The sequence below is a fragment of the Biomphalaria glabrata genome, chromosome 1 (genome assembly GCF_947242115.1).
Source record: "Biomphalaria glabrata chromosome 1, xgBioGlab47.1, whole genome shotgun sequence".
Taxonomy (NCBI): Eukaryota; Metazoa; Mollusca; class Gastropoda; family Planorbidae; genus Biomphalaria; species Biomphalaria glabrata.
This window is the reverse complement of record NC_074711.1, coordinates 14,047,722-14,191,900: the sequence shown is the minus strand read 5'-3', so window position 1 is coordinate 14,191,900 and position 144,179 is coordinate 14,047,722. Positions and strand designations below refer to the sequence as shown.

Genomic DNA, 144,179 nt, shown 5'->3' with positions numbered 1-144,179 from the left:
CTGTAGCCTATTATTTAGCTTTATTTTTCTACTAGCCGACCTTAAATCCCTTTGATTTAACAACCAACACAAGTCAAAGGTTCAGTACACGGTGCAAGGAAGGACTATCCTTACAGTCCAGTCATTCCGGAACCGTAACCCTAACTTCCTGTTTCCCACGTGCGCCTATTCCCCTCGTTTCCCCGACTCACCCAGACCGCCCCTCGTCTCACTCACGTTCCCACGAACACGACGCTTTTGTCACGCGCGTCATTAACGCCGTTGTTTGTAGCGGCTTAACTATAAATATTCTAAGCGCCTGTGTGCTGTCAAACGTCGTTCAGTGACAAGTTCCAGTCTGGAGGGGCGGCGTAACGTTTTGGTAACAAATTGTTTTTATTAACTAAGTTGTACTCTTGTGTGACCCAAAGCTTTAGTTGAATTAGCGTTCTTATGTCATTTAGATTATAATATCATCAGATAAAATTCATTTATGAAAATGTATATTTCGAAGTTAAATACTACTAGCTAATAATTTCAATTATCCAAACAATATTCAGTTAAATTTTATTTTGTAATTTGACAATTATCATAATAGGTCATATGAATATATGAACTGTAGGATATAACAAATATATAAGCCTGCTTTTTGTTTTTCTTTGATTGCTAAGAGTTTTGACAAACTGTGTAACAGTAGTGCCATTCTTTACTAGAGAAAAGTCAATGAAGTAATCGCCATTCAGTGAGTTACCCAAAATAATCTTTTCAAGTTCTGGTTCATAAATAAATATTTAATGTGGCACCTATACATGGGGTGCACTCTTCAAAAATGTTTGTGGCATGATTATTTATTAATTATTTATTGACTTTCTCATTTTTGTGCCTTTTCAAGAAAATAATTTACTTCGGCCGCCAGTGTAGGAGTTAACCTTCCCTAGTCCGTAAGAATGTCATGCACTTAAGTTTCTGGTAACTAATCCATTTCTTTTAAATTGAAGTTATCTATTCTATTAACATTGCTAAAATGTTCCAATTTTAGTTTTATCTGTAAACTTATTGACATGGACTTTATCGGAAATGTTTTTTTATTGCTATTTTTTCCCTTTGGAGATTTCCTCGATGAATGTAAGTCACAGAGTTCTCTTTTCTTTGTTTACATTTTAATTTCTGAAGATACAGTTTACAAAAGATAAAACAAGAGAAACAGAAAAAAGACTTTATAAAAACAAAGCTTATATGAAGTGAAATTGTATCAATGAGTTTGGATCAGTCATGTTATTAAATTTGTAATATATCTATCATCTAGACCAACAACAATAAATCTGTGCGATTAATAATAATTTGACTAATTGTTTTTGTTTAGCGCTATTTCATGCTTTTAACTTTCTCAATACGCTAGGATCCTATCACTTGACCAGTTGGGAAAATGGTTGGGGGTGGGGAGAGAAAACAAAGGACTATCTGGGTGGATTTTACGTAATTGTTTTTTAAAAGCATTTATAAAAAAAAAGAAAATGAGAAACGACCTGAATTCGAACACGTGGCTCACGCGACCTCGGGAAATGTGTGCCAAAAAAAAAATTCGTTTATCCTTTCTATAAATAGCTTATCCACACTTGCAATATTCTGTACATCAGATACTCCAAAAAAAAAAAAAAATCTCTTTATAGTTATTAGAACTGAACATCTCTACTGCTCATTTCTCTTCCAACACTTTATGACTGTATAGTTATTAGAACTGAACATCTCTACTGCTCATTTCTCTTCCAACACTTTATGACTGTATAGTTATTAGAACTGAACATCTCTACTGCTCATTTCTCTTCTAACACTTTATGACTGTATAGTTATTAGAACTGAACATCTCTACTGCTCATTTCTCTTCTAACACTTTATGACTGTATAGTTATTAGAACTGAACATCTCTACTGCTCATTTCTCTTCCAACACTTTATGACTGTATAGTTATTAGAACTAAACATCTCTACTGCTCATTTCTCTTCTAACACTTTATGATTGTATAGTTATTAGAACTGAACATCTCTACTGCTCTCTTTTCTCTTCTAACACTTTATGACTGTATAGTTATTAGAACTAAACATCTCTACTGCTCATTTCTCTTCTAACACTTTATGACTGTATAGTTATTAGAACTGAACATCTCTACTGCTCATTTCTCTTCTAACACTTTATGACTGTATAGTTATTAGAACTGAACATCTCTACTGCTCATTTCTCTTCTAACACTTTATGACTTTATAGTTATTAGAACTAAACATCTCTACTGCTCATTTCTCTTCTAACACTTTATGACTGTATAGTTATTAGAACTGAACATCTCTACTGCTCTCTTTTCTCTTCCGACACCTTATGACTGTATAGTTATTAGAACTGAACATCTCTACTGCTCTCTTTTCTCTTCCGACACTTTATGACTGTATAGTTATTAGAACTGAACATCTCTACTGCTCTCTTTTCTCTTCCGACACTTTATGACTGTGGTTAAAAAAGAACAACGATCATCCTGTAATCTTGTCTCTTTTTGTTTCCCTTTCAGCCCATGTGGTGATGCACAAAGTGGACGTGAAGGCTACTTAGTCGGAAAACGAGTGACCAAGCAAAGTGAGCAATTACTCACAAAGGATGTTGTAGTGATATAGTTTTAAAGGCTACCATTCTAGCGGTCCTGCCGCTTCTCTCACATAAGGGTCTCATCAGCCAAGAGTTACGATGACCTGCCATTGCGTCTTCACTGTGGTCATTTCGGTGTCTGTGTTACTGTCCATGGTAGCAGGTGCGCCCACAAATGGCCTCTCATCTTCCAATGATGTGGCCAGGGATTCGGATTTATATACGGTGTTAGTAGAGGACAATGAATGGCCAGGTAACCCAGTTTATTTGAGTTTTATCTGTGTGTGTGTGTGTGTTTACGTATAAAACTGCTCAAGAATTATAGATGTGTGAAAACAACTTCTGATTTGGGATAAAAGGGATATTTAATGGACCTCATTCACCCAAACAAACGGTCACGTGATAATCTTGATAAAACAAAAAAAAAACTGTCCGGTGATAACCATTGTTGATTAAAATTAGATTGTCATTTGTATAGAAGAGATAGAGAATCACGTGGCTCAATGTTGTTTGTTTACGATTGGTGAATGGGGAGGGGGACGCAACTTTTCTCACTTTCAAGAGCATCACTGTCCTATCTCACTGGATATGTAACTGAGTGAAACCACTTAGCCACCTATCAAAAGGCTTGAGCTCAAAACCCTACTGCATCTGAATTTTGTTTGCTGAGCGCCGAAGGGCAACAAGGAAATCTTATCTTAGGGAGACCTCCCCACCCCACCCTAAAGTCCACACAAGATTGGACCAGGGCGCACTGAGAATGCTATGAGAACGACTCCATGTAATCGCAACAAATTACCAATAAGTATTGGTAAAGTAGTCTTAATCTTATTGTGGTCTTAATCTTAGAATGATAGATGCGCGATACAAAAGATTTTTTTTTCTAAAAGTCGCGTAGATGTAGAGATTAAAAAAAAAGGAGGGGGAATGACTTTGACTTAAAAGTAAAACATAAAGTTTCATTTTCAAGTCACAATTTCACGCCATGTTTTAGGCCATTTAAATACTTGATTTGAAAAAGATTACACAATTATTATTACCACCCAGTTGTACACATTGACATGTGAAAGAGGTCTATCTACATTCCATTTTTCCAATACTGACAGTAAAACAAATTCTATAAGATGGTGACTAGTCTACTATAAGCTATGTTATAACAACATATATATGTTAGATCTGTATGTTTTTTTAAAGCTGTACTCCAGCCCCTCCCCCGCATCACAACGTGCATTTGTTTTTTTTTTGCAAATCTTATATCAACTAACTCTGTCTATCTATCTGTCTGTCTGGTAAAACATGTGTACTCGTTAATTCTCCCACACATGTTCTCATATAAAGTTGAAACTTTGCTCTATCATTCAATGGCGTAGACAAGAAATAATTTAATAAGTCAATTAATTACTGGTAATTAACTTTTTAAATATTAACAAGGAAAATTAATCCTTCAGTATTCACATAGCTGCCTAAATTTGTAGGGTTTAGTCCCCTTAAATAATTGTTAACGCTATTACTCCCGCTATTTCAGTGACCTAAACTAAAACCTCACAATACCTGCGTGCTACGGTTAATCAAAAGTTATCTTAAAATCATCAACTGGATATATTTATTTCAAAAATCACATGAAACATTTGAGTGTAATAAAATAAATGTTTACAAATCAATCAAGTATATTACTAGAAACTTTTTTGTTAGGCCAATATGCGACCTCTTTTTGCAGTCTCTCAATGTAAAAATACATTTAAAAAAAACTATGATTTTGCATTTTCTAAAATGAGAACAATTTTAAGAAAATGTATATGTGGGTATGAAAACAAAAATTATTGAAACGCAATTATTAGATATAAATTTAGTGAAATTTTTAATTTGATTATTTTTTTGTTATTGTTGTTACCGGTCGTTGACTTGTAGCACCAAAACTGCTGGTAGTTGTAAACCGTTGTAGGCGTAATATATCGCAACTAATTAACTTGAAAACTTGAATAACTTTCTTGTGGACAATGCTAAATATAAATTTATTTAAAGTATATAGGCAAATTCTGGAGTTGTCTCCCCTAAGACCAAGTGACCACAATGCCACCTATGTTGCATCACTCACAACCAATCGAAAACCTCTTTCCACCGTCACCATAGAAACACACACTCACACACACACTTCATAACAATTATACTACAGTATTCCGTGCCTCTATAAAATAGAGCACCAAGGAAGGACACGTCGTTTAAATACCTTAAAGAGAGCTTATAACGTGGAGTCCCATGACACCCCTAGTCGTAATCAGTTCAAAAATATACACGTACATACAGGACAACCAGATTTGCTTTGTTTATCGAGGGGGGCGGGGAGTTGAACCCACCATCATATTCTTGAACTTGGGTATATAGGCTACGCCACTGGATCTTAGTGTAAGGAAGGGAGCGCTTCGCCTTTCAAACTCAGTTACCATACCCCCAACTCTACTGTTCTTATCTCCATATTGAGATATCGTGTGCACACGAGTCGTTTGGGCCACCAGAGGTAAATGGCGTCATCCACCCTAGCAAATATAAAGAAAAAAAATTTAATCCAGAAAGAGAGTAAACTTGATGGTACTTTAAACAGTTTATGAACGTCACGATAGTCATGAAGGGACCTGGATTTGAATTAAGAACTATTGATAAAACTGATTTTGGACGTTATAAGCTGTGTGACAGAATTTTTCAATATGTATGCCAGATACATTTTTTTTAGAATTCTTGATTGGTATTCTTATTAGAAATTTTGTTTGATATTCCTATTAAAACTCTTATTTGATATTCCTATTAGAATGCTCTCTTGCAAATAATCTCACCAGACCGCACAATGTGTTATTTTTGTCTCATCACGTAATTGTCCGATACTGTTTGTGTTTGACCGCTATCTTGTCTCATCACGTAATTGTCCGATATTGTTTGTGTTTGACCGCTATCTTGTCTCATCACGTAATTGTCCGATATTGTTTGTGTTTGGCCGCTATCTTGTCTCATCACGTAATTGTCCGATATTGTTTGTGTTTGGCCGCTATCTTGTCTCATCACGTAATTGTCTGATATTGTTTGTGTTTGACCGCTCTCTTGTCTCATCACGTAATTGTCCGATATTGTTTGTGTTTGGCCGCTATCTTGTCTATTATTCTCTGTTTGCTTACACTGAAATGTGACAACCGAACGTTATTAATACTTGACGGCATTTCTTAACTATATACCAAGACATTATCTCAATTTAAAACACAAGTAAACATATCCGCCTTGCACAATCCAAAGATGGGCTATATAGATATTGGTTTACTTGTTATGATTTGAGAATTCTGGAACATTTCAGATTTTATTTTTCTTCACGACTAATTGCCATTTTGTTTTTTGTTTTTTTAGTTTGCAACCAGATTTCATTTAGATGTCAATAAATGAAAAGGTTTGGTATTTTATTTCACGTTTTATCTCCATCATTTAGCTTGAGACATGAAACTAAAGAGATAATGAAAACATTATTTGTAAAGAATTTTGTGTTGAGAATATTATTAATAAGTCAATAGTTTTGAGCCCAAATATTAAGAAAGAGTGCAGATTTTTACACGGCTGAGACAGAATCATCATCATCATCTATCTGTCTTTTGATTTTTCATATATATATATATATATATATATATATATATATATATATATATATATATTGTCACAGTTTGTCACATATGGGTACAGGGTTAGGGTTAGGGCACTAGTAGCAGTAACATTTTCTTGCCGGTTCCGCTATTGAAAAGAGCACAAGCATAATGTTGACAACATCCTCAGCAAGATAAAAGTCTTCATGGCAGCGGTTTCCATTACAGATATGAAAGAAAGAAAGAGGAGAGAGAGAGAGAGAGAGAGAGTACAAAACTGATTTCCAACGCCAGGAGCAAGATTTGTTTTGACATTTGTTCTGAAGAAAAGAATACATTCTTACTAATTCTCCTGGTATTGCTGAAAGGCTCTGTAAACGGGAAAGCTGTATCAAATATGAGGTGGTAGCTTGTAGGATGGCGAGCCTAAAATGATATGGAGTAGATTTCACCTGTCTCTCTGACGTCAATAATGAAGCCAATTATAAATTTTTTAAAAAGTGATCACTGTAAACATTAGGGTTACAAAAACGGAACAAAATGAAACAAAAATTTTTCATTAGATTGAAAGTAGCGATGGACCCAGGAATATGTCGAAAGTCCAATATAAATAAACTTACAAAACATAAATATCTAGTTTAATAATTTCTTGCCCTATATCGTCATTGCAATAACGTAAGCCGATCTACGCTTGTTTTATTTTTCTGAGGACTAATCCTAATTTAGACCTTAGGGTCATAGTTCAGAGATCTCGCTCTAGCGACAGTCACAGAAAACAAAGATTACCCATTCGATTATTCTGTACTTGCTCCATTCACTCTCGGAATTTAAAGTTACAAATGAGCCACATTTGCATTCAGAAATCGTTGTTTAATCCCACGCACTGGCTTTCGGCCCCTAGAAGACATCCGTCTAGTAGTAGACTCCAGCAGTTCAAAGGTAGATAATCATGGTATTTACTTCTGATTTTCCCATCACTGACTCCATACACTGTGTTGCCTTCTTCAGTTCCTATTTCAACAGAAAGAAATCAATAAGTTTTCTTTGAGTTCAAACAGAACACAGAAGCTCAGCCGTTGTAAGATTTTTAAGGCGATGTCTTAAATTTCAACTTTCATAACAATGTTATGTTGCAATCTGTTTGTTGATTCATTAAGTGTCAGGTTTCTTAGTGAGCCAAGAGATTTGTTTGGAATGAAAGCTGTTGGACAAAGAGCTTGATTAAAAACGAAATACTTCCAGTTATTCTAATCTCAATTATAGTGACTATCTTTTTAAAATCTCCTAAATAATCTTGATTTTAAAGAAAATGATCAATTATCTTGTTGTGTAAGTTCTCTTTTTTTTTTTAAATTTATGTTATTCTTTATTTCCATTTTGTACATTTATCAGATATTTTAAATTTATATCTAGTTGAACCGTGTAGTGCATTTCATATTTGGTATTCATCCAATGAATTTGTCTCTGAAATGATCTATCGTTTACTTTCGCCTGGCCTGTGGATGCAGTACAAAGGTTTGAGGACGAATTCATTATTCGCTGTTTGTATCATTGCATACAATTTAAAGGGAAACTCCGATGGTTTTGACAATTTTTGATATAATATGTGTTTTGATTTATAGATAATGAATATATTATTCTTTTTTTTTTATTTGCAAGAATAACTTAGTAATTGATGTTTTTGTGACATAATTTTTCTGCGCATCCAAAACAGTCAGATTTTCACTGACAGAAGCTCTTTGGTTAGTAACGGGAATGTTGATATTGAATGTATTACTTACAAGTTATTAGTAGCACCAAAAAACGATTGCTTGCCCTTGAAACCCCTGACCCAAAGAAAGGATTTCTTCCAGAGGCCAGGAATCACCAAACCCTCTGTCCAAAGGTCTCCAAGCATCTAGATCAGTGATTCCCAAAGTGGTCTATATAGACCCCCAGGGGTCTACGAAGACTTCCAAGAGGTCTACGAAAGTGAAAAAATAAATTGGGGGTCTATGAGATGTCCACGGGGGTCTACGATTATAGATTTAATTTAAGCAGGTCGTGACTTTAATTTTTACAATCCATTAATGTAATTATTTCATACGCTAATATATGATTTGTATCTCAGTTATTATCATTTAAATATTTATCCTGCTATTCAAATGAAACAATGTTGCATTTAATTCCAATAATTATTTAAAGAACTTAATTTTGTCTACATGTAACAAATGTTTAACAAAAAGAAATGTAGATAGTACAGCGTTGATTATTTGAAATTGGGATTCATTCTTTCCTTGTCAAACAAGCAGTTTCTAAGTGTCTGATTTATGACGATATGAAACATGGGCGTAGCCAGGGGGGTTCAACCCCCCCCCCCCCCGAAATGAAATCCCCCCCCTTTCGAGGGGGGGGGGGAGTCGGAATTTAGTGACTGATTTTTTGCTTTGATTTTGTTTATTTTAGGTGAGATTTTAATACTAAACCATCACTTGCCCTAGCACAACCAAAGGGGTTTTGAGTTTAAAACCCCCTACCAGGGGGGGTTCGAGTTTAAAAAAACCCCTACCAGGGGGGTTCGAGTTTAAAACCCCTACCAGAGGGGTTCGAGTTTAAAAACCCCTACCAGGGGTTTTGAGTTTTAAACCCCCTACCTGGGGTTTCTTTAGTTAACCCCCCCTCTTCTATAAAACAAAACAAAAAAAATGCAAACGAAAATCCCCTAATTTCAAGAGCACAGTTAAGGAAGATTTTGATTTTAAAACCCCCTCTAAAATTTACGATAAATCCGCTCTTCAACATAAAAAAAAAGCTAATTACGCACTTAAACTGTTATGAGCGTAGCTAAATGGGTTTTGACTGTTTTGAGTTTAAACCCCACTTCAGCGGGGTTTGAAGGTAAAAAATACCTCTTTAATAATAAAAACAAAGCAAATTATACATTAAAAATGTTATGAGTGTAGTCTAAGGGGTTTTGAGTTTAAACTCCCCTCCAGTGAAGTTTGAAGCTAAAAAGTACCTCTTCAATATAAATAAAAGAAAATTACTCACTCTAAAGTCTGTGAGCGTAGTCAAAGGGGTTTTGAGTTTAAACCCCCCGCCAGGGGGGTTTGAGGATAAAAAATACATCTTCAGTGTAAGAAAAAATCAAATTACGCACTCAAAATGCTATGAGCGTTGCCGAAAGGGTTTTGAGTTTAAACCCCCATTCAGAGGGGTTTGGTGCTAAAAATACATCTTCAATATAAAAAAAAAAGCAAATTACACACTAAAATTATTTGAGCGTAGCCAAGCCAATCGGGGGTTTTGAGTTTAAACCCTTCTTCTACAGATGGCTTTTTTTTTAAAGTTAAAAAATCCTTCAAGTGGGTTTTGAGTCTAAGATCCCCCTACAGAGCATTTTGGGGTGGAAAATCCCCAACAGAAGATTTTGACGATAAAACTTCTCTTTTCGATATAAAATCTAAAGCAAACTACAGTCACTTAATTCCAAGAGCGTATTCAAGAGAGGTTACACATTTTTACCAGTGGCAGGGCTCCATTAAAAAACTGCAGTGAATAGTCATCTACCGAAATAAAAAAACACTAAATGTAGCTCAACAAAGATGGCTAAGACAGATTTTAGGAGTCAGTTATAGAGATCGGGTCTAAATCAAGGAAATCCTATGCCGAACTGGGAGTCGACCCCTTAGTAACATTGTGAGAGAACGACGTATGAGGTTTGCGGGACATGTTCTCCGACAAAATGAATTACGCATAAGAAGAGTTGCAATGATATCCTAGTACAACTTGACGCCACTCATTCATGGAGGCCCTCATGGTAGGTGGGAAGAGGCTTCAGACATTACCAGTGACAGATTTTTATGGAAACTGCTTGACGTCAAATGCTCCGAACGGCGTGGGAGGGTCTAAGTCAGTAAGAATAGCACATTAGGTTTTTGAAATAAAACATTTTAATAGCAAGAAAATGCAGTGTAGATACCTCAGAATATGCATTTTGTTGGCTTTCAATACCAGAAATAGTGCTTGGCGGCGGGGCTTAGCCCCGCGCTGGGGAGCTCCTAGCGCTCCCCCAGACCACCTTGCTAGTAATGGCGGGGAGTCTACAATTTTATGGAAACAGCTTGATGGCAAATGCGCCGAACGACGAGGGAGGGTCTAAGTCAGTAAGAATAGCACATTAGGTTTTTGAAATAGAACTTTTTAATAGCAGGAAAATGCACTGTAGATACCTCAGAATATGCATTTTGTTGGTTTTCAATATCACAAATAGTGCTTGGCGGCGGGGCTTCGCCCAGCGCTGGGGAGCTCCTAGCGCTCCCACAGACCCCTTTGATAGTAATGTCGGGGAATCTAAAATTTTTCCACTAACTCATGGAAGAACCTATTCTAGGGTACAAGAAACGTCTTCCGAAAGAATGAAGGGTCAGAATGTAATAAAGATTATGTACACACACACACACACACATAAATACATATAATTTTTTTTTCGCGGTTTGGGGGGGGGGGGGGTCGGGGGGGAGAAAAAATTCACCCCCCAAACCCCCCCCCCCCCGAAAAAAATCCTGGCTACGACCATGATATGAAACCAATTACGCTGGAGGATCATTTGAGGCTACGTCACACTGACAAAATAGAATCAAATTAGAAAAACTTTCTAACACTCAAAGATAAAGAATAGAACCACAAAATTACTCTTCGGCATCATATAGAGAAGATGATGGTATGTGAGAGTCTTACTATAGATACAACATTGATTTTACCAGCCGTTGTAGTTTTAAAAACTGTTTTATACAAACCTACATCTGATATTATTTAAAGAATTTCTTAAGCAGCAATACAGTTCAAGGGCACATCGGTGGCATGATTTATAACAGGGCCGGTCCTACAGATTACTAGGCCCTATGCGAAACGGATTGCGCGGGGCCTAGTCTGGATAGGGATAAGGATAACAAGTGAAAATTAAGATTTTTTTTGTTAGAAAATAAATACGTCTTTGCATTTTGTTCATACTTTACTAAGTACAAAATCACAGTCAAATTAAATTACTAGCCATCTACAATCAGCCGATAAACTTTCAAATTTGCTTTTTGACTTTCGACTAGCAAAATATCGCTTTTGATTTTTAAAAGAGATCGAGATAGATTTAGATCTATATTTACATGCCACTGACTATTACAGTAAATAAGTATATGAACTTATGTTTTGGTTAAAATTCGCCTTATTATTTTTATTAAATGAAAGTTGACATGCCGTTTTTTTAATCGCAAGTAGGATTGGCGTTTTCCATATTGAATGGCGCCCTAAGATGACAATTTTGTCTATTTTTAAGGACGTTTTTATGATTTTTCAGGATATTTTAATAATTTTAGATTTCCAGGAGCTCCTGGAAAATCAGGAGGCAGGGAAACCCTGTTAAGTTAAAATGGTTTAATTTAATAATTTACAACTCCTAGTGTTAGCACAGGGCCTATGGAAGTGCAGGGCCCACTGCGGCCGCATAGGTTGCAGTGCGCTAAGGCCGGCCCTGATTTATAAAATTAAAAAGCTTCTTATAATTCTTAGCAAACGACATATTTACAGTTTGGGATCAGCAGCGTCGCAGGCTCTGACAGGGTGTAGCGCTGCTTGCTGCAAACTGCCTAAGGGTCTCCGGATCCTAATTTCTCCTCATGACCCCTGAAAGCTTTCTTATATTTGGGTATAGTTGCTCAAAGCTTACTGGTTTAGAAGCCAGTTACTCACCTTCGACCCATCTGCCTCAGTGACAAGAGTTTCGAGGGTTCAATATTTGTGCCACTCGTGAAAGATCAAGAAATACACGAGAAACTGCTCTTTGCGAAAACCTTTACAATAATACTTAAGGCAAATTAATAAATAAATTATAATTTAATGTTTGAAGGACTACTTCATGGATCAACAAATTCCTATATATCCGTAGCAACGGATGATAAACCCGGAAAAAATTTCCAGTGTGTTTGATCATTCAAGCAATGCATATTTGTTGTTACTTTAATTGGTTTAAATTTGAAATTTTATCACTAAAAAAGCTAGATCTCTATAACTTGGTTTGTAACTTTAAATTACTTTTTATTCTTCAACTTACTAAAGTTAGTAATAAGTTTTAAAAAAATGTTGATGAATTGGCAAAAAATGCAATAAAAATTAAGCAGGGGGTCTACCAAAAACCAGAAAACATGGCAAGGGGTCTACGAGACAAAAAAGTTTGGGAACCACTGATCTAGATCATCTGATCAAGGCCGTTATGCAGTGATAGCGATTTCTACTCTTTTGGTGCTATAAGAAAGAAACCAAACTTTATCGAGATTCGAGAATGGGTGTGGGAGAAATATATACAGTTATAAGGAGACAAAACCCAATATATTTAGCCACGCCTCTGAATACGGAATAATTAATTCCTCTTGTCGGTATCAAACAAAATAATATATTGCTAGTAGTTATTCCATTAATTGTTTTATTTTTTCTTATTGACACAAGTATTGTTTTCGCCAATGAATAGTTTTGCAAAGTTTCAATTTGATCCGTGAATGGGTGTGGGAGAAATAGCGTGTTCAAACTTTTGACCAGACAGCCAGACAAACAGATTGAGTTGATATAAGCTTTGTACAAATATAGCAATCAAAATTGAAAAAAAATGTTAGAGAGTCTAAACAGGCAAGAAAATGCTTTATAAATAAACTTTGCAGTCTTCTCCCTTTAATTCTATGAAAGCTTTTAAAACAATCCAAGACAAAGAACATGACTAGCAGAGAAAGATTGAAGTGATACTTTCTTTCTTCTTTATAGCTTTTTGAAAAATCATGTAGCGATTCAGTTAAGCCTCATGCAGCCACATAATTTGGACAAGTTTTGTAATTAATGAATTATTGAATTAAATACATGTATTAGCCCCGTATTGTAATGCTCTAACACTGAAACATAGATCTTATCTTATACATTACAGACGTTATCTCAAAGAGAATGTAATCTAGGCCTACAATCGACAGTTGCAAGACGGTCTACAGTTATCAATCTTGGTATTATTCATTAGCAAACCCATTTCCATAAAGTAATTTGTTAGTTTTTGCACACACACATTTTTTTTTTAGCCAATTAAAAAAAAATATTTTGTTAACGTCTCCTGGATCTCGAGTTTTAATGAGGCAAAAAAAAAAAAGGCCATCAACCAAGTTCTGTTATGTTGACGGGAGCATGGAGAGCTTTGACAACTTCAAGTACTTCCGGAATGTCTTGAGGTGGAGATGCTTTTGACCTTTAACTCTTGCAGGGCCTGTGGTCAAATGTAACAGGACAATATGTAACAGTACATATAGAAATACTATAAAAAAGAGAACACACAAATTGGTGGATCAAAGGCCGAGGAAATGTTTTCTTAGATGCAGTGTATCGTTTTGATACCTGGCGAACTGCTATGACACTCTTAATAAATATCACGAATCATTGTAAATACTGATAGGTTGGCAAATAATACAGAATACAGTAAGCCTACTTTTTAGGATTAGGGCGCCCATTATTTTTTAAAAATTACAAATCTTAAATCAACTCACTCCGTCTGTCTGTCTGGGTGGATTCTTTTACACGTTTTGTTCTCCCACTTCCCCATTCTCGGATCAAGTTGAAATTTTGCACAATTAGTTTTTGAATCAATAACAAAAATTAACTAATTAGTTAATTAATTAGTGGGAATTAATTAATTTTGTTTTATAAAGAAAAAGGTGAGATAAACATTGCAGGGTATTTATTGCTCGGCACTTTGCCTTATTTAAGCTTTGTTTTATTAAGAAAAGTACGATTTATATTTTACTTGGTCAGTATCAACTCCAATAACACACAAGACAAACAAGTGCATGGATACCCCAAAATGCGAGGGGTCCAGACTGTACAAACGCGGTCAAGCGGTCAACGTTACCGAGAAATAGTTATTTTGTTCATGATCATTTCGATTGTTCATTTATACCCGCCGCACTTCATTAATTATGAATTCATTGTCGCACGTGAACAGAACGAGACCAATGTAACGCACTTCTTCAAATAGAAAGTCATAAGAATCTTTCTTACCAGTTCACATAGAAAGAAGCCCGACTGGTCAGCATGAAAGTATATCCTCTCGAAAGTTAATAGATCTATGGCTTCTAGACATATTTAAACAAGAATCAAATACTAGGGGCCTATAAGAAATTAATTCTATTCAGTTTAGTTTTTTTTATCTGTCAGTTGAAGTTCATTTGTGTTCACATCACTGTCCTGATATTTATTGATAGTATGATTGCTGAAAGTCTGTCATGATTTTGGATTTCTATTGTTGTTCTGTGAATTGATGTCTAATAGAATCAAACCTCAAGTGAACACTGTGTACACATTCACTTACCAGTGTGCGTGTTGTTGTTCTAGTGAGAGAGACTATGTAATTGTTATGGAGTCTGTGTGTTTGTTATGGAGTCTGTGTGTTTGTATTTCTATAGTGACGGCCAGATGAACTCCAATTGGTAACAAGACTGGAAGGATTAGTCCTCCCTTAGAGCCTTGGCGAGAAACTCTTCTGTTAGGCGTAGTACCTTTAAGCTCCCATACAGGTCAAGTGACTGCAAACAAAATATTCCGCAGCTCAAGTGACGGTGAGAAGAAAGTATGTGATTGGCCGGTTGCTATGCAGTGTGAATGATGCGTCCTAAGCTGTGTCAGGTGAAGCAGACACCTCCAGGATGCCAGAGTGTAAAGACATGTTTTGTAGTGAGACTTTGTTCAAAAAAACATTTTATATTATGACTCAAGTCAACTAAATGTATTTCATTTCATCTCAACTTGAATGTGTCTCTATTGTCATCAAAGTTCTATTTAGTTTGGTTCACAAATAAGTTGTTCAAGCTATTTCAAGTTTTATACGTTAAAATAGAATACGCCTATAACGGCTTAATTGTTTTCCAACTGTTTGGTGCTACAAGTCAACGACTGTCAACAGCAATACTATTAAAACTACATCGACTCTCAAGAACGACTTACACCAGGTTTTAATAGTTTCGTCATCACTATTGTTTGGTCAAAATGAAAGTTAAGTGTATAACTCACACATTCAACAAAGCAGTGCAGAAATTTATACAGTGGAGGATTTTTGTGACGGCACCTACACTTTTCAAGTTTTAATAATATTTATACATCTAAAAGCTTGCCATATTTTTGAAGATTGAAGTAGTGTATCTGAAGATTGAAGTGAGTGTATTTGTAGATTGAAGTGAGTGTATTTGTAGATTGAAGTGAGTGTATTTGTAAATTTAATCCCTTTCCACTTATTTCATTTTAGATGCAAATTTTCTTAGAAATGCAATATGTTTGAAATGTGGAGGCCGTCTTTGAGAGTGAGGTCCTGGGCGGCTTCACAGTTTTATACTGTCGTAAATCCAGCACTGCTTTTAAGTAAAAATATATTAGCTAATTGGACATCTAAGTTAAATACATTTAATATATGTCAGGTCAAAGTTCAGAAACTATGAGATCCTTCTGACCTAAGATTTTGTTTTATGTCGATATCCAACTTTGATTTAGCATTTAAACTTATCATTCTTAGAACACATTGTATAATAATTGATTGGTTGGAACATTGAACAATTTACATTTGAATGAAAGTCATCATTGTCACACTAGAGAAATACTTCATTGAAACTTTGCAATCATTTCACGTTGATGCACTGACATATACACATGCATTGAAGTCGCATTTACTGTTCTGTTTCAACAATTTCAATTACTCTGGGCGTCATGCATGAATCAAGTTGTTAGTAAATTGTAAATTATCAAATGTCATGACATGAATAAAAATGTCAGTAAATTGAAAATGGTCAAACGTCTTCTATGAATAGTTTTCTTCACCTTGTCTGTTTTACCGTTAGGGCACCACACAAGATTTGTCGACAGTCTTTCTCCCTTCCTGTCTTTTGCCTTGGATAGAATCTCTTTCAATGGCAGTTCCGTCCAATCTTTGCAAGCCCCAACGACCTTGTAATATGGGCATATAATTTTTGTTTGTGTTTTTTTTGCAATAGTTAGCAGGTCATCGTGGGGTCCAATCACTCTATTAACCCCGTCTCTTCGTTCGTCTTTAAACATGATTCCTAGAACCCTTCTTTAGCATCTCAATTACATGCTAGTATCCTCCTCTCTAGCTCTGCAGTCAGCGTCTTAGACTCGCAAGCATAGAAGAATGTGGCCCCATGACCAGGAATCTCATCAGTCTGATCTTGGTGTTGAGGGCTAGGCATTTGTCTTTCCGTATTGTTTTGAGTTTTGCAAGTGCTGCTGTGGAATGTGCAATTCGGGCCAGCACTTCAGGTTTTGTTCCTTCTTCTGAGACAATAGCTCTGAGGTATTTGAAGCTGATTTTCACCTCCATTGCTGATGCCCCTTTTTAGAGCCTTGTTGGCTACTTGACTATAGGCCTATTTGAGTTTTTTTTTCGGCATTTATTTGCATACCATATGCTGCGGAAGTCTATGCTCATCACGAAGCCAGCTAGTTCTTCCTTTGACCTTGCTTGGCCATCAATGTCATCAGCGATCAAATTAGTAATTCTTCTTCCTCCAATGCTTACAATACCTTCAAAGCCGTCGAGAGCATCTTCAATTCTCTTTCAAGGAAGTTACTGAAAAGAGTTAGTGAGAGTAGGCAGCCTTGTCTTACCCAACCTGTGGGTTTAAACCAGTTCCCAATGTTTTAGTTGAAGTACACTGCAATAGTGACATCCTTGTAGAGGTTCTGGAGTACTTTTAGTATGTTTTATTATATGCCACATTTATACACATACACGCACATAAGAAGAAGCAATACAAAGTAAAGTACAAACTTAGGAATCAGAAAACTTCACTTATTCAAACACTCTGAAGCAGGGCAGGAATTATGTATGTGGAATCCCTGGGAAAGAGTTTTTGTGGAGGCCCCCTAAATTTTTCCGAAAGCTTTAAAACAAATCTACTTATTAATATATATAGAAATAAAAGCAGGTCGTACTATAAAGGAAAGAGCATACTTTATAACATATTCATATTTTAGTAACAAAAAATGTACATTTTTAGGTTTTACGCAATTTAGGAAATCCGAAACTACTGTTGTATATGAAGAGCACACTCTAATCCAGTGGTTCCCAAACTTTTTTGTCTCGTAGACCCCTTGACATGTTTTTAAGTTTTCGGTAGACCCCCTAGCATTTTTTTGAAAATTTATTAACTTCAGATGTGCTTTTCTCACTGATTACTATGCGATAGGCTATATATTTATTGATGACATTCATAGCAAAATAAAGCTAAATAAAATTTAATATGCATTACAAGAAGTAACTAAACAACAACAACAACAAAAAATGCCCATTGGTGGGCGGCTTTGATAATAAAATGTCAATCTTGGGCTTCAATTTAGTTTGGGTTAATATTCTATCTTCCCGATTAGATGATGTCTGACTGATATAAATTTGGAAAGTAAAAAAATTTATCATTGTCATTGTATGCTTTATTAATTTAATCCTCACATGAAACACTGAGATTATGCCTTCGTGTTGATCAAATTTAGGTTATCACATTGTAGCTGCAAGTTAACCTCATTCAATTTATGAAACAAGTTTGTGAAATAGACTATGGCCGATTCCCGTTTAATTTCTATGTTTTGTTTGTTTGTTTTACATGTTTCGGATGTTCCTTCAGAGTTGAAGATAATTACTTCCTAGTCCAAACCTCCCGCAGGACTACGGGGGATGGGAGCGGGCAGGGTTTGAACCCGGGACCATCGATAAATCTGAACGACAGTCCAGCGTGCAAACCGCACGACCAGGCAGCCATCCATTTTAAAATAGGATCTTAGCAACCAAGAACTCAGAAAAAATAGTGTCAAAGATAAGCCTTTCGAAAACTATCATACTTCAGTGTGAAGGAGCAATTGATCAAAATTTCAGGCAAAAAGCAATTCTTTATGAATTTCTTGATTCATAACAAAATAATAATACCACTACATTATCAGGCAAGGTTAACTAGTCCAGCTTTTTAAAAAAGTAAATCGTATTAACACGATAACCATTGTCCAAAAACTCATTTCACCATTACACCTTTGAACTGTATTGTTGCTTAGAGGAATTTTTTATGATATCAGATATAGGATTGTGTAAAACAGATTTTAAAACCTCTTTAATGGTTGGCAAAGTCATATTTTGCTTATAGTGTGCAGTTTTTTAGAGTTTGATATAAGCCTAAGTAAATATATTGTAAGACGCTCACAAACCTATTCTCTCCTATGATGTTTAATCAACATTTTTTTCTACTGTGGCTTAATTCTGAATTGAAAAGTGTTCAAAAGTATTTCAAATCTTAATCTATTTTATTTCATGTTGACTTTTCTCGATGTTCCAGCTTCGATGGTTTCATAGCGACATAGCTTCAAATTTTGTTACATAAAAAAAACAAAACAAATGCAATAGTTGTTCAACAAAGAAAGAATGAAGCCAAAATTTTAATAACCAACAAATTACGGTCAACATTTTATTTTGTAGACTCGGCCATGTAAATTATTACTTTCATGTAGACACAATTAAGGTATTTAAAATTATACGTTAAAATCTTTAAATAAAAAAAATCATTCCACTAACAGGGTTGAAATTCAAAGGATTAACTAAGGTACAAATCATGTGTGAACGAGTCAATTTCATGAATGGTCATGCTTCAATGAGATCCGCCTTCGTAGACCCCCATTAACAGGCCATAGACCCCCAATTTATTTTTTCACTTCCGTAGACCCCTTGGAAGTCATCGTAGACCCCTGGGGGTCTATATAGACCACTTTGGGAATCACTGCTCTAATCTGACACTTTTTAACCACGACAGTGTTGCCAACTTCAAGATATAAAGTATTGTCGGGAAAAAAAAATACGAGCGTTGGAAGAAAAAACGTAATGTTGTTGACCCGACAAATATGTATTTTTTTCTCTATTGTTGGGGACCCTTTCTTAGGGATACTTTCAATGGTACCCTAGCATGGCCTCCCTTTAATCCGGTTTAATTTTATATAGTGTAACAAATATGTACCCCAAGCTAACATTGGCTGATTTGTAAGAAAGAGAAGGGAGCAGTGTGCTCAGACTTAACTTCATCAAAAACCTTTAGAAGTGCAGTATGTGTGTATGTGTGTGTTTGCACCGGCCTTTAGTTTATTTTTTTTTAGAAGAAATGTATCCAATTAATTAGTAAATTATTCAAATTGTATGCTACTTCATTTTTTTAAAATATGCCCATGTTGTTGTGTCCCTTCTCCTCCAACATGTAAAAATAAAACAATCATAGGATGGAGAAGATTTACTGAGGGTAAAGAACTCTAGGAATACTTGGTTAATATATAATAGAATTGGAAAGGAGAGGTATCGGCTTGCGCGTCTTCACTTAACGGTCCACTTGGGACTGTCTTGACATTCTGACCATCACTGGATACAGAGGTCTAGATCATGTCTTCTATGATACTCTGATAAAATAATCTCATGTCATTTGTTCTGTCACACAAAAGTGTATACACTTATCCCAACCCACAAGAAAATCGATAAATGTCTTGCGTGCAGAGATTTGAGAAAGACAATTCAACCCAAACGTGAGCAAGAAATGAACAACAGAGCACTCATCACTAACACTTGACTTGCTCAGACAACACTAAGTCTGTCCTCTATTTCAACAGAGATGTATGGAGGCGCTGTTTTTGAGGGGTAAAGCGATTGGCTTCCGAACTGGGATGGGGGGGGGGGCCCGTGCTCGAATCCTGGTGAAGACTGGGATTTAATTTCGGGATCCTTAGGGCGCCTCTGAGTCCATCCAGCTCAAATGAGTGACATAATGTGGAGAAATTAAAATCGATTGATCGTTGTGCTGGCCACATAACACTCTCGTTAACCCTGGGTCACAGAAACAAATGACTTTTACATCACTGCCCTATAGATTGCAAGGTCTGAAAAGGGAGCTCTACTTTTTCTACTTTATATAGAATATGATTTGAGCGTTAACATCTTTAATCTGTTACATGTATCTTCTTTCTATTGCTATCTTTTTTTCTCTCTAAATCTAATTGTTATGCTCACGTGATTTCTCTCTCATTTTTAAATCCAATCATTGCACGTTTATGTTCTAATGTCGTGATGCTGAACCCTATTAATATGTCCTGTGTTTCTAATTAAAATCATCACATTTCTGTTATCAAAATATCTGATGTTTTATTAACGAATGCAGGGAGAGGCTCTTTATGTAACCAAAAAAAAAAGATATTTAAACTTGTTTTTTTTTGTATCTGTTGTAATCAAAATCAACAAGGCCTATGTAATTATTGCTGGCTACTATTATTGTGGCTTATCAATAAATTATTTGTTCAAAATAACATCGCATTTTTTATCTACCAACTTAGCTCACTATTTAAATTTCTCTGTATCACGGGATCTTTATAGTTATTTAAAATTACAAGACTTAAAATACCGTGCGATTAAAACTTAAAACTCCTGCACCTCAGAATACGCCGAAATGCAAAATGTACCATAAGTCCATTCAATATGATTGTTATCATGGGCGTAGCCGGGGGGGTGTTGGGGTTCAAACCCCCTCCCCCTGAAATGAGGGGAGACGGGCTTTAGTGACTGATTTTTAGCGGCCCCCGTAAGGGGAAAAAGCCGCTATTAGGTTTGTGCAAAATGTCCGTCTGTCCGTCTGTCCGTCTGTCACACTCAGATCTCGAAAACTAGACAAGATATGAAAAATATTATTTCATCATTAAATGCGGCTTGAAAAGTTTAGGTGCAACGGCTACTTTTGGTTTTCTAAAAGCAAACCGTTTAATTTATAAAATTAATTATGCAAGCGATTTTTTCATAAAAATACACCAATTCTAAAACAATTACGTAAATGTAAGGGAGGCAATGTTACAATGTGCTAACAAAGATGTACACTTCTTGTGTATTTTCAGTATCACTAAGTCAAATATATTTTTAAAATGTACAGGAAATGTTTACAACAAATATAAATAATAGTTAAAAATGTTTTTTCTGGTCAACTAGCTGCTAAAATTAAAAGAAAACATTTCTGTTTGTTTTTAAAGGCTAATAATGCATTTTGTATGTAAATATCACGCACATTTTTTTAAATGGACTTTTTATGCAGTGATTTTCGTGCAGTAGCTTAGCGTCGCTACATGACCATCTGCTAAACCAATTCCTTAAACTTTTTTAAAAAATCAGATTTTATTTATTTTTTCTTTAGTGCCCCCCATCCGAATAAAAGAAGATTATTTTTGTGCGTTTTGTCTGTTGGTCGGTCTGTCCGTCACGATTAGATTAAAAAAACTAGAACTCTAAAAGCTATTGAAAATCTGATTTACACTTTAATGTTCCTCCCGTAACATCTCAATAGTTTTAAGTATCTAAAAATTGATTGTTCCGGATTTTTTTGTGCAAAACTAATCAACCCCAACAAATGTTTGTTTGCTCTTCTAATTTATATTACATTCAATTTCCATGCTTAAACGTTGCAAAAACACATTATCAATAATATGTTGTTCCGTTTTTTATGTAAATAGCATATTAATGCTATATCAAAATCTCTATACTGACTTATATTTCATTAAGTGTAAAAATGTTCCGGATATTGTTTTATAAAACATGAATCATGCCTAATGATTGTTTGAAATAATTGTTTGCATAATTTACTAATATTACACTTATATTATTTGACAATGCGTCACTATAATTTGGTTATCAATATCAAATTGTTCCGTATTTTCATCTTTAAACAAATTTTTAAAATATCGACAATAGGTTGTTCAGGGCTTTAAAAAAAAGTAATTTACTAGAATTGATTACTGAAAATTACTTTTTAGACATTTAATTTTTTTGCTAAAACATAACATAGAAGTTTTGTAATCGATAAAGAAAGTTCCGGATTTTGTTTCTTACAAATCGTCGCCAGAAATTTCCGAATTTATTTAAAAATCTACTAACGCCAAATAATTGTTTGAACTCCCTCTTCTAATTAATAAACAAATAATCTTCTCATTTACGAAATAATGTTTTTACGAATTTTTATGAAAAATATTTTAACTCACTACTGTCTTACAGTACATTTAACTTTCTACCTAAAACATTAAAAAATCTAATTATCGTTAATATTATGTTCCGATTTTTAAGGAAAACAGAATCCAAACACCAAAGTAAGGTATGAAAATCTCTCCACATGGCTGTAGTACATCTAATTTTTATACGAGACCATCCAAAAAATTTAATTAACGGTATTACATTTATCTGAAATTCTCTTTTTCTTTTACTATTTATAGAAACATCCGGAACAATCTATTATATAAACTTTTCAATTGTGTTCATACCTAAAAATTATTGCGATGTTTTGAAACGTAAAATAAAGGTTAATCAATTTTTAATAACTTTTAGTTGTTGTTTTTTTTATATCAAGATGACGGACAGACCGACTGACAGACAAAACGCAAAAACAATGCGGCTTTGATCCTCTTTAAATAAATTCTATTAGAAATCAGTGCACCAATGCCTATGAACCCTCGTTAAATATCTCGTGTAAATAAAGACATTTTTTTATGGTACCAGTACTAGCCTATTGTGAGGTAATGGAATTTTTTTTCTTCGACGTCATATGAATAGACTCTTTAAATGTAATGTTAAAAGAACGCACACGGTGCACCAATGTCTATTAACCCTCGAAAAATTGCTCGTATTGATGAAAACATATTTTAGTCTAGCTAGGCCGTGTGACGTAGTGTTTTTTTTTCCTTTGACGTCATATGGAATGAATTCTTTAAAAGAAATGCTAAAAGAACGCACTCGGTGCACCAATGTCTATGAACACTCGATAAATGGCTCGTAATGATGAAGGCTATTTTTATTCTAGCTAGGCCGTGTGACGTAGTGTTTTTTTTTTCCTTTGACGTCATATGGAATGAATTCTTTAAATGAAATGCTTAAAGAACGCACTCGGTGCACCAAAGTCTATGAACACTCGATAAATGGCTAGTATTGATGAAGGCGATTTTTAGTCTAGCTAGGCCGTGTGACGTAGTGTTTTTTTTCCCTCTGACGTTATATGGAATTAATTCTTCAAATGAAATGAAAAAAGAACTCGGTATAGTAATGTTTATTAAGCCTCGTTATGTGACTCGCGTTTAAAAAAGGAATGATATCTTGATTTAGATCTAATCTAGATTTTTTAAAACTAGATCTAGATTTTTATTACAATATATTTAGATCTGGATTTATATTCTAATTAAAATTATTTTAGAGTCTAGATCTAGAATTTCTAGATCTAGTTTAGACTAAAATAGAGTAGATTAAGATGTAGAATTTCAATTTCTAAACTTAAAGTGTAAAAAAAAGTGTAGATTTTCATTTCCAAACGTTTTGATCAATATTGCAATGTTTTAATATACTAAAACTAATCTTCTTTTTTTTTTTTTAATTTAAATTTAAATTTGCGAATATGCAGATCCGACAGGGATCCGACTTCGACGGGGCCGCCTCTGAGTTTGTGTAACACAAACTCTCTTTGTAATCTTGTTAAATATTTGCTTGAGAATGATATATCACGAGACATTTTATAATCCAATCAACAAAGTTCTGTTCTGTTGACGGGAGCATGGAGAGCTTTGACAACTTCAAGTACTTCCGGAATGTCTTGAGGTGGAGATGCTTTTGACCTTTAACTCTTGCAGGGCCTGTGGTCAAATGTAACAGGACGATATGTAACAGTACATATAGAAATATGTATGTGTGTCGTTGCTCTTAGATGCAAACCTTTCTATCTTGTGATCTAATCTTAAACTCACCATGTAACCAATGGGAAGTGTTTACATAATTTACCTGAGGTACTTTAGAGTTAAAGAGTTGAGACACAGTACCTACACAAATGAAACAAGTAAACATTTTCTGAAAAATAAAGTAAAAGGTCCATCTCAACACGTTATATTTTAAGTATGTATAGGTCTTCTCATGTTTAACTGTTACATTTCAAAGATAAATTATTTCATTTGCTGTATCTATCATTAGTAATATAGCTTGAAGCATCTATTCAGTAAGTTAGGCCTCATATCATCTTCATTCTGCAACAAGAACATTATGATCTACTTACAATTACGCCTACTGTTTGTTTTTACATGTTACGAATGTTCCTTCAGATTTGATTAGAAGATAATTACATCCTAGCCGAAACTTCTCGCTAGACGGTCGGGGATGACGGCATCACGGCGGGCAGGGTTCAAACCCGGGATCATTGAGACAACAGTCTAGAGCGCAAACCACACGACCACGCAGCCACCCCGTATTCATGTGTCAAATAAGCCGTTCGTTTTAATTACCGTTAAAAAATTAACAAGGTTATTTGTTTTACAAGCCTCGGACGTTCATCTTGTAGGATGGCGGACCGGACCATCATCACGTGACCAGACATTCACTTTGATACACATCTTCCGCATGGTAGACACACAGTTTCCTAAAACGCAATACGATTCATTTTCCACTCTGCCCATCCCATTGCCTTATCCACCCACGCGCTCACTCTCAAGCAGACACTCCAGCGTGGAAATTAGTTTGATTAAATTCTTTCTCCCGCACTGTAAGGTCCCCATTCTCACTCCTGACCATTGGTTGCCCTGAAGGTATCACTGACCAACGTCCGTTGCGGCCCGTCTCAATGCTGATAATTGAAAGTTTGTTCCCGTTTAGCATACAAGGACGCATCTGTCACGCAGACAGCGGTCACGAAACAGTTATCGTGTTCCCTGTGGGAGGCGAGGTAATTGGAACAACCGCAGCTTACGGATGAACTTAAATACGCGAGAAAGCGATTTTAGAAAGAATCAATACAAACGAAGTGAAAGAAAAAAGCGATAACAAACTGTCAGGAAGAACATCACAAACCTTTTAAAATATAGTTTACATTGGAGCTATCAACTCGTGACATCAACAAACATAGTTTTAAAAAATTTGTTGTAAATGTTTATTATTTATTTATTGCTGAGTTTTTTTTCCCACCAAGAAGCAACGAGCTTCTTGATATTTCTAGTTAGTTTTTGGTTGAAAACGTAACTTGGATCTCACCAATTAGTTTATGCAATAGTTGGTTCATTATTCTCATTAGAAATCTCTATATTTAGTGTTCATAACTTCCTACTGGACAGACAGACAGAGAGAGAGAGAGAGAGAGAGAGAGAGAGAGAGAAAGAGAGAGAGATGAGTATATATTTAGAAATAATTACCAGATTTCTTTACATTCTCTAGACATACAGCTAATTAAAACCCATGTTTTAAAACTTGAGTAAATAAATCCGGATCAGATGTTTATTAAATCTGAAATTAGATATCCTTACCATGAAAAGAAAAAAACAAAACAACAGACATAGCTCTAAGGCCCTACTATACCACAAGTTTTGCAGCTTAAGAGTGAATGTTTAAAAGAACTAAAGTAATGCTAGCAGTAGTTGTCCTAATTAGCACTACTATTTTATCTTAGATCGTATCTCAGATGATTGATTATTAAGTAAAACACAAAAATGCCATGAATAGTTCCGTTAATGCATTGATGTTAGCTCTGATGGTATCTTGGAACTTCCAGCAGTAGTCCACGTGGGGTTAGTGTCAACATCCGTCAAGTATGTGTACTCAAGGCCCAGCCAATAGGATCTGTCCTCTATACAGGGATAAAGTCTAGAAGGGAAATGAATGCTAGTTCAAGAACAAGTCCTATCAGATTGAACCAGCCGCCAGTGAACATTGTACATGTATCAATAAGTTGACAGACATTACATCTAAATAAGAATAAATAAAAATACACCATTTTTAGTTTCATTTCTTTTTTGCTAAGTGGACATTTTGAAAGAACATGTTTAGAGATGAAATGTTCAAAGATGAAATGTTCAAAGATGAAATGTTCAAAGATGAAATGTTCAGAGATGAGATGAAATGTTCAGAAATAAAATGTTCAGAGATGAGATGAAATGTTCAAAGATGAAATGTTTAGAAATGAAATGTCCAGAGATGAGATGAAATGTTCAAAGATGAAATGTTCAGAAATGAAATGTTCAGAGATGAGATGAAATGTTCAGAAATTAAATGTTCAGAGATGAGATGAAATGTTCAGAGATGAGATGAAATGTTCAAAAATGAAATGTTCAAAAATGAAATGTTCAGAAATGAAATGTTCAGAGATGAGATGAAATGTTCAGAAATTAAATGTTCAGAGATGAGATGAAATGTTCAGAGATGAGATGAAATGTTCAAAGATGAAATGTTCCAGAGATGAAATGAAATGTTCAGAGATGAAGTGTTCAGAGATGAAATGAAATGTTCAGAGATAAAATGTTCAGAGATGAGATGAAATGTTCAAAGATGAAATGGTCAGAGATTAAATGAAATGTTCAAAGATGAAATTTTCAGAGATGAGATGAAATGTTCCGAGATGAAATGTTCAGAGATGAGATGAAATGTTCAGAGATGAAATGTTCAGAGATGAGATGAAATGTTCAGAAATGAAATGTTCAGAGATGAGATAAAATGTTCAGAGATGAAATGTTCAGAGATGAAATGTTCAGACATGAAATGTTCAGACATGAAATGTTCAGAGATAAAATACAGATAAGAAAGACGTATGTGACTACATTTAATGTTCCAACATTTAAATAGGATAAAACCAAATGTCAATGAATTCTTAATCGTCGTGTATTCTTTCGTTAGAGAACTTCAAAGGGCAACTTAGGACACGTGACACGGTGGCAATACGTCCATGTTGTAAAGTGTTTTTGTCTGTCATGAAATTAGATGATCAAAAAATAAAAATAAAAACTACGAGAGTTTTTGGAAGCTTACAGTTGAGCTCACGTATAACTCTCTACTTCCACAAAGTGATATAATTACTCTACATCTAACTATTATAACACCCATGATGTTTACAGTTCAAATCTCATTCAAGTTTGGTTATTTAAACTTTTGTTTTTCTGAATGGAAATATCGATTTTAAAAAAAGTTGGTCCAATACATTGATTACATCCATGAACCCACCTCCCGGTTACGCCCATGCTTCTCATAGATCTAGATTTATAGATATAGGTTTCAGCTTTTTGTGTCAAAAATACGTATGAGATTGTCAATAGTATCTTGTTGGTATCTTCTACATTATTACAGTCTATATTAAGTCTGGTGACGTTTGTTTTTTTTTAAACTTCGAAGCACCAAGAAAGCAGAAAGCGGTGTAGTCAAACTTGTTAATGTCATAAAAAAAATGTTTTGGGTAAATCTCTGTAAATCTTTGATATTCAACTGCACTCTATACAAATCCTTCCTGAGCAAGCTTCGAGAAAAATCTTGTTCATAGGTCTAGAAAGTGAAAGTAAGAAATGTCTTCACTAAGTAGGCCTCATGGTCACGTGACCTAGTGAACTCGGAAGATCGCGATGCGGTAGACATATTTTTTTTTCAATTATCTGTCAAGAAAACGTTGATAATATATTCATAGACATTTGAACTCGTTCATCATAGTTGAAAAACAAAAGTTATGTTTAAAACATGTCGTTATGGTAACTCTCATAGTGCCCTTAAATATTCAGATTGTTGTTTGACGTCAAATGTCAAGCTGATCCTATTTCATGTCTGGTCATCTTGATGCGATGTTTGGTCTAACAACAAATTGAACTATTTGTGTTCAGTAAATTTCTGAGAGCTAGAATAAATACACATCTGATTTACATAGAATATAAGCTCGTTAAACTATGACGGTAAACTGACTGCTTATGTAGACCTACTAGAAGTCTAGAACAAACCTATGAGCAGAGGCGTCACTAGGGGGTGCGGTTCGCACGGAGTGACACACGTTGGGGGGGGGGGAGCGACACCCAAGTAAAAAATGCACTTTGAGAATAGCTGACAATTTTAAACAATAAGCGACAGTGGCCAAATATTGGAACTTGCTATTCACAATTAATAAATAGATCTATTTACTTTTTTTTTCATTTCGACTAAACATATTTTAATTGTTTAATGAATTTTTATCAAAAGGTTTTAAATGCTATATCATACATATTATTGAAATCTCGCATGTAATTAATGTAAATTTTGAAGAATTGGAAAGTAAATAAGTGGCCATTGAGATTTCTGAAGATTGTGCTATTTCATTTTTCTGTAAAAGAAGCTGTAGTCAAGATGAAGGAATTGTTACAATGTATCAGTCGAATGATATACTTGAATATTGTAAGGGGATTTTTCTTCTTGATTAGTGCCAAGAATGGTTCTGTTGCTTCCTAATAAGGACGATTTAGTCACTTAATAGCAAAAAAAACTGTATTCTTTCGTTGTCGACTATTTTCAACTGATTGTATTGAAATGAAATAGAAATTTGTAACTTAATTTAATGTGTGGTTGAAATGAAGTCCAATATTGGAGCATTAAAGGACGTTTGAAGAATTCATCTGGACTGGACATTCGACTACAAATAGAATTGACAAGGAAGTCGTGGCTATGATTGATGTAAAGAAGAAAAACAAAGGAAGGAGATATTGCACGGACTGTTTCTATAACAGCAGAATACTAGACATTTTGTGACTCTGTTAACAACCAGTTTTTATGGAATAAAGAATTTTCATGAGATAATGGAAATGTTATGTAGATTAAACCCATAGCTGAAAGTATATCTGTAATGGTTAAAAGTTTATAAATGTTTTAGCAAACGACGTAAAAGATATTAGAGTCAGAATGACTGTAAGCACATTTGTATTTCGTTTGACAACACACCTGACATAGCACAGCTAACATATCACACGCTGATAAGACTCAGAAGTTAAGCGATTTTAAGGGAGACCAAAAAAGCTGATGAGATCAACTTAATATCTTAAAATGTCTACAAATTGTTGAGCTTGAATTTATACGTCGAGCTCAAAGATTTAAAAATGCAGCTTCAATGTCTGGAACCCTGCAGGATAACAATAAATTTATTGAGAACCAACAGAATAGCTAATTAATGGATTTAATAGATGTTTATAACATTCACTCACTCTATGTGGTCAACATTCTTCTTCAGAAATTAGCTTTTAGTCGAGCATTTTTTGATACGATTGAAATAGTTTGTTCGTTCTGAGATTATTGCCGCTAGAGGTGCAGCTTAACATCTTTTATTTTACCAATCTTTACTTTATTTTTGGGAGAGGATGTACAAGAAAGCCAAATATACACAAGAGTAGGTCTATCTTTAAACTATAGACAATGTGGTGACTAATTAAACCTTTTCTTTAACAAATGTCTAACTCGTTAGCACAAAGTGTTATAAAAAAAAGGCTCTTCTAAAAATAAAGCACTGCGATTCAGAAGAAAAAAAAATTTAAAACAAGTAAAAAATGTCAATCGAGCAATCACAAGATGCTGGACTTACTATCTTAAGAAGAAAAAAAGAGGTTCATTCTTATGTGCATTGATCGTTTTTCAACTCTGAGCTTCAACTCCTACTGGAAGCAATCATTGATGTATCTATGGCGTCTCATGTGAAAAAGGATTTTTAAAATTAAAATAAAGAACTTTTTGAGACAAAGGAACAAACGACACTATAACAGAGGGAATTTTATAAAAAATGAGATCGTTACAGACATTCACTTAAAGTTAATGATACGTTTTTCAAGTTTGAAATCCAGAAAAAAATCAATGTAATTTACTTATGGTTGAATTGTTGCAAAATCGATTAATGGAATGTCTTCGATTCCAAAGATTAAAGATGCGTGCAGTTTCACATGACTACACAAACCCAGTGAACTGTAGATAAATTGTAATAAACAACTGAATTTTAAAATTGAATAAACACTTATTGTATAGTTGTTGAACCACCAAATAACGTAGGTAATTATGGACTACAGCGCAAAAAATAAAAAATAAAGGGAAAGTTTAAAATGGGGGTGGGGCGGGGGTGACACCCTAATCTGACCGCACCGGGTGACACCCACCCTAGTGACGCCACTGCTTATGAGAACTTGATAAGTGTACTGATACACTGAGCTAAGATAAGTTTTCTGATACACTGAGCTAAGATAAGTGTACTGATACACTGAGCTAAGACTACTACGTTAAGTGCTCTGATATACTAAAAAGTATGACATTGACTGTAGACTATTTTATATGCTCGAGCACACAGGGCTGACCAGGTCAATGTCTCAAATATAATCCAGGATTAACACTGACTTAAGTTAAACAACAATTTTTAAATGCCGTCTTTGACAGCATCTTAGACAGCAACAGTTTATAATCTGTTCCTCTTTCTTTCTTCCCCGACTTCGACTTCGACTCATAAAAGTTGAATCTTAATTTTAAATGACTCTATATCGGGATACTTAGGTTAAATGTTTATTCTTTGTTTCGTGGTTAGTTGCCTTTGACGGCGTGTTGGATTTCTTTTTCAATGTTTACTTCATCATGTGACTGTCCTACTAACTTTATCAATGCATGCATACATCCAGTCTCTACAAGTACAAGGGCTGCACTGTGTTTCAACCGAGGTCGTGTTCGAGAAATTGGTTTTATAGGGAGAAAAAACAAAAGGGGTGTGGGGGAGTCTGGAAGGTCATCACCTTATCAGTTGGCGACTTGTCTAGAAGATTATGAATTAGATTTATGGAGAATAAATCTCTCATCCAATAAGTCTAGCGCCATTGTTCATCTTCCGTGAAGGATCATTTTCTTTCTTTAGCTTCGCGCGTCATAATAGAAACTTGGGGGCCATGTGCTGTAACATACAGACGAGAGAAAGTGACTGGCAAAGGAAGAGAGAGGGGGGGAGAGGGAGAAAGAAGAGTAGAGGTACAGAGTAAAAGAAATGAAAATGGCGATAAATGGAAAGAAACAAGAGATGGGGGGGGGGTGAAAGATGGAGAGAGACAGAAAGGGATTGAGAGAGTGGGGGGGGGGTAGGAGTTTCAACCTAACATAAAAAAAAAGTTGTTTAATTAAAAATCTGACCAAAGTAGAACTAAGTCGACAAAACCCACACTTTGGTCAGACTTCTATTACGGCCCCTATTTTCAAATCCCTTGGCCTAAAAACGTCATATAATTTCTAGCATCCTTGTCTTTCCCCAGACACAATTGGATTGTGTTGTCCTGTCTTGTCTGGACCACTCGGGAACATTTAGACACCCTTGGGTTTTTGTTCTTCTTCTTCTCTGGCTTTGTGAATACAACGAATAAATAATAAATAAATAAAATTGTTATTTGATACACGCTGAACAAAATGTCAGAACTACCCTACGACCCCCCCCCTCACTTTTTTATCTGCCTTCTTTCTTCAATCAATACTTCATGTTTAAGTAATAGAATACCATGGTATAGGTTTGCATGAATGGAAGTAAGTGCTCGTCCTTGTGTTGAAGAGAAAGAAAGAAAGAGATAAAAGAGAAAGTGTTTCCTTCTTTCTGACATTAATGTCTTTGAGGCGACATTCCGAAAAAAATATATATATACTAAACATACGGCCCGCGGACCATATCCGGCCGCTATTCGGTCCCTCAAAATTCTGCTTACAAAGAAGCCGCAGATCAGTTCCTACGGAATCATCGACTGTTTGAAATAATGCGGACCATGATATTTGCCCCCTCGGCAGAAATAAGTTGGACATCACTGTACCAGGGAATCTGTTTCTCGCTTTGTCCATTCAGAACATGCATGTGTCATAATATTAATATATACAGCTCACTGTACTCTGCAATGTTAGCAATTAAGTATCTTGCAGTTTAAAGAGTTTGTCCATTCAGAACATGCATGTGTCATAATATTAATATATACAGCTCACTGTACTCTGCAATGTTAGCAATTAAGTATCTTGCAGTTTAAAAAGTTTGTCCATTCAGAACATGCGTGTGGGCATAATATTAATATATACAGCTCACTGTACTCTGCAATGTTAGCGATTAAGTATCTTGCAGTTTAAAGAGTTTGTCCATTCAGAACATGCATGTGGGCATAATATTAATATATACAACTTGCTGTACTCTGCAATGTTAGTGATTAAGTATCTTGCAGTTTAAAAAGTTTGTTCACGGTGACAGAAAGTCTATTCTGTGATATGGCTAGTAAATTATCAGTTTGGCGTTAAACAATGGATCAATACCTTTTTTTTTTTGTCTACCTATTGTCCATTTCACTTAGTCTCGTGAGACATCGCGTAGTTGCTGTAACTAAGATTACCAAATACCAACTTGCATACAGGAGGACACAAACTCATTAAGGAGGACATAAAGGAGGATATAACCTCAAAAAGGAGGAATGAAAGGAGGACACAACCTCACAAAAGAGGACAGAAAAGAGGATATAACATCACAAAGGAGGACAGAAAGGAGGACACAACCTCACAAAGGAGGACTGAAAGGAGGACACAACCTCACAAAGGAGGACAGAAAGGAGGACACAACCTCACAAAGGAGGACTGAAAGAGGACACAACCTCACAAAGGAGGACTGAAAGGAGGACACAACCTCACAAAGGAGGACTGAAAGGAGGACACAACCTCACAAAGGAGGACAGAAAGGAGGACACAACCTCACAAAGGAGGACTGAAAGGAGGACATTACCTCACCAAGGAGGACTGAAAGAAGGATATAATATAGCAAAGGGGGACTGAAATAACATAACATCACAAAGGAGGGCTGAAAAGAGGACACAACCTCACAAAGGAGGACTGAAAGGAGGACATAACATCACAAAGGAGGGCAGAAAGAAGGACAAGGCCACATAATGGAGTGCAGAAATAGACAAACTTTCAAAACGAGGCTATCCATTTAGTAAATGAACCAGGTCGGTAAGTCACATACTACAAAAGTACTACCATACCTAAACCTATTTACTGGTGTACTTATTTCTCAGAGGAATTCACTATGTAGCAATGGAATGCATGCAAACCTACGCTTGGAATATGTTCGTTCTATTCTACTTTATGAGAAGAATACTCTCTCTGAGTTTATGGAGAGTTTTTGTTTTCTTTTGTTCATTGTGCCACGACTATACCTTGACCATTAGGTTGCGTTTATCAAAAGAAAAATTCAAGATCTTGAGGAGCTTTCAATAATGAGTTCCATAAGAACAGCCTTACTTATATGAAGTGTATAATGAGGTTGATTAAAAATGTGTTGTTTTGGTTCTGCAGTTTCCAATGATAAACAAATGTACAGCGTTCCCTTCAAGACTTTAACTCATTCCTTTCTGTTCTGTATGCATTACGATACATCATTTATGTGTGAGTTTGTGGGTAGAAAGCTGGAAATGTTTACACTCTATGCCAGTGTTTCCCAAAGTGGGATACGCGTACCCCGAGGGGTACGGGAAGACTTTGAAGGGGGTACACGTTGCACCTCATTAACTATGCTGATTTTTTAAACTACCCATTTATTATGTTCTGTTAATGAATCAAACTGAGGTGGTGGGAGGGGTGTTCTGAAGGGTGTTCTGAAGGGTGTTCTGCATTACAAAAATTATACACGGGGTACACATAAGTCAAAAGTTTGGGAAACACTGCTCTAGGCCAACGTGGACATCTGGTGAATCTAACTTGAACTGACCTCTTCTAGCTTTCTCCAGCATATTCCTAATACATTCAAAGTCTTTCTCAGTTCATTTTGTTTTTCATGTGTTTCATGTCCTATCCATCGGCTGCTGTTCACATTTCTCATAGTAGGCCTAGCTTTTCATTTGAGATGGTGTGAGGCTCAGTGGCTACGTTATATTCCCATTCTCTACATACTCTCTAACTAAATTGTATGCTAGAGATGAGTGGCTACAATGTATTATCGAGACCAGTGGCTGCATTGCATTCTCGAGAATAGTAAATATATTGAACTCTTATTGCCTTTGACTACATTGTATTTTCGAAGTTAGTGGCTACATTGTATTTTCAAAATTAGTTGCTATATATTGTCTTATCGACTTCTCGAGACCGGGTGCTTCATTTTATTTTTTTCGAAGTTAGTGGCTACATTTTATTTTCGAAGTTAGTGGCTACATCGTATTCTCGGGGTCAATGTCTACGCTCCAATCTTGAGGTCGCCGGTTACATTGTATTCAAGATAAATATTGATTTTGAAGTTCAGATTTTCTTTTTGACCTCGTTCGCTCTGCTAGTCTGGGAATTTATTTTATCTGAGGCCATTACATTTGTTTGTTTTGCCTTGCCAACGTTTCATTTGATTCCTCTATCGTGTTACGTTGGTTAGCATTTTGGCGCTCTTTTTTATTAGGCTAATTGGATATACTTTTGTTTTGTTTGTTTGTTCATGTAGGCCTAATTAGTTGCTTTATGAGTCAACACAATCTAACTCCTTTATCTAGATTTTTTAAATCCAACTGGCTATTTTAACTTTTTTTGTGTGTGTTCTATTTGAAAGAAGATAAATGTAATAGGCCGTTTTCAAATATATTTTTTTTTTGCTTATTTTTGAATTATTAATTTGATTTTTTGGGGTTTCAAGTAATTAGTTAGAAACTGCCTCGAGTAACAGTGCGCCCACCCGAGTTGACATTTTGATCTGGTAAATTAAACATTTCTATTAATTCAATGAAAACTATTGTAAACAAAAATAATGGCATATGTCTGCTTCTTCACTGTACATAATGTTGTCCCCCCCAACAAGGAATGAATGGTGCGTAAAGAACAATACAATCTTAGATTGGTTTTGTAATACATGTATAAATAGAAGGCAGTAATTGTAGCTCGCCTCTCTAGCCAAGACCGACCTGAAGTGTACGCTGACAGAACAGAAACACAATGTTAACACTTACAATCGTGTGAGTGTGCGCGTGTGATTCAATTTTTAACATACAAGTAAATTAAACTTTATTTTTTAAAAGTCTTGTGAGAATCTGAGGTCACATAAGCTCAGGGCTTCTCACACTGTGACCACTCATGATACACTTGGTACATGTTCAAGGCTTCTCATTCAGTGCGCGGGTGTCCTTGTTACAAGAAATGTTACACAGTGCGCTCTTGTCCAATCTCAAGACATGCGGGGGGGGGGCGAGGTGGGGGGGGGGGAAGGGTTATGTAGTTATGTAGCCAAACGGTTCATTCGGTATCTCTCTGATCTTGTATAGTACAACACTTTGTTGATCTGATCTTGTATAGTACAACACTTTGTTGATCTGATCTTGTATAGTACAACACTTTGTTGATCTGATCTTGTATAGTACAACACTTTGTTGGCTTATTAAGCAGCTAACGATACTTCCGACTGATCTTACAATTTTGTGTGTGTGTAAATTCGCACAATTAGTTTACTTTGCTAAATAGCTAGCCAATAACAAAATCTCAGAATGTAACAAAAACACAATACAATAGACCTTTTTTTAAACCCTATAAAATTATCATAATTTATAATGTACACATCACCGAGATATTTCGGGCACTCGGCAGCAATTTCCAGAATACTTCAAGGACAATTATTAACATAAACTATTTTATAATGAGAGCCTTTCGTTAAATGACTCTAACAAGAAACCTGTATTGCTGACAATTACACCTAATATAAGCTTTTATTAAAAAGTATTTTAAAGATATTGTTCTTGTTTTTTTTATGGACTATTGTGACATTTCAGCTCATCAACTGACTCTACGATTGACAGTTTCAGTGTAAATAGCTTACGTACTAGTTTTGACAGTCATTACCTGCGGCAGCAGCGTCACAAGGGTTGGTGTTACCCAATGCGGTATGGCACCCTCCTAGCTACACCTATGACATAGGGCACTTAAAAAAATCTTTAGATAGTTTCAGTAGTCTTTTTTTTTAACTTTTTTTTTTTTTACTATTCCTATTTCCTGCAGAACTTTCCAGCCGCTACATCCAGGAATTATCTCCCCTTGAGCCTCCTGAAGCTGTCGAGTACGTCCAGGATGACGAGGATGTCAACAAAAGACTGCAGAGACTGTCGGGATATAGCAACTTCCTTCTTCCAGAAGCTTTTAGGAAAAGAGGAATTTACGATGCCAAAAGATTAGGCAAGTAGGATTAGAGAAAATGGACGTAAATAACTGGACACATTAAATTTGACCAAATAGATTTGACCTTCTGAGCTGCAGAGCAATACAGTGTGTATGTATGTGTGTGTGCGTGTGTTTCTTCAGACCACAGCATGAACTAAGCGAATGACTATTGAGAAGAAGCAAGAATATTCTGCTATGAATGTCTATGTATAAATGAGGCTAGATGTAAATGGTAAACAAGTGATAAGCGAATGTTTTATAAACTATTATTCCATTTATCTCTGCGGATCCAGGGCCGGAATCGATAAAAGGGCTTGGGAGGGGGGGGGCGTCGTAGGGCTACTTTTGTTAATTTACATGTTGATTACAAATACTTTAAAGATATTTTTAAACCAGAAGATATTATAGTTCTCATTTATTTAAACGCAGTATCGCCGCCCTCCCCCCCCCAAAAAAAAAAAAAAAAGCTCTATAATATTTAAAGGACAGAATCTAGAAATATTTTGTAATGACAAGAGGGTGGGGTTGTGTTAGGTTTCACTTAAACACACACACACATACACACACATACACACACACACACACACAATGTGGACAGAAAATGTCTTGCGACCATGTTGAAGTTACAGTGACTTTAAATGCACTGAATGTCTTTTTTGTGTTTAAATTCCCGACCCCAACCAACGCTGGAGATGTTTAGATCTACTGGATGTTGCCTTTGTGCACTTCATCAATCACACATAGATATGAAAGAAACGTATAAAGCTTAACAACAACTTATGTTCTACCCTCAAAACAAAAGATTGATAATTCAAGTACTTTTATAAATTCATATTATTACCGAACTTTCAAGCTACAATTAGAAACATAACATGATCTTCGGTTGGTGGGACAACTAACCGTAACGCCCACAGTAGCTATAAATAGGTTTAGAGTCTCCTGAAATAAAGAGAATTCGGTGCAATTCAATAAACTTCTGTATAACGGATTTCAAATTAAATCTTTTAAAATAATTCGTAAATAAAACACTTTGGATAAATGTGAAAACCATTCATTATCTTGTTAAAAAAACAACAAAAAAAACTATTATTCTCGACAATTCTTTTCAACCGTTATCGACGTCTGCTCTTTCGAAAATGACTTGACATTTTTCTAGCCAGTTAAAAATAAATTGAATTCACGCACTTCGCTTCTTGCATTGTATGACGTTAAAGCATTTAAAAACAACAACAGATGTTCGCATTCTTTTTATTACACATCAAAATAGTTTAATTTGATATAGACAAATCATGCCCTAAAACTGTTAAAGTTAAAGAACATAAAAATAGAAACAATACAGCCTTATCTTATCTTATGTTACCTAAAGTTATAAAATACAACCTTAGACCAATACTGAACCAAGAACGATCTTTTGTCAAAGCTTCTGCAGCTAAAAAAAATGTACAAAAACATCAGAAAAAAATGTGATTCTTCACAGCTAACTAAATAAAACATCTCGATCTAAAATTAATTTTTAAAACCCAAACTTTGAAATATAATAGAGAGTAATGAACTACCAACACACACACACACACACAAAGTAAAAAAATACGTTTCTTATTTAATGTAAGGATTAACAAGGGGAAGAACTCCTTCTTTCTTAGTGGAAGGTGTATTGAACTGTATTCTCTGTATCCAATACGAAAGTATTGATAAGCGAACTATTTGAATGAACCATTTGTTGTTCACTATTCAGCATTGTAGAATCAACGTGCCAAGCTTTTACTTTTGTAACACAAAGTATTTATTATTATTTAGTTGGGGACATTGATCGTCCAATATGAGAGTCCTTGACATTGTTTACTTTGTCTATTTAGACAAAATTATGTCCTCATCTTCTTACTTTTTTTTTTTTGTTTAATGTTTTTCTTTAGCTTCCTTCCATTACATCACCACCACATTTCTTTATATTTTTGGTCTTCTTCCCTCTATCAATAATTCAATGCCTAGAGTCTAGAGAACGCAAACTGTATCGTTACAATCATACTGTAAACAAACAGCAGATTACTGTCGTTAACTTTTAGAGTGGGAATTCCCTGAAAACTTAACTCTTTCCCTCCTAACTGACGATACCAGCGTTGATTCCACTATATTTCACTAGAATGTGGTAAATAATTACGGAGAGAAAGAGTTAAGTCATAAATCTTCATTTGTCCAGATTATTTCACACCGTGCTCATTAAAGCAATACCACAAACAATTCGCCTAGTTCTACTTATTGGACCACAAGTGCCCTACATACATACATTAAGTAGTCTCTATGACAACCCTAGTGATGATGAATAAATGTCATTGGCTGACTTAGAATAGAGTCACGGTTTGCCAGGGGCGATAACTTTCCCACATTATTACCATTCTTTCTCTACTTCATTAGCTTACACATAAATCATAATGAAATGCACTGTATTAGGTATATATAATGTGGTGTTGATAAATATTTTTGTTAGTTACTGTTTTAAGGTCTTATTATTTGTTTTTAAATGTACTTTTTCATCTTAAAAGTAATCTATGATTTCGTTTGGACTTTTTTATTTGTTTTTTGGTGGGAAAAGATGAAATAGCTCTAGTGATAATATCCACACCGCTATAGATTGAGCTCTGCAGTTGAAATCCGTTTCATGCACTATGACGCAAAATTGAACTTTAATGTTGCCAACTTAATTTTTTTAAAATGAGCTCTAAACAGCAGACATATTGATTCTGCCAAAAAGTACACAGACACACAAATTATCGTATAACTTAAAAGACAAACAAACAGACAAACAAACAAAAAAACAACAACATAGCTTTTCTACTATTCTGTACATCGAATACAAAAAAAAAGCTGGCTATTTTTTAGTATTTCTGCCATAGATGAATATCTAAAGCTTTTCCATGCTCTTCAAACGTTAACTTTAAACAAGAGAAACATTTTTAAAATCTATGTTTTTAAAAGACAATAGGGCCTACCTCATTATTAAACTTCAGAAATAATAAAATAAAAATACAATTTTAAAATTTTTTGGATCCATTCAAGTATCAACCCCGTAACACCGATAGCTGCTAGAACTTTCACATTTTTATTGGAAAAGACGCCATTAGTTTTGTGTGAAATGTCTGTCCGTCCGTCTCGTTTAGATCTCGTAAACTAGAAAAGATATTGAAAATCCGACATCATAATATTCTAGTCCATTCAAAGTTCTGATGCAACGGCTACTTTTTTCTTTTATAAAAGCAAAAAATCAAATTTTTTAAATCACTTCTGCAAGCAGTTTTTTCATAAAAATACACCACTTTTACAACTATTCTCTATTGATAGTAACAAACACTTGAGGCTCTTTAGTAGGGGAGCTACCCATCAGCCATATTTTTAACACATTTATGCAAACGATTTTTGTTTTTTGTAAAAAAAAAATAATTTTTGTTTACATTTGTATTGCTAAGTTAGATAAGTTCTGTCATACTAACTACTACATTTCCCCCCCCCCCTCCCAAAAAAATGTTTAGTTTAAAGAGAAAAAATATATTTAGTATGCATATAAGTTGAACAAAATTTAAAACAACAATTAATAAGTAATTTTTCATATTATCGCGTGACCTGCTATAACTATATGTTGGTCAAAAGAGCTGAGCCGAAGTCTCTTCGAGCTCTAGGCATGTAAGCCTGCTTACCGTTCTGTCTGGAAGAGATCCAGGTCAATGCCTTTGTAAAGCATTGCTATTTCCGACATATCTGGCACTCCGGGTGCATGGACTAGAATGCCGAGTACACCAGGAACCTCCGACATTTTCCTATGTTTTACCAATCTAACCGTGCAGGACTCGCCATTAGTGTAACGGTCCCTTGAGGAACGGCGCAAGGATTATTGGCAGGGACGTGGAAGCTCTCTTTCAACTCTGCACCGTGCAATGGGAAAGCTCTTGCATTCCCTTGGACACTACCACAGGAGTTTTGTTTCGTTATTCATTTAGCCTAACCACTTCCTCAAATGATCGTTTCCACCCGAGTGCCACGTTGAAGAAAAATAGCGTACCCGGGCCTGCTATATCCTCAGAAATGTATAGAACACTTAACGAAAGGAAATTTATTTTTTTTGAGGAATTAGAGATTGACCATTTACATAACAATTAGATTAATTAGATATTCATTATAAGACATCAGTTAGGCCAGGTTCTCATTTAACTTCACATTCACTTTCACCTATCCTTTGGTTTGCTGGACCTTCTTTCTCCATTCTTCTCTGTCATTTGTCTTTGGTCAAATTTAATTCTGATGTTCTTTCTGAAAATACTGATACCTGTCTTTTTACCTGCCTAGGTGGACCACTTCGGGGGCCGATTTTGAGTTTTTGTTTCCACACAAACTGTCTTTGTAACCTTGTTTTAATTCGGCCAACGAGAAGGCATACTTTTGCGATTATTTATTGGTATGTTCATTATATGGACATCTAGATCTAACACTAGACCCCAGGGGCGTAACTAGGGATTTGGGGGACCGGGGGGATTGACCTCTTTGGGGGCCCCTTGCATTTTGACATTGGACATATCACATGGGATAATGTACGCAAAAATATATAAGCCCCAAATCAAATTGGTTCAGTATAATAGTAAACTTAACAAAAAGTAATCAAGACTCTTTTAATTAATAATACCTTTGTTTATTACTTAAATAATTCACAAGTGACAAATCTAAATTGATATCGCTTCACGTCGTGCATTCTGTGCAGCAAAGACATCTATAACATCAACTACATCGATACTTTCTAGTATTTGTTACTTCACTGACATTAAAGCCATGATAAGCCTTTCTTGTGTCATTGTGCTCCTGAGATAGCTTTTGATGAACTTGAGCTTTGAGAATGATCTCTCACATGACGTAATGGAAGTGGCCTGAGTTAGCAGTATTCGGAGGAGGTTGCAAAGTTTGAGCACACGTAATTACCATATGAAGCCTGTTTCCTCAATATGTCTATTGGTGATTGTATTACTGGTTTGTTGATGAAAAGTGCTCGTGCATCAATGACATCATTGAAAAAAAAGCGATTTGCCATTTATTTCATCATACAAACAGGAAAAGTAGCACAGTTTGTCATAAGCAGGTCTTCATCTAACAGATGACTTGGTTCAAGAAGAAACCCCTAAGGTATCCATTTTCTTTCCAGCCTTTGAAATCTGTCCAGCACTTCTGTCGCAACACGTCTAAATTGCAGTTCTATTGACAGTCCTACATTAGAACTCAACTTCCCATCAAGTCTTTTCTTTCTTCTGGTTGTTTTGATTACAGGGAATCCATAGTATTCAGAACCTTCTTTTGCTTTTTCGATGGATTGGGTTTTTGTTAGTTTCTCATCATTTTGCAGAAAGCATGAAAGGGTACTAATTTCTTTAGCAGATTCCCGTATATGCAGTCCAGACTTTTGTAGTTTCTTCCGAACTATATTAATTGGGCACAGGAGCTTTGACCAGAATTCCAGATAGGCAAAAAATTATTAATTTTCCACTGCATGAAGAAGATTCTGTGTAATAATATATGGTATTACGTCATTGTTGGTTGTTTATGTTTTCTGCGCAAGCAAAAGGATTCAGAGCATACAAAAGTGGGAAAGATCCACATCTCGTTATGCTCGAGTATAGAAATACTCCGATAAGTGGACTGCCTTGTTCACCATCACAACTGCTGACGAGTAGAAGACTCAGGGAATCATTCCAACTGATCCCAAACTATTGAAACCATCGGTAGCTGAAAATGCAGAGACATTACTCAACGAACGCCAGATGAAAAGCAAAGTGAAATGCAATGCAAAAGCAAGACTACTTAAAGATTATTCTGTCGGAGAGTTCGTCTAGGTCAAACATGGCAGAAAGCAGTTGTCATAAAAAAACATTCAGCTCCCAGATCTTACATCATAAAGACAAACGGAAAAACATACAGAAGATATCAACGCTTTTTGAATAAGAGTTTCGATGAAAACATCTCTGGGTACTATGATACCGATGGAGACAATGAACTGCAAACTGTTGGAACAAACGAAACTGACAGTTATAGACCAACGTCTAGAGAACTTGTTGTGCCAGTCAAGACAACCAGAAATGGACGAATTGTTAAAGTTTCTAGTAGACAGGGCCGGCCTTAGGCCACTGCAGCCTATGCGGTCGCAGTGGGCCCCGCGCTTTCATAGGACCCGCGCTAATTCTAAGTGTACATTATTAAAAATAAACCATTATAACGTATATAAAATAACAGGTTTTTCGCGACCTCCTGATTTTTCAGGGCCTCCAGGAAATCTCATGAAAAGGCAAAATATACGATAAAGTCCTGAACTTTTTAAAAATTTATTCAAATCTCCTAAAGAATAGACGAAATTGACATTTTTGGGGGCCTATAAATAAAAAGTGGCATTGCGAGCTTTCATTTGATAAAAATTTATTGCAAAGACGAAAGTAGGCCTATTTTCTAATTAAAAAAAAAATAATATTGACATTATGCTCATCCCTACCCAGACTAGGCACCGCGCGATCCGTTTCGCATAGGGCCCCGCAAATGCTAGGGCCGGCCCTGCTAGTAGATATCACTCTTAATAACTTTAAATAGAAGGGTGTGATAATAACTTCAAAAGGAAGGATGTGCTAATATTATATGATATTACGTTATTGTTTGTTGTTTATGTTTTGTGCGAAAGCAAAAGGATTAGATGGAAATAAAAATAGAGTTTCCATTGGATTGAGGAAAGATGAATAGAGGGGTAATAACTCGATTGTGAAGTTTAATTCTTAAATTATAGATGCCAAACCCGAATAATGGACTATTCTAGCATTATTAAGAATAACTTTTGGATCTGTTATATTCGATTCTGTAAATTTTGCTTCAAGGTTAATTAGTGTAGCCATAAAATACTCGTCATTTAGATATATTATTAGTAAAGGTAACAAGATACCTGGAATTCGCTGTATATCATGCAGTTTTATTCGTGGCAACAAAGTTTAAAATGTAAAACTAACTTTAAAAAAAAACTTTAATTTCTGTGGGAAAAAATATTTTTAAAATGTCAACAAAGTCAACGTACTGATAGACCTAGATCTAGGTTTAGTCTTTGTGATAAATTTAATCCAGAAATGTTGAAAAAAAAAAGACACCCGTTGACACTATTTGTCAATCAAATATATTAAATTTATGTATTTACAAATAAATTTCGGACACCCATTTTGGGGCCCCCCCCTAGGTGGGGGCCCGGGGGGATTTTAAAATTCTCCCCCCCCATCCCCCCTCCTTAGTTACGCCACTGCTAGACCCAAAGTTCTTATTTAGAACTCTTAAGATCTAGTCTAGATCTACTTCTAGATCTATTTTCTAGATGTTATCTATATTAGATCTACGTAAGAATATAAGAAACGCTTATAAACTTCAATAGAATTGAAGCAACTTTATATTTACTGTTATCGCATTATTTCGGTAATACGGCTTCTTCTTCTTCGTTCTCATTTTGCATGTTGGGGGGTTCAGATCAGTAATCCTATTAAATCAGAGATGAACCGGGCAGTGGTTTCCAGATCAGGCAGTTCTTTGTACAGTTTTTCTTCTACAGTAGGGTTTTGGGGCCAGAGTCTTGTTCCGGCCACTTGATATATAGTATGCAGCTTTGAAGGACATGGTCAGCATTCTCTGGTGATGCTCTACGAAGGCAGGTTTCGCTAGTCCCGACTTTTAGCTTCCGGAACATATGTTGTCTCATTTATGTTGTGTCCGGTTCTGAGTCGAAAAATTATGCGTTGGTCATGTCAAGATAGCTTACACTAAAACGATAAGACGGCTAACTACGCCTTGTTTGCTCTAGACCTAGGTATAGTCTCCAGCTAAATGTAAATGTATTTATTTTTTACGTTGAAAAATTATAACGGTCAAACTAGAGTTCTTCCCGTGTGGCCAACGAGCTAGTAATTCTTTTCTCAGCGATATACATCAACTGTTACATTTCTAGGAAAATCGTAAAAGCCATTTTTGAGATAAGCTGTCCAGGTTCCTGGATCCAGGTTTCTGCTGGTTCCGTGAAGATCTGACTTAAATTGAAGTATTGTAAAAAAAAAGCTCCCATAATATAATAAGAGTGAGTTTTTCCTATGGATGAGAATTGTGTTGACTTCCTTATTATATAACACTAGCAGACTTAACTTCCCTTGAAATATGGCGGATTCCTGCAGGACTGATCATATTTTCTATATTGCTGACTTCTGGCTGTATGCGAATAATTACATGATATAAATCAGAGCTGATTCTGTTTAAATAGCCCATACTAAAATTTGTTGTAATTTTTATTCTAACAGTGAATATAAGTGCCTTCTGCTTCTATGAAGACTACATTAATTAAAAGCATTTAATGTCTTCTGTTTGGCACTTGCCATTCTTATCGAGTCGTGTTTCTATTTGGAACGAATTGCTTTTTTTTTATTTTCCTCGTATGTCTAATCAAGATGTATTTATAGTTGCTCATGTTATAGACATTAAACGAATGGTATTAGATCTAGCCTGTCAAATGATACAATGCTATCAGCTATCCGTGGTAGAGATCTCTTAAGAGTTTTACAAGAGTACATCGAACAAACAAACAAAAAGTCACGATTTGTTGGCATAAGAAAGAAACTAAGAAAGAAGCAATCTTTGGACTACGTCAAACACTTTCATACAAGAAAATAATTATTTCTTTATCTCTTTTTTTTTTCCCTACAAGTTTTGCTAGTTATATCCCACATCGGTCTTTAGTTTTCAGTATCGTCTGAAATCTAGACAATAATTGTATCTATTTATAGTTTCCAGTTTCTTTTTCTCTAAAAATTATTTCTGTTTTAGGACAAATAGAAGTGACCCCTAAAATAAAGTGTCGAGAGTTACAAAATGACTCCGAGCTGTACTTAAACGCGATTGTATGGAGGCGAGCCCGCCATTTCGGACGCCAAAAATAACCCAGTCAACTTATAGGATAAAATGTATTTTTGTCTCGGTCGACGATGGCGTAAGCATAACTCTTTGACCCGGAACTTAATAGTTTGGAGTGGGAGTGGGGGGTTGAGGGCCTTATTGTTTAGCAAACCTTTACAGTGTGATTATGTTGTAACCGTTACAAGGAGGAGACTCCAAAAATAGAATTCGATTCTCCAATGCAGTCAGCTGTTGGAAGAATATAGTGTCCACGTCACGTCCGTCACGTGATATGTGTATGTTATTTGGAGAGAGAAAGGACTGACTTTATTCCAACTATGACAATACATTGTGTTCTAAGCATATATAATGTTGACTTTGAAACTCTCACCATGTGTACGGGGGTGGCAGGAGTGATGTATCAATGGTATATGATGCCTGGAGGGGCAGTTGTATTTTTTATGTTCTCCAAAAACGAAATAAATCACCGCACATGTTTTTTTTTTTCAACAACAACGCGTGTCTGTTGTTAATTTAAGGTACAAGATCTACACATCTGTTTGTAAGGTCGGCAAATCTGTTTGCAAGGTCTCCACAATTGTTTGTAAGATCTACACATCTACATATCTGTTTGTAAGGTCTACACATCTGTTTTACTAATATAAAATAACTAGTCGACCGGCGGCGTAGCATACGCCGTTATTTTGCAGGGCCGGCCTTAGGCCACTGCAACCTATGCGACCGCAGTGGGCCCCGCACTTTCATAGGACCCGCGCTAATTCAAGGTGTATAAAATATTGTTACGTATTTCTGAATCTTCTGGCTAGAAGTATTAGTAGACACACAAATAAAAACATTGCAAAGAACTTGACGACTAAACTCTCAGCTTCATATAACTTTATTGACTATTAACTCTAACAATTTGTTACTGTAACATGTAGCGTAGAAGAATGTACAATATCTGTCAGTTTACAGTTAGCTATACTTCGTTGCAATTCATCTCTTCACTTCGTTGCAATTCATCTCTTCTCAACTTGCATTGAGCCGTATTCCACAGAACAGACCAACGACACACTTCCCAGTGTCGCTCCAGGTCTCCCAAAGCTGAACCAAGTCGTACTCAAAGTCTACCGAATCAGAGCCGCATACGTCTTACATCGACTGTATCGACTGTAGCGGCTCAAGTCCACTGTAGTTCGCTGTATAGACTTTAACGACAGCAGTTCACTCCAGTTAACTCTACCCTAGTTAACTTGCATCGAGTCGTACACATCTTTCTTCTACTGTCTCGCACAGTAGACAACAGTACCGACGACTCACTCACGACTGACTTTCACATTTACTCTCTGGCTTATATAGAGTCCCTAATCGCTTGTCCAAAGTTGCACAAACACGGCTAATATCCTCTGGAATAACACGTGAGAAAACGTCACATCCTGTCGTTGTTTATACATGTCGATTCCAGAAAACATCGGCTGCAGTGTCATCTTGCCAGGGTCACAAGTTGTGACCTCTATCTGTCACTGGACATTGCTAGTACCTTCTGGAATAACACGTAGGGACACGTCACATCCTGTCTTTGTTTATACATGTAGGCCTACATTCCAGAGAACACTCGCTGCTGTGTCATCTCGCCGGGGTCATACGTTGACCTCTACCTATCACTGTTCATTTGTAACATTATTAAATTAAAACATTTTATAACTTAAAACAGATTTCCCGCGCCTTCCTGTCGATTTACCAGGAGCTCCTGGAAATCTGCCGAAATTACAAAATATACGAAAAAGTCCTTAAAATATACGGAAATATTTGGACGAAAATTGTCATTTTGGGGTGTCATTCAACATGGAAAACGCCAATCCTACGCGCGATAAATAAAAACGGCATTATATTGTTATAAACCTGGTGGTGGCACAGATGGGGGTAGTGGTGTGTGTGTAGTCAGCCGACGCAAATCGCCCCAGGCCAGCGCTAGACGAGTTACGACTGTCAGCCGAGACGAGTGTCAACACGGCGGTTCGGGAAGGATCGACGGCGGTCCGGGAAGGATCGACGTCGTGAACAGAGCTCAGGAGCGTCACGAGAGTTGTAGTCATCTGACCACCTAGAAACGTCGAGCAGCGTTCTTTCCGGTTCGAGAAGACCAGTAGGGACCCTATATAAGAGCGGAGGTGTCGCAGTCAAGACGGTCGAGAAAAGGGGCTCAATACAGCGAGGTTCACGACAGAAGGTTCACGGCAGGGGTTGAGAGCCCGGTTCACTACAGTCCGGTCGACTACAGCACAGTTCAGCGGTGTGGTTCTGTACGGAGCATTACGACGGTTCAGTGCGGAGTACTATCAAGTACAGTTGAGACGAACGGCGTCTTGATCTTGGTCTGCGATCGAGTCCGACACAACGAGCCTAGTGTGTGAAGTCAGTCCTGAACTGTTGAACCCAGTGCAAGCCCGGAACGAGACGGAGAGGCCAGTGCAAGAGTTGATACGGCGGAACGGTGTTATCGGAGAGATATTTGTACAGTGTACGTGTTGCCAATTGTACAGTATTGGCTTTTATTTATTCAACTATTAAAGTGTTACGTTACTTTGGAGCCCTGAGTTGTCAAGTTCTTTAAGTTGGTGGTGTATGGTGCAGTTTGCAGAGAGCCTGGATAGTGAGATTCGTAACAATATATTAGCCGTAATTGTGTAAACTGGTGAAAGAAGCTTCTCGCGCCTCAAACTAATGAAGAATTACTTGAGGTCAACAATTCTCAAAGATAGATTGAAACATTTGGTAATTCTTGCTATTGAGCGTGATCTATGTAGAAAACAGAATTATCATGATATACTGTATGACTTTGCTACACGCAAGGCTAGTAAGGTTATTCTGTACGTAGTAAAGAATGAATAAAATGCATAGACGAATTTATTTTCTAATACAAACTCTTAAATTTCACTTATTGTCCGCTTCCATACCCAAACTTGGCCCCGCGAAATCCGTTTCGAATAGGGCCCCACAATGCTTAAGTCCGGTCCTGCTATTTAGTGTTTCTAAAATGTTTTACATGTTTCGGATGTTCCTTCAGAGTTGAAGATAGTTTACTTCTTATTCCAAACCTCCCGCAGGACGAAGGGGGATGGGAGCGGGCAGGGTTTGACAGTCCAGCGCGCAGCCATCCGTAGCGACGTGTGAATACCCACTTGTTCTCTCCCCTCTCTTGTTTTTTCTTGGGATAACTATCCGAAGAAATAAGAGAGTGATCTTTCCTTTACTTCTTCTTCTTGTCTAAACTCTTTGAGCGACGAAGAGAATTATATATATATAGGTGTTAAATCTTACATGCTTTCTGGCAAAACAATCAACGATTTTATCAAAAAATTTTTTTGTTACCAGCTCTTGTCCAATGAAAACAATTGCTAAATTAGTGAGACATATTTGTTTGATCGCTACAAAGTTTTGACCAAGTCTAGTTTGGGAAAAAACTTGTCTTTATATTGCCCCACTTACCGCCTTGTCAGAAGGAAGGCTAATTAACCGAGACGATTTTCGGGACTGAATCTTGATTGCTGATATTTCCTGATAAAACGCAGGAACTCATCAGGTCCTTGCTTCGGACAAATTCGACAAATCTTTGAAGCTTCATCTTTTGTAACTGTCGCTAGAAGCTCATGCTTTCAACAAAGCTAATACTGGCTACAATGGCCGATACATGGTGCTTGTTAGCAGGGCCGCCTCTACCTATTGTGTAATGTGTGCATTGCACGCAGGCGGCCGAATGAAAGGGGGCGGCCAAATCATTATTCCAAGGTTCCTTTTTAAAAAATTGTTGGCGGCTTAGTAATAAAAAATTACTTAAATATTTGATATAAATTCTAATGATTCCATTATCTTTTGAAAACTTGGGGAGGGTGGGGTGAAACGATATTCGTACAATAAGAAGTTATTATTGAAACTTTATATTTAAAAAAAAGCGGCGCGCGAGGGATTCCCGCAGGTTTTTCCATACTTTTCCGACTCATTTCTGGCCTTGAATTTACGCGGGCTATTGGTAATATTTGTTTCGAGTCGAATAGCCCGCCCAATAAAAATTTTCACTTTTATTTGAAATCGCTGTTAGTTGAGAGTAGAATATTTTTGGCCGATTATAGAGTCTAGATGTAGATCTACATTAAGTTCATTTGTGTTCTAGGTTAAAATACATTTTCGAATATCTTCTTTTTTTTGGTAAAACTAGTTAAAAACGCTGTTTTATGAATATTTAATATAAGAACTAATTAATATCTAATTTTATATAACGGAATTTACATTTCTTTTAAGTGTTTTATTTTTAAAAAAATGAGCAAGTGTTCTGTATTGGATTATTATTACTATTATTCTGTTTTGCATTATTGATCATCTGTAATTTTAATGCAGCGTTTCTCAAACTTTGGATCGGGGGGGGGCAGTACCTCTAATGGGAGGGGGAAGCAACACCCTGACAAAAAGTAGTGTCATAGAGTGTGTGAGTTTCCTTAGGTAACGGTTAGAAGAGGCTAAGCGATTGAATGGTGGTTATGCATTAAGGATGATGAAATTAGCGTAAGGCAAAAGTGAAACCGGCAGACGATCTTGAGACATGAAAGAGTAAAGACGTTGTTTTGTTGTGAGCTAGATTTTGTTTAAAGATCAGTTTATTTCATTACTATTAGATCTATATCTCATTTCAAGTTAAATCGTGAATATTGTAATAACAGTTATGTTGAGTTCTTGATCACATAGGAATTTTGTTGAGGTTATTTAAAGTTTATTTATTAAAACTATAAAAGCCCTACATTGGTTCAGTTGTACTAGCTGTTAGGAGCGACACGCCAACGACCGACCAACAACAAGGGGAGGGGGCGGTGAATAAGATGTTTTTTTTTATTTTCAGTTTAATTTGTCTGAATATTAGTAAAATGACATTAGTACCAATGTTTTAAACATTAAAATATCTTAAGTAGAAGACGTCGTTTCATCTTCTAATAGGACCTTGTCAAATGTAGACCTCTTTGTTGCGAGAGGCGTATGCAACAATATGGGTCAAAACGTTTTGAAGAAAACATTTCAAAACGCCTCCGCTAGTGTGATTCTTCTGGATTTTTTTTTAAATCTCAAAATGGACGAATTTCTTCCGTCTATTGCACTTCATTAGTGACCACTTTTGTGTGAAATAAAATGTCCGCTACAGAGACGTCTTACTTAACACAAAGAATATTTTAAAAGAAGATCAAGCCCGTTACAAACGTCCCTGCGCAATATGTAGGACTACCTAACCCTTGCATAATACTATTGACCAGGTTTATCTCTTAATTATAAGATTTAATATGGCCCTCAACGTTTCTTAATCAGATTTTTGTTCTATAAAAAAAAAAGGGGGGGGCGGCATTTTTAAATTTCGCACGCAGGCGGCCACAATCCTCGCGGCGGTCCTGCTTGTTAGCTTAGTGGTAAAGCGATTGGCTTCCGAATCGAGGGACGACTGGGATTTTAAATTTCAGGATTCATTAGGACATCCCTGAGTCCCCTGAACTTTAATGGGTACCTCAAGGTACCTGGCGTAGCCTGCACTGGCGGATCCAGGGGGGGGGGCGGTAGGGGCGATCGCCCCCCCCCCCACTCGGCTGACACCCCCCCCCCCCGAAGGGGGGGCGGACGAATTTTAGTATAGAATTCACACAATTTGTATACGAATTCATTACTTATGTTAATAATATATACTAATTATTTATATTTCAACCTATTTTTAGATTATTTCGCCCCCTCCCTCTAGTATGTTGGCCGATTTGGTGGGGTCGGGAGGGGGCGATGGTATCAATCCCGCCCCCCCCCCCCCCATAAACTTTCGAGTGGGGGGGGGGCGGTCCAATTTCTTTGTAGAAATCACAGCTTGCTAACAGAATCAATTAAATATCTATGTGATTAAAACTTGTTATTGATATTTTAACCGATCTTTGTATTATGTCGTTCCCTGTTTGCCAATTTATCTCTACTGCCATTCCCACCTAAACCTTTTGAGGGGGGGGGGGGCGGTCCTACTTTAATGGAGAAATCATAGTTTGTGAACAAAATTAGTTGAATTAATATATAGATTCTTGTATCTTGGCCGTTTCGGTGAGGTTGGGGGAGGGGAAAATTGCATGTACTGCCCTTCCCACTCTAGCCCTCTGAGTGGGGGGGGGGCCGGTCCTATTTTTATGGAGAATCATAGTTTGTGAACACAATTAGTTGAATATCTATATAATATAAACTATATATTGTTATGTGAACTCATTGTATATTATGTCGTACCACACTCTAATCTCAAATTTTATCATTAGTAAAATTTAAATGAAAAAGGGTTGTACCAGGTGGGAGGAGCGATTCATGCAATCGCCTTTCCCCCATCGGACAAACCAATACTTTTTCTTTTTGTATGTAGGAAATTACAAAACAAAAACATCTGTCACTAATATAATTTATATATACTATAAATTAAATTCTTATATCGAGTCGCCCCACCTTTATTCTTTAATGCCAAATACAATCTTTAGCAGAAACTATTAAAGGAGCGAGGATTAATTATTTTCACTCTACCGCTCCTCCCATTTCCAGACAGAGTTTGTGTAATTTCACATGAATTTATCATAACTATTTTAAGAAAGACTTTGCATTCAAAAAATTAGAATTCAAACTAAATTTTTCAGTATAAGAGTCACGATTGAGATGAGTTCTAAACTCAAATGAATGAGATGAGTTCTAAACCCAAATCATTTTTTCATAGTCGCCTTTTTCTAACCTTTACTCAATCTGATATTTTTCTAGTTAAATAAATTTGGGTCTATAACTCACAATTTATACTTTGATTTTATTGAATATTATTTATCGAATAATTTTTTTTCGGCGGAGATCCTCAAAGCCAAAATCTAAATATGTGGGGTATCTTATCTTTTCAAGGAACAAATCGGATTTTTTGCAATGTATTAAGGGCCTATAAATTCATATTAGAATATTTTTCAAGTACAACATAATTCAAAAGGTCCTTTTTTAATAGTATGAATAATGAGTTTTAGGTCAGGAGAATACGTTTCTTCTGTGAAGTATGCAAGAAAACTCTTTTGGCGGCGGGGCTTCGCCCCGTACTCCATTGATGAATAATGAGTTGTAGATGTCAGGAGAATGCGTTACTGCAATGAATAATGCAATAAAACACTTTTGGCGTCGGGGCTTCGCCCCGAACTCCATTGATGAATAATGAGTTGTAGATGTCAGGAGAATGCGTTACTGCAATGAATAATGCAATAAAACACTTTTGGCGGCGGGGCTTCGCCCCGAACTCCATTGATAAATAATGAGCTGTAAATGTCAGGAGAATACTTTTCTGCAGTGAAAAAAGCAAGAAAACGCTTTTGGCGTCGGGGCTTCGCCCCGAACTCCATTGATAAATAATGAGTTGTAGATATCAGAAGAATGCGTTTCTACAGTGAAGAATGCAAGAAAACGCTTTTGGCGGCGGGGCTTCGCCCCGAACCCCATTTGAAAGCCTTATAGCGATGCCCAAGTTGTTTTGTTTTTCACCAAAGGTTGAGAAATGCTGCTTTTTAAAAATTCTCATATATATATATATATATATATATATATACGCACGTTTATGCATAGAGTTAGGGTTTACTGGGCATTAGGGTTAGGGTTTGGAAAAAAATCGCCCCCCCCCCATTCCAAAGTTCTGGATCCGCCAGTGGGCGTAGGTTGTGGAAGTAAAGGTCGTTAGTCGTTGTGCTTTCCACAAGGCCACTCGATAATCTTAGATGTATGTTTGACATCATGTGCCCCAGAGATGAAAACAAAGGGTTCATTTCCCCTTTAATGCTGGTTCCACGGCGTCCTCCCGACTAGTAAATACGGAAGTCTTTTATGTGTTTAGCTAATTTAGTACGTAGTTCTAAACTGACCACCCATGTTTTTGATGTAAGCCTCGCCTCTTATTTCTATTCACACAGCTGTTCAAACCCAAGGTAGGCGAGAAACGTGAAGGACTGTATAACTACTAATAATAGTCCTGCTCAAGATCTAGTAACAGAATGTATGCTTAATGTTAATTCTGGTTGTTTTGAAGATTGGGCCGTACTTGTGTTGAAGTTGTGGAGGGGATGGCGTTATAATGCAAGCAGATGAGAATGTTTTGTTTTTTCTTTAGGACTACAACAAATGATGGGCCAAAGAAGTGTTTGTGCATAGTTTAAATTAGCTGATAGCGGGCCATTCGATTTTAGGATGAAAGAGAAAAAAAATGGGACTTACAGAATTATAGGACGAGAAAAACAAATTGTGTTGTAATGTGTGCCGTTTTATTGAAGAAAAAAAAATTGTGTTGTAATGTGCGCCGTTTTATTGAAGAATAAAAAAATTGTGTTGTAATGCGGGCCGTTTTATTGAAGAATAAAAAAAAAGTTTTCCGAGCAAAATAAACACTGGACATGGTTCTCGAAAACGGCTCTAACGATTTTTATGTGTATCTTTCGCGCATTTAAACCGCGGTTTATACAAGCTGTTACAAACGAAAGTGCGGGATTTACAAAAATTATTTTACTCATAAACAGCATATCGGAATCTATAGACATACTGGTGGGTCTTTGTACCTTGAGGTTGTCAATTGTAGTTAAACTGAATTTCCATTTGATTGGATCAATAAAAATGATCTTATTTTATATTATATTATCTTATAGTTCGCTGTGTGGTTGTGAAATGTACATTAGAAAGTTTTTTTGAATATCTCATTATAAACCTCAAGAAAACGAATAGTACCGATGAAAGAACTTTAGGTGCTGGTAGTTTACGGCAAGTCACGGTTCGCACATGCGGGGTATATAAGGGTGCGGGTTTTACGACTTTAGTATTTTACTTATTGTGTAATATTTGCGGGGTATACTGATCTGCGGTTTATACCTGTGGGGTGTACCTGCGCGAAACTATACTGGCCAAACTGGGAAAACTCTAGTTCAACCGTTATAATTTTTCGAAATATTATCTTCTAAAATTTGGTCTAGACAATGTTTATCTTGAACAGTCCTACGTCAGCGGGAGAAATAACTAGACGACCAAGAACATTTCGCGCACCTCTTCTCTAAGTCTAGATCATTAGGCCTAGCACTAGACGCCTCTAGCTTTTATTGTTGCATGCCCTGGCTGAGTTTACACCACTAAACAAGAAATTTTATATAGGCCTACATATATGCGCTTGGTCAGGATTTTTTTCGGGTACTGGAAGGGGGAATACGAGCGGGGTAAAAAAAATATATTCCATATTTTAAAGATCTTTCATTTATTAGTTATTAAGAGCAGAGTAATCTCTCTTACAAAAAGTAAGCTTTATAAAGGAGAGGAATTGTCTTTAAGAAACAACAAAAACTTTTAAAAGTTATTTGGTTTTCGTCATTTAAAGTACCACAAATATTTAGATCTAATAGACAATTCAATACTAAAATATACATGAAAGCAAAGTTTACGAAGGGACACTCAACGACAGCCACTGCGCATGTTTTCTGAACAACACAATGACAAATATTTAAATTTAGTTAGATTTAATTGCTTTTTAAATTAAAAATAAATTGTTTTAAATACTGAGGCCCAACCTATGGGACAAATCTGACTCGTAATTGTCCCTCTAATGTCCATAATGCTAAATGAAGCGCCGAAGTTTAGTTCCATTGGTCTTGACAATTTTTTTTTAATATGCTGAGGCAACATGCAACTGTGACAAAATATACCACTGACTCAATTCATTGAGAACTAGCAAGCTTTCTGATAATCCTAGTAGTCATCATACCCAGTTCAAGCACCAGCAAATTTGATTCTCAATCATGATTTTTGTTTTCGAGATATGACCATGACCTTTGTGAACTCAGATCTAGGCCTTGGGCAAAAATGACAGCACAAACACGTGACTCATACCACCTCTGAAAGTGTGGCGAGGGAAAGTAGAGTCGGCTGTAACTTGTTATGTGGCTGTGGCTATGAGAGAGACCACCACTTGATTACGCAATATTACAATCAGAGATAATGATAAATGAACTACTTCGACTATACTTACTATCCAAACATGAACATTGTGTCGAAATGTCAGTGGACAAAGGAAAATATCAACTTTGACCTGTTCTCATCAGACCTACGTAATTGTACAACTTAGTTGTACAACATGAAAGTAAACATCGATTCAAACTAAAGGTTTAGCAAAGATTTGAAATCAAACACATGAATATTCATCTGAGACAAAAGAAACAAATACTAATGGGGAATACATCGATTTTTTGAAGTCAAACGTCCAGAATATTAGTTCACTGAGTGAACATGTTATTAATGTGTTTATTTTATACTTGAAACTTAAGTCAGTTTAAAACATCAATGATTTGGCTGTACAATACATTTGTGAACAGATCGATTGGTTGATCGATTCTCTTGAGTGTTTCTAAATAGGATGCCAACTTTTTATTTTCAATGCCTATGCAAACAGACTTCAAACGATTGTAACACGCAGGCGGGAATCTAGTAGCTGTCATCTCGGGCACTAATGGGAACGCTAAGCAGTCGTCGTATTTTAACGAAAATGATGATTCTGATTAAACGTGCGTGTTAAATAGAATGTACAAATAGTAGACAACACTTAACTCAATAAAATTATTTTTTAGAATCTGGTTTGGTAGGTTGGCCAGACTTTGTTCTAATACAGTATTTGAAACTCATAAAAGAGAGAACGAGAAATAAACACTAGAAAAAGACAAAAAAAAAAAAAAAAAAACAGTGCAAGGGCGTAGCTAGGTATTTTCCATCATTTAAGGGTCCAGGGGGTTTGACCTCTTTGGGGGCCCTGCATTTTGCGTAATATTTGATATTTTCACATTCTCCCCACCCCTCCCCCACCATAGCTACGCCACTGAGAGAGTGTGAATGATAAGAGTGAATAAGAGCAAGGTAGAATGCAATTGAGAACATGAAGTTTCGGATGTTCCTTCAAGAATGAAGATAGTCACGTTATGATCAGCTTGGAATCTTTCAATTTTTCATTCTACATTCCCATCGGGTTCCTGATCATGATTTATCAGACAGGGTTCCAAAACAAAAATGTCATGGCATCTGAATACGTTTTAGAAATACTTCCAAGAACAAGATTAAAATTATGGCGCTCGTGAATTTCTTTCCAAGCGAATACGGTATACGTTAGAAATATATGTATGAAGTTACCTAAATCTTATGAATCACTAAATATGTTAACCCTTTAAGTCCTACATCTTTAAAAGCCTTGATAAGAGCCATGACTGTCATTGACTGATATTGATATGCTAAATGTGAATTGTGGGGCCCCTGTTAGGCTCGAGGCCCAATAGGACGCAATCGATCAAATCAATATAAAGCCGGCCCTGTGTTAGATGTTAGAATTATTTAATAGCGGTGAAACATTCAAACTGTTTAATAACGGTGAAACATTGAGCGGTGAAACATTCAATGTATAAAATAGCTGTGAAACATTCAAACTATTTAATAGCGGTGAAACATTCAAACTATTTAATAGCTGTGAAACATTCAATCATAGACATAAATAAATATAGACTGACCGAAGGAAGTAACTTCATGTATCTTGAAAACATGTATACCGGTATCTATTGTATTCTGATTTCCGAATTATGAAAAATTGCATGATCTTCATTCTTAGAGATTAAACAAAACTACACTACCTCCTTATTTACAATATATATAGGTGTGTGGCTGAAATAGATATGAATACTTAACTTTTATACTGCTCATAAATGCTGTATAATAAAGTACACAAAATTGCAAGTCACAAATTTTCGTTTAATAAAACTCTTTAATCGGCCAGTCTATATGCATTTAATCTATTAAATAGCTTTGAAACATTCAAATTATTTGATAGCGTTGAACTGTGAGACAGGAACTATGTTAATGACCATGTTTTCAATTCCGAAAATTAAGGAATTGTTCAGTGATTCACGTGACTATGCAGACCCAGTTGCGACCTGCATATTTTCTCACATCACCAAGCAATAAGCGCTAAGCTTGTATTTTATCTGTTTAGTTGACACAATGATAGAAATATGTGTAGACTGCAGGGATAAACCATCAGAAAACAGCTTGATGATAAATCTGCATTTGGCATTATTTAATTTCAGTCAGAAAGGCTAATGCTTTTTTTTTAAACAGCTATACAATAATTGCAAAGTGTCTTGATATGATTGTTAAATGCACTTTAGTATTTCAAGTGATCTGTTAGACAGACATATGTTAAATGATGATATGAAATCGAACGTTCATCAAACGTTTTCAAGCTAATGTATAGGCTAAACATTAACTATTTTGTTTATTTCCACAGCTTTTTTCAAGAGAAGCAGTTTAAATGAACTTATCAGACGACTAATGGCATTGAGAGGCAATAATTATACAGATGGCAGGGCCTACTATATGAGATTTGGTGCAGGAAAAAAGTAGTCGAACTTGTTAATCCAATGTAAAGAAAGCGAGCCCACACTATGAGTTTTATTCCGATACTAGATCTAGTTTCATTTCGCAAGGGCTGAAAAGCTTTATACCAGAATGTTCTTCACAAGTGACTGAAATCTTTGTAATTTTGTATTAAAAAGTACTTAATAAACAAAAGAGAAACAAAAAAACAACAACAATATTTTACAATATTGCTCGCTAAATCTTGTATGGTGTTGTCTGTTCCATGTAATTGTAAACATTGCTAACAAGATCTAGATCAAGAATAATCTAGATTCTAGATGGAAACTAATACAATTAAATTTAAATGTCTATCAAAACGTATCTCAATGTTTGATGACTCGACTGTTCAGTAACGCTCAATGGGGAAAAAAAATTAAAACAGTTTATCTTTTGAATCAATTAATGAGACAGACGCTCCATAACATTGGAATGGATTGTTTTGTTTCAAAGCAAAACTTAATACCACGCGTCTGCTAACGTAAGAACTCTGAGCTGGAAATGTGGCCAAACTTCTGCAGGTCTATAAAGAATAAATATCAAATGGCGTTCATACATTAATACATAAATAATAAATTTAACATTTTTCAAAATTAAATTCAACCTTTTATCTAGTGCAAATGGTTACAACTTAAAATGTTTAGGCTGCAGGGGCGTAACTAGGGATTTCGGGGCCCGGGGGGATTGACCTCTTTGGGGGCCCCTTGCATTTTGACATTCGACATATGACATGGAATAATGTACGCTAAAATATATAAGTCCCAAATCAAATTGGTTCAGTATATCAGTAAACTTAACAAAAAGTAATCAAGACTCTTTTAATGAATAATACCTTTGTTTATTAGTTAAATAATGCACAAGTGACAAATCTAAATTGATATCGCTTCACGTCGTGCATTCTGTGCAGCAAAGACATCTATAACATCAACTACATCGATACTTTCTAGTATTTGTGACTTCACTGACGTTAAAGCCATGATAAGCCTTTCTTGTGTCATTGTGCTCCTGAGATAGCTTTTGATGAACTTGAGCTTTGGAATGATCTCTCACATGACGTAATGGAAGTGGCCTGAGTTAGCAGTAATCGGAGGAGGTTGCAAAGTTTGAGCACACGTAATTACCATATGAAGCCTTTTTCTTCAATATGTCTATTGGTGATTGTATTACTGGTTTGTTGATGAAAAGTGCTCGTGCATCAATGACATCATTGAAAAAGCGAATTGCCATTTATTTCATCATACAAAAAAGGGAAAAGTAGCACAGTTTGTCATAAGCGGGTCTTCATCTAACAGGTGTCTAGGTTCAAGAAGAAACCCAAAGGTATCCATTTTCTTTCCAGCCTTTGGAATCTGCCCTTGATCTCCATATGAAATCTGTCCAGCACTTCTGTCGCAACACGTTTGAATTGCAGTTCTATTGACAGTCCTACTTTAGAACTCAACTTCCCATTAAGTCTTTTCTTTCTTCTGGTTGTTTTGATTACAGGGAATCCATAGTATTCACTATAATCTTTTGCTTTTTCGATGGATTGTTTTTTTGTCAGTTTCTCATCATTTTGCAGAAAGCATGAAAGGGTACTAATTTCTTTAGCAGCTTCCCGTATATGCAGTCCATACTTTTGTAGTTTCTTCTGAACTATATTAATTGGGCGCAAGAGCTTTGACCAGAATTCAAGATAGGCAAAAAATTCTTAATTTTCCACTGCATGAAGAAGATTCTGTGCTAATATTATATGGTATTACGTCATTGTTGGTTGTTTATGTTTTGTGCGCAAGAAAAAGGACTCAGAGCATACAAAAGTGGGAAAGATCCATATCTCGTTATGCTCGAGTATAGAAATACTCCGAAAAATGGACTGCCGTATTCACCATCACAACTGCTGACGAGTAGAAAACTCAGGGAATCATTCCAACTGAATCGGTAGCTGAAAATGCAGAGACATTACTCAACGAACGACAGATGAAAAGCAAAGTGAAATACAATGCAAAAGCAAGACTACCTAAAGATTATTCTGTCGGAGAGTTCGTCTTTGACAAACATGGCAGAAAGCAGTTGTCATAAAAAAAACATTCAGCACCCAGATCTTACATCATAAAGACAAACGGAAAAACATACAGAAGAAATCAACGCTTTTTGAATAAGAGTTTCGATGAAGACATCTCTGGGTACTATGATACAGATGGAGACAATGAACTGCAAACTGTTGGAACAAACGAAACAGACAGTTATAGACCAACGTCTAGAGAACTTGTTGTGCCAGTCAAGACAACCAGAAGTGGACGAATTGTTAAAGTTCCTAGTAGACAGGGCCGGCCTTAGGCCACTGCAGCCTATGCGGTCGCAGTGGGCCCCGCGCTTTCATAGGACCCGCGCTAATTCTAAGTGTACATTATTAAATTAAACCATTATAACGTATATAAAATAACAGAGTTTTCGCGACCTCCTGATTTTCCAGGGCCTCCAGGAAATCTCATGAAAAGGCAAAATATACGATAAAGTCCTGAACTTTTTTTGAATTTATTCAAATCTTCTGAAGAATAGACGAAATTGACATTTTGGGGTGCCTATAAATAAAAAGTGGCATTGTGAGCTTTCATTTGATAAAAATGTATTGAAAGACGAAAGTAGGCCTATTTTCTAATTAAAAAAATATATTGACATTATGCTCCTCCCTACCCAGACTAGGCCCCGCGCGATCCGTTTCGCATAGGGCCCCTCAAATTTAAGAACTTTAAAAGGAAGGGTGTGATAATAACTTCAAAAGGAAGGATGTGCTAATATTATATGATATTACGTCATTGTTTGTTGTTTATGTTTTGTGCGAAAGCAAAAGGATTAGATGGAAATAAAAATAGAGTTTCCATTGGATTGAGGAAAGATGAATAGAGGGGTAATTACTCGAGTGTGAAGTTTAATTCTGAAATTATAGACGCCAAACCCGAATAATGGACTATTCTATCATTATTAAGAATAACTTTTGGATCTGTTATACTCGAGTCTCTAAATTTTGCTTCAAGGTTAATTAGTGTAGCCATAAAATACTCGCCATTTAGATCTATTATTAGTAAAGGTAACAAGATACCTGGAATTCGCTGTATATAATGCAGTTTTAAGCGTTTTAAGACAAGCATCCATTCAGCTAAAACAAGAAGTTTTCCTGGAGCTGACATTGGAAGCGACCATGACCTTGTTATGACGACCCTTAAAGTACACCTAAAAAAGGTAACAAAACAAGGACCTACCAGGATAAAATTTGACCTGGACAAGCTGAAAGACCCCCAAGTAGCTGCCATATTCGAGGCACAAGTAGGAGGACGCTTTGCAGCCCTCAACATCTTGGACTCCAATGACCAGGATATCGATACGCAAGTCAATATGCTAAACACAGCAGTCACAGATACAGCCCTGGAAATATTAGGGAAGCTCCGCCCGCCCAAAAAACTCTGGGTAACAGAGGATATACTCCAACTCTGTGACAAGCGACGGGAGCTTAAAGGGAAAAAGCTGTCCGCCCCAAAATATGTCCAAGAATACAAAAGCGTCAACAAACGGATTAGAAAGGGAATGAAAGAAGCGAAGAAAAAGTGGATAGAGAATAAGTGTCAAGAAATTGAACAGGGACTTAATAGAAACAACAGCAAAAAAGCGTACCAATTAGTAAAGGACCTCACTACTTCAATGCATGGAAGAACCAACACAATACAAGACAAAAACAACAAATGCTTAACCGAGGACAAAGATGTGTTGAAAAGATGGACGGAATACTGTTCAGAGTTGTATAACTTTGAAATATCAGGAGATCCAGAGATACTAAATGTCCCGACAGTTTCCAACATTGACGACTATCCGATTCTTCGCTCGGAAGTAGCAGCAGCAGTAAAAGCCCTGAAAAAGGGAAAATCGGCCGGAGTTGACAACATTCCTGGCGAACTTCTTCAGGCGGGAGGAGAAACTATGATAAACGCACTCTATATGATTTGCAACAAGATCTGGCAATCAGGAGATTGGCCCAAACCCTGGACCCAATCACTCATAATAACCCTTCCAAAGAAAGGCAACTTACAACTCTGTCAAAACTATCGCACCATCAGCCTCATAAGTCATCCCAGCAAAGTACTGTTAAAAATCATATTAAACCGGCTAAAACCGATAGCAGACAACATCATATCAGAAGAACAAGCAGGTTTTAGACAAGGTCGCAGCACAACAGAGCAAATCCTAAACCTCAGAATACTCTGTGAGAAATATCTCCAACACCAAGAGAATCTTTTCCATGTCTTTATTGATTTCAAGAAAGCTTTCGATCGAGTATGGCACGGAGCACTCTGGGCGACAATGGAAAAGTACAACATTAATAAAAACATAATCAAAGTTATCCAGAACCTCTACAAGGAGGCCACCAGTGCGGTGTACTTCAACAATAATATTGGGGACTGGTTCAAAACCACAGTTGGAGTAAGACAAGGCTGCCTACTGTCACCAACACTCTTCAATATCTTCCTTGAAAGGATAATGGAAGATGCCCTCGAGGGCTATGAAGGTACTGTTAGCATTGGAGGAAGAAGAATTACTAACTTGCGCTTCGCAGATGACATAGACGGCCTAGCAGGGACAGAAGAAGAACTAGCTGACCTGGTGATGCGCATTGACAAGACTTCCGCAGCATATGGCATGCAAATAAATGCCGAAAAAACTCAAATTATGACCAATAGCCATCAGGGCTTTAAAAGAGGCATCAGTATTGGAGGTGAAAAGCTAACTAGAGTTAACAGCTTCAAATACCTCGGAGCTATTGTCTCAGATGAGGGAACAAAACCCGAATTATTGGCCCGAATAGCACAGTCCACAGCAGCCCTTTCAAAACTTAAAATAATATGGAAAGATAAGGGCTTAGCCCTCGGCACCAAAATCAGACTGATGCGCTCTCTGGTCATGGCCACATTTTTATATGCTTGTGAGTCGTGGACGTTGAATGCAGAGCTTGAGAGGAGGATCCTAGCAATGGAATTGAGATGCTACAGAAGGATCCTAGGCATCACATTCAAAGACCGCATCACAAACCAAGAAATCAGAGACAGGGTTACTGTAGCGATCGGAGCTCATGACGACCTGCTTACTATTGTGAAAAAACGAAAGCTTAAAACCTTTGGCCACATTACGAGATCTACGGGGCTCGCAAAGACCTTTCTTCAGGGAACAGTGCCAGGGAAAAGAAGAAGAGGCAGACAGAAAAAGCGATGGGAGGACAACATTAAAGAATGGACAGGCCTGCCATTGAGAGAGGTTCTGAACAAGGCAAAAAAAAAGGGAGGAATGGAGAAAGACGGTCGACAAATCTTGCCTGGTGCCCCAACGGTCCAACAGACTAAGGGATAGGTAAAGGTAAAAAAAAATGCAGTTTTATTCGTGGAAACAAAGTTTAAAATGTAAAACTAACTTTAAAAAAAATTTGATCTCTGTGGGAAAAAATATTTTTAAAATGTCAACAAAGTCAACGTACTGATAGACCTAGATCTAGGTTTAGTCTTTGTGAAAAATTTAATCCATAAATGTTGAAAAAAAAAAAGACACCCGTTGACACTATTTGTCAATCAATATATTAATTTATGTATTTACAAATAAATTTCGGACACCCATTTGGGGGCCCCCCCTAGGTGAGGGCCCGGGGGATTTTAAAATTCTCCCCCCCTCCCCCCCCCCCTTAGTTACGCCACTGTTAGGCTGTTTATAATTTTAGAAACTAAAAAAAACATTCGTGGTTAAAACAAGTAAAATAAAAAAAAAATACTTTAAAAAGAATTTATAATTCCTCCACTATACAGCTGACCAATCTTTGTCATTCTTTTCCCAAAGATATTTTTCAACTGTCAAATTTCTGGGAAATGGCCGTTTGGGCACCTGTTTCATTTACTGTTTTTAGTGAGTCCAGTCCTGGGGATTGCTAATCCTAATAGCGTTGGTGCCTATAATGATTACTTTACAAAGACCGTTCAATCTAACAATCTTTATTGATTTGACCTTAGACAACAGCTGAGCAAATTAGCGAATACAGTCGAGATCTGGTTTTAATACCAAAAAAGTGAAAATATTTTACCCTGTGATAAATCTATTATTTGAGATCAAAGTATCATGAAAGAAACGTAAAAATGTAACGGCTATAATAGAGACAATCTGTGTGTGTGTGTGTTGAGGAAGTGAAAAAAAAAGGGAGGGGGTGTTCATCTCATAAAGGTTTAAGGACTTTAAAGATGAATTCAAAGACGCACAAGAAATAATAATTTTGAACATTATATAAGCTACTCCAGATTTGGTGATCAATGGTCGCTGTGTCGTCTCGGGTAACCTAGAGAGGCGATTTGGGAAGAGAACTCTTGGGACCATTGAGATAAGGCATGCGCAGGGCAACATCAATCTAGCTAAATTAAGCATTACATTCAAATTACAGCCCCCACACTACATACGTGCCTGTGTTCTGTTGTTCGCCTCAAGGATCATTACCGGCAAGTCGGCAAGTGCAGAGGCGTTTCCACCGTTGTGACCCCCAGCTGATAACACAGTTCTAACCATGTTTTTTTGCAAACAACGACGCTAGTACAGATAATCCCCCCCCCCTTTTTTTTTTAGTGCAAAGTGGATTCTTGACTGTATAGGAAATTGTTTGATCTCTTAAGATTACTCCGATATAACGTAACTAGAAGAGAAATAAATGGAATAGTTTAAAAACTTTGCTCGACTCTATAATTTTTTTTAAAATGAAGAAACAAAATCTTATTCTAATATGTCTACACAAATTGTCTATCAGCAATGTTCATTACATAATTCAAAGAACCTCTTCATTAGTTTATATTATACATTGAATGGGTCAATAAAAAGACATCACACATGTACAGACAAGTTACATTTTTTAAACAGTTGTTTAAATCATTTTCAAAATCGACACCAACAGCTGGGAAAAAGTGGCACTGGATAGATCCACATGAAGAGCGAGCATAAAGGAAGGATCCCAGATTGCAGTTGCCATACACAACAGTAGTAGAAAAAGGGTGAAAATGCAACACGTTAGGTGATATATATGCCCAACCTGCGACCGCAACTGTATATCAAGGATTGGCCTCTTTAGTCATACAAGACGTTGCAAAGGGAAAACGTCTCTTCAGACGTCAATTGCCATGGAGAGACCTACATAAGCACAGACATGCATAAATTGTCTTATTTCTAAGAAAATCGTTTACAAGTTAAAAGTAAGAATTGTAAAGGAAATAATAATTCACCTAATGTCCTTACCTCCCCTGCAACAACATCTTCAGTTTTTAAAGGAACATCTGTCATTTCCAAGCTGTTACTGGAAGTTCCAGATCTGTCTGATTTCTAAATATAGTCACAGCCTTGAGTTTTTTTTAACAAGCTTAACTTTAATTTTTTTTTATCTGATCAAAACTCCAATCACAAAACTGCAATCATAAAAACTCCAATAAAAAAAAAACTCCAATCGCATGTTTATGTGAATAGGTATATGTATTTATTTATAGACATTTCCATAGCAGTATAGAAAATCAACAAGACAAAAATTACTTTGAAAGTACTGGTATACAAATGAGACAAATAGTACAAAATAAAAGAAAACCATCTTTTAAACTTAAAATTAGTTATCATTGCACTGGACAGAATTTTTGTTGACTGGTATGGTGAGTGGAAACAGGTTGAAAAGTATTTTGAAATAGAATCAATAGTCAGACTGCTGAATCAAATAAGAGTTAAAATGATGCATTATTTTTATTTAAAATAAATTGAAAAATGTAATTTATAATGTTAAAATTTATAACCAGAGTTTTTGTTAACAAATATTTACAGGCTATTTTTTTATGTTGTCAAATGACATTGAAACGTAGACTAACATTTTCATTCAACTAGAAACACAAAGTCACAAAGAACAAAAATATTTCTATTAAATCAAGTTTTTTTTGTATTTAAACATCAACTAAATGCATTAATCTTAAACATGTTCAAGGGGAAAGAACAAAAATAAAGTTTGAATGGAAAGAGTTTTGTTCCATGGAAAGTACACTTGCTCTCCTACTTTGCTCTGATATTCAGTTTGTTAATTAAAAGTAGAGCCTACAGTCTAGGACTTTTTTTTTTAAATAGAAAACATTTACAACTGAATGTTGGTATATATTCAACTTCTAAAAAATAATTGCAACTCAATCAAATACAATCAACAAATATATGGTAAGCACATTGAACTTGTAAACTTAATACTGTTACAGAAACATTCACAGATGAGAAAATATTCTTTGTTATACAGCGGACTCATTCACCATATAAAATGAGAATATTGCACAAAGTTCAATATTGTAAAGTTCATGACTACTTGTTCACATAAGGTTCAGTTTGATTATTTTCGTCATCTAGAATGTCCTGGCTTTATGACTTAAGCCATTCATGAATTGAACCCTAACCCTAATCAGGGTTTGATATAAAACTTGATATTTCCAAACTAATCATGTATATTTAAAAAATACAGGTATGAAAATCAAATGTATTACAAAATATGGCATCCAGTACTTGACTAATAGAGACAGTCCCAACTTTAACCCTATAGTATTTTACAAACATAATTTAATATTTACTCCCGTTCTTTTTTTTTTTTTAATTCAGCTTTGATGCGCTTGTTCTTCCCATATTTTAATATAACAAAAATTATTTGAATATATTATTAATGATAATTTATGAAGTAGTGACAAATGTGAATATAAAATTGTAATAAAATAGGTAATTTGTTTGAAATATCAATTAGGTTCACGCATAACTCCTCTCTATTCAGATTATTAACATAGCATACAAAAACATGGTGACAAAATTTTAAAAAAAATTAAAAATACATGACTTAACAAACACACTGTAGGTAAACTATCTATTTATTGATGTGACAGTATTTCAAACAATCCTTGAATGATGAGACAATATTTCTGACCTCTTTTGAGATTCTAAAACTTATGCCCATCCATCGAAATTCTGATAAGGCAGATAACTCCTATGATTTTGAAAGAGTGATAAGGTAGATAACATACTTTTGAAAGAGATGTAATGAAATGAATTAAAAACCACACACAAAAAAAAGGTAGTAGCCATCTTGTTGTATCATTCATTTGTCTGAGGTTTTCAATTTCAATGGAAACATTTTTCCTTTACAGTAGTTGCTCTTGTTCTTAGCAATCTACTTTTCAAAGTTTCAAAACCTATACCATCTTGTGGAACCTTTCAAATTTAGATGTGTTTGAGGGCCTCTCCCTAACCTTCCACTGCCATCAAACCTGTATATATCTCTATTATCTGCATCCATCAGATTTACCTGGTCACATCAATTAAATTATGGAAGTGATTTACAAATTTATTGACTATGTCTTGATTTTGCTTCTTTATCCCCCCTCCCCTTTTTAAAAAATTTCCTGGTAATTTCAGACACAGATTTTTTTAGATCTTTTTATGTCCTGTCAGAAAACAATTCACATTTTTTATCAGTCCTGTAAGTTCAGCTTTATTATGCTTACTGTTTGAACTATTGAAACATTTCATTTCTAGCCCGAAGATTATCAGATTAATGTAACATACAAAGGAAATATCAAGGTAAAAAATCACAGATTATATATATTCAAACTAAAATGTTCTCCTCTGCTGTCAATTAATATTCTTAGACTAATATTGAATTAAATTCAATAATGTACAATTCATTCTAATCATTACCTATTTTATTACAATTTGATAGATTCTCAGCTTAGCAACAGCCACTACAAGCGCAAATATTTGACTATAAAAAAGCAACAAATTTAAACAATAGGCATCAGGAATGTAAAAAAAAAAAAAAAGACCAACAATTTTTTAATTTACTTTAAGCTTATGTCATAAGAGGTCTAACACTGTTGGACTGCGGTCCAACTTGAATGTCACAGTTTCCCACATGATGCCATCCCCCAGGGGATCGTGGCATGATGGAAATAATATATGTCTAAAAAATGTCCTGAAAATAGAATCAGAATTTATATGTTCATTTAGTATGAAAACTTGGAATATATGTAAACAGTGTTTTTATTGATATTACTGATCGATTGGTCAGTTTACTGACACAAATGATGCATTACTTTTTCCTGTACTTAAACACAGGTATAAATAAATAGAATTTTAAAAAATGTCGAACTAAACACTCAACATTTCTGATGAAGTTTAAAAAAAAATTCCATAACAATAGCATATGTAGACTTTTTAAATTCTAGACAATTTCAAACACTAAAAAATTTGGAGTTTTCACTTGTGTTTCAATTGTGTCATTAAATAACTATATGTCATTTTTAAAAATTGAACTAAATTCTATCAAGGTGGAAGTGTTATTTGTAAGAAATATTGTTTATTCTTTTTCTTTCAGAACAGACTGAGAATTGTTTTGTGTTACCAAAAAAAAGATAAGTTTATGAAATACTGACCTTCCTTTTCCCAGGCCTAAAAACATTTTCCAATTTTTGATGAAACCAAAATTATATGGATTTCTGTAAACCTAGAAAAGAATTGTGAAAATAAAAGTTGTGCTATTGAAAATATGTATGTTGGCTTTATGAAAACACTAGCATTAAACATTTTTTAGCTCATATATTTGTTCACAGCGCTGTGAGCCTACATTGTATTTGTTAACAGTGCTTTATAAATTAAATTATTATTATTCCCAAAATATATATTCTTTACTTAGGCCAGTCAGCCCAACCTTTTTTTTTCCACTTCCAATAAAACAACTGGAACTGCCTCCACATAGTAGCCTATTCTGCAGCAACGCCTTTCCAATTGTTAAATGAAATGGTCCACTTTTTGATGCTTCCTAACATACTTTTGGCCTTTAGTACCCGGTAACTGTTATGTTGAATTGGAACAGCACACTTTATAATACCACACACACACACACATACTTTTGGCTCATGAATTTTAGCAACACTTTTCTCCACCCCTCCCCTGGTTGTTTATTTGGCACAGTGTGTGGTATGCACCTTGGATTGTTATCTTGATTGTCCCTGGTTTAAAACTGCTGCAAAAACTTTGCTTTCTGGAAAACTAACTGCTGCCACTTCAATCCCAAATATATACATATTACTTACATTTCTTTTGGGGTGGAGAGGAGGTATTAATCGCCAAAATGCATATATCTATGAGCTTTATTCAACTACTCCTCTTCCCTTAACAATGTGTTAAAGGGAATGAAATGTACACTTGAGTACAAACAGACACAGTTAAAACTAACAGGAACTTCAGATCATATTAGAAACAGAACATTTTTAGTTCAAGGAACTAGAACTTTAACTACTTACTAAATTTTTCTTCCGCATTCTAATTCTCTCCCTTTTATTGATGTGCTGCTCTATACTAGTTTCTCCCCTTGAGATAAGTCTTGCATGCCAGATACCTAGCAGTCCTAGGGCTACTGCAACCCCAGCACAAAGCAAGAATTGCAGTATGATAGCATTGTGAATTAGTTGATCTTCCAAGGTGGCTTTGATGTCATCATCCTCTAAGCCCTCGTTAGCTAATTTGTGTGAATCAAACATCATTGGTGCTGACATGTTGCTGTATATCTTCTGCTGAAAACAAAAGCAAATAAAAGCTTGGCTGAATAACTGTGTTGGTTTCTACAATCATCATTACTTTTTTCAGTTTGTTTTCTATATGTGGTTTGGTACAGTCTACACTAGTCTTGCTGGGTGTTATATGTGTGATATGTGAATGTATATCCCCTTATAAACATATTTTGTAACATCAGCAAAAACTGTAACATTGGGAAAAGCATGTTTTCATTCTTTATTAACAACAAAAAAAGGTTTCATTAATGTAACAGAAACTTATACTCAGTTTGTTTCAGTTATATTTACTACAGTTAAAACAATGATTTTTTAAGTTATTTACTTACTAATACTAATATTAAACATTATTAAAAAAAAAACCTCTCTTACTTTGTCACTTCTTTTGTCTGTCAGTAGATGGTATGCCATGTTAACAGGGAAAAAAAAAGCTGGTACAACCAACTCCTGGAGACCAAATAGAGATATTTACAAATCATAATATATTTATAGCACAAATGTCAAGTTCAACTTAATCAATTGTACTTATATAGAGATGATTAGCCCATCATCCAACTAAATAGAAATGTGTACAGAAAAACAAACAAATATGTATTATCAAAAAAAAAAAAATCACTAGAGTAATACCTTGTTCCCAAAAAAGTGCTGCTTGAATACATCGTAGCCAGCAAGACTAGTGTAGACTGTACCAAACCACATATAGAAAACAAACTGAAAAAAGTAACGATGATTGTAGAAACCAACACAGTTATTCAGCCAAGCTTTCCTTTTATTAAGGACTATAAGAAAGTTGAACAAAAAGTTTTCATGAATGCTAAACAATTTTTTTTTATTATGTGAAAAGCAGAAATAAAATGATTGCTTCCAGTATCTAGTGCAACATATTAAAGGATACGACAATGGTGATCCATTTTCAATACACAGGAAGCACATATAGTGCAGTGATGGGTACGAGGAGGCTTCGGAGCAACACACTTTCTACATATAGAAACAACTTGGGAGACATTCTAAATTGAGAAACAAAATGGACATTCTAAATTGAGAAACAAAATGATATTAATACAAACGCTTTTTGTTTATGTTTTTCAATAGTTGTGCAGCATTTGTTTTTATAGTTACATCTATGATTTTTACAATAAATCTTTTGTAAATAATGCATAACTTTTCTATTGGGACTAATAGAATATCAAGACTCAGCACACAAATATAATTCAAAGGACATATGATAAGGAAATTTAAAAAAAATTTACCAAATGCTGTTGAGAAATAGTTTTTTAGGATTTGTTTAAAAAAGAGTAGGATATACAATTCTCTGAGGTAATTCAATAACGCATTTAAAAAAAAACATAATTTATTTTTTAAAATTACATAAATGATGAAAAATATAAATACCTGTGATGGGTGTCCTGGGTTAGTGAAAGCTGCCATAACATAATTGAATACAATATTCATTAACAGCCAGTGAGAAAAAAACAGATGAAAACCACTCCAGAGAATGTCTTTTTGGTAATAAATATGAGGAAATATGCAAATGTAGAAAACCATGACAACCATAGTTGTTAGTAGAACAACTAATGTCACCATAATCTGAAAATATTATACACAAAGACATTTACATTAACTCAATGTCTTCATCATAATAAAAAAACAACAACCTGTCTTAGAAAAAGCATAGTAAACATAGATATTTGATATTATACAAGAACTATATACTTGTAACCCTACTCTATGGTTCAGATTCAAAATAAATTATAATATTTTCATAACAACAGATTATGAGAATAGGTAAATGTATTAGAGCATACTATTTTTACTATCATATGCTACAATTTGATGCCATTTAGCAAGGAATGATCTTGCTACTATGGTCTCCTGAAATGTAATGTAATAAGGTTGAATTAGAATCACTTAGATTACTTAACAATAATGTCTGCCATTCTCAATTTCCTCTATTAAGAACAAAAATGTTTAATAGCTTTCTATTTGATAAGCTATGTCCCCCCAAAAAATGTCAAGAAGATTATTGGTAGCTCAAATAAATATTTTTATAAACTACTGTATTCTAAAATAAAAGGAGACATTGTACTTACTGGTCCCATAAAACGTGTTGTATGATCCACAATCCAGAACATAGGCTCACATGCTGTATCAAGGACTGTACTGCAGGTTGTGAAATGGTTGTAGCACAAGGACAAGTAAATTATCCGAAGAGTTTTAAAATAGTCTTTGACCATTATGTGTAGCCTTTTGGGAAACTCCAATATTTTCCAGTGTACTAGAGCCATTTGTTATTCTTTTCCTCAATGCTAAAGTAATGATAATTTTTTTTTCCTTCAATGTGAACAGGTCATTGAAGTTACAATTAATACTAATAAAATCTCTATTAATATTAAAGATTCAGTTTTCATTAATGTATAATTGTTGTTGGGCTTTTTTGTAAATCAAGTTTTTTAAATAATGCTACTAAAGAGACATCACTACACAAAACAAATCATTTTCAACTCTGTTTATATTGAGAAAATAAAATATTATAACTATTCTATGTTTTAGGGAGATGGTAGCTGAGTGGTAAAGTGCTTGGCTTCAGAACTGAGGAGTATTGGGTTTGAATCTCTGTAAAGACTTGGATTTTGAATTTCCGGATTTTTAAGGATGCCCTTAAGTCCACCCAACTGTGATGGGTACCTAAACTTAAGTTAGGGAAAGTAAAGGCGGTTGCCAATGTGCTGGCCATGTGATAACTTCAATAGCCATTGGCCATAGAAACAGATGACCTTTACATCATCTGACCAATGTGATCGCAAGGTTTGTAAGGTGTAAGTTTTTACTTTCTTATAAAAAATTTTTTTGTAATTTTGTGATTTAGATTACTTTTTTTTTTAGCTGAACATAAAACATATAAGTCTTAGCTTTAACAAATAATATGTCTTAGCTTTAACATATAATAATTAATATGTCTTAGCTTTAACATATATAATAAGTCACCAATAAGTCTAACATTTTACATAGCTTAACATATTTATAATTTATAAGTCTTAGCTTTAACATATAGCCTAATATAACAAGTCTTAGCTTTAACATATAATATTATATTATAATAAGTCTTAGCTTAACTTAAAAAGTTTGAGATAAAGATTATTTAATCCCAAACTCCTGCAGAATATCAAAAAGACTTAGGTTAGCCAGTTTATGTTTACATTTTTAAATCATTTTAATTTTACAAATTTTACATTCTTTTACAATTTACATTAAGTGACAAGCATGATAAACTGATAAAGACTGACTTAGAGTATAGAACTACTATATAGATCTAGATTCGGTAACTTCTAGACTCGATCTAGTCTTAGTCGACTTAGTATAAATACTAGATTCTAGATCTAGAGTCTAACTCTAGAGCTCTAGAACCTAGACACTAGATCTAGATGTAGAATGTAGTAGTGTAAACATTATTTTCTGTATTTTTCGCTTCTTTTTAGCTGATACGTAGTTATGAGCAGTAAATAAAATCGTTAAAGTTGACAAAAAGAGTAGTGTGATTTGATTTCATAGAAACTTTTCCATGATCCATGTTATGTTTGGTAAACATTAAAAACGTGACGAAAGTCCAGACTGTAGATCTAGATCTAGATCTATGCTCTACAAATCAATGATTTAATCTAAATAAGTAAACTATTATATCTAGTCTAGACGATGCCGAAAATAGGCGCATGCTATACAAGTGCCGGGTGCAATCGTTGTCCTTTTAGTGCTGACTGGGGAAGAAACGGCATAATTTGTTTTGCATACAACCATGCAGTAGCAGTTTATAAACCAGAGGTAAAAATGGTAAATCATATCTACACTCTAGACAATAAATTATTAAAGACTTAGACCCTGTATAGTTATACATATATAGTTAATATAGTGTAAAAGATTTTTATCGGCCACGCTAAGCCAAGCTCCGGACATTTTTTGTGTTTCAAAATTCATAACTCTGACGACTCTGTAATAATTTTTCTGTGTAATGGTCTGACCTATGAAAAAAACTCAGGGTGTCAATGAATTCGTAATCCTTTTTTTGTCTATAAAAAAAGCTATTTTGTAATGAATCACAACACATAGTTAAAATTAAATCTGATGTGAAGAGGGGTAGGGTTGGTTTTCTCGTGCATGTGCACAAGTTTTCAACTTGATTTTTTTCCCAGTAAAAGTTGTTGGCCAATTTGGAGATTTTATTTTTTGTACATTAGGCATTAGGCTAGCGCAACAACACAAGCCATTGTCACTTTTCCCACGCTTTCATTCTCAGCTTGTAACTGACATCACACCAAGGCCACTACTTTGGGCCTAGCCTAGCTAGCTGGTCGCACTAGGGAAAAAATAATCTCTGTTACGGGGGAGAAGAGGAGGAGTTTTCTCTCTACTCTACCTTATTGTTTCTACAGGACATTTTCCCTTAGCCTGTCTCACCTTAGCCTAAAGTTCAATATACATAAGTTACTCTGTATAGATTGCTAACAAGAGATATATGTTCATGATGGCAGGCAGTGTTTCAACTCAAGAACATCAAGATGACAGTGTTACAAGCATATAAATCAGTAATATTTATAATAAGATCTATAGCTAGAGAGTTACTGTAAGACCAGTAAGGTGCTGGTTATTGAAAGAAAAAAAAGCTTTATTGCCAAGGATGGCTGCATGCTGGACTGTCATTCTGACTTATTGATGGTCCCAGGTTCAAAGCCTGCCCGCTCCCATCCCCCTGTTGTCATGTGGAAGGTTTGGACTAAGAAGTAAATTATTTTCAATTTTGAAGGAACATTTTTTTTTAAGAAATTCAGCACATAATTTGTTTGATCCAGATGTCTGTCAGAATATACTTTTTTTTTCCCTCAGGGTTTCTCCTTTTCTGCTGGTATAGAAAAAACATATATAGGTCATACAGATAAAGTGAATTGTGTCAAATGGATCAACAATGGAATTCAAGGTAGTCTGTTTCAATGAAGTAGATGTACTTGTAAGACTTTATTGTTACAAATAACACTAGTTGAAAGGAATATTTAAAAAACAATAATCTTAATTAATGCTTGTCCTTTTAATACAATTGACTGTTTTGTGACTTTGTTAAAATCACAGTTAATCTAACAAAGCTTTGATAAAATGTTTAACAGATGAATTTGAGATTGTGTCAGGTTCTACTGACAGTACCATCAATGTCTGGCAGTACAGACAGGATTCAGTAAGTAACAGTATATTTTTCCTACATCTGCTTAGTGTAAGTAAGACCAACATGTTATCTGCCCAAAGGCTTTATGTTGTCTCTGTATTGGTTTACTTGAATGTTGACCAATAACAGTGATGCAAAAGAATTTGACATTGTTTAGAGAAAAATAATTTCAAAGTCAGGATGTGCTTATTGATGTAAAAGTTCAGAAAAACCCAAAAGAATGATTAACTGCTGGGCTTACTTCTTTTTTGTCAAATAAAAAAATACCTAGATTAGAAAATTGGATACCAGGCCAACCTGTGCTGCATTTTTCACAAGTTTTGCAACTCAGTTTGCAAGACTTTCATAGCACATGCAAAAATAATGTTGCAGGTTCAAACAACCAAAAAAAAATTTTAAGAGTAAACTAATCCATTTATTTTGTATTGTAAGAATAACAACTTCTCTTTTTCCATTAAAATAGTGTCTTACAAGATAATGCTCTTTCTCTTCTCTTAGTCCTATTTACTCCTGGTGGACCATAGTGCCGCAACAGCTTTTTGCCATTGGGCTCCATTGATTTCCATGTTTGCTTTTGTCTTCCACCTTGTGGGCTCTTTGGAACTTGGATTCCTTAGGGTTGAGATCATGGAGGGATGACATTAGTTGATTATGGACAGAAATAAAGGGACAATTGAAATTAGTGAAAAAATAAAGAGATGAATTAAAATTTAAAAAAATGTGTGAACATAATGCAGTGATTAAAGGTCTGTCATTACATAATATTAATGTTTTTTTTCAAGTTTTTAAACCCAAAATAAATGAAACAATGTCTCTTACAGGCAGCCAGTGAACCAATATGTACTCTTAAAGGACACACTGGCTCAGTGACGTGTTTGTCTGCCCTTTATCTAGATATGGAAAATGACTCAGAGTCTAGAGAAACTTTAATTGTGTCAGCTTCTATTGACTCGACTGTTAGAATCTGGTCCAGGAAAAGTTTAGGTAATTATTTTAAAATCTGTATTGTACTTATCTATACAGTGATTAGTGCTGAATAGAAGCATCGATTTGTACTTATTAATATTTTTTTTAATTAAAAAAAATATGTAAACAAGAATGCATTCTCTGTTGTTCCTTTTTGGAACATTTTCTATTTCTTCAAGTTCTGACCATCAACATTTTTTAAACATATGATTTAATCAAATTCATTGTTGAAAAAATATCACTAAATACTAAATATAGTTTTGTTTGTTTTCTAATTTTCAAAACTTATTCTTTAGAAATAAAGAATGTCTCATCCTAGTCTAAACTTGATGGAGGTAGGGGAATATTAGGAGCTGAGGTTCAACTCTGGAACTTTTGTTGTTGGCCTCCTTCAGTCGTAAAGACTATGGTTCATCTCATAGAACCCTTTTGCATTTGAATGTGGGTCACTCCCCTCCACATATAACGTAATGTGGCTTTCGCTTTGGTGGTAGAGGAGCCAGCCATTTTTCGTTTGGCATGCTTTTCTTCCAGAGCTGAAGCCCATGTTATTGTTTTTTTATAATGACAGTTAAAAGCACCACCAAGCAGAAGTTATTTTTTATACATGTTAGTTGTTTTTTTTTTGTTTGGTTTTATTTTTGTGTTAAATTTTCATTCTACAAAATATTTCAGAATTGGACTGTAAATATTTAAAACAATTTTTTATTTCAGAAACCAAAGAAAATCAGGTGTTGATCTTTGGTTCAGGGTTTGCATTATCTTTATCCACGTTTATTATACCAGGAACAAGAGGTAGTGATATTTATTGTGACCTGTATATCTTCAATTATCACATGTCTAGTTCAATTTATGAAATATTTATCATCATTATTCAGACATGTATTTAAAATCAATTACAGGTCTATTTCTGTTCTGGGATGATTATACATTTCTAAAGAAATATATCACTTATTGTAAATAAATATATTTCCAGTGCCGCTACTTGTATGTGGGTGTGATGATCATAATATACATTTATATTTAAGAGGCTCAGATCTACAGGTAAATAATAAGTCCTAAATTGCTTCTTTACATTTTTTTATTATTTCAAATCTATTTTTACTAACTTAAGTTATAATGATAATCATTTTAATTCTTTTGTGTCTAGTTTAATATGTTTGTTGTGCAGTTTTGCTCTTTAATTGTTTATTCAATTGTTCAGGCTTGCTGTATTTGTTTTAACATTTGTTTTTTTGCTTGTTGACAGTTTACTCAATTAATAGTTCTGACTGGCCATGAAGATTGGATCAGAGATTTGCAATTTGTTGCAGATGGTATGTGGCTAAATGTATTATGTGGATTCCTCATGATACTTTTTCTTCTTCTAGCCAGTTTTTTTGCTACTGAGCTGTTTGCTCATTTGCAGTCTTTGCCATGGAAAAGTAACATTTTACTCCTCACTTCCGCACAGTGTATTAGTTATCCTGGGTTGCAAGCAGGGACTGATTGAGGGGAAATAAGTTGGAATTGTCTCTTTCAATTGACAGCATTTATGACCAAAAACTCCTTAAAAATGTAGGAAGTCTAAAGAAATCCTCTTCAACTCAAAGATAATTTATTAATTAACTACCAACGCTTTATACTTTGGCTATCCTTGTAATCATGGCATTTGCAATTCCATATAGTTTAGTTTTGTTTTTCTTTACTAATAAATCAATAAGATTAAATTTTTTCGTTAACTTTTTTTACCACCTAAGATTTTAATGTATAGGTTTTTTTTAGTTTTAAAAGTGTACATTAAATGTCAATGCTTATTTCAATATCTGCACTTTAGACTTTGGTAATATTTTACTGGCCAGTTGTGCTCAAGATCATCTCATTAGAATCTGGAAGTTATCAAGAAAGTCAGAAACTCAAACTGTAATTCAAGACTCTAAGCCTGTGTCTGAACTTAAGGAGGATGAATGTATTACAGTCAAAGAAACCATTATATCTCACCATGATGCAGGTGATTATATCAATTTAGTCAAACTTGTCTCCTACATATCTTGATATTTGTCAATTAAGGAACATGTTCATATGATTTGTACTGTATACCTTAGGAAATAGAAACTAGCATCTAATAATAATAATCTTTATTATCCATAAGAAAATTTGTCTTACAATTTGTACATTTCACCAAACAAAACATTATAACCATAGAAAACCAAAATATACTTTTACACATTTAAATGAAATGACATAAATTGTAAAAAAAAAAAAAATCTAATATTATTTGCAATTATGCAGATGGTGCATTTATCTTTGCTATAACATTGGAGTCTGTCCTGTGTGGTCATGAGAATTGGGTGTATAGTGTTAGATGGCAACCTGTGCAAGTGTTAGGTTAGTATTAAGCTGTACATATTATGTAAATAACTAGTGAATAGAATAAAGGAATAAATACTTGTAAAAGGTTATAATGATGATATTCTCCTTATGTACTCAGAGAATGGTTCAAGTCATCAACCAATGAAACTTCTTTCTGCTTCCATGGACAAGACCATGATACTTTGGGCACCTGATGCAGACACCGAGATGTGGATGGAACAGGTTGGTTGTAAATGTAAAATTGTGAACATTCCTGATTGTTCTATGGATAAACAATAAGATAAAAGTTATTAGATGGCACACAAAAATTATCACAGGCAAGTTGGAAATGGGAACTTTTTCTGAAAGTTGACTTTAGCAGTCTAGAAAATGTAAATGTTTTCTCTAAAGTAGCTATATGGAGGATTTATTTTAGGCTCAATTAATTTGAACCTTTTATTTCAATGGATATATTTTGATTACATTACTTGAAGAAGCAGTCATTCTTGTTCATTAGAGTTTAAATTTATTATTTTATCTCATGAATACTGATGTTTTCTTACAAACCTGCATAGCATTGAAGTGAGTAACCAAATAGTTTACTCATTGTGACATGTGACATTTTTTTTATCTTAATTTTATTAATTTTGTTGCTTTTACTATTTTGAAACTCCAAGGCATTTTATATTAGTTTTAAATGCCATAGGCAATGTGTTTTCTTATATTATAGAATAACTAAATACGATAAAGTATTGTTTTTAACCCATGGATTGAAAATAAACGTGCAAAATAAATAACCATAATTATTGATTCCAGGTTCGTGTAGGAGATGTTGGGGGCAATACTTTAGGCTTCTTTGGTGGTCTCTTTAGTCCTTGTGGTCTGTCTATTCTTGCCCATGGTTACCAAGGAGCATTCAACCAGTGGTCTTTTAACTCGGTAGGTATCAATCTATAGGACAAACAGACTTTATTTTTATATTTACTGCAAAAAAAATTATATGTTTTAATATGTCTGCTTGTGATTTATAAAGTTTCCCTTTCAGGCCCGGGTAGGTGATGTTAAGGTCATATGTGATTTATATGTACATGTATACTTTTTTTTTTTTCAGGCCACAAAAATGTGGGTGCCTCAGGTAACTGGTGGAGGTCATTTTGGGTCAGTAGTCGATATTGCATGGTCTGCTGAAGGAGGTGACTTTCTTCTGAGTGCTAGTGCTGATCAAACACTGAGGCTACACGCTCCTTGGGTACGAAAAACACATGAAGTAAGTCACACTATCAGTCAAATTAAACTTAAGTAGGATTCAAATTTAAAATAATTTTTTTAAATGATGGCAGTACTTACATTTTTTTCTTATACTAATTTCCAGCCTACATGGTTTGAAATTGCACGACCACAGATTCATGGTTATGATCTTCAGTGTCTGGCTGTACTAGATAAATATTCTTTTGCATCAGGAGCAGATGAAAAGCTTGTAAGAGTTTTTAAAGCTCCCAGAAATTTTATCAACAACTTTTGTCACATCTGTGGTCATGATGTAAACAATGAACTACAGCGTCTGGTAAATAAAATTGTCATCTACAAACTTATATAAAAGATCTTTGTATTTAGCTTTTATTGTAATTGCCTAATTCAGGCTAGACTATAGCAGATTTTCATTTATTAGATGATGTTTATCTCAAGAAAATACTAAAGCATATCAAAGTTTCTTGTGAAGTTTGATGCAGAAAATTTTATGTGATGATAAGCTTGATATCATTTGGTATAGCTAGATTTATCTGTGCTAATATGAATAACATAATTATATATATATATATATATATATATTTATATATATATATATATATATATATATATATATATATATATATATATATATATATATATATATATATATAGCCACACCAGATTCTGCCCCGTCTCAAGATTAAGCCAAAACCAGTGACTCATTTGGGCGCATCCATTGCCTTTCGAGACAAAAGGAGCCATATATATATATATATATATATATATATATATATATATATATATACACTAGACATATATTACCAGCGGCCTGAGGGTCTTAATTTGCATATTAATTAAATGAAATAATAATGCTATAAGAAAGCGAATGCATGAATTTAAAAAATAGTATAAATGGTGCTATCAAAATAGCTAATCAACCTAAATCCATTTTTTTAATAAAAATTTAAAAATCATTTGCTTGTAGGTCTACATATATTTAGATATAGAGTCTAGATACTATTATAATAAATGTAGACCTTGTAATGACACAATAGAAAGACACATAGAAGTTTGGGTTTCATTGGGTTTTTCCGTAGTGATGTGACGGAGGATTAAAAAGTAAGAACAAAAATGGAGAACAAACGGACAAGGACGAAGAATAACCGAGATAGAGACAACAAAGATTGTGTATTTTTTATTCATTAAATTGTTTTAAAGTTACAAGCTGAAGTTATTCAGTTTATATATTAACTGTTCTGTTGATTTTGTCTATTCTGAACTCGCGGACATCATCTACATCTATCAACACATCGACCATCAACTACCTACTATTATAAGAGTGAAGTCAATTGCTCAAGAAGCTTATTAATTATTGTATGTTAGTATATTTAATATCCCCCATATAAAGCCTCATGTAGCCTGTCCAATCATAGTGTGTTTACATAGCGATGTGTACAACACATGAATGGGACTATTAAAATGCATGTCAACATGGAAGCTATAGCGAACGAATGTATGAAAAATGCTTTAGAAACACAAAATTTGAGGGTTAATTTGAAAAAAAAAATGAAATGAATGGACTTTATTTTGTATATTAATGTGTTAAAGTATAAAGTAGATCTTTTCTCTTTGAATTAGATCTAGAAATAGAGTTAGATGTAGACTGTCTAGAGTCTAGACTTAGATGTAGGCTTTGATAGATGAATGGAATTATAAAGTACGCCAGTACTTCTAAATTTGCAGATATAAGGAATGAATTTATGTAAAAATGCTTTTGAAAGACAAATTTGAAGCTTAATTTTATTAAATAATGAAATCAATAGACTATATTTTGTAATTTTCATGTATGAAAGTAAAAAAATATCTATGCAAGGTGTAGTTTTAAAAATAAAAAAAAATAGATCTAGATCCTTTTGATCTTCTCTCATGTAAACATAATAAACACGGCCTAGATCCATAAAATAGGAATACTTTCATAGAGTTGGGCAACTTTTTTTTTTATTGAGGGTCTTAAGTTTGTTTTAGGGCTACTATACATACGTCACGGTTCCAGTTAGTATCCAAGAAACATTTATGCCAAGTTTTATCAAGATTGGTCAAACGGTTTTGATTTCTATTCATTACATACATATATACACCTTACTTTCTACTATATAGTATAGATATACATATATATATTAGGGGTGCACCGGATAGTACTTTTTGATATCCGGCCGGGGCCGGATATGACCCGATAGTAAAATTTGATATTCGGCCGGAGACGGATACCTAAGTGTCTTGTAAATATCTTGTATTGCTGAACATTTTACAAAACTGTTAAATAATATACCTATATTGTTTTTTTTTTCCTTTTATATACCTTATTGTTTTAAACTCTGTTACTGATTGATTTATTCAAACTTAACAGTATATCTAAAAATCTGTATAGCATGAGTGTGTCTGTGTGTATGTACGATGCCACCAACTGTAAAGGATGTGTGTAGGAAGGTCAATGTAAATAATGTTAGTATATATTTAACTAGTTACTAAAGTAAATCTCATAAGTAAAGTACAATCTGCCTTGTATAGTGGTCGGATGTGTGTGTTCATGAATTTCAGACCATCAACTTGGTCAGATATACCTAATGAGCCTACACATGTAGCCCTAGTGTAGTGTGTATAGTTGTTTGTGTTAACCATCAAGCATTGTTTTTTTCCTTGAGCATACGCACGCAATAGAGTTGGGTGTCGGTCAAAAAAGATAACATATTGGCATGGTCAGTCAAGCGTATAGATAAATTATACCCGTCCACTAGTTAGAGGTCAAGGGTTGTTGTTTTTTTTTTTTTACGCTCCAGCATATTGTTTCTTTGTTTGCTAGATCTAGCTGCGGTATTATTATTCAATTTATTTTATGCGATTTTAAAATGTACTGTAAGGTTTTTCGTTATTTATTAAGTCAAAAGAATTCAACAATGAAATTAGCTTTCTTTCTAAAGGTTTTAATACAAGGCAAAAAAATACACACACGCAAACATGCACCTCTTTGTTTTATTTTATTGTGCAAAGAACGTACGTAAGAAACATTCAATGCAAAGAACGTATGTTAGAAACATCTTCCTTAATTATTACTTATTAATTATTTTTATGCATATTAAATTGGTGTATTTTTTACTATCCGGTAGTGATATCCGACCTGAGCCGAATAGCACCGGATAGTAAAAAACGCCGGATATTCGGCAGAAGCCGGAGCGACTATCCGGTGCACCCCTAATATATATATATATGAATTACCTAAAGAGATATCTTTTTACTAGTATTATTTTAGTATGTTTTATGATTTACTTTTACATAATATACAAATGTCATTTATTCTGAATCAAAGGGCTGTGCATCACTGCCTGAAGGGGCCAACGTCTCAGCTCTTGGCTTATCAAATAAAGCTGTTTATACAGACAATGACAAAAGTGAACAAGTCATAGAAGAACAAAATTCTAAAAGTGGCCAATATCCTGAAAACTATTTCATTCCTATTGATTTAAAAGGTAATCATTGATAATAATACCAATAGCTTCTTTTCTTTGATTTTTAAATCCAATTTTATTTCAAGCACCTATTCTTTTATATTTATCAGCCCCACCTAGTGAGGACCTCTTATTACAGAATACATTGTGGCCAGAAGTAGCTAAATTATACGGTCATGGCTATGAGATATTTTCTTTAGCTGCCAGTCCAGATGGAAAGTTGCTGGCTTCTGCATGCAAGGTAATTTATTTTTTTATCATTTTAACAAACATTTTAAACTTAAAGATACTATTTTTTTACAATTTATATATGGAATTTATGTAATCAAAAGTATTTTTTACTTAGGTTAATATGTTTTTATGTACAAATGAAAGTTTACAATTTAATTGCTGCTAATTTAACAGGCTGCAAAGGCTGAGTCTGCCAACATTCTGGTCTGGAACATGGACACTAAAAAGATCATGATGTCACTGAGTGGTTGTACACTAACTGTCACACAGATGGCTTTCAGTCATGATGGAAACAGACTTCTGGCTGTGTCCAGGGACAGGTCATGGACACTGTACAAAAAGTCTGGTAAGGAACTTAAACACTAAAGAAAGATTCTTTTTAATATAGCACATTACAAACTGCAAATACAACACATGCAAAATTTGTTTTCATCAGGAGATCATTTTGTCATTGAATCGAGTGTTGATAAGAAAACTACTCCACATTTGCGAATAATTTGGTCCTGTTGTTGGACTCATGATGACCAGTTCTTTATCACAGCAGCAAGAGATAAAAAGGTAACCTTTTTTCTGAGTATATAAGTACTAAGCTCACACTTGGTTATTAAGTTGTTGTTTTTTTATCTATTCTTTTTTGATAATTGATGCAAGCATCCTTCCTATACATTATCTTTAAATATTTCAAATAAAATATTGTTAGTTATTAAAAACATGTACAACTAACAGTGTGTGTGATTTTTTTTTTCTGATAAGTTTATTCGTAAAGAAAAGCTTGAATGGTAGTATTATTAGTAGTTAAGAAAAAAAAAAGAAAATTGACATTTAAACTTTTATTATCTTTATTATATGTAGACTGTGTGTTTGTGCAGGTAATGCTCTGGTCAACTAAAGATGTAGTTAGTAAATTGCCACCAACACCTTTATCAACACTCACAGTTACTGAATCTGCCACTGCAGTAGCTGCTGCTCCATGTTTAGTTCTCAACACCAGGTAGAGAATGTCACATCTTTTTAGTTGAGTTTTTACTTTCAATTGTTACAACTTAACTTCCTTCAAAATAAAAATGTAATTTTATTTTCCAAATGCTAATGATTGACTTACAAAAGTGGCCATATTAAAACTAATCCTATGCTTTACTGCCAGGATCCCTGTAACTTAGGTAGTGTAAGACTTGAAAAAGAATATAATTATACTTGGTTATCTTTATTAAAAAAAAAGATAAAATACTGATACTTCAAGCTGATTCTTACAAACATGTAATAAACTTTCAAGGAATGATCGTCTTGAATTTGTTGAAAGTTTGAGGCTCTTTTTGTCAATTTAAAAATAAGCTTTAAAATAGGCAAGAACATGTAAACTAATTGTAACAATACATAACCTCTTGATATAATAACTTGTTGGAAAGGAACTTTGTTATCCAAACTGTTGCTTTGTTTGGACAGTCTTTCAAAGAAAAGCATAAAAAAAAACATACATACATGACCCTTATCTCTATGAACTTTTTCTGCAATTATGCATTAATAAACCCTGAAACCTTTCACAAGTAAACCTGCACCCACTTAACAATAACTACATTGATCATTGGAAACTTTTGTCCAATTAGACAACAAATGAACAGTAAAAAAAAAACAAATTTATTCCTGACACTTTGAGACTGCATCTAGTCACCAGATGATTTCTTTGTTTTGTCTGTTCTCTCTTTTTTTAGTAGAATGTTTATTGCATATTTGTGATTTGCATCAATACAAGAAGTATTAGTTTTAGTAGCTAGATAAATATTTAAATTATTAATCATTATATATGATGAACATATTATATTTGGTTCAAATATTTTAAATGATAAGCTCTTCACTCTATGAATGCAATGTTACAGATATCTGATAGCTGTTGGCATGGAAAATGGAGTCATCTTGATATATAATTGGTCTCAAAATACAGATACAGTTCAAAACAGTGAAAATGGATGGACTCTAGTCACTTCATTAGATCAAAGGTTAAGGCAATATAAATTAGCATAGTTACTTGTTAAAGAATTCTATTCATTTGTTAGTAAATATAATTATGTTGGATTCAAGAGTTGTTTAATGAAAAATGTATATGAAGTCTGTTTTTCTCTCATTATTTTGATTATGTTTTGTTTTTTTAACTTAAACTAATAATGCCAATGATCTCTTCCTTGTGTAGATGCTTATTGAACACAAACTTTATTTTCATTCACAGTCAAGCTCATCATCTTAATGTCAACCGGTTGGTCTTCAGGCCAAAAAAAGGATGTTTAGGGTATAAAGAAAATCATTCTGATTGGTTGCAGCTAGCCAGTTGTGGCTCAGATGGGGCTTTAAGAGTTTATAATATTGATTTAACAACATTATGATTGGAACCAATTATTGTAAACTATTGTACAATGTAATAATTATTTTAATAAATATCTTTTAATGTATTGACTTGTTTTTTTTTTTATTACTAGTCCTTTTGATGTGTTCTGAATTTCTATAATAATAAGGCTTGTCTTCGAGTCCGAAGATTGAGGAATGCAATATTTTCTGTGGCTACGCAGCCCCAGCTACAACCTATATATTTTGCAGCATCCAGGGCAGACATAATCATTTTACCCCAGTAGTCGAATTAAGATTTTGTGACATCTACGTCTGGCAGTGTATTTTCTTTTGGCCTCAAAGTCCTATAGCCTACAAGATCATATTACCAGTTTAAGATGAATATTAATTGTAAATTTATTTTTCAAAAATACATTGAATCCTTACTTCTCTTCAATCAGGAGTTTGCTTCTAATAATTTAATTTGCTCATTTTAGTCATTTGTTAGGCATTTTTAGTTTTTGCCTTTCAAAAACTTGCAATCCATTAGGATTTGTTTTTCTAGCTTAGTGTTTCATAGACAATGAATTCTTTTAATTACTACTAGTTGACCCATGGCGTAGCATACGCTGCTATTTTGCAGGGCCAGCCTTAGGCCACTGCAACCTATGCGACAGTAGTGGTCCCCGCACTTTCATAAGACCCACACTAATTCTAGGTGTAAAATATTAAATTAAACCATTTTATAATGTATAAGATTTCCCACAGCCTCCTGATTTACCAGGAGCTCCTGGAAATCTCTGAAATTGCAAAATATATGAAAAAGTCCTGGAAATCTCCAGAAATTATTAAAACTTTTTGTAAACTCATAAAAATCTCCTAAAATATATAGTCATTCAATATGAAAAACACTAATACTATGCACGATAAAAAAAAGGGCATTATGCAATACCTGTTATTGTGAAATCTGGTGAAAGAAGCTTCTTGTGCCTCAAACTAATGAAGAATTACTTGAGGTTATGCTTGAGGTCAACAATTCTCGAAGATAGATTGAAACATTTGGTAATTGCGATTTAGCGTGATCTATGTAGGAAACAGAATTTTTATGATATACTGAATGACTTCGCTATACGCAAGGCTCGTAAAGTAATTCTGTACGTAGTAAAGAATAAATAAAATGCAAAGAATTTATTTTCTAATACCCGGTAAAAACTCTTAATTTTCACTTATCATCCTGCGAAATCTGTTTCACATAGAACCCCACAATGGTTGAGCCTGGCCTTGCTATTTAGTGACGGGTGAATACAGAGTAGATTACTTCTTCTCCCCCCCTTTTTTTTCGCCACTTAAGTTACGTGGGGTAGAAATAAATAAGAGTCATCTTTTCATGACTTCTTGGTCACAATGGTTAAGTCCGCCCCTGCTATTTAGTGACGGGTGAATACTAATTGTTCTCCCCTCCCCCTCTTTGTTTTGTGGGATAACTCTAGTCAGACTTGCAGAAATAAAAGAATGATCTTTCCTTTACTTTTCAGTGTCCAAACTGTTGAGCCATGAAAAGACTATATATAGATTTTTAAAAAATAATTGTGCACAACAAACTAGTATATTAGTAATAAGCACTCAAATATCTGCATACCCAGTGAACAGATTTATGACTAAAAAAATAAATCTCTTTCAATCTAAATACAGTTTTACCATCAATAAATATAAATTATAAGAAATTAAATAGTTATCCCTTAATTTGGTTAACATTTTAAAAGGTCAAAATTAACTTAATAACTGTTGCTTATTAAACAAGTTGTGGGATGATCCCAATATTGATTGAATATATTAAAACATACTACAAAAATATACTTTTTATTATGTTTTTTTTAAATTAAATCTAAATCACTATGAATGTGATCAAAATGATAACAAATTTGTTTATAGGGAAATAAGAATATTTCCTTGAGTATTTTGTTTCCAAATAAATTTCTCAGACAGACTATTAAACTATAAAATTTAGTCTCTGGATTTCTAAAGCTACATTGAAATGGCTGTTCAAGTCACTTTTAAAAGGGTCACAAAATTGGCAGACTTTTCAAAGTAAATTAGGAACATCTTTGTGTTCTGTTTGAAAACAGTGTAGCATTAATATGATGATGTATGTCAGAATACACATTTTTTAGAAAAAAAAAAGGGGGGGGGGGAACATACAACAAAACTGAGTGTATAGAGCAGGGGTTCTCAACCTGTATGTCATGACCCCTTTGGGGGTCGATTGACCATTTGCCAGGGGTAGCCTAAGACCATCGAAAATTTGGATTATTGTCTACCCTACAATTCTGTATTTGTGTATGGGGGAGGGGGTCGCAGCAGAGTGGGGGATTGTAAAAATGGGTCGCCGAGCTTACAAGGTTGAGAACCGCTGGTATAGAGCATGTGGACTTTCACATAATGTATGATTTTGAAGCACCTGTATCAATTTTTGCATTCTTAGCTCATTTATTCCAAAGAGGTTGACCACAGTGGCAGTTCCCATGAGTCCATGAAGAAACTAAGCTCTGTTATTTTGTGTAGAGTGTACATTTTGTAATATATATATATATATTTCTTATTGTTTCAAAAATTCTTAGTTAACACTTTTATTTCTTTTTTATTTGTTACTTAGACAACTATATTATCCTTGGCACATCTTTTCCAATCTTTAATGATAATAATTTTATTTATTAAGTGCTGTTAACAGACATAAACACAAGAGTTAGAATGACAAACTTATCTACAAATCTATTCTAACCATACATGTATATTTAAAAAAAAAAACTACTGATAAGCAATTTAAAATCAAATATTACATACTTTGTTTTTTTTTTTTTTTTTTAATTCACAACAATACTATGTAGAGTTAGCACATATCTTAGTCACAAAATCAAAAATTACTTTTAAGGAACAATGTCTTTTGGCTAGAAACATTGAAAACTCTAACCTTAAACATAAAATTATAGTGGTACTAACATCTGACTGGTTAAGCAACTGCTATTACAATGGGTACAACGTTTAGCTGTATTAGGCTGATTTATATCTATACATATTTTTTTTTAAAGTGTATAATTAAAATATAGTGAACTAACACAATAACTTATCAGTTAGGCTTTATTTCAATAAAAACGTGTCACAACAGATTACAGCACAAATACAAACATGATTGCAAATATGAATACAAGCAAGAGCTACACATGACTATTCCAATAATGAATATAGTTTTATATTTATAAGTTTTATACCTATTAAGGAAATGTGTAATTAAAAAACAATTTCATGTGAATCACTATCAACCATGACTCATGATTCATCTAAAGTCAGTTCAATACATCAAATCAGTAAACTGAGATACATTATTTAAGAGAACAAAATGTTTAGTAATGTATAAATCTAAACAATATTTACAATTTTCTATAATGTAAATTGTGTTGAAACTTGAGTAAATAAAACTTGCTTGACTAAGAAGAGCATGAAATATGTCAATGATCACAATGAATAAATAATAAAATCAGTTCATTTTTTAACATAGTTTGTTTTATCCATAAGATTGAAAGTTGCAATAGAATCTAGCAACCAAGACACTGGTAAATATGACATACGCTGTGCTTCCACATAAGGTGGATTGGGACAGGAATCATCAAAAAGCACAAAAATAGAACAATCGGCTAAAGTACTTGTCTCAACTGCATGATATGGAATAGTGTACGGATAATCATCTAGATTGTGAAGACGAGGCTCACGAGTCAAAATGGCACCACCTCCTAACTTGACAAGGCCAATCAGCTCTTCTCTAGAAGGATGGCTGAACTTACCCAGGAAGTAAAACTGGCAACCATCAAATAAACCAGGAAGCTGAAAAGTTAAATATATAAAATGTAAATAATTTATTATAGAATCTTACTCTAGGTTGGTTTAGTAAAGAAATATAACTACTATTCTCGATTCTGTCTCAAATTTTAAGTCGAGTGTTTCCTATATCCAAATTAAGAAAATTATTTTACTTTGAAAGAGGGTTAAGTATTAACAGGTTGTAGTGTAGCAATTTTATTTTTTAAAACATTAATGTAATACTAGGATACAATGGTCAGCTAGACAGGAAATTAAAATAGTGTGACTATGTCAGAAATGGCAAAGATTTTTCAGGGTACAGTAACACAGAAGAGGAAAAAATGAAATGAAGGGAAGACAAAAAGAAAATGGAGCCTCACACATCCTATAGATAGCAAATACAATGAAATAAAACTGAAACCTGTGTATCCAAACAGGTTAACTTACTGGTGAAGATATTAATGAATTCAATATTATGAATTACATTGCAATCTTATGTAAGAAACAGTTTAATAATTTTTCACAATGTCTCAGATAAAAATTTGGTCAACACATAAATGTACAAAAATGAATAAAAAAGGCTCAAACATATTAAACTGTAACAATAATAGGTAAATTTTTGTTCCCACCTGCTGGTATTTATTTAGTCTCCCCTTCTGTGCACTTTTACTGTCAGGGTGTGTGCTACATCCTGGTATTTCAAAGTCATCTTCTGCTACAAATGTTTGACTTTCCAAACAGGATGATAACCCTAGAAAAGAATAAAAATTTTATTGAGCCTAAGAAATAAAAATGAAGGAAATTCATTAGAATCCAAACTAGTGAAATTATTTTTTAAACAATTCAAAACAATCAATGAATCCGTGTACTTAAAACAAGCTTGACAAATTGTATAAACATTTATTTGAAAGTTATTTATTTTTACTGAACCTAATCAAAACAAAGTGTGTTTCTGTATAATACTTTGTTTTAGCTTCTAATGTGCACATGAAGGATCATCGCTAACAGGCCAAGATGAACACTTTTTCATGTTTGCATGGTCAGAGATGGCCATAGAATTTTACTTTACATTACAGATGTACATGGGTGGCATTGGCCTTAGTTTTGACATTGCTCTAGAGTTTCTTTGCCAGTCTTGCAGATGACCAACCATAGCTCATCTTAAACATTTACAAATGAGAAGGAAGAAAGGTATGATGTTACCCTACTATTGGGACTAGCCTGTATAAAATTATTTAATGTTAATATATTTGTATTAAATAATCAATAAGAAAATCTGTTATGAGAATATATTATGTGCAATTTAAATACTTTGTTCTTGTTTACTGAACAGCAAGAAAATGAGTAAAACACAAAATGTTAATTAATTATTGTATTTAGGCCTAAATAAAAATAATAAATCAGGATATTTGATATTTTGGATTTGTGTCAAATAAATCAGGAATTAAATAATAAAGCCACTTATACTTGATTCTGTTTGGAAACAAGTGACTGTATAACCAGCCTACGATACATTGGACACTATCACTACAGTATAAATTCGCCTGCTGTGCTGATCAGTTCAACTGGTTTAAGATTAAAATCTAATATACTGACAACATATAGATGATATAGAGTACTAGCAACTTACATTCTGATTTAAGAACCCATTTACCACCAAGTATTGCTGTCAAATATTTCAGGGTTCTGGGACATCTTCCCTCACCATTCACTCCAGTAATTAGATGTGTCACTGGAAATAATTACAATTAATTTTAAATAAAAACCGGAGACTGTGAAGCAAAACTTATTTATCTATATGCCTTAACTAAATGTTTCTAAAAGCAAACCATTGTTATCTAAACAATTAAAAGTCCTTCAGTTATTTAGAAACAACTTGTAAAAAGTTCTAATTTAAGCTAGAAAATATTATGTTTAAAATAAAAAATGGATCCAAAACTAATGTTTTGATGTAAAAAGGAAAAGAAAAAGGACACACCCTCAGCTGTAAAATTATCCACAAATTTGACATTGAAGAAATTAGCTACCACCTCAAGCAGTTTTTGTTTATCTTTAGACAGAGCAGTGCCTGTAAAACACAATTTCTGTGTCTCCTTAACCTAAAAACACAAGAAAAAAAGATGGAAACTCTACAAACATTTGAAAGAAGATAAAGATGTCCAAATTGTTCTTACCAAGGAAGTGTTATGTACAGACTGTTTATTGTTCTTACCAAGGAAGCGTTATGTACAGACTGTTTCTCTGAGATGGTGCTACTGGATGTGAGCAAAATTTGTTTGAGCTCGTCAGATTGAGCTAAATCAACTGGGGTCTGACCTTGGAGATTTCTGGAGGGAGTTGATACAAATTTAAGTTAAAGCAATTAGAACTGGTCTCTAGTTTTTTATAAGTGAAATTTATTTTTGTTTATTACTTTATACAGAAAACAATATAGAATGAATTTAAAAAAAAAACATAGCCTACAAAGGTTAAAATTTTAACCTAGAAAGATTTGTAAAAATGGAACAGTATAGAAATTACAGCATAATGTTATTTTAAGTACATAATAATTAGGGTTCTTATCCCGGAGAGCCACACATATGTTGACATACTAAGCTAAGGAAATCATAAGAGGTCTTTAGGTTTATTTAAGCACTTCATGAAAGATGAACAAACCTAGCCCAAATGTTTGCACCTGCAGATACAAGAAGTTGTATGCAGTCTCTGTGGTAGTTGCTGACAGCATCGTGCAAAGGTGTGTCGTTGTTGAGACCAGGAGCATTCACAGAGGCTCCATGTTGGATCAATAATCTAGCAATAGCACTGTTACCATGGTTCACCGCTTCATGCTAAAAAGAAAAAATAGTTATAAGGTACAAAAATGATGGTGTGAAAAATGTTATCCATTTGGCACTATTTAAAAACTTTCAAGAGCTGCCAATAGTTATTGAGAATAAAATGTAAAAATTCAATTTATTTTCATCCTTTTTTATTAGATTCTAAAGCTAAAGATTTTGATCAACTAACTATCTCACTCTAACAATTAGTTGTGTTCTTCATTCATTTTCCAACTTCAACAAAAAAAGAATTTAATTGGGTGGCTGTCACAGTTTAAAAACAAAATATTTTTTTAAACATAAACCTATGTTCCCACTTTAACACATAATAAACAATTATATACTTTATTCAATAAAAAACGTAACAAGAAATATCATATATCTAAGTTAAAAGCAGAGAAAATTTTTTTTAATTCAAAGCTGCATTAAACAAATATTCATCAAAATCTATGAGCTGAGTTGTGTTTGCTGAGCGCCTAAACCCGAATGAAACCTTTTTCCAATTACCGCTTCCCTCATCCCCAACTCAAATGTTTACAAAAGATTGGATCAAAGCACAAAGAGCATGCTATTAGCAGGTAAAGATGCGCTTTACAAAAGCAATTAAAAAAAAAACTAGCTACCAACTGACCAGTGGTGTCCAGCCAGCATAATCTTTAACATTGGGATTGGCTCCCTCCTCTAATAAGCTCTTGACTGTCTCAACATTAGCCTGAAATAAAATAATTATCATCATAATAAATCTACAGAGCACAAATGAACTTTGTAGCTTCAATGAGCTGTATATATTATGTCTCATTATGCATTACATATTGTATTTACATACACAAACAATACTCAAAGTTACTAAATAAATAGATATGTTTGTTCAATGGTTGGTCTGTCATAATGATACTAGAAAGATGTTCTATGTTAATAGCTCATTTCAATTTAGTTGCACAAGAGAAGATTGATTTGGATGTTTTATAAAGATTACAAAATACAGCATACATGTATAATTTCAAACTATTAAAACAAATATAATTGCCAAATACTTTATACAAAAATTATCTTTCATATCTATAAATCAAATCATCAGTAATTCTCTATAACTTCTTTCCCCTAATTTTTTTTCTTACCATTCCATGAAATAACTTTCAAATTTCACAAATCAATTTAGCTTTTATTGTTTTATTTCAAGTTCTAATGTCCAATACAACTTAATCATGTAAAACATTTTCTCAAAAAGACTTTTAAAACACAGTGCATGTGCATGAACTAAATTTGAAGGGAAAATGTCTATTCCTTTAGAGAATGTCAAACAGCTTTGAGATGAGGCTAAATTTAGAATCGACAAGCCAAAGAAGTGTGTGAGTGGAGGAGGGAGGAACTTCTGCATTAAAGTTTCTCTCAAACTCTACCTTAAGGAGAGTAGATCTAGAAATGAGGAACCAAACAAACGCCAGTGTGTCTGTGTGTGCTGGGGTAGTTTTATGAAAGGGGACATTATATTAACTGTCCCACTAGATAATGAATGATTGGTTCAAGTTCAACTGCAGTATAGGAGTCAGTAAAGCAAAGATTGTTTAACCCTCCTTATGGGAGATCTGACAGTATAGGAGACAGTAAAGCAAAGATTTTTTAATCCTCCTTATGGGATATCTGACAGTATAGGAGACAGTAAAGCAAAGATTTTTTAACCCTCCTTATGGGATATCTGACAGGCCCAAAACAAAATTGTATCTCTGTATAAGGGGTCGTTAAAAAAGAAGTGGCAAAGTAAAGGTATTCTATTAATTTATACTTGAGTGTTATAATGATGGACCAAAATAGTATGTATGTAATGATGGTGGGCTAAATTGTGGAAGGTTATGTGGCTATCAAACTGTTCTAATAGAAGAGCAAAGCAAAGGAATTTTATTCTTAAGGTCTTGTAGCATTTGTGTGCCAAATTTGGGAAGGGGGCATAACAAAATGGGATTGTCTATACCACTGGTATCAATAATGCTTCTAAAGATGTAATTCTAATATCAAGTCTGAACATTCAAAGTAAAACATCTATAAGTAAAGTAGTACAGAAGAACAATATTACAAATAATTGCTTACCTTAATTGTTGCCACTTGTAGTAGAGTTTCTCCTTTGGCATTACGTTTCATTAGATTAGATTTTCGTCTTCCAGAATTCCTACTTTTATTTGGTGTAACATCAATGCTGGTGTCAATTTCTGAGGTGGACTCATCTAGTTTACCAACAAATGAACTAGACAATTTGTTATAGGATGAAGCAGCTGCCTGAGGTGAAAGCTTCTTTGTTTGACAACTAGTCAAGCCATCCTTGATATGCTTGCCCCTTTTCTTAACTAATTTTGTCTCCTTGACTTCTTTAGTAGGATTGTTTAAAGTACTTTTATGTACACTTGTTTTATTATTATTAGAACTTATCAACTCTATGTTGTTACATTTGTCAGCATGACTTGGGTTTAGAGCCTGCATGGTATTCATGCATTGTACATCTCCTAAAGTTAAATGATTGTCTTTTTTTTCTTCACTTAACAATGGCAGACCTGCATGTGAAAAAAAAAATCAATGAATAGAAAAGCATATAATAGCAGATTTTCAGGTTTAAAAAAAGATAATGAAAATAATGGGTCATCAATGTAAACAAAAAAAAAATAAACTTCTAGCAACTAGTTTCCTCAAACTTCAAATTTGCTCTAAAGTTGATTTTTTTAAATTAATTTGTACTTTATGAAGCAGTGTTGGGCCTGATCTGATCCCATTGGATTGAATCAGACTAGATCTGAACAGATCATCATTTTGGATTGGATTTGATCAAACTGGATCCAGTTTTGGGAATTTCCAGATATCCCCCACCTAACCTTTTCCTTCTATTTTTTTTGAAAGTGTAAGCTGAAGAAAAATAATTGATATTTTCAGAATAATTGTTGTAAATACTATGAAGATCTTAAAAGCTAATATGCATTCACCAAGTATTGCTGCTACCTTCTAAAATGTTTGACATTTGAAAGCACAACTGAGAAATACTTGACAGCTGTTTATCAATATGAGCAAGAGTTGCATATGCTGGCATGTCACAAACAGGACAGGGATTGCCTCCATTGGATTCAGCACAATTCCTTCGGAAATAATAAAAATACAATAAATCTATACTTAGATGTTAAAATATGTCAAATATGTATCTATATTATATCAATATTCAGATAATAATTACCAAGTCAAATACACACACACAAAACAAAAGGAGTGAAACTGCTGTAATAAATGATGCAATAAACATGTAATGTTTAAGAGCAACACAAGAATATACAGTCCAACAGTTATGGGATTATGGGAACGGAGGGTGTGGTATGGGATTACTGAAAACTTCAGATTGTTAGTTGTTCTTCAGAGTATTTTACTGTAGTCTAAATGTCAAGAAAAATCTATTTATAATAAAATAATAAGATATTCTAAATATCCGTAAAACTATATGTACACTGATTTATGTCAGAGCTGCGTCAAATTATGAAGTGTCAGACTATCTCTTAAGAGTCCACTCTAACTTTATAATTAGTGAAAATGATGAATAAAATATGGGGAAATAAAGGCAAGCTTCATCTACCACACAAAAGTTAATATTAAATTCTACCAAAGAGAAACACAGCGACCACACAGGATCCCCAAAAAGAGAATCTTATTATCTTTAAGTGTTAAATGGACCGCATTTATAAATGGGAGGTTTCATGACCCCCCTGAACTTTGACACAATGACTCCATCCACAATTGTGACAGGGACCACACATAATATAAAACTACATGTTTTTTATTTGACAATCAAAGACTTACTTAAACTATTTCTCTTTAACATTGCAATAGTATTGTTGTGAGTCATTGTGTGTGCTTTTTTATTTATCAATGTTTTTTTCAACATTTTCACCAAAAAAAAAATTATTTCTAGAAGGCAACATCCTACATTTAAATATACTCTAAGCAGATGAAGACATCATTCTATTTTTCATAGGATGCATAAGAAACTACAGCTCAGCTACAGAAAGCTAGAGAAGTTGAAGTTGACTTGAAGTAAAAACAAATAAAGCAGCATTGTTTCAAAATTTGTGTAAAAGATCAACTACAATTATTAATTTTTACAGTCAAATAAAGAAAACAGGAGAATTAATTAATTTTTTCTTTGCTTACCTGCAGAATCGATGTTCACATTGACCAAGAGAAAATAACTCAGTAGAAGACTCAGAGCTGTGAACAGAATAGTTCTACTTTTGCATACTCTGTACTTGTGTATAATAAACGTTAAAATACAAGAAAAGTAATAATTTTTCCCCACATTGAAAAAGTAAGGTACTGGTGCGTACTGTCATAAAAAAAGCACTGTATATATAAATATATATATAGAGAGAGAGTTGTCAAGTTAAGGGAGGTGACTCCACGTATATAGATGTTTATTTGCATGAGGACATCACAAACAGATATAACAATCATATGTTCTAGACTTGGGCAGAACTTCCTTCTCTCTATTATCAACATCCTTCTCAGTCTATCTCTAACAGCGCGCACTTTTTGCACTACTTGGATGGTGGTGTGCATGGCAAGGTTAAATAACAATTCTATACATTGTATATATATAATATATATATAGATCATACGCAAAGAAATTAGTTTGAATGTTGATCAGAAGTAACTGAAAAAGGCAAGTTATCTATAAATCTAGATTTTAATAGATCCTATATGAAGATGGGCAAGTCATGGTCATAGGGACAGTTGGAGAGACTCATCCAGAAGTGAGACACCTAGAGGAAGCTGGTCAATGGCCATAGAAAGGACCACAGGCAGAGATGAGATTGTTCTAGATCTAGAAGAAAAAATTAAATCTAGATTTCTAGCATCTAGATTAAGGAGATCTAGAATAATCTAGATATCTAGATCAAGTCTATGTTAATATTTTAAAATTTATTTAGTACAGTAAAGATCCAATTATTTTAATATTTTTCATCTTCAGAAATAGTACCATTTGCAACATTGTATAAAGTTCCTCAAACTATCCAAAGCAGAAATCGTCCTTGAAAATTTCACGTTATCAAGTGGAAACTGTGGAAGAACTTGACTTTGAGCAGACATTGTACCCATCATGCTGAGAAACAATTAAAACAGTACATTACACAGCTAGATTTAGAGAAAGCTTTAGCCTACTAACTACTTTTAACTTTAGAACTTATAAGTTATATCTAGAATCTAGATCTAAGAGTCAAAAGACTTGTCCTAGCAGTACTGTACTGTCTAGGCCAAGATTACAGTTTGGGAGAATATATCTAGATCTAGTGTTCTAGTGTTAAGACTACTGCTCCCCGGCAAACTCCTGCAGCCACCTAACCCCAAATTGCAATAGATTTCCATCCATTTGGACCCAATCAGTATGAACGAGAGACTAGTATTGACATTTGGGCAGCCCAGCAGTTGCAAATTTACCACCCAGGCTCTTCCCCAGCAATGGAGAGGTCACTCCATCTCAGACAGAGAGTGATGGTTACCTGTGATTAGGCCCGAGCTGATTAGCATAAACTGGAATGCCAGGGACCACTACCTCTGTCCAAAGGCTGTGTGAAACATCTAGTGTGGTAGCTCAACTTGTAGCCACCATTGGCTAGCATCTGTGAAAGGGGAACAATTTGTAAGTCTCTCTTGCCAGTACATTGCCTTTCCACAGCAAGTCCTATGCAGTACCTCTTCGTGGTGACAGATGGAAACTGAGGCTCTGAAGCCTCAGGCTAATCTGCAAGGGTCTCGGAGGAGGTTTGACCCCAAGATGTATTGTGAGGCAGTCATGGCCTGCTGGCATGCGGACATGCCCTGCTGCCCACAAACCAAACCTTTTGCAATAGGTTAATAGTCGCACTGCCTTGTGTGAGTTCCTGTAAAGTCCAAAGCTAAGCTAAGGGAGTAAACCTTAACAGAAAATTGTGACACTTACTCAGAGAAGACTACGTTGGCTCTGTCATGTCACTTGCATGCCAGATAGAAGAATCCCTAAAGACATACTATACGCTGAGCTTGCAGAGGGAATCAGACCCAAGGGCCACCCGAGACTAACCTACAGAGATGTCTGTAAGTGAGACATGAGAACCACAGGCATCGAACAAAGTATGTGGGAGGAGATAACCCAAGACAGGACATCATGGAGACAGACTGTACGTGCTGGTACAAACTTCACCGAGTGCAAAAGAAACGAAGCTGCATCAGTCAAGAGAAAGAAGAAGAAAGCTGCCCTGACAACTAGCCCTAAGTCAGATGCATATATACATGCATAAATACATGCACCAACTGTGGCAAACTCTTGCTGCGGCTCCAGAATCGGCTTGATCAGTCATACCACATTCTGCTCCGTCTCTAGACGAAACCAAAGCCATATATTCACCAGGGCGAATCCATAAATCAGAATAAATCTATATATAATACGTATCTATCAAGCCTAGTGTTTATCACCTAATAAAGGCTAATTAGCGGCTTGACCGTAGATCATTCTAAGTCTTAAGTCTAGATATCTAGATGTAGATCTAGATTCTAGATCAAAGTCTAATCTTAAATCTATATAGAATCTAAATAAATATAATATGATATTTATATATATAATAATTAATATATTTTATATTATAAATTAGATCTATAAATAGTATAAATATAATTATAATATATAGTAGTTTATTTAATTCGGAAATTACATGAATTCGGACATTCACTGTTTTCGTGGTCATTAAATAATTATTTTAATATTTATTATAAAACTAGCGCACTGTATAATGTGCTTGTCCATTTTCCAATGATTCTGACCCAATTTCCTTCCATTTAGCTGTCTTTTTATGTAAGAAAAACGTATTTCAAATTTGTTAGTCAGGTTGTTGTATTTTCCTATGTTACCCGGATGACTTTACCTCTTCCTAGGGTTAAGACTAAATATTTTTTGATTGGCTAAGTCTATACTAATGAGCCCCCAATATTTATTCTGTTTTCGAAGCTGATTTATTAGATTTATAAGCCAAGTTGTCTGATTCCATACAAATAAAAAATTAATAGGGTGTCCGAATTAATTTAAATTATGATTTTCTTACCAAAATTTATTTCGGACAGCCAGTTTTGGACATCAATAAAAAATGATCTTATATTACATTTGTTCGTTTGTTGTTGTTTTTTTAATAGAGAATAAATGGGCAAATGTTTGGAGTGTGCTTGGTACATTGAATGAAGTTAAATGCCTAGATCTAGACGTACTAGATAGATCTAGATTTATATAGAGAATATAGAGGATTCAGTTAGGCAAGTACTATACTACAAAAGATCATCTGACATCTCTATTAGAAATGTATTAAATTAATAAACAAAAAAACACAAACATTCAACACACGGTACATCTAATCATGCAAACAATTCAAACATAAAATAAGTCTAAAAGTCGATATAGAAGTCACTATCCCAGTGACCTAATTTGGTAGAATAAGTGTGTTCATATTTTTACATTTTGTGTTCGCATTTATGCATAATTCCAAAACATCTTATTGATTTAATGTGAGGGGTTATGCCTGGGGATCTTAAAATTTAGTTAATGAACTTAATGCTAGTAAAGAATTAAAATCTGAGTTTATTGAGGCCTAAATATAGAGACTGTCCGAAATAAATAATGGTGTCCAGAATCAAATAATGTGGGTCAAATTTGTCAGAATTAAATGAAAACACACAGCCTCTTTGACCTTAAATATAATAACAAATATAGGTTAAGGGTACAAATATAAGTAGGCATCCTTTTATTCTCCTTAAACTAAAGAAGATTTTGATACTTCATTTTCTTTTCTATGTCGAACCATTGTCAAATAATGAGCTGTCAAAGTCAAACTTTCAAATTTGGGCCTATAGAACTTACTACTTTAGTTATAGGTGTCCGAATAGCATTAAACTACTCTAGATCTAGATCTATCTAGATCTAGAACTGAAGATCTAAAATTTAATCTAGATTTAGAATCTAGATCTAATTATTATTAATTATAAAATCAAACTCCGATCAATTTGATACTAGACTATATCTAGAGTTAGAGAATCTAGACTATATCTCTTATTACTCTAATTTCTTAATAAAATAACTAGAGTCTAGATCTTAAAAATTAAATGAACCCGCGTACATTTTGAAATATAAATAGAGAGGGATCAATATATAGATCTATATATATATTATATATATATAGGCTATATATATACCTACATATAGTACAACTATTTCCGGTAATGTAAGGCCCATATTTTTGGGGTCCAAAATGATTCCACAAATCTACCTAAATGTTTACATTTTATAGGTGACATTGTTATTTGAAATTATTATTACAAACGTTGTGGCTGACAGGATAAAACTTTTCTGCTAAACGGAGTTGGCCCGCAGGCATATGTTTGCTTATTACTGCAAGCTTAGTCTGAGGGACAGTTGGGCACAACACAAGATCTTTTAACGGTCTTTCTCCATTCCTGTCTGTCTTTACCCTTGTATAGAATCTCTATTCATGAGCATTGATATCAGTTTGAGCAGGTTTAATATAATTTTTAACAGGACTTTGCAGGGATGTCTTATGAGTCCGATGGTGCAGTGGTAGGTTTAACAAAGTTGTAAATTGCCTTTTATTGGAAGGGTAATCACGAGTGGTTTTGTAAACGGCTTCTCCTGACTGCCAGATCTTGTTGCAAATCTTTTTTTTTTTTTTAAAAAAAGCGTGTTTCATGGTTTTCTCTCCAGCCTGTAGAAGTTTACCTAAAATATTGTGAACTCCAACTCATATCCCCCATTTTCAGATACGTATTGGAAAACGCGTTACATACCTTTAGTTTAATACTAATAAAGCCGGCGAAACGTATTTTATGAGAGAGAAGCGTGGTACAACTAGAGGCGTTGAATCCACGGAGCGCTGGGCTTCCTGAGGGACATATCAAGTGATGAATTTACTAATAAGGGACAAGAACATTTCTTTTTTTTGTAATTCCAATTATGATAAAATGTGTCCACTTTGTAGTCCATTCTTGCATATTTGAGTGCCAATGAAGGCGCCAAGAATGCATTTTAAATCCGCTATTAGATATCGGAAAACAAAACCTAAAATAGTTTGCACTTTAACAAATCAACACTTTGGCTGGCAATCAAGGAGGATCCTCCTTAATACTGTAGCGAGGCGAACATTGAGCTGGTTTGACCATATTGTTAGACACGACTCACTGTCAAAATCTTCCTCTACAAATGTTGAAAAAATAAAATTACCAAGATAAGCTAGATGATCGACGTAAAATAGAAATTTGACTGGCTTTTCTCTTCATTTCTGATCAGGATAGCTGCTAAATCGAAGGAGTGAAAAAATATTGTTTGCGAACCGTATCAGCAGCACAGCGACATTATTTAAGAGATTGATAAATATTTAAAAATGTTCAAAGAGGTAAGCACTAAATATATTTTCGAACAAAATCTGCAAGTTTTAGATTATATTAATACATATATACATTAGTTAAAAATAAATGAATAAAAAATAAATAAAAAGTATATAAACCTCTTCAGAGATTCGAACTCACAACCTTTGCCATGGAATGCCGATATTCTACACAAGTGCCACACGACCGATAAATGAAAAGCTTGGGTTATTTATAAATTGTATAAATTAAATTTCCTACTGAAAGATTAGTCTACAATTTCATATATGATATTTTGAAAATATTGCTTTAAAATGTTGAACTTTATATAACTTATTACATTTTATATGTTTTAAAACGTTATTAGTATAAAGAAAGAGCATTGTTAATGCTGACACTGTATTTGACCTTTAAAATTCTAAATCTACAAATATTTATATAGATTAAAAATAGATGACATCTTTTGCAAGAGTTATTCATCCTTCAAGGAATAACCTTTCCGTTTTCTATTTTCGTAGTACAACGACATAGAGAACTCTATATGTGTTTAAATGAGAAAATTTTGCATTTTTTATCAAAATAAATTTCAATTTACAGTAAAAAGTTATAGTTGAGTAAAATTACTAGATTGTTTATCAAACTAATTATTATAAAAATTTGACAGTAAAAAATATTTTTTATATATATATTTTTTTAGACAAAATATAATTTTTTGAATATAGTACATTTCTGTAATTTACCAATTTTACTTTTAATATTTAGTTTATATAATTAGAAAAATTACACATCTGTTAATGCATAGAAATAGCTGTTCCTATAAAATCACTAGACTTGACAAGACCCATGGAAAAATACAAGAGTTCCATTAATTAGCAGTAATATCAAATATACTTAAACTTTTAAAGCATATACATTTCACAGTATTTCGGAAGGCATTTCCTTCATACTATTATCCTCTCTCTATATTATTCTAACATCTTTGGCTTATTAAACAAATAGTTTGGCGGACCATATAAACATAAATTTAAGTCACTTGGTTAAGGCGTATTTAACGTTCACTGAAATTTTTAAAATTAACATTACATAGGTATTTTCATTGTATGAAAATGTTTACATTATGGGTGACATTGTTATTTGAAATTATTATTACAAACGTTGTGGCTGACAGGATAAAACTTTTCTGCTAAACGGAGTTGGCCCGCAGGCATATGCTTGCTTATTACTGCAAGCTTAGTCTGAGGGACAGTTGGGCACAACACAAGATCTTTTAACGGTCTTTCTCCATTCTCCATTAAATCAGTTTGAGCAGGTTTAATATAATTTTTAACAGGACTTTGCAGGGATGTCTTATGAGTCCGATGGTGCAGTGATAGTTTTAACAAAGTTGTAAATTGCCTTTTATTGGAAGTGTAATCACGAGTGGTTTTGTAAACGGCTTCTCCTGACTGCCAGATCTTGTTGCAAATCTTTTTTTTTTTTTTTAAAAAGCGTGTTTCATGGTTTTCTCTCCAGCCTGTAGAAGTTTACCTAAAATATTGTGAAATCCAACTCATATCCCCCATTTTCAGATACGTATTGGAAAACGCGTTACATACCTTTAGTTTAATACTAATAAAGCCGGCGAAACGTATTTTATGAGAGAGAAGCGTGGCACAACTAGAGGCGTTGAATCCACGGAGCGCTGGGCTTCCTGAGGGACATATCAAGTGATGAATTTACTAATAAGGGACAAGAACATTTCTTTTTTGTAATTCCAATTATGATAAAATGAACCCGCGTAGTAGTCCATTCTTGCATATTTGAGTGCCAATGAAGGCGCCGAGAATGCATTTTAAATCCGCTATTAGATATCGGAAAACAAAACATAAATAGTTTGCACTTTAACAAATCAACACTTTTGCTTGATAGCATAGTTACATTAAAGAAATATATTTAAAACAATATTTAATAATGCAGTGGGTACTGATTCACATAGGTATGACTGGCAACACTATTGCAGACTCCTTGGCCCACCAGCTGAACCAACTGAACAGACTGTAAGTTTTCATCATGCCCTGGCTATAATTCAAAAAACAGAAATGGAAAAGTAGTTTGAATGCTAGGACAAGTCCCAAAATGCCCGTGGAGTCTGGGAGCGCATGAGACGCCCTGACCGCACTTCCCTGTGGTGGAGGCTGTCCAGGCATGAGCAAGCTATTATATCTCATGTTGGCTCATATTTCTCACGGCTATGGCCAAATTTCGATTCACGTTGCCCCCGCTGCAGAGAAAAAGAGGAAACCGTGCCTCATATTCTGTTTGATTTCCCCAGACTTGCTGATCTCCGCCTCGACAGGTCTGTGAAACTAAAAGTTCTCGACCTGTATGGTGACATATACGCACTACGCAAGACAGCAGGGTTTCTGTCCAGGACTTTTGCAAGAGAGGATTTAAGCCTCTCAAGCCCTCACTTAAATGGAGTTTGATGTTGCTGATGATCATGACGCCCATGTTTAACATATTTAATGACATAGGCCTATACTGGTTTGCTACAATATGATACCATGATCTTTTATTAAAAATATAAATATAGAAATCTCCTTTCATTACATATAGGATGTGGCATCGCTATATAAAACCAGATCATTATTATAAGAATTTCCATTAATGAATTCGCACCAGGCTTAATTAAGCAATAACAAAATAAACAAGGTTACAAAAGACAGTTTGTGTGGAAACACAAACTCAAAATCGGCCCCCGAAGAGGTCCACCCAGGCAGGCTTCAATATTTTCAGAAAGAACATCCGAATGAAATTATATCAAAGACAAATGAGAGATAAGAATGGAGAAAGAAGGTTAACAGATCTTGTGTAATGCCCCAACGGTCCCGCAGATCAAAGGATAGGTGTAAGTGAATGTAAAGTTAGATGTGAACCTGGCCAAACTAGTTCCCCTTTTAGACCTTGTGGTCTATAGGGCAGATGATGTAAAGTTCATCTGTTTTTGTGGCCTACGGTTAGCGAGGGTGTCATGTAGCCAGCACAACGACCAACCGCCTATACTTTTCCCCAACTAATGTCAGGTACCCATTAGAGCTGAGTGGAATCAGAGGCGCCCAAAGATTCCAAAGTTGAAAATCCCAGTCTTCACGAGGATTCGAACCCGGGACCCCCGGTTCGGAAGCCAAGCGCTTTACCGCTCAAATTTCGATTCACGTTGCCCCCGCTGCAGAGAAAAAGAGGAAACTGTGCCTCATATTCTGTTTGATTTCCCCAGACTTGCTGATCTCCGCCTCGACAGGTCTGTGAAACCGATGTCTTATAATTGATCTAATTGTTTTGAAAAGGCTCAATATCTTATTCGAATCCTTTACATCCGCTTATGTAAAAAAAAACAACAGAAAAATGAAGTTTATAAGATCACTATTCATTTTAAATTAGGTCTAACTTATAATGCATACTAATTAGCTTTTTCTCTTTAAAAAACTGCTTGCATAACTGATTTTAAAAATTACATTTTTCGCTTTCAGAAAAAAAAAAAGTAGCCGTTGCATCAGAACCAACTTTGAATGGTCTAAAATATTGTGATGTCGGATTTTCAATATCTTTTCTAGTTTACGAGATCTAAATGGGACGGACGGACAGACGGACAGATATTTCGCACAAAACTAATAGCGTCTTTTCCCCTTTCGGGGGCCGCTAAAAATTTTGAATTTAGACCTAGATTTGTTTTTTGTTTTTTATAGGTCTACAATAATTTTGTTTAATTTTTTTTTTTTGCAAGCCTTATAAGTGTAGTATTTTTAGATCTATGTTATTAAAGGTTGCTTTTTTTTTCTTTACAAATCACAGAAAGAAGAAATCTACTATATATGCCTACCCACGTGGAGCTGTGAATATAGGTCTATATAAATTGGGTGGTTTGCGATTTCGCGGCTTTGTATATCGATGTTTAGGTATTACTTAACCTCTAGCTCATCTCTCTTTTTCTGTAACACTGTCAATGGAACCATCAAAAGACGGGGGAGGGAAGGAGCAAAAAAAAAATGGAAGTGCCATATCAAACGTTCATTCCGACCAGAAAAACGATTAGGCCAAAGATAACCTCGAAGATATCAAAGCAGCGTTGAAGTCCATGCCGTTTGTACATGGTCTAACGTTTGGTATAGTAAAGTTTTTGATATTTTTGTTGAATTGCTGTCTTTTTTAAAAATTGTCTGCATTTTTTAAAAAAATGTTTTTTTTTCGGTCGCGACCCATTAGGTGCCGGCCCACAAGGATTTGCCCGTTTGCCCATATATAGCCAGTCCGCCCCTGAATAGACCTATTTTGACTGACAAGACGAGGGATTTCAATCACCCAGATTTACTGTTAATCAACAAAAAAGAAAAATCCGCAACCGTTATTGACATCGCTGTACCACTATCGGATGACTATTCCACAATAAAAGGAGATCTGAAATGGAAAAACAAAATAAATGAAAATCTAAGTTTATATATTATAATGAGCGGCAATGGAAACAATAGCTATAGTATGCTCTTTGTGATCAATGGGCGCAGCGAGTTCCAAACCGTTGGCCCATGCACTGAAAAAAGTCCACAAACCATAACTTTTGAGGGATATACGCTGCACGGCTAGAAGAGTCCATGGAGCGCATGGCTATCCGAGGGACAGATGGAGTGACCAGCTCACTATAAGTTACAAGGGTATTGCTTTGGTGTAAATGCACTGATGATAAAAGTGTGGCCACCATGTTTTTCTGCATTTTTTTTTCATTTTCTAGAAGTCAGTGGAGTGCACGTAAGAGAGCAGCAGCAGAATCACGACCTGGAGGAACTGTTCTTGGAGCATTGTTCTGAGTTTGATGCAGCTTAAAGATTTTGTCTTCGGTTATCGGCCTACCTTCTAGAATGGCAATGAAGTAGTCAAGGAGGGGAGAGTAGGAATTATGAATGCCACAGCTACCTTTTTTTTTGTTGACTCTTGCTAAATCTGCGCAGCTGCAGATAAAAACCTTTGCAGAGCTGACTTAAGTGTGGGTGAAATAAAACTCCAAGATTGCGAACAACTTGGACAAAAAGAACCTGGCAGTTCTTGATGAATAGGGAATCTGTGATCTCTACATTTGTCATGTTGATTTGAGTGCCAAATCAATTACTTTTGTCTTATCTTCAATCATGTTGACCATATTCTCAAGTATCCGGTCGCTCACCCTTGCAACTGTTCCGCTGATTTTTTGTTGCCAGATGCGATACATCTGAGGGAACTGAGGAGGATTAAAAGTAACGTCTGTATTTCATAAGTGCCGGTTGGCTATATTAATTTATAATCATCCTATCTGTATTAAGCCTAATTTACTTAGGTGCATTAATAATACAGGCAATAACATTTCATGACTCGATATAGCTCTTGATATGAGATAAATATATCTGTAAAACAATTTATTATAATATAATACTTTTTTTTTATTATTATTCCCACAATTAAACGAAAATTTTAAAATGCGAAATTATTAGGTAAAGAGGCAATAGCCCAAGATGGCAACAGAAACAGGAAGAATTCTTACCAAAGAAGAATAATATTACAACTGTAAACGGATATGTTTTCACAAAAAAGTACACGAGTCACGATGTAGAGTATATCTTAATATTTTTGATGAATTTCATGTTGTGGTTAGTGCATTGCGTATTCTAATCTTTTTGTCTGTGTTGTGTTTTGAATTGGGGCGCGGTGGCTCTCGATTTTGAAGGATTTTTCAATCTTTTCTCATTCTGATTCTGTCTTGTCTACACTTCTACAGATAAGATAGGGTTGTGTTCATGGTTATCATGATTATGATGAATTCATGAATACAATTTTGATTCTAGATCTAGAATCTATCAGAGATTTCATTATCTAGAATCTAGAGGTTTTGTATAACTTGAAACTTGACTCTAGAGTCTAACTGTCTAGACGGGTAGTACTGACACCACTGACACTGCCAGACACTGGCACTATGGAATACTGACTACTCAGTCTATTATATACTTATACTCAACTGTCACTGAGTCTGAGACTGAGTATGATTTAATTTAAATGATTGTCATTATGATTATGACATAATATTAAAATATGATCAGACATTATAACATAGTTAGGTACTTTGACAAAAAATTCAGGTTTACAATGATGTATATATATATTATATACAAATACAAATTTATCTTTCTGTGTTATATAATAATAGATGAAACCCGTTAGCTAGGGATAGCAGTTCATCTAGGAAAGAAAACTCCGAAAATAAACACCTGCTGCCTTGCAGATGATCTTGGATGATCAAAGGCTATGGGAGCACACCCAGAAAGAAAAGCAGGCTGAAGTCCAGTAAAGTCGGAATCAGTGGGCCTCCTGGCGCATAACACATTGACACGCAACCTCATATAATAATATATAGGAGCAAATTTATGCCGTTTTATGTGTAGAAAAATGGACTAAAGAAAATGTCCAAAAAACTGTGATTAGTATGATAAAAAAAAAGAATTTTCGTCTTTATCTCATCATAACTTAATAACCATAATAGATAGAAGCTTGAAATTTGGAAAACAGCATTATATGATTTTTAATTTGATTGTTTCATCTCACATACAGCCATTTTTTACAGCTAACATTCATTCACAGCTAATCCAATTGTTTGTAAATTGACTTTTCAAGATCCTTTTTCTAGAATGCCGTTTGGTAGAAACTTTGTCAGCTTTATAATATTAATAAAAATATAATGTAAAATAACACCTTGATAGCATTCTCTCTGCTAGGTTGATCAAAGATAAGCCATTAAACAATGCATTTAAATCATTTATATACTTCATATTATCAACGAGAATTGCTAATGTCTGATGCCACACATCGCTACATCATGGAGTGACTTCATTTAACATAATAAGGATGAGCCCAAACTTGCCTTACTAAGAAGCTGATTTCTTTTTATATTTTGTGTACCGGTACCTAAGTATAGAAAAAAAAAAAGATTTCTAACACTACTCTATAGAGAAATACTGATTTTAACTCAATGAGTGCGGAGCGTCTATCCCATTGACGGTCTGTCTGCCCCTACCTTTGTTTCGTTGCATGTTTAAATTAAAATTTTTAACTAACAACAGTGGAACTATTTTTACTTTATAAAAGAGTTCTTCCTCCTTTGTTTACATAAAAATTATGAATTGTAATAATGAAGATCTTGATCAAGATTTAGCATAGGATGAAGCAGACTTAGACATTATTAGCATTTAGATTTAGATAGATCTAGTATTGCCTTATGCTTCTAAGGTCTTCTAGGGCTAGGTCTTGAATGTAGATCAAGGTTGACTAGATCTATAGATGCTTTTATCTTTACACCTACTTTGTAGATTCCTATAGATCTAAGCCTAGCCTAAGATAAATGAAAACAACAGAAATGGCAGCTAAATCCAATATTCATCCACCATGCTGGTCCTTTTCTTGGTATATTTTCTAGCAATTTTTTATTTGGTATTGTTTTTTGGTAAAAATCATCACAATCACTATACTGGTTCAAGTTGCTTTCCAAAAAAAGGTTTACTACTAAATAAAAGTAAAATATAAACTATTCAAAATTCATAATTTATCACAAAGGAACAGTAATAATGATCTATTAGATGTCTAAATCTTAGGTAAAATGAATTAGGATTTTTATTGTCCTTCATCTAGTTAGAGATTTAGGCTTTGATCTCTCGCTAGCCTATGTCTTGCACTGGTCTAGTATTAGAATGAAAGATGTTCTAGGCAAATAAAAAGAAGACAAATCTAGATGTCTAGATCTATATCCCATTGATTCAAATATAATATTTGAGTGCATTTGGTTGATAGATTTAGTACTGGTATCTATTGTTATTGGTAGTAATGAAAAGCGCAATAATTTTCACTTTTTTTCTGACTAAAAAAACAGATTCATCATCTTTATTGACTGTTTTATCACATTTCTTTTTGAAAATGCTGTAAATAGTCTAAATATGCTGTTTCAACAGTAATGCAAAGAACAAAATCTAAATTTAGGTCTAAAAAATTCTAAAGTTTGCATCCTTTTTTTTTTCTGAGTGTCATATTATTTAGATTATAATTTGTATCTTATATTTAAATAGAAAGATGTTTACATTTCCACATTCTCCATTCATTTACCTTTACTTTGATACCAAATATGTTACTATAGCCTCATTGGTACTTAAATAAAACTTTTTTGTTTTAGCCATGTTTGGAACATTTTCTTTTTTTTTTTTAAAAGTAGCATTTTTTTGAAAAAAAAAACACTGCAGTCAATGAGTTAATACTATATAGTCATAGATTGTTATGGTAGTTAAAATTTCTCGACTTACCCTTTTCAAAAAATAGCCTAATTTGGCATCATTTATAACTGATAACAACATGTTAGGGTAAGTTTTCTTTAATTTTGGAGGACAAAATTTCATTAAAAAAATAATGAAATAACAAACTTTAAGCATAAATCTAGGTCTAAATACAATAAAAAAAATACCAAGCTTGCTTATGATAGTGAATGCAAAATCATTCTTACCTATGACTTTACCGTAAATTTTCGAAATAAACACGACTTTCATTTGTTGACAATGTGGTATCATTCAAAAACTTAGGAATCCTCCTTTTAAGATTATCAAAAAAATGAAGCTTGGTAAAATGTAAAAACAACAATCAATCAACTAACACCATGGGTTTAGAAGTCTAGCCATGCTGTTTCAAAACTATATAGCAGCTAGTCTAGCAGTTTATAGGTCAGTAGAGTAAGGATGTCAAAATATTATTACTATTGATTCTGATAGTCCTGGTGATTTGATTATGATTTTTTGATAGTAAGATAGAGATCTCTTAAGATCTAGATAGCCAAGATGTAGAATTTGATCTAGAATAATCTAGATCTCTAGAAATAGATAGTCAAGATAGAATGATAGATATGATACAGACTACTTTTAGTCTTTTTAGTTGAATTAATAATAAAAGCTAGAATTGAGTTTCTCTAGACTACTCTAAGAGAAGAGACAGGACCACCGCTACCTATTGTCAGTATTGACTGTTGTGCAATGTGTGCATTGCACGCATGCAGCCACATTGAGTGGGTGGCCTAATCATTAAATTTAAAGATCAAGGTTACCTTGTTCTATTATCCTTTGAAAACATATAAAAAGCACACCTGTGATTCCAATGGTTTTCCCTAGGCGCCTACTCATTTCCAAGCTTGATTTTTCATGTGCTGTTTTTACTTTTAAAAAATAACCCTAAACAGAAACAGCTCAATGTACATATTTTCTTTCTTCAAGTACCAATTTACTACATTTATATAATATATTGTAATAACTTAAGGGAGGCAACTCAACGGGGCAACAATGTTTATTTACAGGGACATCACATCTATACATAAAACATCTTTATTTAGCACAATCTCTTCATATCCGCTCTAGACTTGGGCGGAAATCATTCTCTTTAATTAAGTTATTTAAAACATGAATTTGGTTTTTATAATACAGGAAAAGAATGTAAAGCAACAAGAAAGATATATTATATTTATATGTCAGGTAAGTCTAAAAATTATATTTTATTATATACATTTTAACTTGGTTTAGCCTTAAAGATATTTTGTTTCCTAGTGCCAGTCAGAAATTTTATATTTGGTTAAAAAAAAAAAAGTAATTTTTAGTCTTATTTACACTTAGTAAAGATCAGATGTATAGTATTGAGAGGTACCTACATTGACCATCCACATGGTGTATTTTAGAAACTAGAGTAAAATTATTACTTTATATTACTATTTTAATGTGTAGTGAATGAATACTAAATTCACCTTAGAGACAGAATCAGTAACCTATTAGATTTTGAAATTATACATTAATACAGCATTAAAATGTTTTTCACTTGTATGCAATCATTAGTATAGTTTATAGCAGTTTTTTGTTTTTGTTTTTACATTGCGCATTAACAATATTTATGCTTGTATGCTTATAAATGTCTTCATGTTCAGTGCTATATAAATAAATTGGGTAAGAATATATTTGTAATAATATAAAAACAGCCCACTTATTGATTTTAAAAAGTAAATTGTAAATTTAAAGGCTATAAACACTATCCACTAATATTTAAAGACCTGTTTGTTTGTTTTTTAACAAGTCTTCATTGAGGAAAGGGCTAAAATAAGTTCATACATCGCTATTTCCATGTAATAATTTTAAATTTGATTTGGGATTAAATTTTTATTTTACAGATATTTTAGTTATTAATGAACTAAAAAGGAAAAAAAAAATATATATATATTGGGAAGACATAGCCTTAGACCGCACTAGTTGGAGAGAGACGTTACCAAGAAAGCTATATAAAGCGAGAAAACATGGGCCTTGATTCTTGAAGAAAAGCGTGCCACACAGAAAATGTCCAGCTCCTCTACCATCAAAGCGAAAGCCACCTTGACATGCAATATATGTGGACGGGAGTGTCTCTCCAAAATAGGGATCAACAGCCATATATATGTTTTCGAGATGAACCAGTCGTTTCACAACTGAATGAGGCCAATGATGATGATGAAAATAAGAAAAAAAATACTTAAAAATTTTTTTTAACAATTATTGCATATCTCTCAGCACTGCAAGATTTATTTCTCTTTTTCTGTATATAACAAAATTAATTAATTACCACTAATTGTTTTTTTTTTTTATTATTGATTCATATATTGTCTTTGCCAATGAATAATTGTGCAAAGTTTCTGAGATTGGGAAATGGGAGAAATAATGTGTACAAGATTTGTACTAGACAGATTGAGTTGAAATTAAAGCTTTGTAAAAACAACTACTTTAGGCTGTCATTTTCATACTAAATATCTGAATGTGTATTGCTAGTCATCTCTATATATAAGCTATTATATTGTTATGAGAATGTATATTATTAATAAAAAAAAACAACTCGGCAAATGTTTATTTTACAATTACTATGAGCGTGTGGTAGATGTACAGATGATTTTTAAAATACCCAACTAACTTTTTATTTTACAGGCCTACAATGTCATGAAATGAGAGTACCAATTAGAAAGTAGTTTTATTTTGAAGACATTTGTTTCATTCCTGGCCTCTATGTAATGGCTAAAGCTGAACGATTAAGTTCAGCTTACAATTCAGTAGATGATTTATCTCTGCCTCGTGGATCATCAGCCGCATCATTTAGGAATGAGCTAGAGCATGTTCAAGAACGTAGAAATAGTGATTCTAACCTTAATATGATTAGTCCTCAATCTTGGTCCACGCTCTCAGTTGATAAAACTCTCTTTGTATTGAGAAGTGCAAGAAAAAGTAATGAAGTTAGTCGTGTACGAGTTGAGTGGGATATCAAGGAAGATGTTGGTGCCCAAGATTGGATTGGACTTTTTTACTCTGGTAATTAAACTAGTGTTGTCTTTTATTGAAGGTGTGGTAGTATTTTTAAGTAAAAAATTTCAAAAGTTGAACCACATTATATTAAATTTCTGAGGACTACCTCCAAGGGTTCTATGACATAATCATGTGGTCTAGACATTTGCATATTGTTGATGTGTGGAATCATAATTTGCTAAAGATAGAAACAATCTTTGAAGCAACTTTTATAGCAAGCATTAATCATAGAATAGTTGACATGGGCCGATTCCCAAAAGATAGTTGAATTAAATTTGCTAGATATAGAAACAATGTTAAAAGTATTATTTTATAGGAAAACATTTTTTTAACATGTATAACCCGTTAGTTAAAAATATTGAAGGTTCAATATACTGTTGATTCTTTAAGTAACATAGTGCCTTGATTACTTTTTAAAAATTTTGTTGCTCTGTGTCTAATTTAAATATAAATCACAACACTGCTTTGACTCAAAGTCAAAGTATTTTGATAAACATCATCATCCCAGTGTTGCTACAGCCCATGGAAAGCCCTGGCCTGTTTTAGCATATCTCTCCATTCTGATCTATCCTTTGCTTTATGTCTCCATGCCCAGACTTTTAGCTGTTGTAGATCATCAAGCCACCATACTCATTTTCTGCCTTTGGGACACCTGCCTTTTGTTTTTTGCTGGTGAATTATCTTTGCTCCTCTGTTCTCTGGCATTCTTTTGAGGTGGCCTACCCTACGTAATCTGTTCCTTTTTATTTCTGTCACTATGGGAGGTCTTCATAAAGCTTTTGCTTGCATATATGACTACTGGTCTGATGATGGTTTTGTATATTGTTTTCTTAGATATAAGTTTGCTTTTAAGTAAGTGTTGTGTGTTATAGAAAGCTCTGTTGCCTGCTGCTAGTCATTCCTTTAATTATTTTGATAAACATCCTAAACAGTTAAAGCACTCAATGACAAAAACACTTGTAGTATATCCATGCTAATATTATTAACTTGTGATTATATTGCTTTAAATTAAGACTTATTTATGGTATTATGACAGAGAAGAGAGACAATGCTTGATTTTTGGCAACTTTACCTTGAGCATAAACCTTATTTGAACATCAACTGTATTTAACCAATAAATGAGATCATCTTGATGCAAGAATTTTGATAGGGTCATGTGTTTGATCGTCATTGGTCATTTGAACTTAAACTTTAAGTAATAATAATAATAATCTTTATCATCCATAAGGAAATTTGTCTTAAAATGTGTGCATTACACAAAGCAAAACATTATAACTATACATAACAAAATATATGTTCACACCAGTTTCAGTAATATAGCCATATTTGGCTTGTTCATTTAAATATGCAGTAACAAAATATTTAAAGTTGCAGAATTTTAGATGAACCTATGAACTTGATAGAGAAATGCTGTAAAGTAATAGGGTTTTTATGTAATGGTTGAATATAGCATTTTGTACCCCTACATTCTTTTCATTGAACATAAACTTTTTTCGTTAACATCTAGGCTTTAAATCTAGAAGAGATATTTCTGGAACTGATATTTGTTTACTACAATCTAGGTGAAACCAACACAAGCAAATTTTTGGACTGTAAAACCAGAGGATCAAGTGGAGGCGCTAGAGGAGCCATTATATGGAATTTGGATGCAATTGAACACTTGTTCTCAGATTGTAGGTTGATGTAATTCAATGGTAATCTAGGGATAATATTGATTAATTTGTTAAGCATTACTAACATTGGCTACTAATGCTTAACAGTGTTAGTATAAACATAAGGAATTTAAAAAAAAACCACCTAGATCAGTGTTTGATATTTTAGGCTTTGAAACTATATTTAGTGATTTCATGTTTTTTGACATTGACAGTAAAGACAGTCGTGTGCTTCAAATACATCAGTGGCAACAGTGGAGAAGTACTAGCCACAAGTCCTTTGATAACTGTCAATCTATTTAGCAGTGATTTGCAGGTAATTATGGGATAGATATCTTTTGGAATGATGGTTCAAAACAAAAATATTTTGAGAACATAAATAATTACCAGTATAGAAAATAAAAATATTTTTACCTGTTAATTATTTTTTTTTATATATACATTGCTTACCCTTGTACTTAACATTGAACAAAAGTAAAAAAGATTTGATGCCAACATTAAATAAGTACACACAACTTACCTTCATTTCATTGGCCTCAGTAATGGGCATGATGAACATGCAGTTATCAGATAACATTAGTTATTATTATGGAAGACTTTTGTGTAAATGAAGTTTAAGCTTGGTTTTTATCATCCAAAACAAATTAAAAAAAAAACTACAGTAAAGCCTCAAAAATTGTTTACTTTAAATTTTAAATTCACAGCAGAATATGTAATTTTATATGCTCAATGAATCTGGTTTGCTTTTTACATGATAGCATAAATGGATGTTTTTACTGGAATTTAAGAAGATTTTTTTTTTTAGATGACATCAAAATTAACCACTATGAAGGAAACAAAAGTTGGCCAGGGTTTTTATTCTGTCACCATAGAAGGTAAAATTTATTTTTGTTTCTTTATTTAGCTTTTACTTTAGTACTGATCCATTTGATTAAATTGTTTTGCTAAAATGTGTTTTATTGTGTAATGGCTTTATAACAAATACTTTTAACTTTAAGGCTACAAATAAAGTAATTTCTCCTTTTACTGTTCAAAGCTTTGTCTAAAAGAAATTATAACAATATTTAGAAATATTTTGACTATGAAATTTACTATACCTTAGATGTTGTGTTATTGACAGATCTGCGAGCCAGCAATCTTAAAAAAGGGATGTTTTTCAACCCAGACCCTTACATTAAGCTTCAGGTTCTTCCCCATAATCCGAAAGATTTAATTTCACAGCATCATTACCAAAAACATAGAACTTCTGTCATCTCCAACTCAGCTAGCCCATCATGGAACTTAGAAGTAAGTATTTTAAATTCATTGCAAACAATCAAATGATTTGATTAGACTACTTTACTCATGCGTTGTTGATTTTTACAAAGTTTATATCAACTTTCTCTATTTGTCTGGTACAATGTTTGTACGTTATTTCTCCCATACCCAATCTTGGATTAAAAATTGAAATTTTGCATATATTGTTTCTTGTACATGACAACACAAGAATCATTAAATAAATTTAATTAAATAATCAGTTAATTAATTATTGGTATTTATGTGGTAAGCGTGGTTGAGAGGCTAACTACGCTTGAGCTTGGCTTGGCTACCTATGATGGGGGCTTGAGGTTCGACACCCAACTCGAGCAGAGTTTTGTTTACTGAGCGCCTAAAGGCAGCACAGAAAACCTTCTCCCAGATACACCCACTGGTCCACAAATGAGATTGGACCATAGCGCCCTGAGCATGCTATAAGCATGAAAGTAGCACTATATAAAAGCCAAAATTTATTTATTTTATTTTTATTTAATTAATTATTTTGTTTGGTCCAAACAAGGGAAAGAAATAGTACTTGACAGATGTAATGGTTTAAGTTAAATTTGTCCCCCTTATACCTTGTGTAGAGAATTAGGTCATCACTTAAAAGTTTGAAACTAACAACTGATGGCTATGAAATCTTTTACTTTCATAAGGTTTTTATAAGCATTTTGCTAGAACGGTGGTTAATGAGGAGGCTTGAGTCCTCTGGCTCGAATTTAGTACAACTTTTAAAAAAATAAAATACTTTAAAAAGCACCCCCCCCCCTTCCTTTCCCCAACTGGTGCAGACAAGTGACATGATCATATCGCATTGAGAAGGGGCACGATATGGCCTAAATTGTGCCAATTTGCAAAAAAAAATAAAAAATGTCATAACAAACAAAATATCGCATTTTGAAAGCTAAAATTGGTAAAAATATTTCTAACTGCAGATTTATTATTGTTAGTCTAGATCTATTACATGACTGATCCAAACTAACTGATACAAATACACTTAATATAAGCTTTGATTTTTTTTTTTTAAAGTATTGTTTATATTTTCCTTGTTCTTTATATTTCTTTTATATGATAAATCATTATTGGGTTTTGTTATTCATTTTATTCAAACATTTAAATATTGTTTTCAAGTACTATGCATTTCCTGTTTAGATTTTTGTTTTTTTGTTTATAATTTATTAAATATTTTTTTTTGGAAGGGGAGTTGCATTGATACACATTATTAAAATATTTTTTTTCTTTCATTATGTGATTTTTTTTTCTGCTATGATTTTAAATTGTAAAAAATTCTATCCATTAAGAAATACAGTCTTACAGTACTTCTGACTGATTTGTTGGAGATTGAAGTCAAACACAAATTTAGTAAAAGTCGTCCAACAATGTCTAGATTTCTTGGTCGTGTTACTATACCAGTGCAGACAATTGTAGAGAAAATAAGCTCAGAGCATAGGTGAGGGAAAAAAAAAATTTTTTTGACAAGAAATGTTTCCTTTTTTAAAAAAAATGTCTTGGGTTTTGAAAAATGAAAATATTTTCAATTTATTTCAGCCAAGCAAGATTTAATTTAGAGTTAATGAGGAAAAGTCCATCAGATAATGTTAGTGGTACAATTGAATTTAAAGTCAGCATGAAGCTTTTATTGAACAGTAAGTTGTATATGTAATTAGTAATAAAAGTAAAAGGAATTATGTATTGTAATTAATGTTTAGGCTATGATACTATCTGCCTAACATCATTATGTAACTCTTATAAATGAGAGCTTGAGATGCCCAAATCCTTTCAAATGCCCTGCAGTTGCTTTCATGCAAGTCTAGTGCAAGTGGCTTTCCAGGGCGATTGAATTGGAATTCTGCATGTCTGGAACAGTCAAAAAGAATATGATACAGGGTTTTCTCTTTCTTCCCTCTTGCTTGAACCATGCAAAGGGCTATAATACTTAGACCTGGATAGCTGACACCACTTGGAGGTCCAGCCAGGCACATCATGTGTTCCCAGATTCTGTATGTTATTGTTTGTCCTAATGTTTAAACATTGTCCCCTTTTGAATTGTTGCTAAAGCATGATAAAGGCTCACAGGCTGCTTGATGGATGATGTTAGGGCTGCCTTATCATGTAAGATCTTGATGATAGTGTCGATATTTAGTGATCATGGACTGTTTTTTTTTGTGTTTTTTTTTAACTTATACGAATAGCAAATCATTAATTATAACAGTCAGTGTCATTATCACCAAATACCACTTGCCAAGTTATGAATGTTATTTTTTAATTAATTTATATGTTTGGATCTAGAGCTTTGAAAATGAGGGAATAATTAACAGCCATTCAAACATGCCTATTAAATTATGTAATTATGATAGTAGGGAAAATACATGATATAGCAGCATCCATTGTTATAAGAAAATTGAAAATGAGAATTTTTCTTGTTCTTAAGAAAATTGCGTTGTTTTAGAAATATATACGATAATCTTTGGAATGCTGATGAGTTCAGAAAATTTACTTATATATATATATATATATATATACGTCCAATTATCATTTCTCTATCATCAGATCAGGATGCAAATTCACATAAAGCCAATAGTGGCTTTCAAAGGCAGGGCTCCCTTCCAAACTCTTTGCCTAAAGGGGAAGAACTTACTGGTCATACATCACGTGTTCGTCACAGACATACAGATCCTGGCCTGGCAACTTCTGACAGCAGTGGTATGCCATCCCCGGGGTCAAACATAAGTGAGGAGCTGGATACATCTCAGCATAATAGCTTCAGTGAGAGCTTTTCACCTTCAGAGGCCAGACCAGACAATCCTGAACCTGGCATTCAGCATGGTCTGGCCGAAACTGATTTTTCAAGGTTGGATTCTCAGCTGGATAGTTTTGATTCCATGTCTGCTACATCATGTGGCGACCTTGCAGAAGGATGCACTTCATCTGGTCACTGTAGAAACCCTGAAAGTTTTTCTGATTCATTGGTGCATGGTTCCAATTTTCATGTGCAATCTGGAAGTGAACAAATGAAAAATACTTTGTTATCTTCAATTGAACCTTTAAGCAGTGGTTGTGACTCATTTTCCTCAGAGCTAGACATGACTGTTCAATCTGCAGGGCTGGCTCCCTCCTTACCGCCTCGAACTTACAGACCTGCACCGCCACCTTTACCTCCAAGAGGTAACACTTCTGCTCCACCTTTACCACCACGCATCAACAACCCCAAACCAGGTAAGAAATTGCCAATTGCTATCCCAACAGCTAAAAATCCTGAAACCCCTCCCCCCTTGCCGCCTCGAACTTATAGCCCAAATGAAGCTGAAGATGGATTAGAGAGTGGTCGGAGAGAGCAGGAGCTGTTTCCTTGGGGCATTCCATCTTCACCTGTGTCTCCTAATTCATCCTCTGCTCCTCAGCCAAGGCCTTCAACACATTCGTCTCCTACCTCAGTTTCTTCACACAACCTAGCTGGGGCCAGCTCTCGTCCAATGCAGTCAGTGCCAAGATCTGGTCCAGTTCTCGCAACCTCTCACCTGGCCCATGTCACATCACATCCTAGTCAAAATGCAACCTCAAGGCCTGGCAAAGATGACCCAGGCTCGAGAGACAGCATTGCATTGTCAACAACCAGTGAGCCAGCACCCTTGAGCTCACCACAACCTTCTACAGCTAATAACATGAAGAGACGAAGTGTGGATGGTTTTGTTCAGCTAAAAGCAGCCCAATCTCGGCCCATGCTACAACCAAGACAGCTGTCTTCAGAACAGCGACAGCAAATTAACCAACAGCTTGAGCAGTGGACACGAACTAAAAAACAACACACTGGAGTGGCCAGTGGGATGAGCCCTGATGAACAGTTGTCATCACCCCCATCTTTCACAGAATGCCAGGCTCAGGATAGGCTAACGTCACCCAAATCTTCTCCCCCGGGAGAAGCCTCCAATCACAGAGTGACAGATAGTGTTGACACTCGTGCTAATGGTAGAACTGGGGCATCTAACCAGCCACCAGTGCCACCATCCTTGTCTTATGGTAGAGACAGGTCTAACGACAGAGGGGTGGCAGGTGTTGTACATTTCTACATTTTTCTTAACTGTTATATTTAATATTTGTAGCTGCAATCTGTATTTAATTTAAATTATCTTCATAATGAAAGTAACAAAAAAGATGTTGCAGAGATTTACAAAATGCTGAATGTGCCACTTAATAGAAAATAATTACAAACCCATTTGATAAAGTAAATAACGTAACAGTAGCTCATTGTAATTTTTTTTGTCATAGTTTAAATGTTTCTTAAAATTTATAAAAAGCATGACAACCTTTTGATAAGAAGCTAATTAATTGTAGTTATAAAATTATAGCACGCTAAAAAGCTTTTATTCACTTTAATCTACAGGAGATGGAGGAGAGCCCCCTCGAAAGAGAAACCCTGTGTTACGAGTTGATGATCGAGATGATGCATTACCTTCAGGTGTGTGCTAGTATTAAATTCTGTTCAGATTTTCTATGACTCGTACCTTATAAAATGAACAATCATAATGCTTAGTTATTATATCTTATAAATTACTGTTTAAAGGACTTAAAGTAGAATTATAAAGAAAAAAAAAAGTTTATTAACTAAAATAATATATAAAAAAGGAAAGATTTTAAATAAGTATTTCCTTACTTATTTTTAAAGAGCATTAATTACCAATATTTATGAAAACAAAAATATATTACTTTTTTTGTTATGAATTTGTGATAAAGTGTTAAAAAAAAAGACTAGCATGACTTACTGGCTATGATACATAGCCAAGTGACATCCAATAAAGACTGCAAAATTTATTTATTTTATAGTAATATTTGACAGTTTTTTGTTTTTTTTTGGATATGTGCTAATAGCTCTGTAATCATAATTAAGGTCTTCATAGTATAGTAATCTTATCTACACACGCATTTGTGTAAAAATCATTATCATTCCTTGCTATGTCTCTCTCAAAAAAAATAATTCTAGATCTACCTTTTTGATTCGTTTATATGCAAAAATTTTTTCATTTTATTTCAACCGTGTCTAAAAAGGAAACGAAAATACCATATGAAGTCAAGTAAGGCAAATTAAAAAAAGGTTGACTTGGGGAAAAAGAAATAAAATATGCTTAAAAAATACGGAAGTTTATTTGTGTACTATTTTTATTTATGCTTTATACATAGAATGCAGCCTTTTGGGGCACTACTGAAAATAAAATACAAATGTTTAATAGAAATAGCATTTTTTTGCGAATTGCAATGTTCAGGCTGTGAATCTATCAACACCGTTTCTTTTCAAGAGGTAAAAGAAACCTATGTAATTTCATTCGAATCTGTATGACAGTTGTTGAAATCTCTAGATGCATAAATGAATCTGCTCTGTCAGTCTGTCAATCAGTGAGTGGTATTTTATGAGTAGATATTATTATCAGACAATTTATTTATTAAATATGAAATTATGTTTTCAATTTTCCTGTTTGTTTCTAGGATGGGAAGCTAGAGTTGATAGCCATGGACGAATTTTTTACATTGATCATGTCAATAGAACAACAACCTGGCAGCGGCCACAGACTGGCTTTTTAACTGTGCAACGAAGGCCGACACTTAGCTCTGAGCAGAGACAGAATCTAGACCGCAGGTATTTGAAGGACTGTATTTGTTTTCTCTACTTGTTGGTCTCATCTCATTTTTGAAATGCTTTGTCAAGTTGTATGAACATTTAGGGACAAGTTATTTTGTCTTCAGTTCATGTTATACATTTAAAAAATACATGTGATAAAAAATTTGAATATTTTCAATCAAAAGATTAGCATGCTTATCAGTACCATTGTCTCTAACTTATCTAAGTCTTCAAGAGCACTTCATATTACTGTTATGTTTACTTTATAAGAAGCAAATTCCTTTCGTTTTATACATAGATACCAAAGTATTAGACGTACAATGACTCAAAATAATCATGGAGAAACAGGTGCTGGTGATTCCAATAATATTGAAGATGTTGGTCCACCTCAACCACCCCAGGTTCTACATGGTATGTAAACACGCTGGTCCTTTTAATTAAGTCTTTCCCATAGTTTTTTTTAGTTCCACTTTTAATTAGTCTTAAAAATGTTTTCTCAAACCATAAAATAGTTTTTATTTAGGCATTTCATATGTGCATGCATGACTAGAGTTCTTGGAATGGTTATTGAAAAGTACACACAACTGAAATTTCCATTAAAAAATCATTTAACTCTTTTTCTCCACTGCAGACCTTGAAATAACTCATTAAACTGTCTTTTAGTGTCTCAACTTATTCCACCTAAGACAGACCCTATTGACTAACATGCCATTATACACAGCACTGTGTATTATAGCAATAGCTAAGAAGAACAGCTTCAATTTTTTTTAATGGTATAAACTACAAAAGCGCCTACAGCTCTGCAACAAAACACTCTCTAGAAGTAGAGAGTTCTGTATATAAGCATTTTGTTTTAGATACTATTGTTTTTTAACTGTACTGAGTGCTATAGATTATTGCTCTATTTCAGGCTGTCATTTTTTCTATTTGTAAGACATTTTTATTTATCGATCTTTAATAAAGGCAGTTATTAAATGTATTTTTAAATCAAATGTTGTTTATATTTTCTTTGCCATAATATTGTAACATTTTTTATTACTCTCATTTTTTACCTTAAGTTGCTGTTGTAGAAGCATCTTTTTAGTTCTGCAATAACTTAATCAATGTCATTTGTGTGTTCTCCAACAAAACTATGCCATCTGCATATACAAGATCTAGTTCAGCCATAAATTCTAGTTTAATATAGTTTCTATTTTTTTAAAACTAAAACTAGACACATTCTGAGGATGTTTGACTGAACTACTCTTAGTTTATCTATTTTATATGTGCTTGAGAATAATACTCTTCTTCTAAGGTCAGCATTTTTATATGCCGGCAAGGCAATTTAATTCATTAGTTTAGTATATTGATGTTTCAGGTGCTAGCAATGTTGTGCATGCCAACACAAATTTACCCAGTCCACCAGAACCTGTAGAAGTGACAGACAGAAGTGTTTATAAATTTCCTGCAGTCAAATTTCTCACTCGGCCAGATTTTTTTCCAATGCTGCAAGTCAATGAGGTAAACTCTTGCTTAAAAAATTACCATATGCATATTATTTTATTTATATGTTGTCATTATTAATACCCATACTATGTTATGCTTTATTAATTAAAAAAAATAATGATTTGTGTGCTTATGAACATTTTAGTAGTTAAGATTCTAAATAAAACAAAAATCTAGAAAAGTTTTCTTATTGCCTTTATTCTATGTATTTAAAGAATAAACTCTACATCTTGAATTTCATTGAAATGTGATCATCCTTTACATGCAGGCTGCCATGGTAGAATACAACAGAACTAATAAGTTAAAACATATGATAACAAAAATAAGAAGAGACCCACAGAGTTTTGAAAGGTAGGCTTTGCTGTCATTCATCTTCTTGGATACCATAGCTTTAAAACATAGAAAAGATCAAGTACATTCTAGAATATTTATTTTAACCATTCATTGAATCTTTTAGATACCAACATAACAGGGACTTGGTCACTTTTGTGAATTTATTCTCTGACCCATCTAAAGAGTTACCTCGTCGTTGGGAGATGAAACATGATAAATCTGGAAAGGTTTGTATTATTGAAAATTGATAAATCCCTTAAAGATATTTTAGAAAGATTAGCCAGTATTGAATTTATTTTTTGCTTTTTTTTTTGTTCTGTTTAGCCTTTCTTCATTGATCATGTGATGCGTACAACAACTTTCATGGATCCTCGTCTTCCAACTGATGTTCCTCTCATTGATCCTCATGTTCTTCCACCCCCGCCGCCTCGGGTAAGCTTGGGTTTTAATTTCAGGCATGAAGACATGGTTGTAATCCCCATTATATATATCAATAAGATACTTATCAGCGTACAGAATGAACAATTCAGTTTATTGTTTCATATGTTTATGGCCTCCTTCAGTCATGAAGCATTTATGGATCATCTCATAGAAATAAGATCAATGCCTGGACTTCAGCTATGGTTGGAACAATGTCACCCACACATCGGCTCCCCTCCCCCTCCAAGCTCTGTCATGGTGTAGCACTAAGTAAAAGTAAAGTATTCCTTTCCAAACTTTGCGATCTATTGGGAAGATGATGTAAAGATCATCTATTTCTGTGACCCACAGTAAAAAAGGATGTCATGTGGCCAGCACAAAGACCAACATCCTTTATTTTCCCCAACTAATGTCAGGTACCCAATATAGCTGGGTGGACTCAGAGGTGTCCTAGAGATCCTAAATATAAAAAAATCTGAGTTTTCACCAGGACTTGAACCTGGAATCCCCTGGTTCAGAAGCCAAGAGCTTTACCACTTAGCCACCATGCCCCCAGGGTGAAGCATCGTGTGCAGCTAACTGCCTAAGAGTTTCCAGCTCCTGTCTCCTATAACCTTTCCCATGTTTAGGTATTGCTGCAAGGCAGCGGAGATTTGAATTCAGAGTTTTCCTTCTCCTAGGTCGGTAGCCAGTCAATACTAATGAACCCCTACTGCCCAAAGTTTACTTCATATGTAAAAAGCAACATTTATGACTGAATAAAAATAAATGTATCATAAAGCACTGCTATTAAAAATTAGTATATGTTGGCTTAATAATGATAAAAAGTTATTAAAATTTGATTTTTATCCTAAAGAAAATTAATCTTACATGGAACATTTAAGAGCATTCCAAGATTAAATTAAGACATTTAAAATAGTGAATGGTATAAATACATTTGACAAACAAGTTTAATCATTTTAATTTGATTACCCAAGGAATGAAAGAGTTGTATGTTATTGCCTTCGCTGACAATAATAATTTAGAATTACTACTAATAGAGTCACAATTTTAGTATCAATGTCAATGCTTTGGTCTATTTTTAGCCTCCACCTCCTTCAGCTCCTATAGCTGCTATTCCAACAGGTAAAACAATTATTGTCATTGTTTTAGTTTCGTCTTGATTTGTTATACTAATCAACATTGCTTGGTTTTGTTTTTTTAAATGCAAAGTCAAAACTAATAATAAAGGTAGATGCTTATGATTGTAACAGATTAGGAATTTAAGAAATGTGTCTAAAAAATAATGTTTAAAAAATCTTCTTTTTAAATATCTCAATCACTAGCGGCTAATGGCCTTTTAAAAAAACTTAAATTTTTATTTCTAAAGCTAAACGCTTTAATAACATTTAGGAATACAAGAAACTAATGATGAATCTTCATTCTATTTCTAAATGTTATGTGTTGTACAATTCCTCCAGCGTACAATGAAAAGGTTGTGTTATTTCTGCGTCAAGCCCGTATTGATGAGATACTCCGTGATAAAAGTCCACAGTATGCCTCTAGTTCCAGCCTGCGTGAAAAAGTCACAAAGATAGCATCACGTGGAGTAGACATGCTGGAGAGGTTCTCCAATGATATAGAATTGACAATTTTACTTAGGTAATCTAAAAGGCTTATTTTTTTGTAGACAAGCTTACTCTCTTACTTTTTGTAATTCAGGATGCATATTACTTTTATAATCTCGTTCATATTAAAACATGTAAATAAAAATGTACTTATTTAGAAGATGGTTCCTTTTAAAATTTAAATATGCTTTTTGTTCAGACCAGGTCTTTTTCTGTTTCAGTCTTTTTGAAAATGAAATCATGAGTTATGTGCCCAACTCTATCAGGACTGACCCGACCTCACCTCAAGGTTCTCCAGGTAAGTGTAAATATTTTCAGTGAAAATTGAAACTGTGAGGGATTTTCTATCTTTAGTATTTATTTTATGGAATATAGGCCTTAAGGTTTCTTAAATATATGAAATAGTCCACATTGAAACTTTAATTCTGCCAAGTTTGCTGTTTTAATCCCAAGTTTTTAAATCCTAAAAGAAAAAAGAAAATATATTGTTGTTTGGAATTATTTTTGTAATGCAATGTATTAACATATTTTAAACTGTTAAAGTTATTATTTTTTAAATGTATGATTTACTTTGTATGTGTGTATCAATTTCCTAATGACTCATCCATGAACAATTGGTTAAAAAGTAGTGATAGGAACTTCATAATTGTAAAAAGGAAAAAAAATGCATAATCTTTAAACTCTTGGCCACTATTCAGTTCCTCGCGGACCCAGTAGAGTACCAGCTCTTTATAAACGAGACTTTCAAGCCAAGTTGAGAAATTTCTATCGCAAGTTAGAGTCAAAAGGTCATGGTCAAGGCCCAGGAAAGTTAAAGTAAGTATCTCACGATTATAAGGTTTTAATATGTCAAAGTAAAATTATTAATTATTATGTGATGATGACGGAATCGTCATGCTTTATTTTTGTGATTATTTGTATTTGTAAAGACTAACGGTCAGAAGAGACCATGTATTAGAAGATGCTTTCAACAAAATCATGTCCACTCCTAAAAAAGAGCTTCAGAAAAATAAATTGTACATCACTTTTGCAGGGGAAGAAGGGTAAGTGTAAACAAACTATTTCATCTAGTAATTTGAGACTAATGTACTCTTTTTTTTTTTAAATCTTATTATGTTTTTTTTTTTTTTTTCAAGAATATTTTTGTGATTAAAAAATTATCATAATATAATGTTCTTTTTCTCTTGTTTTTAAGCCTTGACTATGGTGGACCATCTCGTGAATTTTTCTTCTTATTATCTCGAGAACTATTCAATCCTTACTATGGTCTATTTGAATATTCTGCCAATGATACATACACTGTTCAGATAAGCCCACTGTCAACTTTTGTGGAGAATGCCCATGAATGGTAAGAAATGTCTCCTCTCTTAAGTTGACTCAGTGCTGTTTTTTTAATGTCTTCTACATCATGTTTTTTTTTTTGGTTTCAGGTTTCGTTTCTCTGGGCGTGTTTTGGGCCTTGCACTTGTTCACCAGTATTTATTGGATGCCTTTTTCACTCGACCTTTTTACAAAGCCCTTCTCAGAGTGTAAGTTCTCTAGCTCTGAACATTATTCTTACCCATTAAGTTCTGAGCATAAATACATTAACTATTTCATTATTTTAAGTACTGTAGACAAATAAATTGCTATATGCTTGCAGCAGTTACTATTCAGATATAACCCAGTCACATTTTAATGCTGCTTTGGTTCAATTTTTCCTAGTCCTTTGTCATTGGAAGATGTAGAGTCCTTAGACATGGAATTTCACCAGAGTTTATTGTGGATCAAAGACAATGATATCAGTGAAGTGGAACTGGATTTAACTTTTTCTGTTAGTGAAGAAGTTTTTGGACAGGTAATATAGATTATGTACAACATGCATACTCTACCATTGAAATCCTTTGATCTTAAGTCCTTCAGAAAAACTGTTATAAATAGTGGAGTTTTTATCTTGATAATGTGGGATGTTTAACTGAGTGGCATAAAACGCTTCCCTACCTTACAAGAGGGCCCTTGTTTGGATTCTGGAGTAGACTAGAAATGTTTGATTGGCATTTAACTTGAGCTGATTTGTGTTTGTTCAGTGCCTAAAGACAATATAGATCCTTCTCCCAGATACCCCCATACAAACATGTCCATAAACGATATAGGACCAGAGTGCACTGAGAAGGCTATAGCATGAAAGATGCGCTATCAAAAAGCATTTTAAAAAAGCTTACCTGTTATTGGAAAATTATTACCACCTCTATATATTTAATGGATGTACAAAGTGCAATGCGAACAGAGCCCCACCCACTTTTCATCCCTTAAACTATGAGTTCTGATGATAAAATAAAAAATTAATTAAGGCTTTTATATAGCGCTACTTTCATGCTTATAGCATGCTCAGAGCACTATGGTCCAATCTCATTTGTGGACCAGTGGGTGGAGGGGGTATCTGGGAGAAGGTTTTCCATGCTGTCTTTAGGCACTCAGTAAACACAACTCGGCTAGAGTCGGGTGTCAAACCTCGAGCCCCCTTCATAGTAGCCAAGCCATGCCTCTTGACCACGCTTCCCACAAGATATGATAGATACCTTTCATTCGTCTCTTTCTATATTATTATTTTATATGCATTAAATTCTCTATAACAAATTGATATAAATAAAAACAAATAATACTGATTAATATTTTTGTGGTAAAAATATAGATGTATCTTTTGAGAAAATTGTAAAAATGAGATTACTATTATAATTTTGAAACAATATGGATCCATATTAGATATTAGTTTATAATTTAGCCCAGAATCATGAGGGAAAAAAAATTGATACAAATTTTAATCATTATTTAGAATGTTAGAAAGTCAGAATCTTGAGAAAATTGTACAAACTTTGTAGGTAACTGAACGTGAGCTGAAACCAAATGGAAAGAATATAGGAGTGACAGAAAGAAATAAGAAAGAGTACATTGAGAAGTTAGTCAAGTGGAGGCTGGAGCGTGGAGTTACTGAACAAACTGAGAGTTTAATTCGTGGCTTTCATGAGGTTAGCTTAAAACGTTTGAAACAAAGATTGTTTTGAAAATTAGGTACTTTTCTTTGTCTAATTTTAAAAGTTTAATTTTACTGTTCATTTAAAAAAAAAAAAACTAAAAACTTGACAATCTTTAGGTTTTGGATGGTCGCCTTGTCTCAGTTTTTGATGCACGAGAATTAGAACTTGTAATTGCTGGCACTGTTGAGATAGATATTGCTGACTGGAGAAAGAATACTGAATACAGATCAGGTAAGTATTAAATAATACTTATAGTACCTGTATTCACTTTTTTACCACAGAATTTAACATGTGATGTATATCCTTATAATAATTTCAATAAAAACTACTAATTCTTAACAATTTCTTTTTTGCTACCAGGTTACCATGACTTACATCAAGTCATACAGTGGTTCTGGGAAGCTATAGAGAAATTTGACAATGAGCGCCAGTTAAGGCTTTTGCAGGTATTTTTTTAACATATTTTAGTGGAGGAAATATATTTTAAAATGTTAACCTATTGTTAAATGAATTCTACATAATTTTTAATTGCTGGTTACAGATTTAAACATAAAAAATTTAAACAAAATATTCATTATCAAAAAAAAAAAAAAAAAAAGGAACTTTCCTTATGTAAATTAATATTTGTGGATATATTTCATTCCACAGTTTGTGACTGGTTCATCGAGTATACCTTATGAAGGATTCTCAGCTCTCAGAGGAAGTAATGGCCCACGCAAGTTTTGTATAGAGAAATGGGGGAAAATCACTAGTCTGCCTAGGTAGGTAAACATTAAGTAAAGTTTAAATGGACATGAATGGAATGAATAACTTTGTAGTCTTTCAAAGGGCTATGAATCAATTGTGCTGGTTGTTTGTTGGGTAATGCTGCTTTTAAAGTTTTCAGTGTTTGCCAAAATGTTTCTTCTGCACTCAGAGCTAGGCAGTACAGGTGCTAGGCCCATACTTTTGTGTGTGTGTGTTTCATATCTAGCACCTCAGATGGATAGGCAATAGTTGTCTCCCTCAATGTTATGCTGCTTTAAGTTGTGCCTCACAATATATTGAGAGTATTTGTTTTATGGATATCATCCACATTCCAGTTGAACCACATTTCAGTTCACTCAACATTGTGTTCAAAGTACATCCAACTTATATAATGTTAGTTCTGAATAGACACTAGATTTAAGGGCTTACTGTTGCGATTAGCTTTCACTTGTAAGCTGATATATAAAAAAGTTACATTTTAATTGACTAAATTTACAATTTAGCCCAAACTAAACATCAATTAAATAGATTAAAACAGCTTTAATATGACACTTACAAATCTGAAATTAAAAAAAAAAGTACTTTTAAAAATGTTTGTTTAGGGACAGACTTTATTGACACACTTTGTGCACTACGAGATGGTAAGTAAAAAAAACAAACAACATAAAGTACTCCTTTCAGATCTGTTGATCTATAGAGCACATAATGTAAAGGTCATCTGTTTCCCAAGACCAATGTTTAATGAGGTGTCATGTGGCCAGCACAAAAACTACTTATGTATAAATAAGAGTTGGGTGGACTCAGGGGCATTTAAAAAATTCTAAAATTCAAAATCTCAGTCAAAGATTCGAACCCAAGACTTCTTGGTTCATAAGCCATATGTTTTACCACTTGGCTACCACAACCCCCTCTAAGATACTGCAGTAAATAAAATGTCTAATCCAAAGGCAGTCTGCAGAGGGACGAAATAAACACTAGAATCACGAAGGACAGCCATTACAATATCTGTAGTAGTATATTTAACTAACAAAAAGAATAGCCCCCCACCCCCTACCAATAAAAAGTGTAATGATAAGTAAATGATAGCTAATATACTAAATAAATAATTGTCATCAGCTTTCTCAGCACCAGGAAACCAAAACAGTATTCAATACTAAACATAAGTTCAAAGCCCACTTGAATCAGAAAACGTGAGAATCAGCTTATTGATGTTATAGAGGATTTTTCCAAAGATTTAGATAATAATGCACAAATAAATGCCATTCTATTTGACATTTCTAAAACATTTGCTGAAATTCACCTTTCACCCCACCTCAACTTTACTGAGAAACTAAAATGCTTGGAAGTTCTGGTCTGTTACAGTTTTGGATCAGGAATTTGAATGGTGCAGAGTATATTGTATTCATAAAATGTTCTTTATCTACAATAGCCTAAAGAGTTCCACTCGGAATAGTCTTACACCTACTGCTGTTTCTATTGATTTATATTTTAACTCTCTAATTAACCTGAACTACTTAACTTTTTCTCTCTGTAATTATTTTCTACTTCTGACAAAATTATCCATTTCGCTCACTTGTAGTTCACCAACCTGTTAAGATTGAACTTGTATAATTTTTTTGCTTGTTATCAGAAAACATTTTATTTGGTATAGAATTAAAGGGGAATGCATGCCTTCTAAAAATAAAACAAATTGGTGTTAATAAAACCAAAATGAAATTTTATTTGGATAATTGAATTAAAAATAAAAATGTATTGACTGCTGCTGACAAGTTTTATTAGAACTAGATCTAGGAAATATTTTAAGATCCAAATATTTTATTATCCAATGAGAACAACAAGTATTTTTTATGATAGTTATTCATATTTTTACAAAACTTAACATATAACATACATAAAACATAATTAATTGTTTCGAGATCACTATCACATGTAACATTTTTATATAAAAAATAGAGCCTTTTTGTAGCCCCAACTCTTTAAAAACATCGTTTTTGATAAAGAACACATTGAAAATTTTAAAATATGATTGTTTTCCATAGAGAAACTATTCAAAATTAAATTAGAAGCATTTAAAAACATTTTGGGAGGAAAAACAAACAAAAAACCTGACTTTTTAATCATTGATGATAATATCCTCAATTTGGCTGAAATAATGGGGTCAAATATAAACGATGGTATCGTTGATTAGGAGAGAAAGAGTTGATAAGCTCAATGATATGTTTAATGTCAATATTCTTTTTGCTAATTATAACCCAAGTATAAAATAAAAAGATTTTAATGGACACAAATGGTGTTCTCTTTCAGAGCTCATACGTGCTTCAATAGACTTGATCTGCCACCCTACACATCCTTTGAAATGTTATTTGAGAAACTAGTTATGGCTGTTGAAGAAACAAGTACCTTTGGAATTGACTAAATCACTTATTATACAGACTTACTGGCCTTGGTTGATTCCTTCTTAGATGCAAAAATGTCCTAATGCATATCAGACTGTTCTAGGATAAAATGTGCCATTCATCTATATTTTTTTTAATATTGTCTTTGTCACTATGAGGTTTTCGCATACCTTTTTGGCACTGGATATTTTGGCAGTACCTTTTTTGGCACTGGACATTTTGGCAGCACTTTTTTGATGTTCATTTGTCAAAAATGGACAAAAAGAAATCCAAAAAAATGTTTTGAAAATGTTTTTACATTTTAGTGAGCTAACAAAATAAAAACTTTTGCTCTGATATTATTTTGTCCACATTTGTAAGAGGATATGTAAATAACTTTTAACTTCTGGGTCAAGAATCTAGGGTCACATCCCCTTATTGGACACATTGAATTGTTTGGCAAGGAGTGTTGCGGAGGCTAAAATTACAGGCCCTCATACCATGTAAGCTAATTTATATAGACAACGAATTGAAAAAAAAAAATTGCATTACAAGCCAGCATAAAGTAAAGTTCCCCTTTTAGACTTTGTGATCTATAGGGTAGATGATGTAAATGTCATCTTTTTCAATGGCCCACGGTTACATTTTTTTGTCTGTAAAAACAAGGAAAACAGAACCATACTATACTATTCAATTATTAGCAAACAATCAACAAAATTTATAATAGTGCCACCAAATGTCCTGACTTTCTTGTGTTATATGTCAGGTGCCATCAATGGTATGCAAGTCTAAAATGGAAATGTTTTATTTTGAAACTGTAATGACATAATACAGCTTTCATGATCAGCTTATGATACCTGTTATGGATTTCAACAGCTGATGACTTTTCACAAATCACATACAATGTAGATGGTGTGATTGGTATGACATTCTGACATAGTACAGCTGTTGTAATCCATGCAAGATTATATTTGTATTTATATCTTCAACTCTTTTTGTGCTTCATTGAACAACTACTTTGCCTCATCAATTTTGAAGTCATTTAGTTTCAATGGGAACAATTCTCAACTTTGGCTTTGTTGCTAAAAAAAAAATATACTAATCATCATTGTGTTAAGTGAAACTAATTATTTCTCTATTAAGTTGAATATCTTCGCAGTATTTGCATTTTTGTGATATAATTTGGCATTTTGTGGGTTTTGGGCTTTGTAGGGAGGTGGCTTATTGTTTTCAAAACAAGACTAGACCACTTTAAAGCATGCAAAGTTAGTGTATATCTAAAAATGATTTCTTTCAAATAACAATACTGAACATTAAAATGGAGGGTTTCAACAGTTTTACACTTCTCATTATTTCTGTCACTTTGACATACATTTTGTTTCTATAATCTTCAAATCCTCAGTTCAGATTTTCATAATCAGTGATTTGGGACATTTTGTTTGAGCCCTTCATTTTAGAGAATCAGTTGTTTTTTTTATTTTATTTGGTAACTAAGCAATTTAGAACTAAAATTTTTAAAAAGTTTGATTAAAAAATATCTTTTTAGTAATCATACTTTGACAATTTTGAGGAATAGTAACTTGGTTTTATTATTACCTGTTCACTCAGTCTGTAAGTCAGTTTAATATTTAACCTAGTTGAAATGAAATATATGCAAAAAATAAGAAAGATATATAGAGTAGTAGGTTATTTATCTTGTCTTATGTAGATTTGGCAAAGTTTCTGTATTGATAACTGTATACACCTAGATCAGACACATTGTTATACAATGTTATTGAAGGAACATTTATGTTATTTTTAACTATACAAAAAAATGCTTTGTATTGAGATTGCTATTGAGAAATTCTAATCTGTATTATGATTTTAATTAAATATTAAAAACAATCTATATCTTTAGATAAACATTGTTTACTAGAGCTGTTTATTTGTGAAGAAAATCAACTTTTGATTGGTTTCCTCTTAAATGTGTGCTTTACACTTACAACCAATTTGTAATTTCTTATTTATTTATAATTGTTAGTTGTTTGTCTATTTTGGTCTTACTGAAAATGATATGTTTCATTTGATTTTTTATTTTATTTATGATAGTGTTTAAAAAATATTTAATAGAAAATAAGTTGTTTTTTTTTTTAACATTCCATTCATTTCATTTTTTGTGTGGTCTAAGTGCAGCGCTCAATCTAATAATTATTTCCATCTTTTTTTGTTTACACCATTTGACCATGCATAAAAGGATATATTTTATCTATAACAATTTAACTAGTATTAGGAAGAAATTTATTCTATCAGTGTCTGTGTTCTTTGTTACTCCAAGTACTAAATGTTAAGAAAAAGTTGTAATATGTTTAAAAATTTATTTGTAATGCAATAGTTTGTCTCACTTAGAATATTGTTGTTGTGTGTCATTTTTCAAGACTTGGGTGATAGTTCATTTGTCTTGTCATGAGTGACTATTTCTGTCATTTGAAACACTTTGTTCAGTAGTTGGTTATTATTCTTTTTGATAAATTTTGATGAGTACATTTCTCACAAGGTACTTAAAAATATTTGTATATAAGAAATGAATGGTCAATTGCAAAAGTAGGGATATCAAAATAGCCTTACATTAAGTAATATAAATACACCAAACATTCATTTTTGGGGATGAAAAATTGATTGTACATTTCAGGTAACTTCATAGGAAAAAAAAATTTAAATATGAGCTTAGGAATTGACATATAACCTTTCCCCCCAAAAAAATAGTGTATATGTATTGGCAATATATTGTGATTGCGGTCAATATTAATTAGTTGTTATATTAAAAGCATAACTAAATGACAAATAATAAATGCACTGACTGAGTTAAATGTTGTAACAAAGTCAGTATTGAGGTCTTTCTCTGGTCACAATCAATGCATGAGTATTTGCAGCAAAATTATTTTGGATCTTAGATATTTGCAGCTTCAAATGACATGTTCTGAGCTATTTATATGACTTGTATATAAATTGTACATATTTATACAATGTACATTAACACAAAAATTATACTAATATACATACATCAACATGTACATAATATGTGACTTTCTTGTCTGAATATTTCATGCTCACAGTAAATAAGTTTAAGTTGTAAGGCTTGTTACAAACTATAATAGTACTGTTCAGACACAATATTGGTCAATACATAATCATCATGAATTGCAAGTTTTTTGTTTGTTTTGCTTTTTTTGTAGAAAAACATTTATTCTACTGAAAAAAATTGTAATATCATTTGTAAATATCATAGTTTCATTTTAAATTGTAAGAAAACTAAACTACTAACTAACAAAAGTTGTAGAGTTTGTAACAAAATTGTATGTTCACAGTTTGTCAAACACTTGAGGCTTCAGAGTGTCTGCTAATCAAGCTGGAGTAACTCAACATTGACACTGACTTTAAGAGGGTACACAGTTTTTGTTTCATCTGTATTCACAGTTGATGTTTTGTGAAAGTATTTGTTTTTCTTTTGTTTTGTCATGTAAATGCATTTATGGAAAATTTTCAATACAATAAAATGTGATAACATGACCCTGTACGAACTGGCGCTTAGTATTCTTTATGTCTTTGTATTTTGTAACTTAAGTTAATAAAGTTTTGAAGTGCTTGGCTTTTTTTTTTTTAATGTTCCAAAATTAAATCCAAATTTCTTGATCTACTTCTATTAAAGTAGAAACTATTACTCTATTGAAACCACATGATATAGATCTATGAAGTCATATCTGATTAAACTTCAGTAATAATCCATTCTTGATTATAGATAGTCATTAGGCTACTGTTATTGAATAAGGAGGCCAACATGTTTTTTTTTTTTGTAGAAACTTAATAATTTCCTTTTCAAAAGGTACATCACCTTTCTAGCAAATTAGCTCTTTAAATATTTATATCCAATCCAACATTTTGTAGATCGAAATAAAGTCCAAATCAGCGATTCTCAACCTTTTAAGCTCGGCGACCCCTTTTTACAATCACCAACTCTGCCGCGACCCCCCCCACACACACACACACACAGCAATAGAAGAATAGACAACATACAATCCATAGTTTCGATGGTCTCAGGCGACCCCCCCGCCCCAAGGGATCGCGACCCACAGGTTGAGAACCCCTGGTCTAAATCGTATTTAGACTATGGCATGTTCCTAGCATTACAATTATTTTCATATAGATCGAATACTTGTTATATTGAACATCTAATTTATGTTTACGTCGTAATTCTGAAATGGACAAGAAAGATTTGTATACAAGATTGGGCTACTTGCCACCAGTGCTGCCGAATGGCAATAGGCAAGTTGTTTGTTTTATTGTGGCCACTAAGTTAATGCCAACTCAACTAGGCTTGTTGTTTTGATCTTTGGGACTCTACGCGAGACCAATGTCTCCCGTATAGTGTCCACGTCTCAGTGGCATAAAGCAATGTAGAGATGGTGAAAGCCGGAGAGACCTCTACCTTTGTGTGGGTACATGATGCCGCATCAAGTCGGAAGTCCATAAGTACTTGCACTTATGGGCTTATCAGAAACACCATGAGGACGACGGCGGGGGATTTGGGCTAGAATAATGTATGGTATAAACACTATAAAGCAATGAATACAAGCACGGCTTGCAATTGTCTTCGTTTAAAAAATGACTAACTCCTATAGGCATACAATATGCATATTTAATTTGAAAAACAAAAAATATAGTGTTTTTGGAATTTAAATTATTATACCTATTTGTGTGAGGGGGGTGGTATACACTATATAATATACTATAGTATGTTATAATGAAATACAAATGTATTATATAAAGTTTTAAGTTTTATAAATTATCGACAGAACTGCCAGCGCATAACGGCCCGAGCCAAAACGACTAGGCCTATTTCAAAATGGCCGAGCCAAAGCGTCGAGTACCCTTGCACAGTTTAAGATCTTTACACCAAGCTTAGTTTCATGCCACTGCGCCAAGATCAGTTTAAAATTATTATACCTAGATCATTTTCAGTTCATTGCATTTAGATTAGCTCCAGATCGCTGCATCTAGCTTAGTCTCAAATCAATGGGCCTAGATCAGTTAAATTTAAGATCATTATAGCCTACACCTATAACTTAGTTTCAGATCATTGCAGCCTGGTCACTTATAGATCATTGCACCCTGGTCAGTTCTAGATCACTGCATCTCGCTCAGTTTCAGATCACTGCACCCTGGTCAGTTTAGATCACTGCACCTAACTTAGTTTCAGATCATTGCACCTGGCTAAGTTTTAGATCACCGCACCCTGGTCAGTTTTTAGATCACTGCACCTAGCTCAGTTTTAGATCACCACACCCTGGTCAGTTTAAGATCACCGCAACCTGGTCAGTTTTAGATCACTTCATCGTGGTCAGTTTTAGATCACTGCACCTAGCTTAGTTTCAGATCATTGCACCTGGCTAAGTTTTAGATCACTGCATCTAGCTCAGTTTAAGATGACTGCATCCTTGTCCGTTTTAGATCACTGCACACTTGTCAGTTTTAAATCACTGCACCTAGCTCAGTTTTAGATCACCGCACCCTGGTCAGTTTTAGGTCACTTCATCGTGGTCAGTTTTAGATCACTGCACCTGGCTTAAATTAGTTTCAGATCATTGCACCTAGCTCAGTTTTAGATCACTGCACCCTTGTCAGTTTTAGATCACTGCATCTAGCTCAGTTTTAGATCACAGCATCTAGCTCAGTTTAAGATGACTGCATCCTTGTCCGTTTTAGATCACTGCACACTTGTCAGTTTTAAATCACTGCACCTAGCTCAGTTTTAGATCACCGCACCCTGGTCAGTTTTAGGTCACTTCATCGTGGTCAGTTTTAGATCACTGCACCTAGCTCAGTTTTAGATCACTCCATCCTTGTCAGTTTTAGATCACTGCATCGTGGTCAGTTTTAGATCACTGCACCTAGCTCAGTTTTAGATCACTCCATCCTTGTCAGTTTTAGATCACTGCATCGTGGTCAGTTTTAGATCACTGCACCTAGCTCAGTTTTAGATCACTCCATCCTTGTCAGTTTTAGATCACTGCATCGTGGTCAGTTTTAGATCACTGCACCTAGCTCAGTTTTAGATCACTGCACCTAGCTCAGTTTTAGATCACTGCATCGTGGTCAGTTTTAGATCACTGCACCTAGCTTAGTTTCAAATAATTCCTTAGTCACTTCCATATCATTGCACGTAGGTCAAATTCAGTCTTATAATAACTGTTCCAATGGTTTTTCACCTTCACCTATCCTTAAGTCTGTTGAACCGTTGGAGCACCTCACAAGATTTGTTTACAATCTTTCTCCATTCCTCTCTGTCCATTCTTTTATGTTACCTTCCTATCACTTTCTCTGTCTGCCTGTTCTTCTTTTTCCTGGTACTGTTCCCTGAAGGAAGGTCTTTGCGAGACCTGAGGACCTTAATCGTGGGTCCAATCCCTGTATTGATCCTGGCTGTTACTGAACTTGAAAGAAGTAGGCCTACAACTTATTGACAGGGGCGTGTTTTGTAATAACCAGCTTGGTTTTTGAGTTAGTGCTAACGCATTTAATGCGTGAAAAAAGTTGAAAGAATAGGCTGAAAAGCATCATGACACAAGAACACTTGCAATGAAAAAGCGAAAGAATGGACAGGCCTGTCAGTGAATGAAATTCTATCAAAGGCATGAAAGACAGAGAGAAATGGAGAAAGACATTTGACAGATCTTGTGTGGTGCCCCAACGGTTCAACAGACTAAGGGATAGGTGAAGGTGAAGTTAAATGTGAACCTGGCCTAACTGATGTTTTTGAATCTATTTGATCTAATTGTTTTGTAAAGAGCAAATCTCTTATTCAAGGTGGAAAACTTTTTTTTACTTACATGTGGCGGGCGTGTGCATCTGTATATTTATGCACATGTAGTTGTAACATGAAACACTACTTAGACCTATTAATTGTTGTTTTAAATTAGACTCCACTTAAATACAATTAAATAGTTTTTTTCTCTTTAAAACAAAATGTAAATATTTTTTTTTTGTAAATGTAGTATGATAGAAATTACTTAATTTAGTAATACAATATTTAAAAAAATATTATTTTTTACAAAGAATCTAAAACAGTTTGCATAAATATGCTGAAATTATGATAAATAATTATCTCTCTAACTAATAATCCCCTGTGTTTTTTTTTTAATATTAATAGTGAATTGTTGTAAAAATGGTGTATTTATAAAAAACAAAAAAAAAGTAAAAAAATGCTTAATTTTAAAAATTAAATTTTTCGCTTTCAGAAAGAAAAAAGTAGCCGTTGCATCAGAACTTTGAAAGGTCTAAAATATCATGATGATTTTCAATATCTTTTCTGGTTTAAGAGATCTAAACGGGACGGATGGACGGACAGACATTCCACACAAAACTAATAGCGGATATTCCCCTTTCGGGAGCCGCTAAAAACAACAAAAACAACAACAAAAAAATAGCTAATTAATTGTTGGTGATTAATTATTTGTTTGATTTCGAAATAAGAGGAGTAACTGCTACTTAATGAGAAATGTGGATATGTACATATGGGTTAAGTCCACAAATTACGTTCTGACACGTTTTTTCTCCCACTTCCCATTCTCGGATCAAGGTGAAATTTTGATAATTATTCATAGTCGATAACAATACATGAATCAAACATAAAATTAACCAATTAGTTATCATCTAGTAGGCCTACTGATTAATTAATTTCGTTTTATATAACAGAAAGGGACCTATACCATGTAATTTTCAGATGCATGGCAGTAATTAGCGGTTATTTCCCCTTATATAAGCTTTGGTTTTAAAAAGTATTATTTCTTCTATTTATTATTAAGTGTTATTTTTCACGCTTTAACATTAAGACAACCTATAGCCGCAATGACTATCTAAAATGTAGAAATACAATTTGTAAAATCACAGGCGTAGTGAGCAAAGGATTAACATTATTCTAAAATGAAAATAAAATTGATGGTTGATCTAGATGTAGCAAAAAATTGTCTTTTGATTGTCTATCTTATTAATTTAATGAACTCTTTTAGAACAGTTTTACTTATCTTCTGTTCACTGAAGTATAGTCTATAATCAGATTTGTTATTAGTAAAATAGTTGTCATTGAAAACACGGTTATGCTAGTAGATGGCTATTGACAAATTGTAATAAACACAGCGCATTGAACGCGAGTTGAAGTCTCTTGTAGAATTAAACTAAGCATAACGATAATTTATAAGTCAGATCACGTTATGCAATTAGTAAAATATGTGAAAATGTTTGTTAATAAAACTAATGTTTAAAAATTTATAATTTCCAGAAAATCAAATTTGTTTTTTTTAATCTTTTGGACCTCCTGTGCGTGTGGTTCCCCCCCCCCCTTTTCTCGAAGGTGGCGCCAGAGGATTCACGCCCACCTTCACTACGCCTCTGCGTTAAATTATGCCTATCTGAACCAGAGCCGGCCTTGGGTAATTGGAGTCCCTAGTGAATTGGGTGGCTCAAATAAAAAATTACAAATAAACAACGAGAAAAATCACGCAGTTTGTTAAAAACATATCTGTATCTATATCAAAATCAATCAATTTAATTTTCGACACGTTCTTTATTGCTAATGGAAGATGGCCACAAGCCTCATTGGCGCCCGCAGGATTTTTTGCAGAGGGGTGCAAATAGCCGCTTATGGCTCAACGTTGTGGCTTCAATTTTCTTGTTAAGGAGCATATTAAAGAAAAGAACTTGTCCAGCCCCCTCTGTGATCCCCATCCCTATGCGATATTACCTAAATGCACTGTAAATAATTGTTTAATGAAATGAAAAAAAAAAAAGACTTCTTTACATTGCATCTCTTGCATTGTTTTAAGTTGAACTAAGCATTATTACTGTACGAAAAGCGCGACGTAATGAAGAAACTAATGAATCAAGATACGTAGCCTAATCTAAAGGCGAGAGCTGCAATAACTCCCAACATCCAAACATGTGGTTTGTGCTTGGTGTGTCTGTTTACTGCAGATTCTCAATACCCGGTAGGCCTACCAAGTTGATCTGTCAGCAGTCTCGCTTCCTCAAGATGTGTTAAACTGCGCAATGGTTTCCAGATCTGTCAGCAGTCTCGCTTCCTCAAGATGGGTTAAACTGCGCAATGGTTTCCAGATCTGTCAACAGTCTCGCTTCCTCAAGATGGGTTAAACTAAGCAATGGTTTCCAGATCTGTCAGCAGTCTCGCTTCCTCAAGATGGGTTAAACTGCGCAATGGTTTCCAGATCTGTCAACAGTCTCGCTTCCTCAAGATGGGTTAAACTGTGCAATGGTTTCCAGATCTGTCAACAGTCTCGCTTCCTCAAGATGGGTTAAACTAAGCAATGGTTTCCAGATCTGTCAGCAGTCTCGCTTCCTCAAGATGGGTTAAACTGTGCAATGGTTTCCAGATCTGTCAACAGTCTCGCTTCCTCAAGATGGGTTAAACTGTGCAATGGTTTCCAGATCTGTCAGCTCTCCATATTGTTTTTTGTTCTATGGGAAGGGACGGGGGAGGGCAGTGTCTTGTTCGGGCTTCTCGATAGAGTATGTAGGTTTGAAGCACACGATCGGCATTCTCTGATGATAGGCCAGCTCCACAACGGCAAATCTCATAAGTCCCTATTTTTAACTTACGGAACATGTGTTGTCTCATTCTGCTGTGACTTGTCATAGGTAGGCGTATCTTTTTTACTTGAACTTTGTGTGAGAGCTGGTCCATTTCTCGTTTATTCAACTCTCTATTTTTTTTATTTTTCTGGGTAGAGAGGGGCTTTGGATTGTTTAGTCATTCAGTCATTCTCCAATCTTAGCCCAACATGTCTGCTTTTTCATTGCCTTCTAATTCAGTGTGGCCTGTACGTGATCCTTTGGAGAACAGTTACCTTGCTGTTGTTGTTGGAATTTACAAGAGCTGTCCTGACGCCAGTCAGAAAGACAATCTTCTGTTTGACGTGCCAAGTTGGTTTATTAACGTCGTAGATGCTAGCTCTAGTGCTCATCTTTTAGCTATGTGGCTGTCCAAGAGATCACCAATTGTAATTGACCAAATACAGATGAATCCATACTAATGTACGCAGCTTATTGAAATATTCATAAACGAGGAACTTAAACACATGTGTAAACAAGGATACCACAAATGTTAAAAACATATATAATATGCATTTATGTAGCTTTTTCACTTAGGGTCCGTGGCAAGTTTTGACTATTTAAAGGTGTCCTCGGGTCAAAAAAAGTTTGAGAACCTCTGTTCTAACATATTGGTTGTCAGCAATTAAGTAAATATAAACTTTTGTTAATAAACCTTGAGTCATGGTAAAAACTTAGAGCTAGTCTAGCAGACATAGAGCAATAGAGCCTTGCTATGAGATCTGATCCAAGTTTCGCAGCTTTTTTCTCTAAAAATTGTTTAGCCCTATGCGAGGCCCCCACCCTTTGCAAATAACAACTCAAAACAATGCTGGGAGGGATTAAAGAAAATAACAGGCTGCGCCTCAAAACGAGAACAAATTTCAGTGGATGATAATGAGAAATTCGCCAACGAACTAAATTATTTTTATTCTCGTTTTGACAAAGAAGATTTTGTTGATCTACACAAAGAACTTTTCAACACTCTGTCCAGAGGAAAACAAGAGCCCTACGTCAATTTTGTAACTGAGGATGAAGTGACCTTGTTATTTAAAAGAGTAGACGTAACAAAAGCTTCTGGACCAGACAAAATTAGTGGCAAGCTGATCAAGCTATGTGCGGAGCAAATCTCTTCTATCTTCTGTCACATCTTTAACCTCTCATTGCAAACGTGCGTAATTCCATACATCTGGAAAACTTCAGAGATCATACCAGTGCCTAAGAAACCAAAGGATCAATAAAGCAGTCTTAGTCCTTGGCGGTTGCCTATTATAGTTTGCCTATGCCTATTATTAGGCCGGCCCTTTCTGAACCCACGTTTGCATGCATGCGTTATGTTTTCGATGCATTATCCTATAGTAATGCCAGGGCTGATTTTGACATCCTTTGCTATACTGGCAAAGGAATATCCAAAAACCTAAATTAAACCAAGACTGCATCACTTGAATAGACAATGTCTAGAAATTCTTTCATTTGACATTCTGTTCATTTTGTTGACCTATTTATTCGGCCGATTATTTACACAATTTTTTAGTAGGGAAATAATGTCCTTGCAAATCATTTGTATTAGATATACACGAAGATCTAGATCTATATTCTTGTTCTGGCGATTCTTTATTAGATCAAATCTATAGATTTAGACCTATAACTTGCACCACTGACCTCTCTGAATTCCCCCCTTCCTCCTCTCTTGGAATCGAACTTGTTTTGATTGAAAGAAACATTTGAGAATTAGCATATTTAACAAAATCGAATACAATTCACTTTTTTTGCAAATATCATCCTCCTTAATTTAAATAGAGAAGGTAGGTTTAAAAAAAACAACATTATATGCACTTTTCTTTTTAATACTTATTTACCTTTTAAAATTAGATGCACACGTACTTTTTTTGCTATTGAAATATGTTTCTAAGATAGATTTTTAATATTCACTTTAAAAAGACAAACTTGAAGTTAAACAAAATTGGGCAAAAACAACCTGACTTACCTATTTGTAATAATTGGTTTGATCAAACTGGAGTATTTCGTGCGGTTATTTAAATACGTCACATCAATCGTCCGGAAGATTTTTTTGTCATTGTTCTGGTGTTCTCTTGTAAATAATGTTGTAAATTAGTGTTTGTATTGAATTAGCGTTAGAGTTTGAGTTTGTTTGTTTTATGTAGATAATCTACCAGTTTATACCAGCACAATCAAATGTATGAAACCTGCTCAAAAATGGTAAGTATTTTAGACTATCTTGATCCATCGGCATTCTGTAAAAATTTAATATAAAAAAAACATTTCTACTTTAGGAGTTTAGCTTTATAATTAATTAGGCACTTTATGATACTTTATCTAGTCTAGACTTAAGACTTAACTATTTTTATCTTTTTTAGCATACTAATGGCTTTGCCAATCACACACTCTCACTGTATCTACTGACACTAGGTGACTAGTGACAGTACTCAACACGTCTCTTGATGAATTGAATGTTATTCTTCTTATTTTATAAAATACAGACGTTACTTTTTTTTTTTTATCTTATGCATGTTAACCAATGACAAATTCCTGGCTGCCTCAGTGAGGCAACCCATTCCATCATTCCATGCTGACTGAGGCTCTAGATCTAGTCAATCTAGATCTAATAGCACTGGTGAAGAATGAGCATTTGTACAAATTTGTCATGATTATGGAACAAGGAATGTGCCTTATCTTTGTGTCTTCAAGTATTTTATTAAATTTTGTATTTGAAGATAAGGCCCCTATGCCGGGCTATGGTTCAGATCAGTGTTTTATGTAAATCTATATCTCTAGACCTAGATTTGCTTCTTTACTTTTGAGTCTTCTCTTCTTGAAGGCTTTCTAAATTTAGTGATTTTACTAATAATTTACTTTAATAATTTTAAGTTTAAGTTGATTCTGCAATTAAATCTTTGGCAAAGTGACTGTCTCGTATTGCCTGTATCCTCATCAATCATTCTAGATCTAGAGGAGGTTCTTTTATTTTGAACACTCCAGCGAATTCTCCTTTCTGAACGGGTCGCTTTTTTTGTTTGTAATTCATTTATGTTTGGAGCTAAAAACGTTTCGGGACTGCGCATGTCCAATTTTAGATAAGTTATTTAGATTCTCGGTAACCATGTATGTAAAGCTGTTGTTTTAACCTCCCCCTGCAATTCATACCCATATAAGGAATGAAGGCTACATTATGAGCCTGTTTGATTGTAGGCTGATGGGCATATCAAAATAAGCTTCCAAACATCTTTAGAAAGCATTCCAATCACATTTATACCGTTAGCTGTTAAATAAAATTTAAAAAGGGGGTGTCCAAACAAATAATAATGAATTCAGCTCATTCTCCTTTTAGAATACAGCAAAATCGTATTAAGAAATATTATTGGGATTAATAAATCTATGATTTTTTCAATGAATAAACATGACCTAGATCGAAATATCTAGAATATATAACTTACGAATGAAAGAAAAAGTGTGGGCTGCTAATTTGAAGCCAG

At 34.2% G+C, this 144,179-nt stretch overlaps 6 protein-coding genes and 1 long non-coding RNA gene across 24 annotated transcripts in view; 5 read left to right on the top strand and 2 right to left on the bottom strand.

The window, feature by feature from the left end:
- Positions 1 to 203: 203 nt before the first annotated feature.
- Positions 204 to 57,839, top strand: LOC106068746 (uncharacterized). Of its 2 annotated transcripts, none has more exons than XM_056023580.1 (4): positions 204 to 361; positions 2,537 to 2,863; positions 36,064 to 36,237; positions 57,509 to 57,839. In XM_056023580.1, exons 2-4 carry the CDS (start codon positions 2,710 to 2,712, stop codon positions 57,622 to 57,624), a joined length of 444 nt encoding a protein of 147 aa, XP_055879555.1. In that variant the 5' UTR covers positions 204 to 361; positions 2,537 to 2,709; the 3' UTR covers positions 57,625 to 57,839. The 2 variants fall into 2 exon arrangements, with proteins under 2 accessions (XP_055879555.1, XP_055879563.1); XM_056023588.1 differs by lacking the exon at positions 204 to 361 and adding an exon at positions 483 to 721.
- LOC129925137 (uncharacterized) lies at positions 47,294 to 47,740 on the top strand. The gene is made up of 2 exons (XR_008776919.1): positions 47,294 to 47,338; positions 47,381 to 47,740. It is a non-coding gene; the product is annotated as an uncharacterized LOC129925137 (long non-coding RNA).
- A 7,293-nt stretch (positions 57,840 to 65,132) lies between the features above and the next one.
- On the bottom strand, positions 65,133 to 72,741 carry LOC106069101 (palmitoyltransferase ZDHHC16-like). Of its 4 annotated transcripts, none has more exons than XM_056023564.1 (9): positions 72,499 to 72,741; positions 71,342 to 71,557; positions 70,644 to 70,838; positions 70,147 to 70,258; positions 69,879 to 70,012; positions 69,624 to 69,698; positions 68,985 to 69,254; positions 68,115 to 68,185; positions 65,133 to 67,654 (listed from the first exon to the last, which is right to left on the bottom strand). In XM_056023564.1, the coding sequence occupies exons 2-9, from the start codon at positions 71,534 to 71,536 to the stop codon at positions 67,537 to 67,539; spliced, it is 1,170 nt and encodes a 389-aa protein (XP_055879539.1). In that variant the 5' UTR covers positions 71,537 to 71,557; positions 72,499 to 72,741; the 3' UTR covers positions 65,133 to 67,536. The 4 variants fall into 4 exon arrangements, with proteins under 4 accessions (XP_055879539.1, XP_013084142.1, XP_013084143.1 ...); XM_013228688.2 differs by having other exon boundaries at positions 71,342 to 71,582; positions 72,536 to 72,741; XM_013228689.2 differs by having other exon boundaries at positions 72,536 to 72,741.
- A 41-nt stretch (positions 72,742 to 72,782) lies between these two features.
- Positions 72,783 to 85,159, top strand: LOC106069100 (elongator complex protein 2-like). 3 transcript variants are annotated; one of them, XM_056023529.1, is made up of 20 exons: positions 72,785 to 73,076; positions 74,127 to 74,217; positions 74,402 to 74,469; positions 75,279 to 75,441; positions 76,138 to 76,218; positions 76,400 to 76,467; positions 76,673 to 76,739; positions 77,240 to 77,413; positions 77,695 to 77,790; positions 77,894 to 77,997; positions 78,571 to 78,693; positions 78,866 to 79,021; positions 79,127 to 79,318; positions 82,349 to 82,508; positions 82,598 to 82,728; positions 82,893 to 83,064; positions 83,155 to 83,276; positions 83,588 to 83,709; positions 84,593 to 84,712; positions 84,940 to 85,159. In XM_056023529.1, exons 1-20 carry the CDS (start codon positions 72,942 to 72,944, stop codon positions 85,091 to 85,093), a joined length of 2,499 nt encoding a protein of 832 aa, XP_055879504.1. In that variant the 5' UTR covers positions 72,785 to 72,941; the 3' UTR covers positions 85,094 to 85,159. The 3 variants fall into 3 exon arrangements, with proteins under 3 accessions (XP_055879515.1, XP_055879504.1, XP_013084140.2); XM_013228686.2 differs by having other exon boundaries at positions 72,786 to 73,067; XM_056023540.1 differs by lacking the exons at positions 84,593 to 84,712; positions 84,940 to 85,159 and having other exon boundaries at positions 72,783 to 73,076; positions 83,571 to 83,709.
- A 2,996-nt stretch (positions 85,160 to 88,155) lies between these two features.
- On the bottom strand, positions 88,156 to 101,050 carry LOC106069099 (BRCA1-associated RING domain protein 1-like). Of its 6 annotated transcripts, XM_056023504.1 has the most exons (13): positions 99,606 to 99,855; positions 97,225 to 97,344; positions 96,705 to 96,827; positions 95,879 to 95,935; positions 94,685 to 94,818; positions 93,788 to 94,245; positions 92,334 to 92,414; positions 91,542 to 91,714; positions 91,099 to 91,213; positions 90,865 to 90,985; positions 90,517 to 90,618; positions 89,516 to 89,637; positions 88,156 to 88,910 (listed from the first exon to the last, which is right to left on the bottom strand). In XM_056023504.1, exons 3-13 carry the CDS (start codon positions 96,824 to 96,826, stop codon positions 88,572 to 88,574), a joined length of 1,824 nt encoding a protein of 607 aa, XP_055879479.1. In that variant the 5' UTR covers position 96,827; positions 97,225 to 97,344; positions 99,606 to 99,855; the 3' UTR covers positions 88,156 to 88,571. The 6 variants fall into 6 exon arrangements, with proteins under 6 accessions (XP_055879479.1, XP_055879458.1, XP_013084138.2 ...); XM_056023483.1 differs by lacking the exons at positions 97,225 to 97,344; positions 99,606 to 99,855 and adding an exon at positions 100,980 to 101,050; XM_013228684.2 differs by lacking the exons at positions 97,225 to 97,344; positions 99,606 to 99,855 and adding an exon at positions 99,862 to 99,914.
- Positions 101,051 to 106,610: 5,560 nt separating this feature from the next.
- On the top strand, positions 106,611 to 134,671 carry LOC106070708 (E3 ubiquitin-protein ligase HECW2-like). 4 transcript variants are annotated; one of them, XM_056023467.1, is made up of 30 exons: positions 106,611 to 106,732; positions 110,626 to 110,673; positions 112,138 to 112,515; positions 114,072 to 114,182; positions 114,377 to 114,477; positions 114,967 to 115,036; positions 115,282 to 115,448; positions 116,759 to 116,907; positions 117,006 to 117,103; positions 118,008 to 119,507; positions 119,839 to 119,913; positions 120,936 to 121,086; positions 121,367 to 121,479; positions 122,426 to 122,568; positions 122,822 to 122,904; positions 123,011 to 123,113; positions 123,211 to 123,318; positions 124,392 to 124,431; positions 124,767 to 124,947; positions 125,135 to 125,211; positions 125,612 to 125,729; positions 125,843 to 125,956; positions 126,109 to 126,261; positions 126,344 to 126,442; positions 126,618 to 126,750; positions 127,772 to 127,918; positions 128,044 to 128,158; positions 128,288 to 128,373; positions 128,576 to 128,688; positions 130,979 to 134,671. In XM_056023467.1, exons 3-30 carry the CDS (start codon positions 112,221 to 112,223, stop codon positions 131,088 to 131,090), a joined length of 4,755 nt encoding a protein of 1,584 aa, XP_055879442.1. In that variant the 5' UTR covers positions 106,611 to 106,732; positions 110,626 to 110,673; positions 112,138 to 112,220; the 3' UTR covers positions 131,091 to 134,671. The 4 variants fall into 4 exon arrangements, with proteins under 4 accessions (XP_055879442.1, XP_055879448.1, XP_055879438.1 ...); XM_056023473.1 differs by having other exon boundaries at positions 106,623 to 106,716; XM_056023463.1 differs by having other exon boundaries at positions 106,625 to 106,773.
- An 8,064-nt stretch (positions 134,672 to 142,735) lies between these two features.
- The window catches only part of LOC106062149 (protein boule-like), a 13,044-nt gene continuing 11,600 nt past the window's right edge, over positions 142,736 to 144,179 (top strand). For 2 of the 4 annotated variants that reach the window (XM_056023432.1, XM_056023448.1), the window contains exon 1: positions 142,736 to 142,905. In XM_056023432.1, the coding sequence (XP_055879407.1) occupies positions 142,882 to 142,905 (24 nt within the window). In that variant the 5' untranslated portion in view covers positions 142,736 to 142,881. The remainder of the gene's footprint in view (positions 142,906 to 144,179) is intronic. The other 2 variants (XR_008776912.1, XM_056023440.1) reach the window with 1 other exon arrangement.

What these genes read in the sequence shown, in the direction of transcription:
- LOC106068746 (XM_056023580.1), top strand. Translation starts at nt 2,710, where the DNA reads ATGACCTGCCATTGCGTCTTCACTGTGGTCATTTCGGTGTCTGTGTTA. An exon ending in AGAGGACAATGAATGGCCAG is followed by an intron (nt 2,864 to 36,063) that starts GTAACCCAGTTT and finishes TATTTCCTGCAG; the next exon opens with AACTTTCCAGCCGCTACATC. An exon ending in TTACGATGCCAAAAGATTAG is followed by an intron (nt 36,238 to 57,508) that starts GCAAGTAGGATT and finishes TTATTTCCACAG; the next exon opens with CTTTTTTCAAGAGAAGCAGT.
- LOC106069101 (XM_056023564.1), bottom strand. Translation starts at nt 71,536, where the DNA reads ATGGCTCTAGTACACTGGAAAATATTGGAGTTTCCCAAAAGGCTACAC. An exon ending in GAAAATGGATCACCATTGTC is followed by an intron (nt 70,013 to 70,146) that starts GTATCCTTTAAT and finishes ATAAAAGGAAAG; the next exon opens with CTTGGCTGAATAACTGTGTT. An exon ending in GAATGCGGAAGAAAAATTTA is followed by an intron (nt 68,186 to 68,984) that starts GTAAGTAGTTAA and finishes ATTCTTTTCTAG; the next exon opens with GTTTACAGAAATCCATATAA.
- LOC106069100 (XM_056023529.1), top strand. Translation starts at nt 72,942, where the DNA reads ATGCCGAAAATAGGCGCATGCTATACAAGTGCCGGGTGCAATCGTTGT. An exon ending in GATCAACAATGGAATTCAAG is followed by an intron (nt 74,218 to 74,401) that starts GTAGTCTGTTTC and finishes AATGTTTAACAG; the next exon opens with ATGAATTTGAGATTGTGTCA. An exon ending in ACAATGAACTACAGCGTCTG is followed by an intron (nt 79,319 to 82,348) that starts GTAAATAAAATT and finishes TCTGAATCAAAG; the next exon opens with GGCTGTGCATCACTGCCTGA.
- LOC106069099 (XM_056023483.1), bottom strand. Translation starts at nt 101,035, where the DNA reads ATGAAGAGAAAAGCCAGTCAAATTTCTATTTTACGTCGATCATCTAGC. An exon ending in AATGTCAAACATTTTAGAAG is followed by an intron (nt 94,246 to 94,684) that starts GTAGCAGCAATA and finishes TTTCACATGCAG; the next exon opens with GTCTGCCATTGTTAAGTGAA. An exon ending in CTGTACATAACGCTTCCTTG is followed by an intron (nt 90,986 to 91,098) that starts GTAAGAACAATA and finishes TTGTGTTTTTAG; the next exon opens with GTTAAGGAGACACAGAAATT.
- LOC106070708 (XM_056023467.1), top strand. Translation starts at nt 112,221, where the DNA reads ATGGCTAAAGCTGAACGATTAAGTTCAGCTTACAATTCAGTAGATGAT. An exon ending in AAAATAAGCTCAGAGCATAG is followed by an intron (nt 116,908 to 117,005) that starts GTGAGGGAAAAA and finishes AATTTATTTCAG; the next exon opens with CCAAGCAAGATTTAATTTAG. An exon ending in TAATTCGTGGCTTTCATGAG is followed by an intron (nt 127,919 to 128,043) that starts GTTAGCTTAAAA and finishes GACAATCTTTAG; the next exon opens with GTTTTGGATGGTCGCCTTGT.